The sequence below is a fragment of the Sorex araneus genome, chromosome 10 (assembly GCF_027595985.1).
Source record: "Sorex araneus isolate mSorAra2 chromosome 10, mSorAra2.pri, whole genome shotgun sequence".
NCBI classification, from domain to species: Eukaryota; Metazoa; Chordata; class Mammalia; order Eulipotyphla; family Soricidae; genus Sorex; species Sorex araneus.
This window is the reverse complement of record NC_073311.1, coordinates 6,663,674-6,793,429: the sequence shown is the minus strand read 5'-3', so window position 1 is coordinate 6,793,429 and position 129,756 is coordinate 6,663,674. Positions and strand designations below refer to the sequence as shown.

At 50.7% G+C, this 129,756-nt stretch overlaps 1 protein-coding gene across 1 annotated transcript; it reads right to left on the bottom strand.

Annotated features, from left to right (window-relative positions):
• Positions 1-11,145: 11,145 nt before the first annotated feature.
• On the bottom strand, positions 11,146-90,109 carry RASSF3 (Ras association domain family member 3). Its single transcript, XM_012936107.2, has 5 exons — positions 89,842-90,109; positions 20,655-20,762; positions 17,294-17,516; positions 15,045-15,154; positions 11,146-13,732 (listed from the first exon to the last, which is right to left on the bottom strand). The coding sequence occupies exons 1-5, from the start codon at positions 89,950-89,952 to the stop codon at positions 13,583-13,585; spliced, it is 702 nt and encodes a 233-aa protein (XP_012791561.2). The 5' UTR covers positions 89,953-90,109; the 3' UTR covers positions 11,146-13,582.
• Between the last annotated feature and the right edge of the window lie 39,647 nt (positions 90,110-129,756).

Sequence of the window (129,756 nt, the reverse complement as noted above, 5' to 3'; positions counted from 1 at the left end):
TACTCCAAGAAAACTTAGAGCAATGGCAAAGCAATGATGAGAAGCTGACCGGATGCTTGCTTGAGACCGTTCCCTGCCTGCACTGCCCACCTGGCCCCCGAGCCAGCCCCAGCCTCCGTGGTGCTGAACTTTGGCCCAGAGAACTCTGTTGTTAGGTGGTTCCTGCTGACCCATGTCCCTGAAGGAACACCAGGGGACAGATCCTGACATATCTTTATTACTTCAGAGGAACTTGAATGCAGATAAGCTTCCCTGATGGGCGGGTGTCATGTGCTCTGAGGGATTTCACAGTGGGGGTGATAAGCGCTTGTCTTGAAGGCGGAAGTCCGGAGTCCAGGCGAGCAGGCCAGGTGAGCTGTCACACAGCTGTCGCACAAGAGCCCATGGCTTTGTTCCAAGAACTGCTGCTGTTTGCCAGCCTACCTCAGGGGTTGCCCAGAGCCAAGAAGAGGGAGGCCCTGAGTTTGCTCCCTGGTGCTGTGTGGCCCCAGACACCATCCTGAGCTCCACCCTGCAGGGCGTGAGCACCCAACCATCAGGCCCGAATCCTGGGTGAGTACTCTGGCGTGGCGCCCAGATCCCGGAGCACTGCTGCAAAGGCCCCTCCGAAAAACTGAGGGCCAGATAGAGAACCCAAGTACTAGGAAGGTAAGCCTCAGGAGGAGGCCCTGAGCATCACCGGGGATGGCCCCCAAATCAAAACTAAACGTTTATGTTCGAGTTAGTATTCAGTGATGCTAGTTACAGCTTTGGGATAGCTTTTCCTCAGGCTCACAAAGCACCTCCGAGTCAGGATTTCAAAGACGGCTCCAAAACCGTTTCCTGGAGAAAACCCGTTTTCTGGTTTTGGAGCCACTCTTCTGGCACAAGCGAGTTCTGCCCTCGCCTGTAGTTCTCAGCGCTGCCTGCCTGCTGGTGAGCTAAGTGGTGACTGGCCGCAAGAGGAAGCTCGGACTCTCAATCCCCTGGGCTTGCAGTTACCCTAGAAATTGGGGCGGGGAGGGGCTAGGGGGGTTAGTGGACCACCCCCAGCAGTGCTCAGAGGACCATGTGGTGCTGGAGAGTGAACCCTAATGCAAGGTAAGCATCTGTAACTCCTGTGCTGATCTCTGGCAGCCCCCCTCCCGCCCCCACAACCTTGGATCTTGCTTTTACTTTTTTTTTTTTTTTTTTTTGCTTTTTTGGGTCACACCCAGCAATGCACAGGGGTCACTTCTGGCTCTGCACTCAGAAATTACCCCTGGCGGTGCTCAGGGGACCATATGGGATGCTGGGAATTGAACCTGGGTCCGCAGCGTGCAAGGCAAATGCCCTACCCGCTGTGTTATCACTCCAGCCCCCTTGCTTTTACTTTTAACTCTTTCCTTCCCTGAGCATGAGTTTGGAAAGACTGAGGGGGCAGGGCTGGCCTCCAGGCCTGAGGCAGAGAGCTGGGTGCCCAGCACTGCCCCATCTGGCCCGAGAGGCGTGTGCAAGTGCCCTCCCTGGGAGGATGCAGTGCTGGGCATCACTCGGCCCACGTGTACCCCTGCCCCCACCCCAACCACCCTCACTGACATGATGTGGGGGAGAGTTGGAATTGAGCCTGGGGGCTCCCAGCCACTCCAGCAGTACTTGGCAAACCAGGCTGCTGGCTGCAAGCGAGGGCCCTGCAAGGCCACCTCCCGAGTTTGCCCCGGGGCGTGGGGAGCCAAGCTTCCAGCCCAGCTTAGACGCTCCCTGTCACTGTGCTGCCTCTGGCCCAGGTTAATCAAACCTTCCCTGCGTGGAGAAGTTTCCCTTTTGGAAACTGCACCCAGGCAATGCTCACAGTGAATCTTAGTGTTGACACAGTGAGTAAGCAGCAGAAACACTGTAATCCCGTGCACCTTAGGGCCTGAGGTAGCACAGTGGGTAAGCCAAGCGCTGGTGTGGGCGGGGTATAAATATTTGCTGAATTAAAACACTCGGTACTTTTAAGTTTCTTCTGTGCAAAGAACAAGTAAAAATGAAAGGCTGAAGAATGGTTATGAGAATACAGACACTGCAGAATCTGACAGTTAAACCGGTACATTTAGTCCTTAAATAGGCTTACGGTCAGTCCCGAGAAGTTGGCTGGAAAAGAAAAGGGGCAAAGCAGAGACTGTAACCAAAATTTTAACAATAAATATTTTTGTATTGTGTACTTGCGGGGAGCAGGGTTGGGTCACTTGGAAGAGCTCAGGGCATAAAGCTGGTTCTGTGCTCAGAAGTGCATCTGTAGTGCCCCCTGGTGGTGCTCGGGGGCCATATGCAGTGCCTGAATAGCAGCCAGTCAGCATTCAAACCGAGCGCTTAGCCCACAAATCAAGGAGTAGAAACAGTAATTTTTAAGGAAGCATTTAATCCAAGCACCTAAAATATGAACATACCAAGTTTATAAACTCCAGTAATGTCACTTTCCATTCCTGGATTAATAATTTGTGCCAAAATTAAGGGGGTGGGGGACGCCAGGGAGAAAGCTGTAAGTTTAAATAAGTTAGCATAGAACTGGTCACATGGATTTAAGCTCTACGCTACAGGTACTAACCTGGAAATTCTAGAAGGAACTTAGAAATTGACAATAGTACCATTTGTCATTTGGCAAGTTTTTCAAAAGTGAGCAACATCAAGGACTCCCCCCCCTGTTTTTTTTTGTAGCAAAATAATTTCATATATTGAGATATATATTTAGGGCCAGAAAGCTCAGCTGGCTGGAACACACAGTTCGTGGGAAGCCTGGATTTGATCTCTGGCACTGCATGGCCCCTGAGCACTGAGCCTGGAGTAAGCATCACAGAATATATCTCCAAAACAAAAAGCATATTTATTCCATAGCCTAATTTGTCTGAAACTGTGTTTAATAAGCTAGCAAATGATGTAGGGTTTTTTAGGGGGTGGGGAAGGCACATCTGTAAGTGCTCAGTAGCTACTCCTAGCTCACTGCTCGGGGGACCATGTGGTGCTTGGGTTCAGACCTGGACTTCCTTCATGTGAAGCCTGTACCCCAGCCTTTAGGCCCTGTCTCCTGTCTTACATTCTTCTTTTTAGACTGGTCATGACACTTAAGGTTTTTCCAAGAACTTAATCTGCTGCATGGAATCCTGATTGTGTTTACCAGAAAAAATTCTAGAAAATATGGGAATAATCCTTTAATATTTATAAAAGAAAATTTCAACTCAAATACACAGGGTATTGATTGAGTGTTTTTTTGGGGGGGTCACACTCGGCGATGCACAGGGGTTACCCCTGGCGATGCTTGAGGGACCATATGGGATGCTGGAAATAGAACCTAGGTTGGTCACGTGCAAGGCAAACACCCTACTGCTGTGCTGTCGCTCCAGCCTCTATTGATTGAGTTTTAAGCAAAAATTTCTAATGTACAAAAGAATTGAGAGATAAATACCTACACGGCAAATTATTCTTACATTGAAGTTTCCAGTGACCCATGGCGTGGGCGGTGTGGAGAACACAAGTGTCACATGTGTCCAAATTTAGACTGGGACGTGTCACTAGACATCTAATCTGTAGCAATGGAAAACACTGAAATTTTTAAAAAAGAATTATTTCTGTTTGGGGGCCATATTTGGCGGGGCTCATTAGGGCTTACTCTTGGCTCAGTGCTCAGATTACAACTGGTATTGCTTGGACTACATGCCATGTCAGGGACGAAGCCAGGGTCGGCTGCATGAAAGGCAAACGAGTCTTCACCACTGTACTTTCCCCGCAGCTCACAAGTAATTTTCTTTGTGGGCCACACCCAGCGTTATTCCTGACCCTGCACTCAGGAATTACTCCTGGTGGGCTTCATATGGGACATAGGGGATTGAACCTGGGTCGGCTGTGTGAAAGGCAGGCATCCTACCCGCTGTACTATCTCTCCAGCCTCCAGAATTTTTTAAAGAAACAGGAGTAGGGGCTGGGCCAGACCGATAGTATAATGAAAAGGGTTACATGGAAATAATCTACTTGGAAATGGAATCCACGTAAGCAACCTGGGTCCAATCCCCGTCCCCCATGTGGTTCCTTGAGCGTTGCAAATGCTCCTGAGTGCAGAGTAATTCCTCTGAGCAGCGCCAAGAAACAAAACCAAATTAAAAGAAAAGAGATGGGGCGAGCTGGGTCGGTTCAGCAGTAGAGCACTGGCCTCGTGTGCACGAGACCTGGGCTCAGCCCATCAACACACAGTTTGGGACTGGAAAAGGGTTAGTGTGTTTGCGTCACGCTGGAGGCCTAGATTCAGTCTCTGGCACTGCATGGTTCTCTGAGAACTACTAGGGGCATCCCTGCGTTACCAACTTGGGTGTGGCAAAATAAATACGCAAGGGCCAGAGAGACAGATCAAGGAACTTGCCAACCTCAACTCAACACTTGACACTACATGGAGCCCCCGACCCCCTCCAGGAGTAATAAGCCCTGAGCACAGAGCCAGGAGTCAGCCTTGAGTACTGCTGGGTGTGGCCCCCTCAAAATACCCCAATATAAACAGAACAATGGGCACATAAGTACAGAGCTCAGAGCGCCTGTAAATAAAGATCCTTATTTTGTTGTTCTGCTCTGGGGCCACACCTGGCAATGCTCAGGGCTTACTCCTTCCCTGATCTGCACTCAGGAGTCCCTGCTGGCAGTGCTCGGGGACCACAGGCAATGTTGGGGATCTAACCCTGCTAGCTGCATGCCAGACAAACGCCCTGCCTGCTGTACTATGGCTCCAGCCCCAGCAAAGAAGCTTCTTTCTTGAGGGATGGCACCAGCAGGTGACCATAACCGGCGGGTCTTGCGTTTACTCCCAGGTCTCCATTGCCCTCAGCACTGTCCTGCTCTCTCTGCCCTCGTGGCCCTGATGCGGGTGCTGGGGCAGGCCTAATCTCCTGCGAGCACCATGGGTTGGGACCTACAAGTCCTGAGTTCGGTCAAGATCCAGAGGGGACTCTGGCTTTCGGGGTGGGGTAGGGGCCTTGCAGGTGTGAAGCGCTGAATTCAAGTCAGCAACCCCAGGGCCAGAGGGAGCCGGAGGCGAGTCGGTGCTGGTGTGGGGACCCGACTCCAGGCACACCATGGTCCCTGAGTACTGCCAGCGACAGCTCTGGGAGCCCCCGAGCACCGCCAAGGTGCCCGTGGGAATCACGGAGCACCCACGGTCACAGAGCATCACCGTATCCTCGGACCGGCCTTGAACCAGTGGCCCAGTTGGCTAAGAATTGTCGGGAGGGTTCCCTGGCCCCCGAGAACCTTCTTCCCACATCAGCGAATCCAGTAGGAGAACTGAGGCCGCGAAATTACTTCCGTGAAATAACTTCCATCAGCTCACGACATTTCCCGACCCCCAGGTCCTTAACAGGGGACTTCCCCCAGGCTCTGCTGCACCCCTGTCAGCTGGGGAAGGGTGTGCTAGCTGGGGGGAGGGATGGGAGACATAGCGGAGTTAAGGCACTGGCCTTGCACACAGCTGGCCTGGGTCGGATCACAGGCACATTTGGACCCCTGAGCACCTTCAGAAGTGACCCCTGAACATACAGCGAGGAGTAGCCCCTGAGCACCACTGGTTGTGACCCAAACCAACACCCCCCACCATAGACACCCAATAAAATAGCATGAAAAGCAAGCTGGGGTTTCAGAGAAGCTCAGGGCACAGCGGGGGTCCCTGAGTCCCACTTTTGTGAGCCCTGCGCTGTCCCAAAGCACTGCTGCCCCCAAATCCTGACAACCAAGCTGGGGTGGGGAGGCCAGAGGGGGTAGCCCAGTGTGGTGTGGGCCAGGCGCCCCATCCCAGGCCCCTCTCACACTCCTGCCACCCTCTGGCCGTGGGTGTCAGTCTCCCACCCTCCCCGGCAGGACCTGGGGGTTACTGTGTTTGGGGCTTGGGTGTTGTTTTCCCCCCACGCCTGCCCCACACCTGGCAGTACTCAAGGGCTACTCCCAGCTCCGAGTCTCAGAAATCTCCGGGACCTTAAATTTCTGGGGATCAAAGAAGGCCAAGGCATGTACTCACCAGGCCCAGGACTCAGATCTGAGTGACGGCCACAGCCTTGAACTTCCCTGAAGGCTGACAGGTGAGACCTCCGTTCCCGTGGCTGACCCGCATCCTCTGACAAGCAGCTCTGTGTGTGTGTGTGTGTGTGTGTGTGTGTGCGCGCGCGCATGTGTGTGTTGTGCAGGGGGAGTAGGAGGGAGAGGGAAGGGTGTGGGACATGCGCTTGGGTCCCACTTGGAAGTTTCCAGGACTACTCGAAGCTTTGCTCAGGGCCCATGGGATCCAACTGGGATTGACCACTTGCAAAGCAAACACCTTAATTTCTGGACTATCTGTTTAGCCCCTGGACAAGCAGCTTTTATTGATCAAGCACTCTGTGATGATTGATTTTATCTTAAAAACAAACACAAAACAGCACTGGCGCTAGAGCTATAGTACAGAGTGTTTGCCTTGTACACAGCCAGCCTGGTTTCAATCCTCAGCATCCTATTTGGCCCCCTGAGCACCACCAGGAGTAATTTGAGTGCAGAGCCACGAGTAGCCCCAGCGTAAAACACGGGGTGTAGCCTGAGCGCCTCTGGAAGTGGCCCCAGCCCACAGCCACTACACACAATCCGGCCACGGGTGTCCTCCAGGAACCCCTCCCACCCTTAGCTCGGCGTGAGTCTGAGGCTTGTCTGCTGGCTAGCTCGTCCCTCTGACCCTTGAATCCTGCCTCACGTACACTCATAGCACACTTTGTGACACTTGAAAATCAGAAAGCAGGGCCAGAGCGATAGCACCTCGGGTAGGGTGTTTGCCTTGCACGCCGCCGACCCGGGTTCTGTTCCTGGCATTCCATATGTAAGCCCTGAGCATCACCAGGTGTGACCCCCAAACAAGACAAAACCCCAAAACAAACAAAAATGCAGGATCTGTGCAGCTGGCCGGCCAACAGCAAGCCAGCAGTGACCCCAAACACACGTGGGCAGCCTGCCGGGAATGGCAGCTCAGAGACCCCGCTGAGTGACACATTGACACGGTTTCCCCATGGTGGCAGTCAGGGCTGGGGGAATGTAGGGTTTCTAGAACACTGCATGCATGATATGCATGAAGCTTTATCTTCAACAGAATTGTAAATCATTCTGCCTCAAATTTTAAAAAATTTAAAATAAGGGCTGGAGAAGTAGGGCAGAGGTCAAGGTACTTGCCTTGCACATAGCTGACAGTGGTCTGATCTCTGGGAAAGCGTATGGTCCCCAGAGCAACTCTGGGTGAGACCCCCGAGCACAGAGCCAAGATTAACTATTGAGCACTTGCTGGGTGTGTCCCAACAACCAAATAAAGAATAAAATTAAAATGTTTTAAATTAAAAAACTGCAAATTGATCATTGGAAATTTAATTTGAAGTTAAAAATTAAAAATAAAATAAAATAATAATAATATTAAAAGTGGATTAATTTCAAAGCTTTGACTTCTTGGCTGATGTCTGCAGGATGTGCATACAAAACTCCAGATGCTTGTTAAATTTTTTTACAGTGTAAGTTGGGGTTCCAAGCTCCTCCCCAGTACAGTGGTGAAGTGAAGGTAACTCACTTCAGTGCCCCTCAATGCCTGGTCACTGTGCTGGCCCTGTCCCCTCTGCTGTCTGCTTGCTTCCGTGGACGGTGGCCTAGTCTGGAATCTGAGATGGAACCCTGTCCCCTGAGTGCCTTATGGGGTACCCCACCAGCTGTACCCCGATAGCTCCCACCCCCAAGCGTCCTCGGTCTCTGGCCTCGGCCATGCGTGTGGTTGGATCCCTGCCGTCCACCCTGAGGTGGGGCCCAGGGTGGGTCAGTGTGAAGTGCTCGCTGGGGCCTTCCTTTATGACTCTGTCCCACCCCCAGCCGTCCCATCCCATATTTTGGCTGGATATGTTTTCTGCAAAACTTCACACGAGCGATTGGTTTATGGAAACCAAGGTTTAGTTTAAATAAAGTGGGGGGAAATAAAACTTTAAAAATTAGTTTACGGTACCCCTCCCCTCCCGCCTGTTGGAACGACAGGACTGCTGCGGACACAGCTCGTTAAGGTGGCAGAGAATGACGCCACGTAAGCTGTGGGAGACAGCCCCTGCTGGCTGGACACAGGTTCTGAACTTGCTGCAGAAGTTTCCTTCTGTTCTCAAAATGCTGTCAATAGGGGCTGGAGCGATAGCACAGCGGGTAGGGCGTTTGCCTTGCACGCGGCCGACCCGGGTTCGATTCCCAGCATCCCATATGGTCCCCCGAGCACCGCCAGGAGTGATTCCTGAGTGCATAAGCCAGGAATAACCCCTGTGCATCACTGGGTGTGACCCCCCACCCCCCCCAAAAAAAAGCAAAAAAAAAAAAATTCTGTCAATAGCCAGAAATATAAAGAATTTCCAGGCTTCAGGAACAAACTCTAACATCGAATTAGAATCATTTATCCGACTTCTAAGTACAGTATATCATTCCCTTTCTTTTCCTGGCTTTTTGGGTCATACCCAGTGGTCACTCCTGGTGGTGCTTGGGGGACCATACGGGATGCAGATCAAACCCAGGCTGGCCACAAGCAAGGAACACGCCCTACCAGCTGTGCTATTGCTCCAGCCCCCAGCATGCTAAGAACTGATCTTGCAGCATAAGAATGTTTGTTTAAAGCCAGGGAGGTGGCTCAGAGGGCTGGAGCACGCTTTGCATACAGAAGCCCGAGTTTGATGGCATCATGGTGCCCCCTGGCAGCTGTCCAGCACCTCTGGGTGAAGCCCCGAGGAACCCCAACACTGCTACAAATCCACAGGCCCAAGCACTTAGTTGTCAGGCCCATATTCCCCAGCAACTGGCATGAATCCTGACGTATGACGGAAGTTTCGTGCAAGGCAAATGCCCTACCCACTGTGCCATCACTCTGGTCCCTAAGAAGTTTCTTTTTGGTGGGAAGATGTAATGGTGGTGGGACTGGTGTTGGAATATTCAACGTAGCAAATTATTGTGAACATGCTTATAAAAATAAAATTTAAAATATTATTTTGTTGGGGGCTGGCCACATCCAGCAGGGCTAAGGGCTTACTCCTGGCTCTGTTCTCAAAGATCAATCCAATCCTGCTTTGGAGCACTGTATGTAGTGTCAGGGATCAAAGCCGGGTTGGCTGCATAGAAGGCAAATGCCCACTTGCAGCACTATGACCATGACCCTAAGACACTTTTTTTTTTTTTAAAGTAACAGATTTTATTTAGAGGTTTCTGAGGGAAGGAGGAAGGATAAGTGGGAGAGAGAATAGTAAGAATAACGCGCTCAAGAGAAAACTCGGGCTTCTCCAAGGGTGGAGAGAGCTCTACACACATCCTAGCACTGGACACGAAAACATGAAAGTACACATCTCAAGGGGGGAGATGCGGGCACCACATGTGCTCGGCCACATGGGCACAAGCAGCACATGGGCTCAGGCAGCATATGCGCCGACACTTATTTTTAAAGGGCTGGTGATGTGGCTCAGTGATCAAGCACATACCTTGCACATACCCTGGGCTGGCTTCCTGGTAGCAAATGCAGGGTGTGTGACATTTGGGTCCCACCAGGGGAGGAAGTAAATCTTTTCTGGTGAGGTCAGGGATGGGGTGGGGCTAGGGGCCGCACCCAAGTGGTGCTCAGGTCTGACTCTGGGCTCTGATGTCAGGGATCACTACTGGTGGTACTCAGGGGACCAATGTGATGCCAGGGATAGGGGCAGAAGCAGAGGCAGCTGCCTGTGCGACAAGCCCCTTACTATATCTCCAGCATTGGAGCTCAATCTTTTGAAGAGATAAAAATTCCACAGCATTCCTTCTGCACCCTGACTAGATTCCAACCACCATTTCAACAAAAAAGATCATCTTTTTGTTTGTTTTTTGCTTTTTGGGTCACACCCAGCAATGCACAGGGGTCACTCCTGGCTCATGCACTCAGGAATTACCCCTGGCGGTGCTCAGGGGACCATATGGGATGCTGGGAATCAAACCCGGGTCGGCAGCATGCAAGGCAAATGCCCTACCCGCTGTGCTATCATCCAGCCCCCAAAAAAGATCATGTTGAGTCATCCTCTGGGACAGTTTATTTGGCCAGCACCTCTAGGGGGCAGCGCTGTAGCAGAAACTTGCCTACAGCCCGCTTGAGAGTAAGAATGAGCTGGTATTCTCTATGCAAAGAGAAACATTTGTACACATGTTCTAATGCCAGCAATGGAGTGACAGGTGACAGTGAGGGTGTGATATGTAGGTTTCATATTAACAGATGTGTATAGCATTTTTTAAGGGGCTGAAGAGATGGTGCAGGACTTAATGTGCCCGACCCCTGACAGAAGCTCTTACATGCAGCACGTGTCCTGGCCTTCTGAGACATCTTCCTGGCCCCCTGTTTAAAAGAGCATTTTGTCATTTTGTTGTGTATGGGGGCTCAGTGCACACTCTCAGGCTATTGAGTTACCTCTCCAGCCTCTTAAAATATACCTAAGGTGAGAAAATCGTGGTGCACCAGGGAGTAAACCCACTGCTAGACACACACACACACACACACACACACACACACACACACACACACACACACACACACGTTAACCAAAGTGTGAGTATGTTGAAAGTGGTGCTGGAGACTACCAGGCAGAAATGGGGGAGCATCTAAGAAACTGATAATGTTCTATATTAGTATTAGACAAAGGGAGTCCACATTACAAGTAGCTTTCAACTATTCAGGCTTTAACCTTCACATTTTTAAATGTCACTGTGCATTAGAGAATGCAAACAACTGTTTCAGGAGTACGTTGTGTAGCAGACCCTCAAACAGAGACATGAGGCCCACCATTAGGCAAAGGAGAAATGACATGTAGAAGACTTGTGCCCCCTCCCCCACCCAGTAAGAGCCATCAGATTCTGCAGCCAGAGAGCTAAGCAGGGGCTCGCTCGGGCACCTGCCCTGCAGGTAACCAACTTCAGTATAATCCCTTGCACCACAGGGTCCCTAGGCCCTGCTACTGAGGTGCCAGGCTGGTGGTCAGAATCCAAGGAATGGCCCCCAGGTCTCCTAAATACAGCCAGGGAGGCCCCACCCCCACCCCCAAAAGCTGTCACTTTCTGGTATGTGACCCATGATCTGCAGAAGAAACTGCAATCTTCTCTTATCTGGGTTATCATCACAGAAAAACAGAGACAACAACAAACATTTCAATTTTTAATAATGGAAACAATTTGTCATTCCAGAAGTAATTGTAGGAAAGATAAATCTTCCCTGTAAAAATAAACTTAAAACTCATCAAAAATTATAAATATTATAACCTTTTTTACTTCTGTGATTTAAAATGCTCCCCTGCATTACAATGGCCCCTTCATTTAACATCACTCCTGTACCATCACATATTGAAAACAGCATTACAATATAGCTTAGTTTAATTTAACGTAAGAATTTGTGCAATGATTTTTTTACAAAAAAAATCTTTGGCCTTCGTGGCCTTTTTACATATTAAAAAAATGCTATTGCAGTGACCAGTGTTTGGGAGAGGACATCAGTCTTCAAAGAACTGACCTTGCTTCAACAGTCAAGTTTTCCAAATTGTGGTCTGTAGTGCAGAAAACAATGAGCGAGGTTCTAGACAATGCAGGCAAGGACGCCCTTTAGAGACAACCTACTTCAAGTCATAGAAAAAAAAATTCACAGATACCCATCAGCAACTATTTTAGGTTCTAACAGTGTCTTAATCTGGGAAACAAATGCTTCACAAACTCTAAGCTTACCAGGATGGATAATTAAGAGACCAGATGGCTGATAATAGTATACTCAAACCTAGGCAATAGTCTGAATAGTAAATATTTAAAAAAACAAACGTACAAATAAACCAAAAAAAAAAAAAAAAAACCCACGAAGGCATTCCCTGAACAATATGTGTTGGTTGACCATTACTAAAACCCCACCAATGCACTAAAAAGCTACATGCAAAGTTAAAGAAGATGTGCCAGACGGATCTCAGAGCGAGAGCTATTTCCTCTGTTTTTCTGGCTTTCCTCAAGCAGCTCAGAAAAGACACGATTGTCCCCGTAGGGGTGGCCGGCGGAGCAGCCCTTCCCGAGGCCTCCCGTCAGGCCGGGCTGGTCTCCGCACTGGGGTCACCCACAAAGGCGCAATGTAAGGCACAACTCACTTCAGAGGCAAAGAACTGAAGCACCTTGGAATTTCAAAAGGAATCCATTAGGTGTCACCAACGTGTTAACAATTCCTTGGGAATTTATTAAAAAAAAAAAATTAAACTAAACTACAAACAGATGTCGAGGCCCTGTGACTCGGGGCTGGGAGCGTCTATTGCACGAGTGTCTCTTTGGTTGTCGGGAAGAAGTTCCTTTGTTCGGGCCGGTCTGTGAGAAGCCCTCTGGGTGGTCTGCCCCACGCCCCATGGCTGCCGCCTCATCCTCATCTGGTCCTTTGGAGCAGAGGGTCTGAGCGAGTGGGGCCCACCGCCCCACAGCCCTGCTGGAAGGAGCCCTCAAAATTTGTAAGAAAAAAAAGTACTAGAGGCAGGGAAGGGGATTGTCACCGACCGTGCTCCTGGCTGGGCAGATGGCACAAAGGGAAGCCCGGCCTAACAGGAAGGACTGCAGAGCAGCAGCTCCTGAGCACTGTCGGGCGAGCCTCCAAAACCAGCTCCACGGAACTCTGTACTGTCCAGCCTCTGAGGCAACAATCAGGGGTGAACTGTCCTCCTGACCCAGAACACCAGGGTGGGGAAGCGAAGAGACATCTCTCCGAGGAGTTGGCAGGCACCCCCCCACCCAAAGCCAGGGGCGGGTAGACAGGGCACCCAGAGGGGTGAGAGGTCAGGCTGTGGGAAAGACAAGAACCCTACCCCAAAACTAGGTTCTCAGGCCAGCTACTGAGTGACGGGGCCCTTCCTGGCCATTCTCCCGCTTCCTTCAGCTGCGTCCCCACCTTTCCTCACCGGGAGACCAAACCTTCCTGCGACATGCCCAGCCTCTCCAACAGAACACCTTTAACCTTATTTTCCATGCAAAACTCTGGACCTCGCTCCACCGGCCACCAACTCATCCTGCAAACCACCTCCCCTCTGCCCTCCCCGCCTCTCTCCGGCGACTTGCTCTTTCCGTTCTACGTCAAACTCCAGAGATCCCTTCACGCAACCCCCACCGGGCCCCCCGCGTCCTGCCCCTTTCAGTCTATGAGCACGTTTCCTGACACAAACTTTTTTTCCTCAAGGACAGGTAGTTTCAACATAGGACTAGTATTCAGACAGAGTCCTTGTTAAGCTTTCAAAGAGCACTTGCACATCCTTAAGCTTAACATCATCACATCTTTAGAATAACTGAGGGAGGGAAAAAATATTAAAAAAAAAACAAAACACAACAAACCCAACAAGAAAGCAAGCCCCCAGGCCACGCCTCCAGGCGCCCTCGGAGGCGCCAATGAGCCTGCAGATTCACAGCTTGCCGGCAGGGGCGCCCCCGAGCAGGGGCCGGAGGCGGTGGGGAGGGGCGGGGTTGTCACTAAATCTAAAAGCGGGACGACCCGAGCATCATGGGGCAGGAAAGCAGCCCTCCGAGGGGGCGAGCCTGTGCCGGCCTGTCCGCAGGTCCCGCGCGGCGCGGGGTCCTAGTCGGGCTTCCACACCGCGCGGAGAGCGTCCTCCAGCCGGAGCCTGTAGGCCGCGTAGCGCCGCTTCAGGCTCTGCAGCTGATCGTCCTCTTCCTTGTCCAGGATGCGCAGGAAATTCTGCAGCTCGGGCAGGCTGAAGGCTTCCCACTGCGGGAGAGACAGGCGCTCATCAGAACTGCCGCGGGCTGCCAGGAGGGGGCGTTCTCCAGCCCCCTAAGTCTTGTAAGAGCAGAGTGGGGCAGCATCCCTCCCTCCCCAGGGAGCACACCCAGGAGTCACCCCACTGTCCTCCCAGCACTACTTAGTGGGACAACACCCCCCCCACCCCCCGCCCAAACAAAACAAAAAATAACAATAAAATTCAGGACTGAAACACAGGACAAAATTTTCCAGGGGCAACTCTGACCTACTAAGAGGAAGAGGGAAGGACCCTGGCTAGTGGCTTCTTTTTTGGCGATGTGAGCGCTGGGGATTGCCCCCAGGACGGCGCCGACCAATGAGCTCCAGCTTCTGGCTTCCCGACTCCTAAACTAGAAACCAGCCTCACCGAGTCAAGGAGCACCTACGGGGATCATCTTAGCAGCGCCCACTCCCAACAAGACAGAACTGCAAGGCCAGAGGCTTTACTGAAGCCCCGTGCTCGGGCTGACACTTCATCTAGAAGGGTCTTTTCCTCCACCCAAACGGCTCTAAACACAATCCTCCGTGAGAGAAAATGACAAATGCGATAGATGGAGACATAATTCTCAACTCACTTAGGCAAAAAAAAAAGGGGGGGAGTGAGGGGGGAGCATATAGGGGAGGGCAAAGATACCAGGAAGGTAAATATCTTTTGGGGTAAAGGAGATTGAATTTCCTTTTATTTCCCTTTAGAGCGAATTAGCCTGGAGACTTCTGCTAGCAGCAAACATATGGGGAGTATCGACTTTCAAAGTTCAGCTGGATCCAAGTCATCTGGAGGCAGAGGGGTGAAAATTACTCTCTGGGTGGAGTGGGCTTTTTGTTTTAAAGAGGGAGGGCACATTTCCAGCCACCTCTGAAGACAACAACCCACAGAATGAATGTTAGGAAATATCAGAGGCTAACTTTGGGCCCATTTCTACCTCTTCAAAAACATACAGAAGCAGGAGAGAGAGTACAGTAGGTAGGCAAGGCACATGCCTTGCATACAGCTGTCCAGGGTTCAAACCCCGGCACCACATATGGTTTCTGGAGCCCTTCCAGGAGTGCTCCCTGAGCACAAAGCGTGTATGTAAGCACTGGACACTGTCAGGGGTGGACCACACACCGGGAAGCAAAACAGAAGCTGCCCCCAGAAACCCCCTTTCCTAAGGCTGAGTCTGTCTCCTTCCCCAGCACCGCACCCTCTACCCTCTCTGAGGTGTTCGTTTACGAGAGCAGAGCGCGGGGCTGGCCGTGGGCCGTGCAGAGCGAGAAGCAAGGATGAAGCCTCACTTACCTCTCCGATTTCGTGCTCCCGAAGAACGAAACTAAGCGTGTCGGTTCTGGGTCCTGCTACCAGGCGCAGGTAGAGAGGATGTTCCCGATCTGAGAGCTTGCAGGCGTACACTGGGTCGGGACACAGACAGCATGTCACTCACGGGGGCCTGGAGTCATTCCCCAGGCCGCACGCCCCAGCGGCCCCCTGCCTGCTAGGACAGCCCGCAGCCAGCCTCCTCTGACCAGCACAGAGCTTCAAGCATGACTTGGGGCTGGGAATGCGGCTTGGTACGAGGCATGAGCATTCGTACATGTCTTGTGTGACACCCAGGGCTCCTTCCCACCACCCACAACTCAAAGCACCTCTGACAGTGCTCAGGGGGCCATATGGAATTCTGGGAATCAAATCTGGGTCAACCGCGTGCCAAGCAAGCACCCTACCCACAATTCCAGAGCGCCAGACCCCAAGTAAGCTTTAATTTTTTTTTTTTTTTTTTGCTTTTTGGGTCACACCCAGCGATGCACAGTGGTTACTCCTGGCTCTGCACTCAGGAATCACCCCTGGCCATGCTCAGGGGACCATATGGGATGCTGGGATTCGAACCCGGGTCGGCCGCGTGCAAGGCAAACGCCCTACCCGCTGTGCTATCGCTCCAGCCCCCCAAGTAAGCTTTAACTAACTCAGCTCCTTTTAGAAGGCAAGGGATTCATTTTTAGAGGAAGGAGAGTTTCTGTGGCCCAGGGCCTGGGGGCCACTCTCGGCAATCCCTGGCCCATGGCTCCGACATGAGGGCTGCCTGGAGGTGGGGGTCTGGGGGATGGGGGCAGGAGACAGTGCCGGAGCCTGAGCAGGGTCCCCAGGGCTGGGAGATGGCTCAAGGGTTGGCATCATGCCTGCGGGTCTGTTCCTCCAACCCAGGCCCTGCAGGGCCCCCACATCTGAGCACTGACACATCAGAGCTACACGGCTGGACCCAGTATCCTTTGGGAAGATCCCTGGGTGCCTGAACCCGCCTAGAGACCCGACTCCCAAGAATCGAATCTCTAAGGAACAGAGATCACACAGGGGATAAGGGGCTCGCTGTGCGGCAGGGGTCCTGGGTTGGTCCCGAGCCTGCCAGGAGGGACCCTACACGCTGCTGGGTGCGGCCCAAACCAAACACTAAATAAACAGGGTCTGAACACTCTCGAAAGCAAGGGAAAGAAACAACCGGCTACAAAGCAGAAGGCGGCTGTGGGCGATCTCAGCACTGCCTGGGCGACTCCCCAGGCCCTGCGACCACACTCGGACAGACTCTCCGTCTCAGGGGCCGTGAGAGGAAGCTCGACTGTCAGACTCTGCTGCCGAGACCAGGTGGGCAGGCGCAGGGGCTGGCAGACAAAAACGCCACCTCAGCCGCCCTTCTCCGCCTGGCGGGAGCTGCTCGAGGACCAGAGCCTCAGACTGCCTGTCCATGTCCCGTAGGGCCCACACCGCCAGCGGCTCCCACGGTCCTGTCCATCGCCCGGCCCGGCCTGCCCCAGCACATGGACACCCCATTTCCTAATCCCCAGCTAGTGAATCACGACATCATGGGTGTCCATCCGGGGACCCGTTTCTGTGTGACTGATGACAGCCTGCTTGAGTTCCGAGCTGCCACTTGGTTATTTTCTATCCACTGCATTTGGGTTGTTAGGCTGAACGTTTTGCACCCCTTCACGACACGCCTGAGGAGGACGGGACGCAAACTGGGGAGCCAGAGAGCCCCGGCCCTTGCTGTTGAGTCTGAAGCATGCGGAGACACTCGTCCACCTTTCTCCCCACAAAGCCTCTGGGCTCGCCGGGCACTGAATATGGAGCATGCCGTGGGAGAGCGCATGCTCCGCAGTGCACTAAAGAGAACCGGGACGGGGCCAGGATGGAGAGAGAGCACACGGGTGAGGGTGCTTGCCCTGCAGTTGGATCGCTGGCATCACATTTCCCCAAGCACCTGTGGGACTGGCCCAAGCAACACCTCCCAAACAAAGAGCATTAAAAGCCAGGCCTACCCCCTCCCAACGCCCACACCAACCAAAACAACAACATCATCCCTCTGTGACGCCATGAAATCCCCCTTAGTGCCTGAGCTCCTCTAACCACCCCGCCACCCCCGCCCCTGAAAAAAAACACAAGTGCAGGAACCTGGAGGAAGCAGCCAGAGCACAGCCAGATGGCGCCTCCCAGGGCTGCCGCAAGAGGCGTCTCTGGGCAGAACGCGCCGAGAGCGCACGGCTGGCGGCGACGCTCACCTTGGTCTTCCCTATGGCACCGCTTATAAAGCGCGAACTTGCTGGGGCTCTCGGTCACCAGGAACTTCTTGAGCAGGGCCTCGATCACCTCCCGGACCGTGTTGGCGCTGCTGATGTGCAGCGTGTTCAAACAGTCGCTGCTCCCGGGGCCGGGCGCGGTCTGCGGGGCTCTGCAGAGCTCCATGTGGACCTTGATGAAGCCAGTGTAAGTCCCGTTTGAATTCTGCGGCGGGGAGAAAGGCGCATGTCAGCGGGGCACCAGTGTCCCCCTCGGGGCTTCTCGCTCTTGTCCTTTCCCAGAGCTGTGCTAGCCCCTCCTGGAGAGGCCCCACCCCAGCCACGGCTTCCAGGGCCGTCTGGGGGCAGACAGGGGTGGGGGGTGGGGGTGGGGGCGGCAACCTGCATTTCTGCAATGACACGGCAAAGCCAGGCTGTGGGGAGGGTAGGCAGCCCACAGATCCAGGCCAGCCGCCCCCGGGGCTGCCTGTCCCCAAGCAGCAAAGGTGAGGCGAAGGACACAGACTCTCGGTGTCCACTGGCTATCTCAACAGTGGGTGCTCACTGGGGCCTAGGCATAGCGCGGCAGGTGAGGTACTTGCTTTGCACGTGTCTGACCCAGGTTCCATCTCTGGAACCCCACAGGGTCCCCTAAGCCCTGCCAAGAGTGATCCCTGAGCAAAGCCCCTGAGAGTCCAGCCCCCCCCTTTCCCCCAGCAGGTACTAGTTGTTCAAATGGTTTCCAGAGGTTTTTTGTTGGGGGCGGGCGGGGGGGGGAGGTGTTTGTTGATTGTAGTTGGTGTTGAGAGACCATGTGATGTTGGGATCCAAGCAAGCTTGAATCTTTCTTACATGCAGGGCATGGTCACCAGCCCTTCGAGCCCTGGCCCCTTGGCGGTACTTCTAAAATAAATTTAATCTATAATGAAAATAATATCACATCTTCTAAGTATTTTTGTTATTGTTGTTGTTGCTGTTTTGGCTTTTTGGATCACACATGGGGTGGTGCTCAGGAGTTACTCCTGGCTCTGCACTCAGGAATTACTCCTGGCGGTGCTCCCGGAGACCATGAGGGATGCCAGGGATCAAATCCAGGTCAGCTGCCTGGAAGGCAAATGCCCTCCCTGCTGTACTATCGCTCCGGCCCCTCTCTGTTGGCCATAAGTCTCATCTCTCTGGGGGCTGGAGAGAGAATACAGGCGTTTGCTTTGCATGTGGCTGACCCTGGTTCAATCCCCAACACCTCATATGATCCCTTGAGCACCGGCAGGAGTGGCCCCAGGGTCACTCTCTCCCTCCCTTCTATCCATCTCCCTCTCCCACACAGCTTTTTTGAAGCACTGTTCTTCTTTATACCAAAGAACAGCAGCCCGGGCTCAGAGAGAGCTCAGTGGGCCGAGCACACGCTTTGGGGGCCAGCCTGCTCCCTGGCACTGCATGGTCCCCAAACACAGCCCGGAGCAGCCCCCACGCACACAGCTCCTAAGCACAGCGGGGTGTGTGTCCCCCCAAAGCTGTGCCTATGTAATCTGTGCACCATGAACTTAATGCTCACCACTGTGGGGCGGGGGAATAGGATGACAGACACAGGGACTGAACCCAGGGCCATACACGAGAGGCACGTACTACCAAGCTATAGATCTTTGCCCCCACTCCTTTTTTGTTCTTTTGGGGTCACACCTAACGATGCTTAGGGCTTACTCCTGGCTCTGCACCCATGAATCACCCCTGGTGGTGCTTGAGGGACCATATGGGATGCCAGGGATGGAACCCCGGTCAGCTGCGTGCAAGGCAAACACCCTACCTGCTGCACTATCACTCCGGCCTGTCCATTTATCATGTTTAGTCTTTAAAACAACAAGGAAACTTGCATCTACCTTAATGTTCACGCATGGAATATTTCTGCTTTGATTTAAAAAAAAGTGCTTGCAAGAGGAGAGAGAATACTGCAAAAACAGTGACGAAGGATCTTCAGATCATCCCCCACCCCCTCCGCGTCATGTGAAGCCATTTAACAAGGTCTGCAGGTGCAGGAGGGGCTGGTCACACTAGGTGGTGCTCATGGGTCGAGGGAGACCCTGGGTGCTGAGGCTGGGACCTGGGCCTCGTGCACACAAAGCACGGGCACAGCAGCTCTTGAATGGTCTCTGCAGCCCACCAAGGCTTACATTTAAAAGGTCCTCCTTTTGTCACTGAAGTTGTATTCTGAAGTAGCTCTATCTCCAGAAATCATTTAATAGTAACACTTTTATTTGAAAAGATTTTGCACGGGGCTTGAGGCGGGGTACGGGGGTTAGTGTGCTGGCCGTGCACAGGGAGGGTGTGTCAGACTCCCGAGGACCTGAGCTGTCAGTACAGTCCACAGACCAGGAGGCGGGTCCGAGGGCCCAGCAGACTAGCACCAGGGCTGGCAGGTTCCAGAACAAAGCCTGCATTGGGAGGAGGAGTTGGACAGGGAATGCTCACACCGCAGCGTGGTCCCTGGCGCCTTTCCCTAGCACCAAACTGCTTTCCCAGCCCCGCCACAGCCCTGCCACAGAAACTCCCACAGCTCCCGCCCCTTCCGCCCACAGGAGGCGTCAGGGCCACTCACTCAGGGCAGCGACACCAAGATCCAACTTAGCTGTGCAACGGGAGAGGCCTGGACTCTCAGCTGAATTTCCCTGGAGGGTGGTGAACTGGGTTGGTAGGCATAAAATCTTTCGGAGGTGTGTGTGTGTGGGGGGGGGGTGCGTGTGTGTGGTGTGTTTGTGTTTGTGTGTGTGTGTGTGTGTGCATGCGCGAGCGCGCGCACCCCCTACAGCAGGGAGATGTTCAGGATTTACTTCTGCTGGTGCTGGGGACTGAACTGGAGTCAGTCACATGGCAAGCACCTTCATCCCTATATCCCTCATGCCCCATGCAAAATCTGTTTATTTTCCCTGTTTTATTTAAACACCGTGGTCTATAAAGTTGTTCATGATGATTCATTATAAGCATTCAATAAAACACTTTTAAAACTAAATTTATCTAAGTACTGAACAATTTCTGTAGATAAAACTACTTAAAAAAAAATCAGCTTTAGGGGCTGGAGCAATAAATAGCACAGCAGGTTGGGCATTTTCCTTGCATGTGGCCAACCTGGGTTCAATTCCCAGCAGGGTAATTCCTGAGTGCAGAGCCAGGAGTAATCCCTGTGCATCCACGAGTGTGACCAAAAAAAAAAAAAAAAAAAATCTCTAATGATGAAGAAACATTCCGTTTTCCTGTCAGGCGTTCCTTGAGGTTTAAAATTTTACAAATGCCATTCAGACCTTTAAAACATACAGATTGTACTACCAGTAACTTATGTTTGTCTCAAGACTAAAATATTCTGCATACTTACCAAGGTCATCTTTAACTTGTCTGTGACTGCTAAATTGTATTTATGAATTTTCTCTTTGATTTCCTCTTTGCTGAGGTAATTGTGGGTTTCCTTCTCTTTCTCCACATCCTAGAAGAAAAACAAACCATGCCACACATGAGCAATCGCAGAAAAAGATGTAGATAAGCCTGGATTCTTTTCACATTCCACACAAGAACAACTATGCAACAATTTACGTTAAAATTCACTCTCACCACCTCACCCACCCCAGATTCATTCTCATTCTCATTCTCTGTCTCTCTCTGTCTCTGTCTCTCTGTCTGTCGCTCTGTCTGTCTCTGTCTCTGTCTCTCTCTCTCTCTCACTCCTCTTCTGAGGTTTGGAGCAATAGTACAGTGGGAAGAGTGTTTGCCTTGTACGTGGCAGACCTGGGTTCAATCTCTGGCACTCCATAGGGTCCCCCGAGCCTGCTAGGAGTGGTTGCTGCGTGCAGAGCTAGAAGTAAGCCCTGAGCACAGCAGCTTGTGGCCCAAGCCCCCCCCCCCCGCCTCCCTCCCCCCCCCCCAAAAAAAAAATCAATCAACTATACAGTCTTAGGAATTTTATAAAAACCTACTTTGGGCACAGGGAGATGGCATGAAAGACAAACTCAGTTTTGCATGGGGAAATCTCAGGATCAATCCCTGGTAGCAAATAGTCCTCCGAAGCACAGCCAGGGAGTATCCCTAAGCATCAAGCCAGGAGTAGCCCAGACTGCAGGGATGGCCCCAATCATGCATTACTATTTTGCAAAACTGTCAGCTTTCCTTGACCACTTCCTGACAGTACCTGTTAGATTATCCATTCCTTTGTTTTGTTTTGGGGGTCACGTCAGACCATGCCAGGGATAAAGAACCCATCACTCCAGCCCTCTGAGCTCTCTCTCTGGCCTACTTTCAACAATATTTAAACACACAGACACACACACACCTCTCCCCTTTTAGCAGATACTATGCCCTCTGTATAATTTCTGCAGCTTGACGGTACATGCCAGTAGGCAGTGTAACTAGAGAGTACTAGCTGGCAGGAAGCCGCGGCCTGGTACTGGTACTTGGCCACCAGAGCGTAACCCACTGACAAGTAAAGGCTCAAGTCAAAGCCCAAGATGCAAACGTAGCCCGGCCCACCTCTCCCCTGCAGCTGCCCCACTGGGGAAGGGAGGATGACTCCGACTAACGCTCTCCTCCCCACAAGGATTCCACTAAGTCCACACGCCTGAAGCCCAGCATGCAGGGCCCCGGGCCCCCAGCCCCTCGGGCGCTACCCTGCCAACCTAGCGCGGCAGCTTCCAGCCCTGCCCACTTACTTCCCCATGGGCCCACGGCCTAGGAGAACCTTGCCCAGACTCCGGCTGCCCACACAAGGCGCCCGATCGCAAAGTGACATGACCCTTCCCGGTGCAAACCCCCCTAAGACCCAAGGGGGGGTGCAAACGACCACAGAGCCCAGGGGCCACGTGCCAGCGGGGGCCAGGGGCCGGGTGTGTGCGCTGCACGCAGGAAGCCAGGTCTGATCCCCGGTTCCCGCACGATCCTGCAGGCACTGCTGGGGCAACTCCTGAGCGCAGCTGGGCGGCCCCAGAGCAAAAGAAGCAAATGAGAACCAGCAAGGACCTGACGCTGGTGAGAGCCCCGGGGCCAGGGTTGGCGCCCCAACCCTGAAGACCCACGAGAAGGTGGGAGGTGGGGCGGGGGAGCAGAGCCGGGTCCCCCGCTGGTTCTTGGGGACCGGACTGAGCACCCCAGCGCACATCACAGCTTCCCTGACCGTGTGTTGGAAGACAGATGTTCCCAGGTGAGACAAGCTGATGTGACTGATGTGATGTCCTGCCTTCTGAGAGAGGACGCTGGCAGGAGCAAGCACAGGACAGAGAAGGACCAAGGGTCTCGGCAACCCTGCCCCAGCGGACACCTCGCTATCGGACACCAACCAATGGAGCTCAAGTGACAGAGCACGCGCCTAGCATGCACGAGATCTGTACAGTGTGTGTGTGTGTGTGTGTGTGTGTGTGTGTGTGTGTGTGTGTGTGTGTGTGTGTGTGTGTGTGTGTACACGGGGCTGCTTCTAGCTCTGTGCTGGGGGCAGCCACATGCAAAGTGAGTGCTTCCCCCACCCCAATACTCTCGTGCCAGCACTGTTCCTGTTCTGTGTAGGGGCCACCCCTGACAATCCCTGGGGACCCCCATGGTGCCCGTGACCACACCCAGGGCTCCAGACCCTAGGGTCCAATTTTCCCGCCCTTCAGGCTATCTCCCTTGGCCACAGGCTGTCCCAGCACTGCCGGTGCAGCCCTGGTGCCCTCTAAGCCCCGCTAGCCACACACACAGGATCCGGGCACCTGACATCCGGCCTGGCCTAAGAGGTAACACCTCACAGGCAGTGCTCCTGCTGCGTCCAGCTGAGCCACCACTCCTTGTGACACTGCAATCATTTAGTATCTAACAATCACGGACAGGTGCACTCACAGTTACAGAGGGTTAGTTAACATCTTTGAGTAACATACAGATTGATTTTTTACCTTTGTGTTGGGAAGTGTTCAGAACCTTTTTTTTTTTTTTTTGCGGGGGGGGGGTAGGGAGAGGGCTTTTTGGGTCACACTCAGGGCTAAGTTTCTCCTGGCTTTGCACTCAGGAATTCTCCCTGGCAGTGCTCAGGGAACCAGATGGGATGCTGGGGAAAGAACCCGGGTCAGCCGTGTACAAGGCAAATGCTCTCCCACTGCCCTGCCGCTCCAGCCCCCAGATTTTTCTTACATGCTCTTGGATTTTTGAGTTAACGATGGGGCAGCAGTACACCAAGGCCATCGCCAAGGCTGACGCACTCTGTAAATATTTGCCGGCCGGGGTGAGGGCATGGCAGGCACCGTCAGCCCCTTGGCGCCTCTCTCAGCCCTGCTGAAGATGAGGGAGGAATGACCGGGGAAAGACTCCAAGTATTAGCACAGCAGCGGGAGAGCGGCCTGCCAGCGGGGGCGGGGGCAGGAGGCCCAGACCCGGGCACCGACGCTTCAGTTTCTCACGTCAGGACGGGACAAAGGCTGTGCGGAAAGTTCCATGCTAGTCCCTTCCTGAGAGACCCACTCCGAGGGACCGAGCACATGTGTGTGGGGACCCTGGGTTCGACCCTCAGCACACGGTCTCCTTCCTGAGCATGGCCAGGAGTGCCCCACCGCACCCTCTCCAGGAAAGAAAAGAACCCTCCTGCTCTTCCTCTCAGTGCAGTGCCTTTGGGGAGGCTGCTGGGGCCACAGGAGGGAGGAGGGAAGAGGGAGCACAGGGAGAAAGCAGGTACGCCTGGTTCAAAGGGTGGGCAGGGAGGAGAGGCTAAGACCACTGTGCGTGTGTGTGTGTGTGTGTTGGGGGGGAGGGCTGGTCTTCTTGCTGCTGTGTTTGAGCCACTACCAGCTGTGTTTGAGGCTTACTCCTGGCTCTGTGCTCGGGGGTCACTCCTGATGATGCTCTAACACTGCGCTGGGGCTGGAGCCCGGGTCAGCTGTGAGCAGAGCAGGAGCCCAGGAGCTGTGCCGTCTCTCCAGCCCCGCCCTGTGTCCACAGAAACAACACGCCATGGGACTGCGAGACACCTGCGGAATCAGCGAGGGCTGTAACACTCAGCCGGCCCTTCCTGCAGGCAGAGGGGGACCCCACGCCGAGTCTGTCTGCCGAGGCCCCCCATTTCAACAAGGCCACCCCACATTTGTAACCCTCCCCCACATCCAGTTTCTCAGGAGAGCGTTCAACAACATCGTGTTTATTTCTTGGTTTGGGGGCCCCAGTTGGCGATGCTCAGGGTTAACTCTTGGCTCTGTGCTCCAGAGTCATTCCTAGTTGCTCTAGGGGACCACATGGGGTGCAGGGATCAGCGTGGCACAAGCAAGGAGCCTTCCCCACTATGCCATCAGTCTGGTCCCTGAAGATTAAATTCCAAGTAAAACACACACCCAAGCAGGCACCAGCAGTTGTGCGCACCTATGTTCAAGAGAGCGCGGGTGAAAGGCAGACTTCCCTGCAGCTCCCTATTGCAGCTGAGTTCAGGGCTGTGCTCTAAGGCTTCGGGTATACTTCATAGAGTCACAGCTCTGCACATTCCAGCTGTGTGATCAAGGACCAGTGACTTAACCTCTCTGAGTCTCACTTTTCATCTTTCTAAAACATGCCAAATAATACTGATTTGTTTTGGTTTCTGGGCCACACTGGTGTGCTCAGGCCTTCTGGCTGTGAGAGCCAAAGACTGAACCTGGGTCGGCGTGTGCCAGGCAAACCCCTACCCATTGTGTCTCTCCAGCCCCACAATACACTGTTGTGAAAATGTATAACACAACCCATCATTCAATAGCTATTTGCACGGGGGTAGGGGAGAGTGGGTGCAGAGACTGACACTAGGGCCCCACCTATGCACAGCAAGTGCTCTAACTGAGCTACTCCCCAGTCTTCATCCTCTATTGGCCATGTGTCCTGGTGCCCAGGGCTCTGTGCCAACATGTGGGACCTGCATTTCCATCCTTCCTCCAACGACAGCCTGGCTGCCCTGTGCCCCCTGCCCCACCTGCTTGTAAGGTTTCTCCCCTCTAGCTCTTTCCCTTTCTTTACTAACACAGACCTCCTGAATAAGCGAGGGCTGGATACAGTACAGCAGGCACGACGCTTGCTTGGCAGCTGGCCGACCTGGGGGGTTGATACCCAGCACCCAATATGGTCCTCTGAACCCTGCCAGGAGTGATCCCAGAGCACAGCCGAGTGTGGCCCCCAAACAAAAACAAATAAAGCAAATGGAAGGGAAAAAAAGGAGAAAAGAAAAAAAAAAAAGCAATGTGAAGTAAAAAGGCAACTGTTCCAAAGCAAACAAGAGTCTATTCCCGACGGAAAGAATCTGACCAGGGGTTTCTGGGGCGCCCGGCCCTGCTGCTCTTGACCTTAAAAGCACTGAGCGCCTCGCTGAGCCATGGTCCCACGGCACCAGTGCCAACTATCAGCGGGTGCCACGTCCAGGGGCTCATGCTTATCCTGATGTCCAGCCCCGGCACGCTGACTCACCCTGGCCACTGCAGGGACGAGATTTTTCTTCCCTGCTAAGTGGGAAGGGATTTTTTTTTTTGGCGGGGGTGGGGAGGGGTGTTTAAACGGCAGGGTGTAGAGCTCAAGCTCAATTTCCATTTACGTGAAGGCTCTGGGTCTGGTCTCGCTCTGCCCAAGTCCGGCTTGCAGCCCCTCGGTCTGCCCGGTTCACGCGTCACGAGGCCAGAGCACCCCTTTCTCTTCAGAGACGCCTCTCTGGGAGCCGGGGCCCCGGGATGGGGTAAGGTGCTGGCCGTGCTTGGCACCGGCCCCAGCTCGACTCCCAGCACTACTATATGGGCCCCCGAGCACCACCAGCGGTCACGCCTGAGCACACAGCCAGGAGGAAGCCCCGAGCACCACCGGATGTGCCCCAGCTACCCTGCCCAAGACGTCCCGCGCCTGGATCCCAGGGGAAAAGCCAGGGAGAAAGAGCTGAGGGGGTCAGGCCGACAGCCACAGCTCTGCAGAGCCATGCCCCGAGCACACGCCACCCTCCCAGCCACGGTCAGGAAAGGGGTTCTCCTCCTCCCCTTCCCGCACCCCATTATCCGTCACAAAGCTCCAAAGCCCCGCTCGGGACGGGGCAGGTGGACCCAGAGAGGATAGACCGGCGGGTGCTGAGCGCATGCATCTGTTAGGGGGGAACGGGTATTTCTTTCCCTGATTAATTATTCACTCAGCCCCGGGACTCCGTATGCATTCGAGCACTAGCACGCCCAGAGCACATCTGTTGGCCCCGATCATTTTAAACAATCTCTTTGTGCCCAAGGCAAGAGGAACAGCAGAAGGGCGTCTAGGTGGGTATTTCAGACGCCTTCTAAAAAAGAGGAGTTCAAAAATAGAACGCGGCCCCTTATAAGGCTGAAGCACTGCGCTGGCCTCGCCCCAGTGCGCTGCGGAGTCACGCCTGCCTTCCGCCGCCCTCAAGCTCTCCAGCCTCCCCCCACTCGGCCACGCTCCCGTCTCCCCAAGCACATCACGGACCCCAGCACCACCCCACCACCCGCCTTCACTCCTCACCCTGCGACCCTCTATTCCAGGTCCACCCCGCCCAGGAGGCGGCCCACCCTTCTCTCTCCTTCCGGAACCCCCAAACTACCCCAGCATCCAGACCTGGCTCGTGTCCTTGGTGGGTTCTTAACCTCCCTGCAATGACTGTGCAAGCTCTTGCTCTCGGAGACGGGAATGCCGGAGAAGGGGGCTCTGCTCCTTGCCACCTGGACTCCCTTGGGTTACAGTGGCTCCCCCCCAGCTGCTCTCCTCCCTCCAGCTATTCTTTCGTGGGACATATGGATCCGTGCAGAGGTTTTCGCCGGGTTTTTCAGAGCTGAGGGAAGCTGCAGGGGCACACACAAGAGGCCTTTTATGATAGCAGCCAGGACGTTTCTAAGCTGCTGCTCGCTGTCTGCACCATCAAAGAGCACAGGCTCTTCAAAGCACACCCCCGGGGCCCCCTCCCGCACCCTGGGCAGCAGTGCAGTGGCGGCAGGTTAATAAGATTAATGGTGGTCACGATCCGCACCAGAGGCGCAGCACACGGGCCTCCCGTGAACCCATGCCCGAAAGCCCGTTACCAGCCTGCCAGGCCCTATATGGTCGTCCCTCACAAAACCGGGTGGCGTGCCAGTCCTCACACAGCCACTCGCTTGTTCGGAGCCAGAAAACAAACTTGGAAGTGGCCTGGCTCTCCCAGAGGGGGCCCAGCCGGGGGTCCCAACCCCAGGCAGACCAGATTCCTCGGAGTCTTAGAAACCCGGTTGGACATGTGTTCTGAGGGAGCCAATTAAGATCTATTCAGTTCTGAAAGGTGAGCCACTTCACGCCGGGTTTGGCTTCCTTGGGTCAAAGAAAGGAACAATTATTAAAGGCCTCCCAGCCAGGCCACCACATCATGACCAGCTAACCCGCCTGGATAATGAGAACAAGAATGTGGCCCAGGCCAGTCAGCACTCGACCCCGCCCCCGCCCCCAACGGAGACCACAGACAAATCTCAGAGCTTGAGGGGAGGTGTGTCTGCAAGGGGTCTCCCTTTTCCTGACTGATTCATTTACTTATTACCTTTTGGGGTCACACAGTATTGCTCAGAGGTTTCTCCCGACTCTGCACTCAGGAATTACTACTGAGGGTGTTCATGGGACCATCTGGGATGCCAGGGATCGAACCCGGGTCGACTGCATGCAAGGCAAACGTACGCTCCACCATACTACTAACACTCCAGCCCCTGCTTATTTATTTCAAACGAGCATGGCACCGTGCAGCTCTGGCGGAGAAGCCACCCATGAAGGCATTTCCATGGAGCAGGGGGCCGGAGGGCCAGCCCAGTAACTCCTGGTGAGAAGCGAGGAAAGGGAGAGAAGAGAAAGTGCCAGAAAGAGCACACCTCCCCCTCTTCTCCAGCTCCTCCCGCCCAGCAGCTGGCATGGGGGAGTTGGCCACTGAGGAACAGCTCTGTGTCTGACTGGGGTCGGGGGCTACATCTGGTGATGCGTGGGGGGGAGGGGGCACGCAGTACTGAGGGTCAGACCCGGGGTCCTGGGGTGGCCAGGCCTTTCCACTCCAATCCTTTCAGCTATCTCCCTGGCCTGAAGAATCAAAGTTTTTGTTTGTTTTGGGGCCACAGTCGATGGTGTGGTGCCCAAGGCTCACTCCCGGCTCTGCAGAGCTCAGGGATCACTCCTGGCGTGCGCGGGGGACTATCTGTGGAGGGACACTGAACCCGGGTGGGCATGAGGAAGGCAAATGCGCGACCCCCTGTACTATCTCTGCACTGCCCCCTGGAGGAATGTTTAAAGAACCAAAACTGACAGGGCAGAACAGAGAGGACAGAGGTGAGGGGCCTGCTTACCAGGAGGCTGTGTGGCCACAACCCCCGACACCACACCTGGTTCCCTGAGCACAGAGCCAGGAAGGGCCCTAGCCCCAAGTCCCCACAAAATGAAAGGCCAAAGGTAAGCAAAGGTGCATTCTGGGGTTGTTTCATTTGGCCTCGCTACCTCGCGGGCATGCTTCCCCAGGTCCCCCACCCCCACCTCTTAATGTTTAACTCAAGTTGTTTGCACAGTGACCATCATTCCTACTACAGGCAAAAACTAGTAGTCTACCAGGGTGTTTAAAGAGAGCACTGGACTATTGTCCCTTTTATTTTGTTTTGTTTGGGGCCACACCCAGTGGTGCTCAGGGATTAGTCCTGGCTCTGTGTTCAGGGACCACTCACTCAGGCTCAGGGGACTCTACTGGGTGCCGGGAATTAAACCCAGGTCGGCTGTTAACAAGGCAAGCATCCCACCCTCTGCGCTCTCTCTGGTCCTAAAGCACCCTTTAGTAGCAAGTGTTCTAATATTCCTTTCTCCTGGGGGAGGGGCGGGTGGGTGCACACACACGCAGAGGTGCCTGGGGGACCACGTGGTGCTGGGGATCAGGCCTCCCACTCACGACACAAGCACCCACAGGCCTACACAGCGCCCATCCTGGCTGTTTCCTAATGCTGTGCCACCACGTGTCTACGTAAATGCCCACGAAACTCAGTTCACTGAAGACTAGGAAAATTCACTGGGAAAACTAACCTGGGCCAGCAGAAAGGTCAGGAGACTGACCCTGCGAGGGGTGAGAGATCACAGGGGTCCTCCCTGAATGATCGCTTAAATTATGTGCCGGCCCAAGGCTCCAGGGGTCATTGGCAGCCACCCAGGGCAATTACACCAGTCCTGGAGCCCAGTCCCCGAATTCAGTTAGTCCAAGGGACAGACGAGGGTCTCACAAAGGCCAGAGCTTGAAGTGAGGTCCCGGGACCACCATCTCCCTGATGAACCCTTTGGAACTGGCAATCAAGGAGGCTGTGGGGAGCGGAAATGAGCAGCCCTCTGGCAGCGAGCCAGGCAGGAAGCGTGAAGGAAAGCCACAGGGCCAGGAGGAGACAGGTGGGGCCCAGCTGGGAGCGTCCGCAGCTCCGGCCACTCCTGACCCACCCCCACGGCAGCAGGAAGTCTGGGCGTCCAGGGCCGGGCAGAGGCGTGCCTTGGCCACGCTGTCAGCTGGAACCACAGGCCTGAACAGAGGCAGTGAAAGTCCTGAGAAAAACTCAAGCCCGTCTGCAGGCTACCAGGAGCAACGGGGAGCGAACCCGAGCGGGAGAGATGGCCAGCAGGGCCTGTGCTCCTCGTGCAGGGGGCCCCAGAATCTCTCTCCAGCACTGTCCCCCACGGCCCCAAACCAAACGCGGGCGTCTGTGCGGTCTCCTCGCCAACCCTGGAGCCCGAGGGCAGTCTGGAGGGGGACCTGGAAGCAGCTGCGGACAGAGAGCCCGGTGAGCCGCGCGCACACCAGGACACAGGAGGCCGGGGCGGGGCCAAGCACGGGGCCAAGAGCCCTCCTGGGTGCAGACACCACACACTCTTTCAGGATGACGTTATCTAGGGAGCCACCTTTCTTTCCCTTCTTTTTTTTTTGGGGGGGTGGGGTGGGGCAGCGTCACACCCAACAATGCTCAGGGGTTACTCCTGGCAGTGCTCAGGGGACCACATGGGATGCCGGGGATTGACCCCGCGTGCCCTACCTGCTGGTGGCTCCACCAATATGAAGCCACATTTAACTCCCTTACCGCCATGATTTACACACTGTTGATTCTTGCTCATCGTTCCCCGCCTTTACTAACGCACTGGCCCCAGTATATTTGTACAGCTCCCTCTAAGGCCACTTGCGGTCCAGAGATGCCCCTGAACAAGGAGAGGGAGAGGCCAGGCAGACACCCGATCCCGACATGAAAGCCAACGGGAGTGGCAGCGTGGAACTGCAAGTTCAACATCTGCCTTGCTGACATCCCATCCACTCCTTCTTCCCAAACTCTCCCCCTCCACCCAGACGGCTCTCTGGATCACAGCCCTACACGGCAGGGCTGAGGGAGCACAACCTCAGATCAAACACAGGTGAGAGGAAGGAGAGTAGACACCCCTCAGAAAGACAGGGAGGGCCACGCACAGGTGCCAGGAACACCTGTGCTGGGGTACCACCCCCCAGGCTGCATCGGGGTCCCTTCTCCGAAAGCGCAGCCCCGGGCATCAGTTTAATGCCAGGAATCCCCTCCGACCTGGAGGTGAAAGCGCTCCGGAGAAACGGAGAGAAGCGAGTCCGGGAGCAGTCCCGGGACTGGCCGCTCCTTACAAAGTCCGGGGATTTCTCACGACACTGTCCCATCAAACTCTCCTGCGTCCTGCCGAGCTGGAGACAGACGGAGCCCTCGGAGAATGTCTGGGAACAAGTTGGTCCCAGGAAGGGGCAGGTCAGAGACAACGGGGAAACCGAAAGGGGAGTCGGAGGGATAGTACGGGGTATGGTGCTTGTCTTGCTCACGGCGGACCCGGGTGTCGCCGGAGACTGACACCGGCATGGTCCTCGCAAAGCCAGCACCATCCCAGCTGTGCCTGCGTCTGGCCACGAGGCGTCTGGACACACCGTTCATCTGAACCCCGCAGGGCGGTGCCTATAAGCCCTGGCTGCGCAGGGAATGAGCACTCTGGCCAGCGCAATGGAGGCTCATTTTGAAACTGGAAAACAGTATGCCCAGTGTTAGGAAAATGGCCAGTGGCTTGCTATCTCGGAGGAACCGAGCAGGAGCTGTAACATGAAACCCATGGAGGAGCATTTAATTAAAAAAAAAAAAAATCTGAGCAGAAACTGGGCCTCCATGACAAACCATGTTCCTAAAGGGAAATATTCCCAAATGGTTAAGTGTTCAGATCTGACTGATGAGGTATGAAATGGGACTTTCTCTGAGCTGAATTTTTTTTAAGTCACCCAAATCTGTTGGACATCTGGTAGGTGGGGGGTTGAGGGTTGGGCCACATCCAGTGATGCTCAGGGGTTATTCCTGGCTCTGGATTTATGATTTATTCCTGGAAGTGTTCGGGGGAACCATATGGAATGCTGGGGATGGAACCTAGGCTGGCAGCATGCAAGGAAACATTCTACCTGCTATACTTTCTCGAGCCCAAAGGCCCCGAAATCTGTATGACTGTTCCTCAGAAGCAAAAGGGTCAGGGGCAAAGTTTAACAGTCCAACACTTGCCTTGCGTGTGTGAGGCCCTGAGTTCAATCCCCTGAGCATCACTGAAAACAAAACTGAACATCTGGGGTGGGGGCGGGATGGGCTGACAGCGCTTGCCTCACACCCATAGACCCTGCGCTTGGTCTTCCTCGAACCACCCCGAGTGCGAGCTAAAACCCCGACCACCGCTGTGGCCCAGAGCTTAGAAAAAAAAAAGGGGGAGGGGCAGTAGAGGGGGAGAGGGGAGTGAGGAAAAGGCCTTTCACATACCAAAATATATGCTTTTTAAACAGCCTTGGAAACAGACACAGAGCAGCCCGGTGGTGTGCCTGCCTGCCAGCCGCAGGGCGCCCACAGAGGGGAGCAGTGGCATTTACAGCGGCAGGTAAAGATGGGCATCTGGATCTGGAAATACAGCCCTGATCCGTGTCTGTATACAAATGACATACACTGGGCGATAGAAGTGGTTTCGATCACAAAGGAAAGGCAGGTTCTGTGACGTCACCCGAGTACCAACTGATAAACAAAAGCTTCCTTCCCGCGGCCTTGGGAATGGAACTATTTTTTTTCCCTGCTCTTTATTTTTATTTCTTGAATAATCTGCAGCAACTTCAGCAGTTTTTGCTGGGCAGCAGAGCTGGCTGCTTGCATGACCCGAAGGCCCTCGCCCCCAGCTCCCTCTTCCTCCCTGCCTGGACTGGAGGAAGTCCTGCGCCCCACCTTTCCTCAGCACTGGGGGGGAGGGGAACTGGAGAACTGGAGAGTCAAGGTGGGGGGACACCGCTCAGCTAGGAGGCCTGGAAACCCCACAAACTGAATAGGCTTGTGTGGGAGGAAGAAGAGTAGCAGATTTTGATTTGGGGAGAGGGTGCTGTGTTAGCATCAGAGGCTGAGAGAAACTTGCACATCACAGTGCCGTGGCCAGCGCCTGGGCTGACCTCAGGAGGGACCTGGGCAGGAAGCGGCAGCAGAGCACTGGCGCTCGGCACGGCAGGAAGTGAGTGCTGCATCCTCAGCCCCTCTGGGAACAAGGGCGTCCCCAGGGGCACGATCCGCTTACACCTAAGGAAACAGGAAGACGAGGAGGCTCCGTCCCATTGTGCACGCGGGTCGGCCAGACCGACGGCACTGTTTCACCTTCCCTTCACCCTTTCACTTTGGTCAGTTTCCCCAGGTATGGGTCGGCTCCACAGGGTTCCCAAACACGCGCAACAGCACACACCTCCTCAAGCAAGACGCTTAGAAATGTCCTCAGGCCACACGGAGCGGGCAAGTCACAGAGCAGCGACGCCAGGGGCAAGGGCAGGGGAGAAGGAGCCGAGAGGGAAGAGGAGAGACGCGCGTCCCGAGGGCCCAGCGCCTGGCTACAGGTGTGAGCAGAGCATGAGCTTTCCCAGGGCGTATGAGACAGGCATTTATCCCCAGCCAACTTGCCTTCCGTGGGGACCATGAGGAAAGGCCAAGTGTGAAAGGTCAACATGCAAACGGCGGACTCCACTGCTGAGAGCCACCGCACCATCACCTCTCTGAGGCCCCGGGAGGGCAGAGAAGGACCGTTTGCTGCCCCAGGCTGGTGCGGCAACAGTGGCCACTGCGGAGTAGGAGGGACCGAAACAGCGGAGCCCGGCCCTGGGCATCCAACGTGGGTGGGATCCGGCAGGACCCTCCTGAGAACCTCACTGTGCAGGGGCAGAAGGCAGAGGGGCATGCGGGCAGGAGACGCCCCACCCGAACCACGCCCTTCCCTTTCACTGTGGACGGCTGAGTGCAGGGGAAGGAGCGTGCTGCCAACCAGGACGCGCCTGACCGCACTGGGTCACTGTCCGAGCGTCCTCTCTTCCCGTCAGGGCCCCAGGCCAGCTCCAAGGTGGGACCGGAGCGGCAGCTCTGCAGGTGATGGTCTTGCTCCCACCCCAGCACTGGCTGCAGGGTCCAGCGCAGCCCCGAGCACTGCAGGAGGGACCCAAGACCCCTGAAGGAACAGAATCTGAGAGCCTGAAATACAAAGCGGGTGTGGAAGCTCGACTGGCCGGCAGTCCTGTTTCTGGGGCAGACAGTCCATCACGGCCCTGGGGGGTCTCCCCAGCACAGTGGAGGTCTCTGAGGGACTGGCTGCCTGATTTGGGGGCAACACCTGGCCGTGCTCAGGGATTAATCCTGGCAGTGCTCAGGGGGACCCTAAGGGACACCAGGGATTAAGCCCAGGCGGGCCGTGTACAACGCGAGCGCCAAGTGCCTTGCCCGCTGCTCGGCGGCTCGGGCCATCTCTGGCCCACCTTCTGCGTAACAGCAGAAGCAACGACGGGAAACCTGCCTCCGTTTCCCCTCCTCACCTTCTACCTCAGCTGATTCTGGCCCCACACAGGGAAGCAGAGAGAAACCTGGTCCCTGTTAAACAACGAAACTTTTCTTTTCAGGGAACTGAGGGGGCCCCATGGGGTGCCAGGGATCGTGCAAAGCCTGTGCTGTCTGCGGAACTCTCTCTCCGGCCCTGGGAACCTTTTCTGACACAGAAACCCTTCATCTCAACTAGGAGTTACCGGCTCGGCGGGCCCAGGGAACTGGGCTCATGCCTTCGCGTGGGGGAGGCTTGGGTCTGGTCTACAGCACGGCCTGGGTCCGGAGCACGGCTGGGCGAGCCCCCACATGTGGGGAAGGAGCCGGCTTTGCACGCAGCCAACCTGGATCTTATCCCTGGCACCAGATACGATCCCCACAAGCACGGCCAGGAGTGATCCCCGAGCCAGGGGAAGCCCAGAGCACTGCCAGCGGTGGCCCAAAACCCAAGCTCAGAGTGACAGCAGCCAGCTCCGTCTAGGACTGACACTGGGCGGGCTGGCCAGTGAGCGAGAGGGTGAGCAGGTGCTGGCCACGCTCTGGCCTGCACCAGCACTGCTGCACAAGGCACTCTCTCTCTCGCTCTCTCTCTCTCTCTCTCCCCCCTCTCCCTCTCTCCCTCCTCTCTTTTCTCCCTCCCCCGCCCATCACTGATTCGCCCTGCTATATGCAGTTACAAAGTTGTTCATGATTGGGCTTCAGTCATAAGATGTGCCAACACCCATCCCTCCACCAGTGTACATTCCCCACCACAATGTCCCCGTTTTCCCTCCCACCCCCACCCCCAACCCACCAACAGGTATTTTCTGCTTCTTTCTACGGATTCTGGCATTTGACAGTGTGCGCTGGGCATGTACACACGTGACAAACAGCTGTGTTGGGGAGCAGAAACCAGAGCACCCGCTCCCCGCTCCCTGCAACCTGCGATGGGAAGGAGGGAGTGCAGGAACGGAGGCTGCGGCGGGCTCAGGCCAGCACACAGAACCTGAGCCTGACCCCCCGCCCTGCATGCCTCCCTGCCTACCCAGGGAGAACCCGGGATGGTCCTGGAGAGCCCAGAGCACTGCGGCTTGAGCAGCAAGTGTCCCTGTGAAACGGTATCTGGGAGATCCTCTCCACGAAAACAAGCGAGGGGCAGAGGACCACAGGCGGGAACAGCTCAGCAGGAAAGGCGCTGGCCTTGCACACGGCTGACCTGGGCTCCATCTCTAGCATCCCAAACGGTCCCCTAAGCCCTGTCTGGAGTGACCCCTGAGCCAGAGCCAGGAGTAGGCCCTGAGCACAGCTGGGTGGGGCCCCCCTCACCCCCAAATGGGGTCTAAATCACTCTGAAGAATATACACATATGTATCAACCCTGGCTCTGCACTCAGGGATCACTCCTGGTGGGGCTCAGGGGACCATCTGAGGTACCAGGGATGGGGCACAGACCAGCCATCGGCAGACAAGCACCTTAACGCCTGCATTATCTCTACATTAGCTCTCATCCCTGACATTTCTGCTTTAATTTATATTAATAGTTTTTCTGATCTTAATTTCAAATGTGAAATTTAGGGCAGGGAAGCAAAGATCCAAATTGAATGTCCTTGGGGAGAAGCTCTGAGCAGGGGGAGGCAGAGGTGTAACAGGCCGAGCTGTTTTTTCAAAATGATGCCCCGTTCCCCTTCCCCCCTTCGGTAACGCCTGCCACTGGGTGCCAGCCAGGCACTGGGGCGAATGGAGGCAGAGACCCACCCGTGCAGGACGTGAGTTGTATTTATTTTTGCAGAACTATTTAAAAACCTCAGGCATGTTGACACTATATCCCGATGGCATCTCTCTTAAAAAATAAGGTCACCCAGGGCCGAGCGATAGTGTGGCAGGCAGGGTGCTGGCCTTGCATGACCTGGCTTCGACCCCTGCCACCACATATGGATCCCCCAGCCCTGCCAGGAGATCCCAGGGCGCACAGACAGGAGTAATAAGCCCTAAGCACCACCGGTATGGCCTCGAAACGTAATGGCTCAAAGGGCCAGAGCATGTGCTGCGCATGCAGGAACTGGGAGTTTAGTCCCGGGCACTGCCTGGGCCGGGTACAGCCCCCGACAGCCGACCAGCCGTAAGATCCCTCTCGTTTCAGGGGACCGTTACTGGCGGTGCTTGGGCTGTCTCCGCCTTGCGGACTGGAAAGGGCAGGGCTGGCGGCTGCTGATTCAGCCCCGCCTCCCAGCTGCCGGGGCAGCCCAGAGACCTGAACAGGAGCAAGGAGAGCACAAGACAAATCACCGCCTCGGCCCGGGGCATGTGGGGACCAAACTGCCTGCTTGTGGGGTACAACTTTCTGGCATCAGACACATTTTTCTCTACTTTATGGGAGTGTGTCTCGTTCTCTCTCTGCCCCTCTCACATTTCTTATGTTTTGACTGGAGGTGGGGGTGGGCGTAAACAATGGGAGGGCCAGGGCGGTGGCACAATGGCACAAACGCTGCCAAAGCACGTCCCTAACGTCTGTGGACCTGCGGCCCCCTCACAACTCCGCTGGGCCCTGAGCCCCACCAAGTGTCACCCCATTAAAACAAAAGCAAAAGCCTCCTGGGCCAGAGGGACAGGCTGCCTGGCACACACGCCCTGCCTCAGGCCTGCGCTGGGTCCCCAACACTGCAGATGGTCCCCATGCACCGCCACAAACAGCCCTGTAAGCATCACGCTGGGAAGAGCCGAGACCACAGTCCGGCTCAGCCCCAGACCAAAATGAAACACGTCGTGTCCATAACCCCTAAACTGGCCCCTGCGAGTTCTAAATCAAGAGCAGGCTCTTCCAAAGAGGAAAGAGAGTGACCTGTGGGGAGGGGCTCGGCCAAGCTCTGGCGGCCAGAGGGGTGCGGCTGAGCAACCCGGCACTGGGCCACGAGCCTCCTGTGTCCCAGGGAGCAGCAGCCAAGCAGCGAGGCCTGAGACCGCAGGAGGGAAGCGGGCGGAGAGCAGACTGGGTGGACGCTGAGCCACGCTGCTAAATTCAGCATGTACCTCGAGCAGAGGCACAATATTTATCCATTTAGTTATCATAACTTTGTGAGGCAAAATAGGTTAAGTTTGCAAGAAAACAGAAAGACTAATCCGCACAGACCTCACATGCAGACTGCCTAGGAGAGGGCCTAGAGTCTAACCTGGCACCGGGTAAATCCAGAAGCTTTGAATATATACGCATCACTGATCTTCCAATTCTGAAGTCTGGAAAATTACCAACATATGCTGTACTGAGAACTGAAAGAGCCAGCAGAAGCCACCAGTAAGGATTTGTGCAGGGAGAGTTGTGTGGGGGGAGGGGAAGGCAGCACCCAGAGCTGCACAGGGGACCCCATGTGGTGTCAGAAATCCAAACAGTCATAGGCACGCAAGGCAAGTGCCCCAACCCTGTACTACCTCTCTTTACTGGGCCCACCGGTAAAGACTGAACTATATGTCATGGCGGGGGGGGGGGTGTGGTCTGGTGAGCTTAGTGGCAGAGAGCAAACAGGGCTTCATAAATATGAAGAGAAATACACAAACACATAAATACAAAGCACTGTGCTCGCTTTGGCAGCACATATACTAAAACTGGAACCATAAATACAGGAACGTCCACCACTGAGACACACCCCTGGCCTCCTGCAGTTTTACACTAGTAATGCACCTTCATTTCTTATACGGAAAAGCAGCCTTCAGAACACTTCTGACGTGTAAGCACATAAACTAAGCTCACAGCCTCCAGTGGCCATCCCTGTGTGTTTCCAGAGCCCGGGGAGAGTCACCTCGGGCAGATGTTTAGGCTGTCGCTCAGGAAAGCACCAGGCCTGTTTCTTCCCTCGACCAGCTGTCACCAACCACAACTCAACAGGCAGGCTGGGGTGGGGGTGGGGGAATGGAAGGGACACACCACACCCAGCAACGCTCAGGGGTTATCCTGGCTCTGCACTCAGGAATCCGCCTGGCGGTGCTCGGGGGGCCACCCGGGACACCGGGTCAGTCACACAGGAGGCGAGCGCCCTCCCGGCTGTACTACTGCTTGGGCCCTGAGTAGACGTTTTTAGGTTCCTCCCTCTTCATCCAAGTGCATTTTTAGAAATGTGCTTTGAGAATGTGTTTCCGCCTTTTGCCTACAGATTCACTAGATAATAACGTACAAGAAGGTCTTTGTTCCCTTAGATTAACCCATGGTTCCTGCCTCCAAACCTAGTCCTCCGAAACCTCTCCAGGGAGTGGAGGGGGCCGAGAGACGGAAGTTTGCAGGAAGCATCCGTGAGGGAACGCCGGGTGGGACAGCAGGAGATGCCAACCTCGGTCTAGGCCCCAAACTGGCACTTCTGTAAGCACTGCTGCAGCGCTGGGGCCTGTTCCTAAGAAAGTGGCCCCTCTGGTTTCTATTCAAGGCGTTGAGTTTTATAACAGAAGACATAATACAGTGCAAACATAGAACTAAAATTCATCGACTGCTTAACACTCTTCTAAGTACTCTCCAAGGTATATCCAAAGACCCCACACACACACACACATACCCTGAACCTCTGTACCCTGTGACTGGAACCTCCTGGAAGCCCCCTGCACCCCCAGGCAGCAAGGAAAGGATAAGTTCCACTTCACAAATTCAGTGTATCCTCTCTCCCCCTCCCCCTCCCCCCCTCCCCTCCCCTCTCTCTCCAAAGAGCATCCTGGTGCACCATCCTTTCCATCCTTTTCTCACTATGATTTAAATACAAATACATTCCAGGCATTTGTGTTTCTTGCTGCCTCCCTGCGCAGATCTGGGCTCTGAGGGCTGGCGACTTGCTCTGTGTCCAGCAGCACCTACATCAAAGCCTGGCACATACATGCTGCTCGAAAAGCACTTCTCAATGAAGAAAACAAGCAGGTTTTGGTGGGCACAGAGAACTCTTCTGCAATGCTAGTTGTGCGCCAAGTAGATGCGATCATTTTCTTCTGAACCATTATTACCAGTACAAATGAGTGGTGCCCGCTGAATCTGCTCTGGCTACCACTCAGCGGAGAAGTGGGGTGAGACTCTGCGCCCAATGCCTCCCAAGAGGAGGACGACACCCCCTCAGAAAACTCATTCTGGGAAGGGGGATTGTGGGCGGGACAGGGATCAGGTGCCTCAACTCACATGCGGCTGATCCCTCTTCAACTTCGAGCACCTTATATGGTCCAGAGGCACTGCCGGAGGCCCCCTTGAGCACGTCCCCTCAAAAAACAAAACCAGTTTGAGGTCTACTCTTCCAAGGTCAAGAAATTAGATTAATGAAAAAATTAACCTTCCGGCGCATAAGCTGCCCGAGTCCTGTGCTGCCTGCGCCCATGCGGCTGAGCACGTGTCGCCCGCGTGTCCCCTCTAGAGAGGTATACTTTCACGCTTTTGTGTCCAATGCTGGCATGTGTCTAGGGGCTCTTTCTCCACCCTTGGAGAAGCCTGTGTTCTCTCCTGAGCACATTCTCTCTCCCTCACACTCTCTACCCCTCCACACCTTCAAAAACCCCCCAAATAAAATCTATCTACTTCGCAAAATAATAATAATAATAATAATAACAACAACAACAACAACAACTTTTCTCAGGCTCTAGAGTCAATATAAAGGTTCAGTGCTCACCTAATACCCTGGTTCAAATCCTGACACTCTAAGTGGCCCCCTGAGCACTGTCAAGAGCAGCCATAAGAGCCTGATGTGGTTCTCCCCAAAGCAAAAACAAACAAGAGGGGCTGGAGGAATAGTACAGCGGGTAGGGCGTTTGCCTTGCACACGGTCGACCCGGGTTCGATTCCCAGCTTCCCATGTGGTCTCCCGAGCACCGCCAGGAGTGATTCCTGAGTGCAGAGCCATGAGTCAGCCCTGAGCATCGCCGGGTGTGACTCAAAAACCAAAAAAAAAAAAACCCAAGCTAGTACGGGAGATAAGGTACTTGCCTTGCAACCTACCAACCCCCAGCTGCTGAGACTCCCGGTTTGATTCCACAGTGCCACATTCGGTCCCCTGGGCACTGCCAAAGGTCACAGCAGAGGACAGTGCCCCCGGGCACCACTAGCTGTGACCCAATAATGCACCCCTCACTACCAAAAAAAGAAAAAAGTGAAACTGTGTCCCCAGTAGCACCCCAGAAAGTTCAGGGAGCAGGTTTAGAACAGCTCTCCCAGCCTCTCCTTAAAGACCTATAATAATGCCGTGAACGCCTATGACCTTCTAGCTGCAACTGGAAAGTGGAAACGGAACTAAGAGCAACTGGAAAGAAGGTTCATCTGGGCAAGGCCAGTGGCAGCGCAGGAGCGTGATGCTAAGTGCAGCTCTGCATGGACCCCCGGCCCCGCCACCACAGGGCCCTCACCCAGCACCACGGGCCGGCCGAGATGGGGTGCCTGGCTGGGCACCAAACAAGCTGCCTTCAGTGGAACTGTTTTCGAGCTTTCCTTTTCTGTAAACAATAGCTTTGTTTCCAGTGATATTAGGTTAATAACTCATAATTCTTAGCATTTTGATATCCTAAATTTCTTTCCAAAAATCCCCTTATGGGGGCTGGAGCGATAGCACAGCGGGTAGGGCGTTTGCCTTGCACGCGGCCGACCCGGGTTCAAATCCCAGCATCCCATATGGTCCCCTGAGCATGGCCAGGGGTAATTCCTGAGTGCAGAGCCAGGAGTAACCCCTGTGCATCGCCAGGTGTGACCCAAAAACAAAACAAACAAACAAACAAAAAAAAAAACCTCCCCTTATGTTCTAATTAGGTGCTCAGCACCCATTTCACATTGTAAAGTGACAAGAAAAGAGGCTCCAGTTTATGGGATTTTTTGGGTTGTCCACTTTTTGTTTGTTTGTTTTGGGGCCACATCCGGCTATCCACAGCATGCGCTCAGGAGTCACTCCTAGCAAGACTCAGGGGACAATATGGGATGCCAGGGACCAATTCTAGGTTGCCCTGCCACAAGGCAAGCGTACTATCATTCGGGCCCTATGTCTTGTTTGGGGGAGGGGGCACACCCAGAAGTATTCAGGGATCACTTTTGGTTGTGTCAAATCACTCCGAAGGGACCATATGTGGTTCTGGGGAGTGATCCAGGGTCGACCACATGAAAGGCGAGAGCCTTAAAACCCCCGGCTATCCCTCTATGGTTTACTTTTACTAAGAAAAATGTGCAAACAAACCTCAGACCGAAATAAGGGCCTCCATAAAACCTGATCCCCACCCTTATCCTAAAGTCAACGTTTTGGAGTGTGCTCCAGACAGACTTGAAATTCAGCATCTGGGCTGGCCGCCCGGTGAGGTTTCCTCAGAGAGAGCCCCAAGTCCAGGTTCAGCTTCAGGCACCCAATCTTATCAGGAAACGGCTTGTTCTCTCACGCTGTTCTAAAAATACTCCATCTTTGCCTCACTTCACCTCACTCCACCTCCTCCCCAGTGAAGAATTTATTAAACAGACGAAGAGCGCCTCTGAAAATGAGCTCTCTCTAAACGCATTAGGAGGACCAGAAAGTGTGTTTGGAAATGAGTCTCCCCAGTTCATGGTTCCTGACTCCACAATTTGTCTGGAATAAACTCTCCTTTCCATATACGCCGCTCTGTGTTAGAGACGTGAGGTGTGAGTCCTCGCAAAATCTTGTGAAGGGGCCAAGGAGATAGTGCAAAGGGCCGGGGCACATGCTTTGCATGTCAGAGGCCCGGGTTCGACCTCCGGCACCACAGGGCCCCCCAAACACCACCAGGAGTAAGCACTGAGCTAGGAGTAGCCCCTGTGCACTGCTGGGTGTGGTCCCAACACTAAAAATAAAAAATAAATAAATAGCACTAAGTGGAAATCCTAACCCCAGAGTGATGACATTACCAGGTGGAACTGTGGGGGGTGATTAGTCAGAGGGCAGGAGGCCACACCCCAGGCGACTATTCTAAGACTATTGTAACTACAGGGAGGAAGGAAGAGAGGGGGAAGGTGGGGGCGCTTACCTGGCAGGATCCGTATCATCCCTGATGTAAATCCAGCCCCGAGTGTGGCATATGCCCATCGCCCTGCACTGCTGAACGTGACCTCAGACGAGAGCCAGGAGACACACCTGATCGCAGCCAGGTTCAGTCCCCAACAAACAAAACACCTAGAAAATAGAGACGCCAGAGCTCCCCTTGGCCCTGAAGCTGGTCCAGAAAAATTAGGGGTTGAAGTGATTGGCAGGAAGCAGCAAAGCTATCTGGGAGGGGTGGCTGAAATGCTGCGGTGTTCCCTTCCTTCCTCCTGAGGGCTCACTGGCCCCGAGGCCCAGCAGGCTGCAGCCCCCCTTCCACACTGTCTCCCCAGGAAGCCCCTGTGGTGGCCCTGTGGGCAGGATGGTGCCACCATCCAGACTGTCGGTGGGGGCCCACGCACCTCCCTCGAGGCCAAGCTTCCTCGCTGTGTCTGCTCGACTGGCCCTCGAGCAACAGCGGAACAGAACCTTCTAGGGTGTGCCTCTTCACAGCACAGCCACAGACACCAGGCCCATGGCTCAGGCCCTTGCTCCTGGACGCCTCACGCCTCCAGAACCGTGAGAAAGCAACGTCCGGTTTATGAGTCCCCGAACACGGGCTCGCTCTGTGAACATGTTTTGTTTCACGTTTATCTTTCAGTTTCCTCCACTGACAGGCCCGCTCCTGGGCTCCTTCAGGTTCTAGCTGTGACACTCTTCCTCTGCCTCAGGAAGCCACTCCTCAGAGGCTTTCCTCCTCTCGGGAGGCGCCTCCAAATTCAGGTCAGTGCCGGTGGCCCCAAGGGGATTTCTTTGCTCAGGAGGAATTTCTAGGCTACAGACAAGTGTCCTTTGAGAGACCCTGTTGTTTTTGCTTTGGTTTGTGTTTTAAAGACGACATCTGCAGATATCAAGTGTCAGCCACTTGTTGATTTTAATACTTGAAATTGGGTTCGCAGACATCCCACTGTCACACCCTGTCCCAGTCCTACCAAAACAGCGCCACTCCTACTTCCTACCACAGACGACACAATGCAGCCCACGCAGCACCACGGGCTCGTGAAACCGTCACGTCCCCTGCTGCTCCCTCGGCAGGATCGTTTGGCAGGCATGCACCCTTTCCCTGACCAACACCAAGCCCTGCTGCCCGGGCCACCTGCTCCCTGCGGGGCCAGTGGAAGAAGAAGAGGGGCACTAAGCACCCGGGACCCTCGCGCGTCCTCAGGCTCAATAGTAGCACACCAGGTTGGGTGGGACGTCACAGAAGCCAGTGTCCACCCACAGAAACAGTAACCTGGAAGGCTTAACAACTTCAACAGCAGCTTAGAAAAATCTCAGACGAGGACTTAAATGTCCCAGGGTGAGATATAACAATTTTCACAAATTTTCTTCTACAGAAATAATTTTTTAATCATTCCGCTAGCCATTTAATGGTACCGAGCAATATAAAATCAAAGTAACGTATGGTGGGCTGCCATGGGCAGGCTGGAGAGGTGGTTCGGGAAACAGAGACAGTGGTGGAGGAAAGGTGACGGTGTTACTGGGATGGGTGCTGGGATACTGAATGTCGGTAACATAGTATCATGGACAACTTTGGTTTTGGTTTTTGGTTTTTTAGCTTTTTTTTAGGTCACACCCGGTGATGCACTGAGGTCACTCCTGGCTCTGCACTCAGGAATTACTCCTGGCGGTGCTCAGGGCACCGTACGGGATGCTGGGAATCAAACCCGGGTCAGCCGAGTGCAAGGCAAATGCCCTACCTGCAGTGCTATCATTCCAGCCCCAACTTTGCAAACCAATGTTTAAATAAAACGGGGGAGGAAAAAATGGCAGAGAGAAGGCACCCCAAGTTGCCCGTCCAGCAGAGCATCCAACACACTGCCCAGTCTGGCTCCCTCCGCGTCTCCTTATTCTCACTGGGACACGTAACAGCCGACACTCTTCCCAGGCTCCCGCACGCCCGTCAAGGGCCCTCCCAGCTGGACCCCCACAGTGAGCCTTCCCCTCTTCCCACCCTGGCTCCCCCCATCCTACGCTCTGGCTCGGGCCCTACGGACTCAGTTGTCTCCTGGAGGTGGAACCACACCACTGCCTAACTACTGTTTTGCTGAGCATGATGCTCTCAAGGTGTCCAACTTTTACTTGACTGTTTTGCTGACATTCTAGAATGTTCCCCCCCCAATTAAGTGCCCACTATCAGGAAATCCCAGATTTTCCACCTGCCATTTTGCCTGTCTGGGACGCCCCCAGCTTGGCATGATTTTTGCCCTTATCTCTGAGCTTGCAGACAGAATTATGTAAACAAACTTTCCTTCCCTGCACAGACTCAGCATTGCCCTACCACCGGAGGCAAGGGATTGTTCTTTTTCCTCCATTTCAACCATACTTGGGGAGATGTGCAAAATCAGAGAGGGGAAGCAGGAAATCACAAGGCATTTTGGGCTCTTCTCTGCATAGCAAATTCACTCAAGATTTTTAATTTAAAAATATTTTATTACGGGACAGTGGGCTGGGCAGTTGTCTTGAACAAAGCCAAACAGAGTTCAATCCCCAACACCCCAGATGGTCCCCCAAGAACCACCTGAAGTGATCTGTGAGCACAGAGCCAAGAAAAAGCCCTGAACACCATTGGATATGGCCCAAACAAAAAACAGCAACAACAAAAAAATAACATTTTATCACCAGTTAGAGTGATACTACTGAGGTTAAAACTCTTGCCTAACACAGTTGAGCTGGGGTCCATCCCTGATATCCCATATGGTCCCCCAAGCACCTCCAGGAGTAATTCCTGAATGCAGAGCCAGGAGTAACCCCTGAGCATCACCAGGTATGGGACTCCCCCAAAAAACAAAACAAAACAAATTTTATTAAAGAAACATAGAGGTGGGTAAGGTGTTCGCCTTGTATGCGGCCAGCCAGGTTCGATCCTCATCATCCATGTGGTCCCCTGAGCATGCCAGGAATAATTCCTGAGCAACCCCTGAGCATTACTGGGAGTGACCCCTGAGCATCACCAGATGTGGCCCTAAAACAAAACAAAACAAAAAATAAAGATTTTTTTTTTTTTTAATCCACAGCGTTTTACAGAATCCACACCCTGTGGCTCAGCAGCTGGGGGACTGTTTCAGGACAGGAACTCGGGGCCCCTTAGACCTCTTTTGTTCTGTTTTGGGGCCACAACAGGCCAGTACACAAGTTACTCAAAGTTGTACAACCATCAACATAATTGAATTTTACATTATTTTCTTTTCTTTTTTTTTCCTTTTTGGGTCACACCTGGCGATGCACAGGGGTTACTCCTGGCTCTGCACTCAGGAATTACTCCTGGTGGTCTCGGGGAACCATATGGGATGCTGGGAATCGAACCCAGGTCGGCCGCGTGCAAGGCAAACACCCTACCCGCAGTGCTATTGCTCAGCGAATTTTACATTATTTTCATTAACCCCTAAAGAGATCATACCCAAGGAACCTCAAAAATAATTCTTTCCAGAAACATGTTCAGAAACGTTGCTACTTGGCAAATCCCAAATTAGTTGTCCTCCAGTAAGCTGAGATTCCAGTTAAGAATAAAAGAAATTTATGGCTGTTTTTGTAACTGAATGTAATGTTCCTAAAACAGTAACTTTTTTTTTTTTTGGCTTTTAGTATTTCATTTTGCAAGTTAAAAATCTTAAGATATAACAGTGGCTAAGATGTTGGGATCTCAGGAGAAAATTTCTCTGTAGAATACTCAGGTCTCACTGCTGTCTCTGCCTCGCCACCACTGGGTAAGGACCTGCGGGCCACCTCAGCACAGAGTTCAGCCACCCTCCCATCATAAAGACACAGGGTGGGGCCGGAGTGGTGGTACAGCGGAGAGGGCACAGGCCTTGCGTCGTGATCTACCCAGGCCCAATCCCCAGCACCCCATATGGTCCCTCAAGCACTGCCAAGACACACATGAGCCAGAGAGATGGTCCAAAGGGCTGGAGCGCACGTTCTGCACTGGGAGGCCGGTGCCATCCCCAGTACTGCACAGTTCTGACCAGCACCAATCCGGAAGTAGACCATGTACTGTCAGGCATGGTCCCCAAATCATAAAAAGCCAAGAAAGACACACAGAGCTGGGAGCTAGCGCCAAGGCTGGAGCACGCGCTGTGTGCAGGGAGCCCAGGCTTCATCATGACTCGGCCCTGCCGGGGAACGTCCAAGCATGGAACCAGGAGCAACTCCGTAGGCCCTGCAGGGCCACCACCGCCCCAGAGCGGGAGAAAGACCAACACAGAGGCTACCAAATGCCACTGCATCTGGCTCTGTGTCTGGGGGTTGCTTTTTATTCCTTTTCCTATGTCCCCACTGGTGACTAGAAACCATTTGATGCCAGGGATCAAACTTGGGCCCCCTGCATGGAAAGGATGTGCTCCACCCACTGAGCTTTGTGCTGGGACCCCTGGGTTGTTTTTTTTTAAAAAAAAATTCTGATGCCTTGTCTCAAAAATGAAGTAAAATCAAAACTGTGACATCACACAACTTTTAAAACAGAGAGAGGAAGTGGGTTATTTACTGTTTACTTATAACCGCAGAATGTTAAACACACGACAGACCCGCAAGCGCCTGGAGATGGAGAACCCTTCCGGTCCGTCAGCTGCTGAGAGCAGCGTCCCGGGGCCTCTCACACCTGTGGCACCTGTCCAGGAGACCCATCCGTGACGGGCAGCTGTGACCCAGCAGCAGACCAGCGATTCCCAGCCGCTCTGCACCTGGGGCTGTGCTTGAACCAGACAGGCTTTCAGGAGAGCCCTGCTTGGATCAGTTCTGCACTAGGCACCCCTTTCTCTCACTTCACTCTGGAGAGAACTTACCCTGGGACAGCAGCTGCTGTGCTTATATCATTAATTAATTAATCAGTCCCTTAATTAATACTACTGATTAAAATGTTAAGATGTCTTGATGATGAATCATTGCATGAAAGTAGGTTGGGGTGGCTGCAGCGATAGCACAGCGGGTAATGCGTTTGCCTTGCACAAGACTGACCCGGGTTTGATTCCCAGCATCCCATATGGTCCCCTGAACACCGCCAGGAGTAATTCCTGAGTGCCAAGTCAGAAGTAACCCCTATGCATTGCCGGGTGTGACCCAAAAAGGAAAAAAAAAATGTAGGTGGGGGAAGGGTTGGTGCTTTTGTTTTTTTGGGTGTTTTTTTTTTTTTTTGCGATGGTCAGGGGTTAGTCTTGGCTCTGTGCTCAGGAATCACTCCTAGCAGTGCTCTGGGGACCATATATGGAATACCAAGGACTGAAACCTGGTTTGCTGCATGCAAGGCAAATGCCCTAGGCACTGTATTATCACTTTGGCCCCTTGAAAATAGTTTTTATCAGAACAGCCACAGAAGGTAATGCAATAATCAAAAATGATTAAAATCACTTCTTTGGAAATGAGAGACAATCTTGTCTGGGAATGAGTTTCAGGTGGAATATAAAGTTTTAATTTAAAAAAAGATTGGCAAGATTATTGGGCCCAAGTAGAACTGAGCCTCTGATCTGAGTGGAAATCAAAGCTGGCACGAGAGAGCAGGAGCTGCAAGCTCACAGGCTGCCACAATGCCCTTCCCGGACACAAGCTCGCCCGGGGCCCAGAAGGTGCCCCCCACCACAACTCACTTTCGCCTTGCAACCCCTGAGAGGGAGTCTGGGTTGGGGTCTCCTGGACTGCTCGGTAAGGATGCGACTCTCCAACTAGTAAAAACACCAACTAATAAAAGGACGATTATGTTAGAATTAGATGCTGAAATAACCAAGTTTCCCAAGTATCACACAACCAGGTTACTAAGTACGCGGCTGGGGCCGGAACGTGGTGCCATGGGCCAGAGCACACGCCCGGCACACTGAGAGCCCAGTTTCACCCCCATTACCACAGGGCATCTGAAGCATGGCTGGACACTGGCCTCCCGCAGGCCTACAGCTGTCCCAACCACTGAACCTTCAGGCTCTTGGGCCTCTGAGCACTGTTCTGAGAGCCTCCTGCTAGCCTGTCCCACCCCCTGCCAACAACGTATGTGATTATTACGACAGCCCTAACATAACTGCATCACACACCGCAGGGACTCTCCTGAAGGTAGAGAAGGAAGCAGACAACACTACACGAGGGCATGGTACTTAGCTCAGTGGCACTTCCATGCGTGCAGCCCTGGTATCATGCTCTGCACCGCAATTAAACAGACAAACAGAAGACAGAAAGAATGCTGGACCCTGCACTACGGACTCTCCCTACATCACAAGGGGCGGCTCCCTGGGAGAGCACCTCAAGTGCAACCGAGAGTACCGGAAGCCCTGCCCAAGGGCAACCCCAGAGTCCAAGGGCGCGCGCAACCCCCAGCCCACCGGAGGGAGAAAGAAGGCGCAATCTTCCTGTTTCTTCCACAGAATGGCCCTAGCCCGCACAATCAGGTCAGGGATGGCTCCGAGATGTCTGAGCACACTGCCTCCCCACAAACGGAACAATACAAAACTTTGGGAGCAATGTCCTGGGGCCAGAAAGATGGTTCACTGGGCTAAGCCCACCCTCCCTGCAGGAAGCCTGGGTTCAAACCCCACCACTGCACAGTCCTCAGCATGGCCTGGGCCTGGGCCTGTGCCGAGCCAGAAACAGTCCTTGAACACTGCTGCCTGTAACTGCCCAGCCCCGCAGTCTCAGTCTCTCTCTCTTTCTCACACACACACACACACACACACGCGCGCGTGTCCTTAAAGTCACAGATCTGCTCTATAAAACTAAGTTAAAATGTCATCTGTTCAAAAATTATATTATGCAATAAATCAGAAGATTATAATGTTTCTCTGCCATTAGACCTCAACCTATAATTTACAGCTAAGATACCATCTTTTCTCATCAAGTTAAAAAGAAAATTGCTGAGATATTGAAAAACCAACTAGCCTGCAGTAATAAATTTTAAAGCTATGTTAGCACTCCCACTAAGTCAAAATAATAATGTTTAACAACCTATACATAAGAATCATTAAGTCTACAATTAAGCATTAAATGCTGCCTCAAAAATAAGTGCTTTTTTTGGCAGGGTGCCGAGAACTAAACACATTCAAGGCAAGTGTTCTACCCCCTCTGCTCAGTCCGAAAAATGACTCTATAACCTATGCATCTCATTGCACAGATTATTATCATTTTTACTGTCTCACTAAATACCCTGGGCTTTAATTTAGGTAAGCTGCCAAGGTTCTGGATGTTTACTTTTTTTTTTTTTAAGGCGGGCGGGGGGTGGGGGTGGGAAGGATAGCTCGTGCAGTAAGCTGGAACACATGCTCTGCATGCAGGAAGCCTGGGCCTGACCCCGGGCACAGCAGATGGGGTAATGGAGAGTGCCAGAAGCAGCTGCCAAGCACCGCAAGGTGTGGCCCAATCAGAACCCAGGGCAGAGTCGGGACACGGAGACAGGGACAGGTGGTGGTTAAGAACCTGCTTCACTTTTTTCTCTCTGTCTGGTTGGGGCCCCCACCGGTCGGTGTTCAAGGCTCCCTCCAGATTCTATGCTCAAGGACCCCCCTGGCAAAGGGGAGGGCAGGGCACATATGCAGTGCCAGGAATCGAACCCAGGTCGTGGCTGCATGCAAGGTGAGAGACGCAACCCCTGGGCTATCTCTGTGGCCCCGAGACTGCCTATGACTAGAGATGAGTGTCTGAAATGCAATCACGTGTCTTTGATCAGTGAGCCGTGTCTATGTAGGGTTGCATGACACTTTCAAACATGAACCTCAGATCTACTTGTGCCGTCGGCGGCAGAGCACAGATAGCAACTGCCTCATGGAAATTTTACTTAAGAACTTCGTGTTAGTGGCAGTGGAGGCAAAAGGCGGGGAACTCGTCACACAATCTCATGTGCCAGTCACGGTTTACACAGGAGTGTGACTGAAACCAGTGTGCCAAAACCCCCAAGGCAGTCACTCCCTCGAGTGGGACCTAATTTAAGCAAATGTGGGTGAGAACTAGGCGTTAAGAAATATCTAAGACAACAAATCAATTCAGGGAATGCACTCCTGGAAGGTGCTAGAAACGCCTCCTAGGGTAAAAATGTCACCCAGCACACAGAGGGCAGAGGGTAAGTCATTGTTCCAGGGCTGCGGGTAGGTGTTGACTAACGCTGGAATCTGGCCTTATCAGAAAGCCCCAGAGAGAAATGGCAGGAGTGACGCGTGACAGACGGACTGTCCCCCCCCTCCCCGACCCCCCGGGCAGGGCTGCCTCCCCTTCAGCAGGGAGGGCATCAAATTTGCTTATCGAGCTGGGGTAGGGGTGGGTGCTGAGAGACAGCTCAAAGGGTTGAGCACCTGCTCTGAAGAAAGAGGGGTCCATGGTGGCCCAGTACCCCAGGAGTGACCCCTGAGCACAGCACGGGGAGCTCCCCCCTCCGGCCCGAGGTGGCCACCAAAGCAAAGCAAAGGCTCGGAAGGGAGGTTTGAAGAGCCACGGGCAGGGGCCACAGGATGTGGCTCAGCAGTTAACAGTCGCCCAGCCTGTGCGAGGGCCTGGGTTCAGGTCCCAGAAACACCAAAAACCAAGAACGAATTAATGTACAATTCGGGGGGTGGGACAGATAGTTCAGAGCCAAGGCACTCGCCGTGAACACAGCTGCTTTGGCCCGCTGGTTTGGTTGCCCCCACACTGAGTAAGGTCCCCCAAGCACTGCCAGGGCTGAGCAGAGTTGGAACAGCCCCGATGCACCCCAAGCCTACCCTCCCTTCACCCGCCCCCACCAACCAGTAAGAGACAAAATTGGGATGAAATGAAATTAAAAACATATGGGTCAGAAAAATAGTTAAAATATCTGCCTGTCGTGCAGCTGACCCCAGTAGCACGTATGGCCCTTCAGCCAGCACCAGGAGCTCCCCGCAAAGAAATTAAAAAAGGATTTGAAGGTCTATACTTGGAACCCACCCTCCCTCCCCCGCAACAGAAAAAGCGAAGGCGGAAGAGGAGTAACTGGGCTCACTCTCCCGTGCAGGGCAGAATGCCTCAGCTGGGAGATGCACATTTGAAGAGGAGCACTGGCGAAGGGCACAGTGTAGACGGGAGTGCACGAAAAGACCCTGGGAAGGGCAGTGAGGACACTGCCGGTGGCTGGTGTGGGAAAGGAAAGGTGGCGAGATGACCACCAGGTATCTGCCGGGAGACGATTCCATGCTTGCAACTGCCCAGCCCTGCAGAGACTCCTCCCCACCCTCCATCCCGCCTGCAGCCCGAGTGTTGCCCGCCAAGGGAAAAGTACTGGGGGGGTGGGGGGGAGAGCGGCGCTAGACCTGAGCTCCCTGCAAAACCCTCTCTGTGGAACCAATACAAAGTCAGTTTGATTTATTTCACCAAAAAGCTTCAACTGACCCCAAGCTGGGAAGCCAGTGAGTGCTTTGCTGAGCTGCCCTGCAGATAGGGCAGGGGGCTGCGGACTGGAAACAAGACCCTCCTGCTACCCTAGAGCCCAAGACCACCGTTTCTGTCTTCTGGCTCTCCTGCTCCTGACCAGGCTGCCAGGGTACCTAGAACCATTTTCCTCACAGATTCTTACCCGCGGAGTGGGGAGGTTTTTTAAATAGATAAAACGGCAGCGACAGAGGTAACTCAGCAGGCTGGAGTACATGCTCTGTATGGGGAGGCCTAAATTCAATCCCAGGAGCACAGAGCTGGGAGTGCGTCCTGAGTACCACCGTGTGCAGTCCGAAACGAAAACCAAAGTTAAATAAGTGGAGCCTACACAGAAATCCACCACTTAACCAGTGACAAAGCTGCCATCCTAAGCAACTTTGTATAACCTAACCCTGTCTTGGCTAGCTGGCATTAGTGCTGGTTCTCACACGCAGTCACATCTCCTATCCTGTCCTTTGAAGTCTGTCTTAAATTCAAATTCCAGCTTCTGTACTTCTGCTTTCTTCACAAGGGTGAGGGGACTCAGGAAGGCTGGTCCTGCACCTTCCCGGGATGTGCTAGAGAATGAATGAGCTGGAAGACAAATCACTTAGCACAGAGTCTAATCCAGAGGAAGCCCTCAATAAACACCGCAGTTACTGGACCACCAAAAGGTAGGACCGCAGATGTAATACAGCAGGGGGGCATTTGCCTTGCATGTGGTCTTGGACATTGGCACCCCATATGGTTCCTCAAAACCCACCAGGAGTGATCCCTGAGCAGAGCCAGGAGTAAGCCTGAGCACTGCCAGGTCAGGTTGGAAAAAAAAAAAAAAGTACACACAGGGCCTTGAGTCCACCATTTCAACACACAAAGAAAGGAAAAGGGGAGAAAAACGGTCCCTGGTGAGTCAGAATTCCCTATCAGAATAAGGAGAAGGAAAGAAATTTTTCAGTATTACACCATGAAAACTTTGGGGAAAATGATGAGTCCCTTACTCTAAAAAAGTGGAAGCATAACTGAACTACCAATTTTTTACTGGGGGCGGGGTGGGGAGAGGGGGCTTCCAAACAGTGCTCAGGGGCCAAGGGACCACTCAGCATGTACTGCCAGCAGCCGTAACACTACTCACACCCTGAAGTGCTCGGGTGACCAGGAACACACACGCAGGGGTGCAGTGGGAGGGGGCTGCACCATGACACCAGGGTCTGTTACTATTCAGGGGCCACACCCACGGACACTCTGGGAACTCTGCAGGGGCCAAGAATCAAACCAGGGCTCCTGCACAAGAAGCGTGTGCTCCGATCCTTGGGGCATCTCCCCAGGCCCTTGACTCCACTATTTAATATAACGCCGGCTCAAGAGAAAACTGTGTGGAGAGGGTCCAAACAATGTCAGAGGATGCCACTGAAACAAGCACTGCCTACTACTAAGTTGCTGAGCAAAGCCATATTGTGATGGCCATGTACGGGTGATTTACCTTCATCCCCTCTAAGTTGCACAAACCAACCACATTCTCCTTCCACGCTCCCTAATTGGAGACATAATTAAAATTCAAATATCTCAAAAAGACTACTGGCAAGGGCATGGCCAAGTGAAACCCTCTCATACACTGCCCTCACACGGGTCTCAGCACCTTGGAAACCACAGGACCTGCTAATGCCAAACATGCCTGCCTCACCGCAGGAGCAATTCCGGACCTAGGGAAATTCACATGCCAGATGATCAGCAGCTAAGAACAATCCATACCCAAAGAATGGATAAATTGTGGCACAATCATACAATGGAATAATGCAATACAGCAATAAAGAATTACTGCCACGGTCATTAAGAAAGAATCATCATTAGCACGAATGAATCGTTGGACCGGTGAGGCAGCAGAGGGGTGAGGGGCGTGTCCTGCACACAGCAGCCCCAGCACCATGTAAGGTCCCTGAGTCTAGGAATAAGCCCCAAGTAGTCCCAGGTGTGGCCCAACACCTGTCCCCCACCAGGAATGAGTTACAATAACATCAATGAATCATAATTAACACTGTGGGGCAAAAAAGAGCAGATTCTGCATGATTTTATTTTATGAAGTTCAACATGAGACGGAATTAAGTGACAGCGAGAAAAGTCAGATAGTGGTTCTGGCAGACGGGTGAGATGAGTGACTGGGAATGGACAAAGGAAGCTCCTGGAGTGACAGACTTATACTGTACTTTGGTCTAAGTGGTGATCAGCCAGGGGAAGCGCAACAGGGACCCTCATTAAGATGTACAATTTACGACTGCATTTGACTCTGCACTACTGACAGATCTCACTAACAACCCAAAACCCAAAAACCTGTCTAAAGATACACATGCCCCACTCAGACCTCAGGAATCAGATCTTCTCCTTCCTTGCTATAGGAGTGAGGAGGGCAGGGATGTCAAGAAGGGTGCTAACCATCAGCAGGCCAACCTGGGGGCCTGGAGTGGTGGGGACATAGCACGGGTCTCCCCACAGCACCAGAACACCCCCAGAAAGTCGCTTGGCAAAAGGGAATACACATCCAAAGTATAAAAAGGTTCAAGATTTTGTTTAGAGGTTTTGTTTTGGGGGAGAGCCCACATTAGGGTACTCGGGGGCTATTCCTGGCTCTGGGCTCAGGAGTGACTGACCCCTGCTGGTGTTCAAGGGACAATATATGGTGCCAGGGATCGAACCAGTGTCAACTGCCCAAGAGGTAAGTGCTTTACCTGCTGTATTACCCTTCCAGTCCCCCAAGTAGTTTTGTTTGGGAGAGCAGTGGTTTAGCCACACCTAGCTGGGCACAGGGGACCATGTGCCAGAGATCTAACCCAGGTCAGCTGCTTGCAAGGCAAGCACTTTCCCCACTGTACCATCTCTATGGCCCTGGAAATAGGTTTTTAAGGAAGGATAGATTCAGGGTCAACACTTTGCATGCCAGAGTCCCAGTTTCAATCCCAGCACCACACACATGGATGGTGCTCCAAGCACTGCTAGGACAGCCCCTGAGCACAGCTGTATTTTAAATGAGTGAGTGCGGGGCTGGAGTGATAGCACAGCGGGTAGGGCGTTTGCCTTGCACGCGACCGACCCGGGTTCGAATCCCAGCATCCCATATGGTCCCCTGAGCACCGCCAGGGGTGATTCCTGAGTGCAGAGCCAGGAGTAACCCCTGTGCATCGCCGGGTGTGACCAAAAAAGCAAAAATAAATAAATAAATAAATAAATGAGTGAGTGCCTCGCTAACACAGTCTCTCCTGTAAACAAGGATGGCAGCAGTAAGGAGCGCACGGGGCTGCTGTGATAACTCAGAATCACAGAATCAGGCATCTAACAGCAGTCCCTGGCACCGTCGTCGTCACTAACTCACTGTTTTCAGGAGCTGTTTGTCCGCGTCCATCACCCCACGTAGGCTCACACCACAAACCTTCTCAACCCAGACAACAGTCCACCTCTGCTGGGTAAGCTCGGGCTGTCTCAAAGCCTGTGCACCAAGACCCTTTCCCTGGTGAACCCTAGGAGCCCCGGAACCGTCCAGGGCCGCTTCGCCCAGCAGCGCCCACAAACCTTGTGAGCGCCGAACCCTGCAGGGCCTCAGACTTGCTGTAGCACCCCACTACCCGTGAGCTCAGTCCCGAACCCTTCTTAATTACAATTTAGAAGAACACGCTTTTCTACTTGAACAGCTATGAAGAAGACCAGCCCCTCCGAGAAGGTCACACACAATGCTGCTGAGGAACGGTTCACCGGAAGCTTCTACAAGGCCCTGGACGCCCACAGCAGGCTGCCACGCCCTGTCCTCTGACAGCTGGGCTATTCCTCACTGACATCAACCAATGTTGGGGCTGGACTGAGCTACCCAGGGCGAGCCCATGTATACTGTACTGTACTACGGACAGGAACATAGGGACCCATGAAAATGGGTGAGATTTCTCGTGTGTCCTGACTGGTTTGGATGAAGCTGAACATTTTCCCGTTCAAGCTGCCTTCAGAAAAATAATTTCAGTCTACTGAAAAGAGCAGTTTTCCTTCTCTCACAGAAGCCTGGCTGGTCTTTGACATGCAGATGGTGTTAGCCAGGCCTGACCTTTGATATTGTAAACTGTAGGCTCTGGCCCAGCCTAGTCTTTGGGATGTAGATTTCAGGTGCAGGGCCCATTTTCGTCTTTGGGATGTAAATCCAAGTGCTTTTAGCCCAAGGAAGGTTTCAGTTTTGGTTTTGCATCTTCTTTCCGGAGGCCAAGATTACTGGCCAGCAGATACAAGGAAATAATGTTGCCTCAATGTTCTTCCTGTAACATCTTTTGATGCCTTTGGTGACGTCACTATATTGCGCCCTTTAGAGCTACCATGATCAATAAAGAGGTCGAGGAGGCCCTCTGCCTTTGCTAAGAGCCAGAGAGAGCCTCCAATCAAGACATTTCTTCCGCGTTCCTTATCTCAGCACCTCCGACCGAGGACACGAACGTTCACGCAACAAACCAAGGCCCTGCAGGCCAACAGGACTCTGTGTGTGCGTGTGTATTTGGGCCATACCTGGTAGTGCTCAGGGACCCTGGGGATTTGAACCAGGGTCGCAGCTGCTGCAGCCATCTGCAAAACAAGTGTCTCCCCTCCTGCACCACCTCTCCAGTCCCTGGCTAATGAGACATTTTTTGCTACTCCCAAATCACCAAGGACAATGAAATTGGAGGCTCTTGCCAGATTTGCTGAGGAGAGATCTTTGGGGCCTTGGAGACCACCAGGACTAAATCCGGTGATCCAGTGGTAGGTAGGGTGAAGCCTGGGGCCTTGTGCATTCCAGGCCTGCACTCCGGCCCCCTGAGCTATCTCCCCAGCCCTGGAAATAACCTTTAGAATTAGAAAACCACCCTACAGGGGAGGGGAAATAGAGTGACTGTCCTGTGTCATATGTGTCCACTCCCCGCCCCATACACACACACTTCCCCTTTGAAGTTCCAGACTCTGTCCCATTCCTTAACCCCAGGACACAAACACCCTCATTTTGCTCCATTCACTTTTAGAACTGCCATACGTGCAGATATTCTCTATCCAGACTGATTAAATGTGGGTATTCCTCCCACTAGTCTAACTGATGATAATGTGACTGCTTGCTTTACTCATCAAGAAAGAAGCTGGGGGAAGGGCAAGGAGACACCCCCCCCCACACACACACACACACATTTGTGTCTCACCCGCTTTCCACCCTCAGACCCTCCTCACGCTCCCCACCTTTACTTCAGGAAGTTCTAACAGCACAGGCACAGGAAAGGCGGAACATTCCTGGGCCTCTACCTTATAAAAACACAAGCGAAGGGTGCCTGGCTTCTCATGCAATGTTAGCTGATGGCTGTTTAGGGCATTTCCTTGAATTCTAAACAGCACTCCATCTGGCTCACTAAATGGCTGAACAAAATATTTATTTTCAACAGTGTTGACATGCAAAAATTGCAAGAACAGGAAACTAAAGTTGAGAAAAACAAAATGCCACAATATGATGAACAAACTGTATTTTAAGGATACCCCGAGGAACTGACCTTTGCACGAAATGTATTTTCACCAGAAATGTATGTATAGCACAATAAATCTTAATAAAAAAAAAAAAAAACTAATCAACCACAAGGAACACATGAAACTGGGATCAAGTGTGGGGAGGTGGTGGAGAGACAGCCAGGGGTTAACAAGCTCTGCACGGGCTAAGCCAAGTCCCATCTCTAGCAACCCACATGGTTTCCCACTAGGAGAGGGCCTGAGCAGAGAGCTGAGGAGAAGGCTCTTAGGACATCCGGGTGGCCCAAACACAAAACAGCAAGAAGCTGAGATAAAGGGAAAGATCAATTGTCCTTCTTAGGATTAACCTGCCAGTAACCTCTGGAAGCACTTACCCAAAAACCCAGAATAAAACTTTCAAGATAAAAAACTTTTCCTATGACAAAAGCAAAACACGATAATTGTTAGAAGCGATTATCCTAGCATGCAGAGAAGTAGGTCATTTATTCCAGACTTTCCCCTATTCCTAATTTTTTTTTTTTTTGGTTTTTGGGTCACACCCGGCGATGCACAGGGATTAGTCCTGGCTCTTCACTCAAGAATTACCCCTGGCGGTGCTCAGGGGACCATATGGGATGCTGGGATTCGAACCCGGGTCGGCCACGTGCAAGGCAAACGCCCTACCCGCTGTGCTATCGTTCCAGCCCCCCTATTCCTAAATTTAATAATAAATTAAGCATTGTTTTTAAAGCTCATCATGAATATATGTGTAAAACTGAATACTTTACTGACAGACACTGGGAGTGGGGGGGTCTGGGCCACATGCAGCGGTGGTGCTCAGGTGGTGCTCCAGGGGGCAGAGCTGGGTGCCAACCAGTCAGCTGCTCCAGTGTCTTACTAATTTTTTTGACAAAGAAATAGTAATTAACTTGACTATAATAATATCACCATATACATGTCTATCACTCTGTATACCTTAAATTTGCATGTTTTATTTAAATACTGGTGAAGGGATGGATTTTGGAAAACTGTATGACTGAAACCCAATCATGAATAACTTTGTAACTGTATCTCACAGTGACTCAATTGAAAAATAAATAAAATAGCTAATAAAACTCGTTACTAGGGAGAGAGGGAGGGAGGAGAGCGAAAGGGAGGAAGTGAAGGGGGTGGGAGGGAATCCTGGCTGGCTGGTGCTCTAAAGCTGGGTTATTCCCAGCACCCTGTTTTGTTTGGAAGAAAAACTTTTAGAGGGAGACTGCTAAATTAGTCCAAGCTAGCAGGAGTGGAGATTATGACGGTCCTCCAAGCCTCAGGCAATGGAGTCAGGGGTCCACCTGCAGTAAACCCAGGCCTGGAAATGCCCAGTTTACCCAGGATTCTCCATCACGGGATGGCAACAAGCACTTCCATGCCCCATTCCCGCTGAAGGGCTTGCTCACCTCCCAGGGCCAGGATTCATGAGAAGTGTCTCTCTTAACCAATTTTTGCCAGAAGGAAATATGTTTGGAGAAACAACTAACAGCAACATCTCAAGATCTTGTGAAAGGAAAAAAGTCACAGAGGGGCAGGAGAGATAGCACAGTGAGTAGGTGCTTGCAAGATCTGAAGAACCTACATACCGACCAAATCACTTATAAGGAACTGATTCCCCAGTACCCCATACAATCCCTGAAGCCCACCGAAGGATCCCTGAGGGATCCCTGAGTGCAGAGTCAAGAGGAAGCCCTGAGCACAGCTGGGTTGGCCCAAAAATGAACAAAATATTCACAGAGAAGTAAAAAAGAAAGAGAGAGAGAAAGAGAGAGAAAGCAAGAAAGAAAGCAAGAAAGCAAGAAAGCAAGAAAGCAAGAAAGCAAGAAAGAAAGAAAGAAAGAAAGAAAGAAAGAAAGAAAGAAAGAAAGAAAGAAAGAAAGAAAGAAAGAAAGAAAGAAAGAAAGAAAGAAAGAAAGAAAGAAAGACAAAGTATGGGCTAGAAACACAGTACAGAGGGTCAGACAACTGCCTTGCAAGCAGTGAAGGGTTTAATCCCCAGCACCCCCTGGGGTCCCCCAAGCACCACCAGGAGTGATCCCTGATGCAGAACTAGGAGTAAGTCCTAAACACTGCTGGGTATGTGCCGCACACCCCCCTTCAAAAAATAAGATGTGGGAGAAATGTGAAGAAACTGGTATTATCAGACTCAAGCCAGTCCAACGGGTCTTTTGGAAACCACAAACTCAGCCCAGGTAGCTGGAGCAGGAAACTCAGATAAGAAAACAGAATATTCTTGCACCCAAAAGGAGTGCAGTGGGTTATTTCAACAAGATTTCCTCTCCACCTGTAGCTTTCTTCATAATTCAGTCACCTGTGCCTTCTTCTGTGCCTTCTAATTTGATCGACTTCAGACATAGGGTTTAAGAAGAGATGTGATACACAGAAAATTTTATAGAATATCTGAATGCCACAAAAAATTAACTTTACAGAAACCTCCCCTGCCCCCCATAAGCCACACTCACTGTAATTTCTAGTGAGCATTAAAAGCAAATATAGTTAGGATTTTTAGAAGGGGGGGGTGTCGAACCCAGCAATGCATAGGGGTTACTCCTGGCAGAGCTTGGGGGACCATAGGGATGCTGGGAATCGAACCAGGTCAGCGGCGTGCAAGGCAAAAATGCCTTACCCTGTGCTATCGCTCCAGCCCCAGGATTTCTTTATTGCCTTTTGCTATTCTCCTAAGAGAAGATAAACAAGCACATATGGTTTAATTAGATAAAACTTTACATAGCACAGGTAGCAATTTGTCAAGGGATTTTACATTGTACGAAAGTTACAAATCATTAACACTTAAAAACACTACTCCAGAGGGCTGGAGCAATAGCACAGCGAGTAGGGGAGTAGGGCGTTTGCCTTGCACGCGGCCGACCCAGATTCGATTCCCAGCATCCCATATGGTCCCCCGAGCACCACCAGGGTAATTCCTGAGTGCAGAGCTAGGAGTAAGCCCTGAGCACCGCTGGGTATGACCCCCCCCAAAAAAAACCAATTCCATACTCCAACATTTATGGGTTGGGTGGGTGCGTGTATGTTTGTGTCAAACCCAAGAGTGGCCCAGGTGCTTCACGGCCTGCTGCAAGGTATTTCTCTGCCCTCCAAGCTTCCATAGTTCCTTTACAACAGAATAGATTAGCAAATTAAAAAAAAAAAGTCTTTGTTTAGTTTTGGGGCCACAGCCGGCGGTGCTCAGAAACTCCCAGTGGAGTTAGCAGAGCTAGTGTGATGCCAGAGATGAAGCACAGGTCAGCCTCGCGCAGGCAAGCCCCAGCCTGCTCCACTTTCCTCTCCAGCCCAAGAAGTAATCTCTTGATCCTCATACTTCCTCTGTACAGGCAGATCTGGGGAACGGAGTGATAACCCAGTGGTAAGGCGGCTGCCTTGCACACAGCTGACCCAGGTTGGATCCCCAGCATCCTATGTGTGTCTCCCTGCCCCCCCCCCCGCCCGCCACCCCCCAGCCCTGCAGGCATTAATTCCTGAGTGCAGAGTCGGAGAAATTTGAATGTATCCTGAAACAAACCAAAAACTAAAGACCGATTTGGAGAGCCTACATCATAAGCACAAAGATTCACTCCGGGGGCTGGGCAGCCTCTCACAGGGTGGAGCACGTGCCCTGCATGCACAGGCTCTGAGTTCCATGAGGCGTGGGCACTCCAGGGGCGCCGTGCACCTCACAGAGGTGGGCCCAAGCACTGAACCATCCTGTCCATCTAGCCGAGCACGTCCAGGAATGACCACTGACCCCCACTGAACAACTGCCTGAGAGGCGTCTCCCCTGCCCTGCCACCACCATTTCTTCTCTGTGACTCTAATCGCACTCCTCAGATTGCTACCTAGAATCCCCCACACCAGAAAGGAGAAAATGGGAGGAAATAATTAAGTGTGTAACAGGAAAATGGAAACATGCTATAGTGCGCTCAGCAGTTCAAAGAATGAAATACAGCAGTGGGACCGATCTCAAAAACAAGGTTCAACAACAAAAGTGAACTTCAGGAAAAAAACCTCAGGCAATATGATGTCATTCCCATAAGATTTTAGAACACACAGAATAATACCATTAGGGGCCAGGGAGATTGTATAGGCAGTAAGGCTCAAGGCTGCCTGGTATGTGTGCGGGCAACCCTGGTTCAATATCCCAGAGCACCACCAGGAGTGATCCTGAGCACAGGGCCAGGAGTAAGCCCTGAGCACCACCAAGTATGGCTCCTCCGGAAGACAAAAACAAATTAAAATAGCACTGCTGAGGCGTAATGGTATCACAATGAGCAATGCCTTTGCCTGGCACTCACTGACCCAGGTTAACAGACAGGAAAGATCCCAGTACCTATCCCTGGGGATAATCCCTGCGAGAAAGACACGTGACACTGCCAGAACTAATTCTATTAGTTTCAGCAAGAACTAAAGCTGGGAGTGTTTGGAGGCCATCTCGACCTTTCAAAGGCCACTCCAGTGCTTTTTATGCAAAGAAAGCAAATCCCACGCAGTGGTAGAGCGTCTCCTTCCAACAAGAGTGTCCATATTCCTACCACTTCCCAGTTGGGGCTGCCTTCCGCCCAGCCTCCAGGACCCACCGGCAACAGCTGCATCATGAATAAACCAAGGCTGTATTTGGGGGTCCTAAATATACATTTCCCTCCTCCTTTGTGTTTGTGGCCGAGATGATGAATCACCAGTCAAGAGCTCACGGGAATGGGGGGAAGCCTGCCAGCGTCCCACTCAATCTCTGGGGTGGTGCCAGGGATCAAACTCTCGCCCCGTGCCTGTAAGGAGGGGGGCGGGTCCTACGACTGTTCACTTGCCTGGCCCCCTAAATGCTTAACGTTAATCCTTTCTGGGTTGCTGTCATGCTCTTTTTTGTTTGGTTGGTGAGGGGCTGGCGCCTGGCAGTGCTCAGAGCCTCCTCCTGACTGCACCCAGGAGTCACTCATGAATGGTGCTCAGGGGATCATATGTGCTGTCCTGAATCAAATAGGAGTGGGCCGTGTCCCAGAAAAGCGCCTTAACCCCTTTGTCATCTCTCGGGTTCCTCTACTCTCATTTTTGCCAATTATTCTGCTCACAAATTATACCACATTAAGTTGGGTGTCCCCAGTAACCCTAGAGGTTTCCTTCCAGGGAGGGGGCGAGACGCCTCCCTTGAACGACCCAGGGGCAGACAGACGCTGACCACAGTTCCCCCTGCACAACGAAAGGCGAACATCGGAGCCGTCTCGGGTGCCAAGAAGGGACCTGGCCTTAATTTTTGGCACGTGCCCAGGTCCTTTACATTTTCTTTCTCATCCAACACAGAGGAAAACAAGACACGTAGCAATGCACAGGCAGCCTCCAGAAAGCCTCCGGGGCCACTCCCGGAAACGAATTTCCAAAGCCTCCCAATTACAGGCTGTTCTCGGAATTACCACCAAAACGTGGCAGGGCCCTGCTTCTTCCGAGCTGTGAGCAGCTCACGGGCTATTACAGCCCAGCTGAACATGAATTCTTTTTTGCATGACAATGAACATAATTGGTATGAAACAGAAAATTCTACACGCTCCAAAGTCCTAAGCTGCCTGAATGTCCACTTAAATGTGCAATTATGTTTATTTACATATTAAGTACATAGCATATATTTATATCATGAACTATATATCCATATTGGCACATGATTATATAGACACATATTTAGGGATTTCCTGTACACCGTGAGCACAGGGGAACACTGCCTGTTGTCGTGACCTGGTCTTCCTCTCTCGCTCCTTACTCCCCACCAGGCACCCAGGCTTACCTACCTTCCCCTCAGGGCGTCCACCTGTTGGCCTCCAGGGCCCCAGCCCTGGCACTGTACTGAACCCTCCCAATGTTTGCTCTGTGTCAGTCGCCTGCCTGTGGCTTCCCCTCCTCCCTACCATGTTCGGAAAGTGGCTTCTTTGACTGGTTGCTTCCTTTTCCTATTCTGGATCCCGGGCACGTGCTGGTCCTGGGACCACGTGGTGCCAGGACTCTAAGCCCAGTCCCCGCATGCCGGCGCTGTCTCCTGGGGCACCATCCAGTTCTAACCCTGCTTCCTCCGCTTGCCAGCGAGGGTCTGTCCCTCTGTGCCTCTTCTGTTACCAAGCTGTGCCGCCTCGGGGGGGGGGGGGGGGGGCAGAGCGGTGATGCAATGACTCCGTGAAGGCAAGGGCTCCCTCGTGCTCCATACGCAAGCAGCACGTCCTCCAGAAGCCTCGCCCCAAGATGGGGCATCTCTCCAGCCCCTTCCCGACCCTGCTGCTTAGTTCACTCTGACCCGGGACGGGCTTGCACACACACCATGCTCCATTTCTCTGGAGGCACCAACTGTGCGTCCCTTCCTTTGGTCAACCACGTACCTCTGGAATCCTCAGCGCTGCCTCAGTGACTGCTCTCTCTCCAGTGCTCCGTCCCCTGCTCCCTCTCCCCCGTCAGCCGTGATCCTTGCAAACACACAACCTGACTTCTCCCTAGAAGCTTCGCCTTAGTCCGAAAATAAAACCCAAATGTCCTCAAGCTGGCGAGCATCCATCAGCCAACCAGTCTCCTTTCCCAAGTCTCAAACCGACGGGCTGACTCCATGGTTCCACTGGGAACCCCGGCTGTTCCTCAGCCACACCGGCATGGCCCTCTTCCACCTGCAACTCCGTGGGCGTCTACACTCTCTCTCTCTCTCTCTCTCTCTCTCTCTCACACACACACACACACACACACACACACACACACACTTCTTCACATTCACCCACCATCAACTACAATGTGTCCTCCTGTCCCCCTCAGGTCGCATTTCTCAACCTTTTTCTAAGCCTGTTTCTCCCCAAGTTCTGCACATGCCCCGCCCCATTCACATGATTTTCATCTTTAGGCCCCTGGAATTATTAGCTGGGAGACCGCCTGGGCCCCAGCTGAGAAGGGCTCGATGTGCATGCTTGCGGGCTTATGCCCCCTCCGCCAACCCCGTCCTTCTCAGCCTCCTCCTAAGCAGTTTCCTTCTGGCGTGTGGCGGGGAGCCAGACAGCCCTCACCTGTCTGCGCACTCCTGACACTTGCTCTTTCTTCCTGCAAGTCTCTCATCTGAACCTGCAGGATGGGGCTGAGAGCCGGGGATGGGGAGCAGAGTCGGGGTAACTCTGAGCACCAAACTAAACCAGACAGAAGCCCACACCCCGCCAAGCGCCCTCAGCTCCCGGCCACCTCACCCGACTCTTCTGTCCTCTCCTGCTGGAATCAATTTTTAGACCATTCTAAATGATGAATGACCCTTCAAATACATGTAAGTCTGTCCTCGCCGGGCTGGACTGTAAGTGAGTCCACTTACACTCACTTCCCACTTCCTCAGCAAGCAAGTCCCCACCCCCACCCCCCCCGCCCCCTCCCGGGGCAGCCGGCTATCCCTGGCCGCTTCAGAATCCCCAGACCTGAGCGCCAGGCTTTCCAGAGCTCTGGCTTTTCTGCAGCCCTTGTCCTCCCTGACCCCAGGCGGCCCGGGGTCCCAGGCACCCACTCCCGGGCTCTCCGGAGAACTCGCTCTTCCTTCCTGTCCCCTGGGGCTCGCGTGCCTACCTGGACGCCCCAGGCCTCTGTCTACTTCAAGGGTCTTCCTCCCCAGCAGCTCGGCTTTCACACACTCGGGCAACACGGCCGTAAACGCCGCCCCACACTCCTCTGAGAAACCGACTCCCAGACTCATTCCTGCAATGCCATCTACCTGTCTGAACTTCTCCTCCCTCCTAAATCGGATCTTTCCCCTCGGCCCTTTCTTGGTGACACCGCCTGGCCTGCAGTCACCCAAGATCAGAAGCTGACTTCTCTCTCCCCACACCGACACCAGCCCAACCACATTCAGTGCTTCCAGACCCCACCCGTCTCTGTAATTAGCTCCAGCCTGACATCCTCTCCACTGAAAACACAACAGCACATGATGATGCGGTGCATCCCCCCACCCCCAGCTAAAACCCTTCACGTTTAAGGAACTGCTTGAGATTCGAATCTCTGGCACCACATAAAGTCCCTCAAACACTGCCAAGGGTCACTCCTGAGCAGAGAATAGCCCCAAAACGAAAAATACCACAATAACAGAAAAGGGAATCAATTTTTAGCCCATTCTAAATGATAAATGATCCTTCAAATACATAAATACATATAAGTCTAGTTTGGTTTTGTTTTAGGCCACACCAGGCAGTGCTCAGGGCTAACTCCTGGGTACGCAGTGCCTCACCTACTTTACTATCCCTCCAGCCCTGAAAATTCAATTTTAAAGAAAGATCTTTTCCCTGAGGGTCTTCCTGAAATATTCCCTAAGCAGATAGAAAGTTAGAAACAGATGGACGTTCTAAATAAAATTTATCAGTTTAAAAACAATCCTTCTCAGAGCTGGGGAAATGGCTCAAAGTCTGAAGCAAGAAAGCAAGAAAAAAAGGAAGCCAGAAAGCAAGAAAGAAAGAGAAAGAAAAGAAAGAGAAAGAAAAGGAAGAAAGGAAGAAAGAAAGAAAAAGAAAGCAAGAAAGCAAGAAAGCAAGCAAGAAAGAAAGAAAGAAAGAAAGAAAGAAAGAAAGAAAGAAAGAAAGAAAGAAAGAAAGAAAGAAAGAAAGAAAGAAAGAAAGAAAGAAAGAAAGATTGGTTGATTCTTCTCAGGAAGGTCAACATCTCATATTCATCAATTATTCATCAATTATTCAACAAGACCTTTCCAAAGATTTCCAGTCCCCAAGAATTTTCATTCCAGGGGCCAGATGGGGTAGTATAGCGGGTAGGGCATTTGCTTTCTGCATGACTGACCCAGGTTCTAGCACCAGCACCCCATATGGCCCCACTGAACCCCAGCAGGAGTAATTCCTGAGTGAAGAACCAGAAATAAGCCCTGAGCACCCCTGGGTGTGCCCCCCATCCCCACCAAAAAAATTAAGTCATAAAGGCAGGATTTATAAGCATAACTCCATTAACTGAAGAATAAAGTATTAGATGGGGCTGGAGTGACAGCACAGCGGGTAGGGCGTTTGCCTTGCACGTGGCCGACCCAGGTTTGATTCCCAGCATTCCATAAGGTCCCCCGAGCACCGCCAGGAGTGATTCCTGAGTGCAGAGCCAGGAGTAACCCCTGAGCATCGCCGGGTATGACCCAAAAAGCCAAAAAAAGAAAAAAGAAAAGAATAAAGTATTAGAGTGAGAGAGATCATGCAGGGCATTATGGCACATACTTCACATTGTGGCCCCACCTGGCCCTGACATGGCAGGGGGCAGGGTAGAGGTCCCCGTGGCAGACAGGAAGCCGGGTAATCCCCAAGACAGCACCCTCAGCTCGACACCACACTGGCCAAGAATCACTGAAGGTCGGTCTCTCTCTCTCTCTCTCTCTCTCTCTCTCTCTCCCCTCTCCCTCTCCCCCTTTCCTTTCCCCCCTCCCCTCCCCCCTCTCTCCCTCTCTCCCTCCCTCTCTCCCTCTCTCTCTGCCAGGAGTTAATTCCTCAGCGCAGAGCAGGAGTAACCCCTGAGCATCACCGGGTGTGACTCAAAAAGCAAAAATTAAAATTAAAAAAAAAACTGTTCAGTTGTCTAGGAGTATTGAGCTGGCATGGTATGTGAGCAGTGGGTGGAATCAAGTGTCCCAAGGGCGCGAGGGCACTCCTCACCCGCCCGGGCTGCACCAGCTTCCAGCCCCACTTTCGCAGGGGAGCAGAAGGGCCCGCAAGCCCACAACTATCTCTCCCTGTCTGTGGGGAATTCCATGTTGTTTGTGGGCTTTTTCTGAAATAGTTGTTGATAATATATTTATAATTCCAACAATATGGAAGGAATAATATTCAGAAATTCAGAAATAATTCAATGTTCCCTCTGGCTTGTATGAAACCCATCCTCACTAGGACTATATATCGCTGTCACTGTCATCACTGTCATCCCGTCGTTCATCAATTTACTCGAGCGGATGCCAGTAATGCTGGGATGCTCCATTCATCCCAGCCCTGAGATTTTAGCAGCCTCTCCTTACTTGTCTTTCCCAAGGATTGGAGGCTCTTTCAGGGTCAGGGGAGTGAGACCTGTTATTGTTACTCTTTTTGGCATATCGAATACGCCACAGGGAGCTTGCCAGGCTTTGCTGTGCAGGCAGGACTATATATATTTGGATAAATTAAATATACCAGAGTTGATCCCCTGATTTCTGTTCCCAATCTTTTTTTTTTCCTGCTTCTGTTTTTTGGGCATACCCAGCAGTATTCGGTGCTTACTCCTGGCTCTGCTCTCAGGGGTCACTCCTGGCAGGCGTGGAGGTTCCGAGGATCGAACCTATGTGGGCAACATGCAAGGCAGGGCAAATAGTACCTGTTGTAGCACCCTCAAACTTCCTTCTTTATTTATTTATTTATTTATTTATTTATTTATTTATTTATTTTGCTTGTTGGGTCACACTTGGCAATGCACAGGAGTTACTCCTGGCACTGCACTCAGCAATAACTTCTGGCGGTGCTCAGGGGACCATAAGGGATGCTGGGAACAGAATCCGGGTCGGCCGCGTGCAAGGCAAATGCCCTACCGGCCGTGCTATCACTCCAGCCCCCTCAAACTTCCTTCTTTAGGCAAAGAATTCTACTCACTTCTACTCACTTCTCAAACACCAATGACTAATCAAGCCACTTCAATTAAACCTATGTAGCCTTTTCAACTAGTTCATTTGGAAATCCCAACAGATTTCACGGAATTCCTTGGAAAGTCTTACCATTATTGACTTCCTCTAGTTAACATGAATTCATTCTAGAATAAGTTAACCACCCGGCACAGAATTGGCCACAGTGTTTTAGGAAGAATGGGGGGACGGAGAGACATACAGCAGGTAAGGTTCCATCCTAGATCCCGCCGTCCCCAAGCTTACCAGAGGGGGACCCAGGAGCACAGAGCTAGGAACAAGACCTCAGCACAGCAGGGTGTGGCCCCAAAACAAAGTGAGGCTGAAAGTGCTTAGGAAATGTCTCCACAATTAAGTGCTGGGAGGGCCCAGGAAACAGGCCCACAGCCCAGCCCAGATGACTTTCCTGCTCACCTAAACATCTCTGATACAGGATCTAGGACTGCTCTCCTGAGCGGTCAAACAAAAGTATCTGTCCCACTGTCTTCACCCAACTTAACTGTCTTGATAATAATTGATACAAATCTAAGAAAAATGAAAATCAAGAGAGCAATAAACAAATACTGACCAGTTCCATCTATCAGGTACCAGACTAGCAGTGAAGATACAGCAATTAGCCAGGCTGAGTGCTTATCGGCCCCTGTTAAACTCAGGATATCTGCAAGACTTAAAATCCATTTATGAGCCCTGAGGTACATTCCCGAGGAGCTAGAATGTTCTCTTTCACACACCAGAGTTTTCCACAAAACTCACTACAGGGGCAAAGTGATCAGGTAAGGTACTTGCCTTGCACACAACAGACCTGAGTTCAATCCCTGGCACCCCATGTGTTCCCCTAAGCACGACCAGAAGTGATGCCTGAGTGCAGAGCCAGGAGTAACCCCTGAGCATCTCCAGGTGTGGTCCCAAAACACACACATACACACATACACACACACACACACACACACACACACACACACACACACACACACACTCTCTCTCTCTCATTCTCTCACCCCCCCCACACACACACACTCACGCTCTCTCTCTCTCTCTCTCTCTCACACACACACACACACACACACTCTCTCTCTCGCTCATTCTCTCTCACACACACCCCACACACACACCACAAGGCCACAAAATCATTTGAACTTGATAGAGATCAATTGTTCAGTTCCCCAAACACTTCCCAGAGGTGGATGAAAATGAAAGGGGTGGGGTGGGGGGTGGGTGCTGCATAGCAGGCAAGTGCTTGCCTTGCATCAGCTCACCCAAGTTCAATCCCTGGCATCACACATGGTTCCCAAAGCCCTGCCAGGAGCGATTCCTGAGTGCAAAACCAGGGGTAAGCCCTGAGCATTGCCAGGTGTGGGCCAAAGACAAACAAAGACAAGCACAAAAAGCAAACACACATTTAACTTACTGGGCTGCCATCTGATTCCAAAGACTAAGGACTCTGAAACCGGTGGAAGAAATGCAAGGGACGGGGGAGCGCGGAGCTTCCACACCATCTCAGGGCACCACTCCCCCACCATGGGATGATCTAACCGCGATCCAACCTGGAAGCTCCCAAGCCTCTTGAGGTCGCCCTTCCCCTCCTCCCCCTGTAGAGGAGCTGGGGATTGAGCTCAGGACCTCATGCAAGCAACCGGCGTCTACTGCCGAGCGACATGCCCCCCATTTCAGGTCGTTACAAAGGTTGTTACACAGGTATAAGGGACCATTGAAGACTGCACACCACCCTTCATTCCGCCCTCTGAGCCTCCAAGCCGGGGATTGGTACACCAGGCAACCAGACCCCATTCTCAGGGGTGAGAGAGAAGATCCAGAGTCCCTCATTAACCTGAAAGATTAGATTAAGTTCATTTCCTCACTCTCATCTCAGGAAATACCAAGAGTATTAGGAGTTTTGTGTCATCAGGAGGGTGAGGTTGCAATATTCTCCTATCTAACCCTCTAAGACATCTATGTTAAAGAAAAATAAAAGATAAACTGGTCAGGAGGGAACTCAACCCACTTTGCACGTGAGAGGCCTGGGTTCGATCCCTAGCACCAACCCCATAGCTCTCCAAGCACCATGGGGAGTGGTTCCCAGGATGAATCTGGGAAAGCCCACCACCCTCACCCTCCGATCAAAACAAGAACACCAAGGGCTGGAGCGATAGCACAGCGGGTAGGGCATTTGCCTTGCACGTGGCAGACCCAGGTTCGATCCCCAGCATCCCATATGGTCCCCAGAGCACCGCCAGGAATAATTCCTGAGCGCAGCCAAGAGAAACCACTGTGTATCACCAGGTGTGACCCAAAAAGGAAAAAAAAGAACACCAAGCAACAAAACAGTTTCTGAATGGAGTCACATATGCTAGCCTTAAGTCACTGAAGGATTTCAGTTGGGCCCCTTCTAGAAATGTAATCTTGTTTTGTGGCCACCCAGCTCGGCGGTGCCTAGGAGCCCACACAGCATGGGGGCTCAGACCCGGCTCCCTCTCTGGCCTGCAGAAGTGTAATCTCACACTTGCCAGCCAGGAATCTCCTGTGAGTACACCAGTAATCTAGTTTGCCTGACAGAGTCCCCAAAGGAAAGTGACTTTTTGGAAATTTCGTTTCCCTGCTCCCACTCTCTTCTCTCTATAAAAGACATGTCCTTGTACTGCTCCCTGTAATGACATCCTTGCTTTTTAAAAATTCCTTGCCACTTCCCTCTGTCCAAGTTACCTGCTGCGACGGAGGAGGCTGTGCCCGAGCCTGGCTGTGGCACTTGCAGTGTTTTAGCTTTGATGGTCACCAGAGGTCACACCCAGGCGGCTGCGGTGCCCACTAAGTCTACACTCCACTTGCTGCGCTGTGCCCACACATGCTCACTGGCAGTGCACACAAGGGCCTGGATGTGGTGCTCGCCGGGGTCACTGTGCAGCAGGACCCGCTGGACTGCACGCGCTTCTGTGCTGACGCACGCCTGGGTGCTGTTCTGTTCTGCTAGCAATCACCGAGGCAGACGGCGAGAGTGGGGAGGGCATGCACACACGCAGGGCTGCGGCCAGTCCTGGCCGGTGGACTGGACTTGTGACCCTACACTTGCACAGGGTCTCTGTGCTATTTCTCTGCACCAGACAGGCTCCTTTTTCCTGAATATGCTGCCCGGTTTATTCAAGCCAGTGAGGCTGGTTAAATGTACTCAGTTAAATCCGATTTCATCTTAAAACCAGAAGCAAGACAGTGACTAAGTCTCTAAGTAGTGAGCTCAAGGTCATTTTCTAGAGGAACAAGGAAAGCCCCCAGGAAGAAATGGAATTTGTCATCAGGACAGTCAGAGGTAATAAGCTGCCAGTCAGGATCCTGCAGTTCGAGGCAGATAAGAGAGGGGACAGAGGAAGCTGACAGGCAGGATGGGGGGGGGAGGGTCCATCTCATACACTGATTTAGCTTATGCACAACTCTGGGATAAAGAAATAAATCCCACACTTTCCTATGCCTGCTGATTCTCTTACCAGTGGGTATTTAGCTTTAAAAGAAAAAAGTGAGGTGCGGAAGAGATAGTACAGCAGGTAGGGCACTCGCCCTGCACATGCCCATCTCGGGTTTGATCCTCAGCATCCCATAGGGTCTCCCGAGTACTGCCAGGAGTAATCCCTGAGTGGGGAGCAGAGCCTTGCAGGGTCTGCCCCTCCCCCAAAAAAAAGAAGAAAGAAAAAAAGAAAGAAAAACCGATAAACAGCCTCGGGCTTGGTCTGGGGGCAAAAGCTCCTTATCAGAGAGGAAGGGCGCAGAGGAGACAGCTGAGGAGACACAGAATAAAGGACGGAATACAGGAAAGCCCACAGGGATGAGTGCCGCTCCCTCCCAGCCCATCTCAGCACCCTTTCCCATGCATCTGGTAATAAAGATGAAGAAAGGGACCTAATTTCCTGCCACCGGCCAGCTTCAGGTTTATTAGTGCAATTCAAAATCTCACAGTCATAGCAAACACCCATCAGTGAGCAGTTTACAGTCATACACTGTACAACATTTGAAAAACAGAAACTGTTAATAACAATTGCTAAAATTTATTACTGATTAGGTGGCAAGCCCAATATTTTTAGAGCAAGAAATGAGGGCTTCAAAAGGTGCACTGACTCAGGGAAGGTACTGAACATAAACACACAGGCCCCAGCAGAGTTCCAAAATGACTTGGCCCACCAACCCCTTCTCAGAAGAAATTTTTTTTAACATGACTCAGCACTCCCCTGGAAATTGACCCTCTTGAAGCAAACACACAGAAATCAAGTACCCCACTGCACCCGCCCCGAGGCTTGTTCGCTCTAGTAAAGCGCCTACAGGCAACCCAGTGCTCTTCCAGCTCAGAACAAAACCCAACTCTGTTCCACGAAGAATTGAGAGCATCTTTCAGGTCTTGCCTGAAAGCTGAAGACTGCTATGAACTTGTGTACAGAACTACCTCCACTGGGGAAGACCCATGCATGACTCACCCACCCTAGGCCACCTAATGGCTGGAACAATAATGCTTTGGATCCAGTACACAGAATAAATTTCCTTTAGCACAGACCAAACAGAGAGCCTAGCACAGAACCCACACACCTCACTTAGGGAAGGCCAAAAAGCCAAAGGCCAGCAAGGCACAGCCGTTACCCTAAAGGAAAAAACAGGCAACACGCACACGGAGACCTTAAATGAATAAAATATTATGCATCTTTAAACCACATACATAATATTTTCATTTTCCCATAACTGGAAAACGACTGACCAAAATCAAATATCCCTGAGAGACAGAATCAGAAGTGTGCCAAGGCGTCCCACTGACCTGGGTCTGAATCGCCAGCACCGCCAGGGGCCACTTACAAGCACAGATCCAGGAATAGCCCTTTAGCCCTGCTGGGCGTGGCCCCAACACAAACTAAAAGTAGCCCCAGGCGCACGCACAAGCCCCATCCGTAAAGCCTGATTTGCATAAGGCCTAAACTGGTCAAACTTCTAGTAGTTCAATCTCTCGCTCTCTTTTTGCTTTTGTTTGGGGCCACACCTCGATTACTCCTGGCAGGTGCAATCCACTCGTGATGCCGGGACAAAGTACTACATCTGCTGCACTGTCTCACTGGCCAAGAGTAGTTCAATATCTCATCTCAAAGTTCCACGGAAATCAGAGCTCAATAAGCTAACTGATTTCAATTCCCTTGGAATGCTTCACCGACTGTAAATGTTACGAAGTGTGGACCAAAGAGAGTGCCAGAGGGAAGGCACAAGAGGGAAGGTCCTGCACTGAGGCCTACACTGTTCCCTGGCACTCACACGCGGTCCTCTGAGCCCTTGCAGGAGACATCCCTGAGTGCAGAGCCAGGAGTTAATCACCTCTGGGTGTGGCCCCCAACCAAAATTAATTAAGGAAACATTCAATATTCTAAAAGGAAAATATCAGGACAAACTAGAAATGAATCAGATTAAACAAGATTAAGCAAAAACTTTCCTGAAGCATGAAGCCTTAAAGCAGTGGGTGATGCTTGATTACAACTAATTGCAGTTTTGAAACAAAGACAGGAAGCTCCTAAGTAAACACCACAAGGATGGCCTGGGGCTCTGTGACAGAGTCCAAGCACCACCCCCACCCCCCCCCATCCCATAAAATTATCCTTGGTCGCTTGTTCTAACATACTTTTTTTCAAGATCGGGTCTGTTCAGAAGATAACCTGGTTCCTCTGCACTCCAAGATAAGCGGCCTTTCCCGCCAGGCGCAGTTCTCACAGAGCCAACAAGACAGCTCAGCTCGGAGAGAGGCAAGGGCGAAGCACATGTCTAGCAAGTGCGAGGCTCTTACGTGGGCCCCTCAAATCCGTACCCCCACAAGCCCTCCTGGAGGGGCTCTGGTGGCCCGAGTACCACCACCAAAGCCCTGTCAACCCCAGCACCCAAGTGCCAGGCTCCACTACCGGACCACAAGGCCCCTTGTTAAAACACTATTTTTAAAATGAAAATTAAAAGTAAACTAACCGAAGATGACTCATTCAGTCCCCACCCTTGGTATTCCACAGGACAGGAATGCTTCCTTAACAATGTTCTTCCTGTGTGGTAATTAGAGAACTATCAAATATTTTGCTCTGAGTTTCAATGAGGTCAGTCTGAGACACACTCTTGGGTATTTCAAAATGCCAGAATATGTAATGTCCCCGTGGTACAGTTAGGTCAGAAAATAAAAATAACCTAAAATTCAGCTGACTGGGTGGGGGGTGGGAAGGAGGAACCACCTATCCAGCTAAATGTGCACAAAATTTCAAAACTCGTTCTCTTGTGCGTGCGTATGCGTGCCACACACACACACACACACACACACACACACACGGCCAAAGGTCAGACACAGATGGTGCTCACACCTAGAGGAAGATCCACCTCCAAGTACAGACAAATAGATAAATATTAACTTTATCTGCTCATTGTTTTTTGGAGGAAGTTGCTATTGTGGGTACTACAACCCACAGTGTGTATGAGTGTGTGTGGGGGGGGTGGGCATCAGGCATAGAGCCTCACACATGGAAGGCATGTGCTCTACCACTCGAATCCCAACTCTAGCCCTGAAATTCATTTTAAATTAAAGAATTGTAAATTAAACTACAGAGGGGCCTTAAAGAAGTTTTCTCCGCTATTGTAATGACTACATCCAATGGAGCTAAGGATGCAATAAATCAAATTTAAAATATAGCAATCAGCACTTTAAAATTAGAGCCATACAAATGGTCACATCTTCATGCTTAGGAGAATTCCATTTCTATATCATTTAAAAAATTAGGGTCTGGAGCCACTGTACAGCAGGTAGGGTATTTGCCTTGCACGCAGCCAACCCGGGTTTGGTTCCCAGCATTCCATATGGTCCCCTGAGCACTGCCAGAAATAATTCGTGAGTGCAAAGCCAAAAGTATCCCCTGTGCATCGCCAGGTGTGATCCAAAAAGAAAAAAAAATCCATAATGGAAATGTTTTGTGCATAGTCATTACCATGTTCTATAAAGTCCTCCCAATATTTTTAAAAAAGGGAACCCCGAAAGTATACTGCACCTTTTCAGAATTGCTCCACTGTATTCTCCTCTGACTCTGAACAGTGTCTTTTAATAAACTTTTTGCTCGCACCATAATAAGCAACTTAGCAGGATTCATATTTGTCAGTATACTACTCCTCAAACATTTCAAAACAACATTGCCATATGATTTGGCCAAAGTCCTTCAGGGTATGCATCCTAAATAATGGAAAACCGAGCCTTTGAGAGACATCTGCACACCACGTTCACTGTGGCATAATTCCCAGTCGCTAAAGGGGGGGAAAGAGGAGTAGGACGGACACAGGGACACACACACACACACACACACACACACACACACACACACACGCCTACTACTACTATTGCTGCTGCTGCTATTACGACTACTATTCAGACCCAAAGGAAGAAAACTTGGTACCTATAGTAAGGATGGCCTGAGGACATGGTCCCTAGTGAAATAAGCCAGCCACAGCAAGACAAACATTGTCTGACAACAGATAAATGAGGTACCTAAAACAGTCAAACTCGGGAAACAGAAAGCAGAATGCTGGTTGCCAGGAGTTACACAGAGGAGATATGGTCATGGGTTTAGTGTAGAATTTCAGTTTTTCGAGATGAGAAAGTTCCAGAGACTGATTGCACTACACTAAACTCAACACTATTTAACTACCCACTTAAAAAGTTTTAAGATAGCAAATTCTACATTATGTATTATTTTACCACAGAGATCCAGTACAGTGGACAGGGTGTTTACCTGGCACATGGTGCACCCAAATTCAATCCCTGGTACCCGAGGTGGTCCCTCAAACCTGCCAGGAGTGATCCCCGAGCACAGAACCAGGAGTAAACCCTGAGCATCACCAGGTGTGGTCCGAAAACCAAGCCAAAAATGTTAAGAACGTACTGCTCCAGCTACCCATAAAATCCAAAACTAAAAATCCTTCCAATAGAATTAACAAACATTTCAACTAAGACCTTGTTCTTTACAGTAAGTGAGAGAAGGTAACCCACAGAGCTACTGAATCATAAGAGTAAGTAGTGATCTGTTTTGCTCACTGAATCACTAGAACCAATCTAGCGCCTTAAGCTACATTTAAACACACTCTCTTTTTGCCAAACCTGCATTAATAATCATGAAAACACTTTGCTGATTACACTCTAAATCTTTTAAATCCAAGATCTTCTAAATCTATTCTTCTGGCCTCCAATTCTCAAATCCATCCTTTTTCTTCCTCTAATTATCCTACTTTGTTTAACATCTGGAAAAAGAACTGAGTGCCGCAATATATAATTAGTAAATTACTCTTAGCTGACCGAATCATGTCACAGCAGTTAGCAATTACAGTCCACAAAATGCATATTACTCCTGCCCCTTTAATACTCAATTAAATGATGAGCCCTATTCTTGGTAAACTAAAGGCAGATCTGCAGTAAAATGTCAATTAGGACAGTTTCTTTCTATCAGTTCATATGTGGAAAAAAAAGGGGAAGTTTCCCCACGTGGAAGTTTCACAACCTCCAAATCCGGGTATGCGTGACCCTTGAGAGGCTGAGAATAAACTTCCCAATGGTATGTGGCAAGTTCCCCTTCACAAAGAGAACTCTTCCCATAAGTCAGGCAGGCATTCCACCCTCCTCTCACGCAGGCATCTAGGAAACAGCAAAACCCCGGCCAAAGAGCCAAGAGGGGCCAGAGCCATAGTCCAGCAGGTAGGGTGTTTGCCATGAACGCGACTGACCAGGAATCCCATATGGTCCCCTGCACACCACCAGGGGTAATTTCTGAGTGCAGAATCAAGAGTAACCCCTGAGCACAGCCAAATGTGACGCAAAAAGCCAAAAACAAAAACAAACCAAAAAAAACAAGCTTTCCTTTGACAAACAGCATTATCCAATAGAAATGTCATTTTCATTTTTCCATCAATCATATTAAAAAATAATTAGGCAGGAGCCAGAGAGATAGTACAGGGGGTAGGGTGCTTGCCTTGCACATGGCCAACCCAGGTTCAATCCCCAGCATGTCAAATGTTCAGTCCCCAGCACTGCCAGGATTGATTCCTGAGTTCAGTGCCATGAGTAATCCCTGAGCATCACCAGGTGTGGCCCGAAAACAAAAACAAAACAACAACAAAAGCCAGTCAAAGGTTAACTCAAAATAACCAAGATATTATGTTATACTTACATTTTCTTTCCTTTGTCTTGAAGTCCAGTGCACATTTGGGACTTCAAACACATCTTGAGGAGCCAGGGAGATAGTACAAGGCTTTAAGCGCTTGCCTTGAGCATGTATCCTGTCTATGGACCCCCTCCCCTGCCCCAAGCACCATTAGGAACGATCCCTGAGGACAGAGTCAGGAGTAAGCCCTGAGCATCAGAGGTAATTTGGAACACTTCTCAAAACTCAGGCTAGACATTCAGCAAGGGCTCAGTTACAACATGTGGTTGGTAACTATCAGAGGAATAGTTCTGGAACGGTCACTTCTATTTTAGAAATCAACATTTTGACATGGGTTTCACATTGTAGTCGTCTTTTATGCAGTCTGATAGCCTTCCTAGTACATCTCTGGCCTCTTCATTAAAGGAAAAAAAGTACAAGGAGATAACTCACAGGACGGGTGCACATGCCGGCAACGCTGGGAGTCCCGGGTTCTATCCCCAGCACCCCCCAAATGAAGTAAATAAAAACTGGTAAGGCACTGATGGCCAAACCGAATCAACTAAAGAAACCCCAAATGGCCGGGCAGACAGTGCAGGAATTAAGGTCCTTGCTTTGCATGCAGTGAAGGCACAGCATGGTCCCCCAGGCACCCACCACGTGAACCCTGAGCACAGAGCCTGGAGCAGCCCTGGAGCAGTGCCAGGTATGGCCCAACACCCACTCTTCCCCTCCAAAGAAGAAAAACCTGGGAAGCTGATCTCACGAAAAAGACTTGGTAAATTCTGGAGAGGCATTAACTGTTTAATACACTTGATATTCTTAAGGATGATTGTTTCTGTTGGAACACAGATTTATAAGGACCTTATTTCTCTCTTTTTTTAAATTTTTTTAAATTTTATTGAATCATTGTGAGAGAGTTACAAGCTTTCATGTTTTGGTTACAATCACACAATGATCAGACACCCATCCCTCCACCAGTGCACATTCCCCACCACCAATATCCCGGGTATACCCCCCACCCTCCCCCATGGCAGACAATATTCCCCATACTCTCTCTCTACTTTTGGGCATTATAGCTTGCAGCACAGACACTGAGAGGTCATCATGTTTGGTACATTATCTACTTTCAGCACACATCTCCCATCCCAACTGGTTCCTCCAGCCATCATTTTCTTAGTGATCCCTTCTCGATTCCATCTGCCTTCTCCCCTCCGCTCATGAAGCAGTCTTCCAGCTATGGGGCAATCACCCTAGCCCTTGTATCTACCGTCCTTGGGTGTCATCCTCATGTGATGCTATCCTATACTCCACAAATGAGTGCAGAAGGACCTCATTTCTCAGTCAGTAATTCCATTAAATGAGATATAAGGAGGCATGGAGAAGACAGCTCTAGGACTTGAGAGCATGCCACAATGCAGGAGGCCCAGGAGGTTCCCTGGGCAACAGTCCCAAGGTGGTGTCTGAACACTGCTGTATATCACCAAGAAAATAAAATAAACAGAAGTGGACTGGAGCGATAGCACAGTGGATAGGGCGTCTGCCTTGCATGCAGCCGACCCGGGTTCAATTCCTCCGTCCCTCTCGGAGAGCCCAGCAAGCTACCGAGAATATCCCGCCTGCATGGCAGAGCCTGGCAAGCTCCCCATGGCATATTTGATATGCCAAAAATAGTAACAACAAGTCTCACAATGGAGACATTTATGCAATAGGTGTTTGGGGGGGGGGGAGAGAAGACTATTAAGCACCTAAAAGTTTCCTTGCAAGCTCCTCAAGAAAATTAAATGGACTATTTGATACAAGTATTTTTGAGGTATTTTTTTCCCCCAGTATATTTTGGGTTTGGGGGGGGCGGTACATCAAGTGGTGCTCAGGGCTCATTCCTGGCTCTTAAGGATCACTTAAGGATCACTCTGGGCAGTGCTTGGGGGCCATATGTGGTGCTGGGAGTCAAACTCAGGTGGCCACGTGCAAGACAAGCGCATTCTTTAGCGACTGCAGGATGTCTCCCAGCCCCTTGATACACTCTTGAAATATATTAAATGAGGGGCTGGAGCAACAGCACAGCAGTAGGGCATTAGCCTTGCATGAGGCTAACCTTGGTTCGATTCCCAGGATCCCATATGGTCCCCTGAGCACCAATAGGAGTAATTCCTGAGTGCAGAGTCAGGCGTAGTAACCCCTGTGTATTTGCCGGGTGTGACCCAAAAAAGCAAAAATTAGTTAATTAATTAAATGAGACTAGGAAAGTTGTTCTGTTTACTGTCCCAGAACCAAAAAAAAATCTGACATATGTTTACAAAAGAGTTGACAATAAATTCTTGAATGAATATAAGTAAATGAATAATGAACTTCCTTAAAATAAGGGGAAATTATATAATTCATCAAGTGAATTAGACCCGACTAGTAATAGTAGATAGTAAGAGTAGATACAACCAAGATGGTCCCTTTCTAAATTGTTTTTTCATTTTTGGTGCCAGGGATCAAACTTATGGCCTTCATACTTATGGCCTTCATATCTGCAAGAAATGCTCCTTACCACTGAATCACATAATTGAAAATTTTTATTTTTAATTTTGGGCCACACCCAGCCATGTTCAGGGCTCAGTTTCCTGGGGGAACCATGCAGGCCTGAGAGACAAACCTGGGCCTCACATAAGCAGAGTGCGCCACCCAAGCTAAGACCCTGCTCCATCCCCAACCAGTCCCTGGACATTTACTATTTGGGGGGATTTTATTTTGCTGTTTTAATCTTTCAGGTCCCACCAGGTGGTGTAGAGACCTATTCCTAGCAGTAATCAGGGGATCACTCGTGGTACCAGGGATCAAACCCAGGTGAGCTGCACGCAAGGCAAGCACCCTATGTGCTATACTATCTTTCCAGCCTCCTGGTCACTTTTAAATGACTATGTGGAGCTTTATGGCTTATCTGGGTGAGGAAGAAAATTGCATGTGGACTTATAAGAGTATCTGGCTAGAGTAAAAGGATGGAACAACAGGTCAGAAGGTAGGGCACTTGCCTTGCACATGGATGACCGGGTCTGAGTCCCTGGCACTCTATGGAATGGAGTCTGCCTGAGTCTGCCAGGAGTGATCTCTGACCGTGCAGTCAGGTGTGATCCAAAAACAAAACAAAACAAAACTTTAATTTAAAAATTAAAATAGGGGCTGGAGCAATAGCACAGCGGGTAGGTTCGATTCCCAGCATCCCATATGGTCCCCTGAGCACCGCCAGGAGTAATTTCTGAGTGAAGAGTCAGCAGTAACCCCTGTGCATCGCCAGGTGTGACCAAAAAGCAAAAAAAAAATTAAAAAATTAAAAATTAAAATTAAAATAGAGGGGTTGGAGCGATAGCACAGTGGGTAGGGTGTTTGTTGCATGCAGCCGACCCAGGTTCAATTCCCAGCATCCCATATGGTCCCCCGAGCACCATCAGGAGTAATTCCTGAGCACATGAGCCAGTAGTAACCCCTGTGCATCGCCGGGTGTGACCCAAAAAAAAAAAATTAAAATAGAACAGGGCCAGAGATATAGCAGAGCAGGTAAGGCATTGGTCTTGCATGCAACTGATCTGGGTTTAAACCCTGGCACCACAATCAGACTGAGACCCCAAGAGTGACACCAGAGCACAGAGTAATTAATAAACCGAAGCAGGTGTGGCACAAAAAATAATTTTTTTAAAGAAAAAAATATAGAAATCACTTCTGTTATACAGCGAAAAATACTGAGAACTCTGAAACAAGGGGATGCCATCTTAGAAGTGGCAGTTCAGGAAGACTTTTCTGAGGTGACAGTTGTCAAATGAAGGAAAACCAGAAAAACAATTTCAGGTCAAGCTTCTGTGACTAGGGAATACCTAGGATCCCGAAAGGAACTGAGAAGAGGCATGCTTCGGTTTAAAGTTATTACATCCAGGCCAGAGAGCTGGCCAGAGGGCAAAGGCTGGAGCACATGCCAGCCAGGTGTGGTTCAAAAACAAACAAACAAAAAAAGGGTATTTTTTTTTTAAGTTGTTGCATCAGAGTGCTGGGCCTTGTAACATAGGTAATATTTGCTTAACCAAAGTGATAGCCTCCCACAAGGCGATGCATATTTAACAACTGTTGTCAGGCCACCACAGGACAGATGATCGACCTCCCTGGCCCCAGGCAGTGAACACCAGCTCCTCAAAGAACACAAACAGGCTAAGTCACCAGCCAGGTCCCTGATGAACAGCTGCTCTAGCTGTGCAGATCAGACAGAAAGTCCTCTTTTGTGTGTTCAACTGGGTTTCCACAAAGTTGTTTTTTTTTTTTGCTGGCGGTTGATTTCTGTTTGATTTGGTTTTTGGTTTGGGGGACGCCCCCTGCAGTGCTTACTCCTGGCTCTGCCTTAGGGGTTGCTCAGGAGACCATATGGGGTACCAGGGATGGCTGACCACATGCCAGGCAGGCGTCCTACCTGCTATACTATTTTTCCAGGCCCAATTTCCACAAAGTTTTGCGCAATGCAATTTCACTCTAACCTTGCTGAAGACAAAGAAATCCCCCGCCCATGCTAAAATGACATTCAAGGACCAGCTTATGTCATTCACATTAAGTCACAATTTCCAAGAACTGATGGGCTTACAGTATCCTGTCTTGTCACCATTCCCTCTAGAGGTCTGGTAGCCTCAGAAGGCGCCTTGTGAAAAGCACTGAAACCAGGAGTCTTTATCAAAGACAGCTTCTGCTGCGGGATTCTGGGGTGAGCACCCATCAATGTGCAGGGAGCACTGAGAGCTGATGATCAGCCCATTCTCAAAAGCATTGGGCCAGTCTCATTTTTGTTCCCTCCCAGAAAATGAATGTTTACAGTGACATGCACTGTCTGCCAAAGAAAGTCTAAAAAGAACAATCACATTATCGGATATTTTTAGCTTTTCTTTTCATAAATGTTTGTTGTGTCGCTGCTTTCCAAATATTCCAAATCTTCCGAGACAGCCAGGAGAAGAGCCGGGTGTGAGGAGTGTACCGGTCAGTGAGGAGGTGGGTAAGCCTGGCGGCTAAGGGCTGGGGAATGTGCCTCAGTGGCAGAGCACACTCCTTACGTGTTTGAAGTCCTGGGTCCGTGCCCTGGCAGGGAAAAAATTTTTTTAAAAAACCAAAGTTGATGGCTGATTTTATTTTGAAATTCAGTTAAAAACACTAAGCTTATGAGCTCTGCTCATACAAACACAACATTCCAACAGATTAATATGGTGTAAGACAATTTATCAGAGATATGAAGTGCAAATTACCGTGACCCAGGCAGAATGGCTGATAGGAATGTTTATATTCAATACTGTCGGGATTAAAAGTTAGTATAACCACAGTAACTTTGATACTTTGATGTTGTAAACATTTATTCTCTTACCCTGCTCGACCATCAAAATTTCTTTAAAAACACAGAACGAAACAGTGCAGATCATTACTGATGACTTTGAGCATTAAGGCACACCAAACAGCCCACAAAAATATTTAAATTATAAGGAAAAAAGAGATAGGGTAAACTTGACACTGCTATGGAATCTTACAAGTTTGCTTTATTAAACAACTCTTCTGTATCACTTTTTCTAATAGTATGTGTGGCCCAGAAGACAATTTCAATGTTTTTTCATATTTCTCGCCTGTTCTACTTTTTGGTGGGGGGCAGGGAGGTTGGTTTGAGGGCCACAACCGGTTGTGCTCAGGGGTCACTTCTAGCGAGCTTGGGGGACCACATGCAGCGCTGGTGAACACGGGCTGGCTGTGTGCAAGGCGCGCCTGCCCGCTGTACTGTTACTCCAGCCCTTGGCTACTATACTTCTAGAGCAAAAACTGCGGCCAGAGAGAGAACTCAACAGTCTTTGCATGCAGGAGCCTCAGGTTCAATCCCCTGCACCAAGTGGGGTCCAAAATCCAAAACCAACTTTGCCCACCCCCAAAGCCAGAATTTATTCCCTTATTCCTTCCTATTTGCTACCAAAGGCTCAGGAAGAAAAAAATAGTCACCAAAGCTATGGACCAAGACCTGCACTAACAGGCTCTCAGGTTGCTCCTACTCCTGGAAGTCTGAGTGGATTGCACTTGTAGGAGGATTGATTTGGTTTGGAAGCCAGAAAAGGTTAGGTATAAATTCTAGAACCAGGGGCTGGAGCGACAGCACAGCGGGTAGGGCATTTGCCTTGCACGCGGCCGACCTGGGTTCGATTCCCAGCATCCCATATGGTCCCCTGAGCAAGGCCAGGGGTAACTCCCGAGTGCAGAGCCAGGAGTGACCCCTGAGCATCGCTGGGTGTGACCCAAAAAGCTAAATAAATAAATAAATAAATAAATAAATAAATAAATAAATAAATAAATTCTAGAACCATTCACAGGCCTTGCTGTGCCTGACACTGCACAGTGAATCCCTATGAGCACATTACGAATGTGGTACTGAAGATATACGCAGCACCTGGGGCCAAATTTTAAAGACATGCTTAGCTTAGGGTCCAGAGAAAGCAAGATTTGCCAGCATACGACGATGAGTTCAAATCCAGAGCCGCCACATACACGAGCATCTTGGGCAACATGGCCTGCCCACAAGGCCTGGCGTCCTCAGTTTCGGTCCTCTGCCAAACCCTAGCCAGGTGCATGCCCTCGACGCTGCAACTGAAGTGTGCCAGCACCGCCACTCCAGAGGGTGAAGGAGTCCAAAACCTCACTCAGCAGCTTGGCAGAGTGCAAAGCACCACAAACTGACGCCAGACTCCCTGCAAGCACGACAGCTAACACTGTGCGAAGGAATTTAAACATAAAACAGTCTGACTTACTGAACGTTCATATTGGCAATGAGAAAATCTCATAGTTTAAAAGTCTTTTTAGGCGCCTGACTCAGGGATAGAGCACTTTCAGGAGACAGTACGAAGGGGGGCGTGCCTGCTTCCCGAGCAGGGCGTGTGCCTTCAAGCCCGAGCACGGTCTCCTGACCACTGCCAGCAGGGCCCCCTACACTGAGCCGGAGGCAGTCAGCTAGCGCCCCAAAATAACACCAAATATTTACGTGAATTGGGGGAACAGAGCACTAGTAGAGCGGGTAAGGTATCTGCCTTGCACCCAGCCAACCTGGATTCGATCCCCAGCATCCAATATGATTTCCTGAGCCCCGCTAGACGTGACCCCTGAGCAAAGAACTAGGAATAAGCCCTGGGGTGGCACAAAAGACAAAAACAAGGGCTGGAGCAATAGTAAGCAGGGAGGGCGTTTGCTCGGCAGGCAGCTGACCTGGGTTTGATCCCTGCATCCCATCTATGCTCTGCCAGAAGTAACTCCTGAGAAAAAGAGATAGGAATAACCCCTAAGCATCACTAGGTGTGACCCAAAACGCAAAGCAAAAAAATCACACACACAACAGCAACAACAAAGCACTGAGTGAACCCCAGCTACAGGTTGAGAAGCAGCAAGGAATGGGATTTGAGCAGGAAAATGGGTTTCAGCCTTTCCCTTAAGGATGGGTTCTCTGGCCAATCATTTGACAAGGCCTTACCTGTCATTAATTAACATTCAAAAGATTCTTTAGAGAATCCTAGATGGGGTAAACTAAGGGGCAGTGATGTGACTCAATAGTAAAGTGCATGTCATGTAGGCAGGAAACCTAGATTCAATCCCTGGTACTGCAATAAAAGGCGTGGGGGGGGGGGGGCTGGAGAGATAGCACAGCGGGTAGGGCATTTGCCTTGCACGCGGCCAACCCGGGTTCAAATCCCAGCATCCCATATGGTCCCCTGAGCATGGCCAGGGGTAATTCCTGAGTGCAGAGCCAGGAGTAACCCCTGTGCATCGCCAAGTGTGACTCAAAAAGCAAAAAAAAAAAAAAAAAAAAAAAAAAAAAGGCGTGGGGGTCGGGGGTGTGGCACGGTACATTAAAAATCCCTTAGGAGTCAAATATTATCAAACCAGGGAAACATTCATTCATTCAACTAATAGTTAATATGGTAGGAACTGACAGAGAACCTGGGGACATAGCAATAAACTTGTTGACATTCAACTGCCATAAAAAGTTATGAACGGGGGCTGGAGCAATAGCACAGCGGGTAGGGCATTTGCCTTGCACGCGGCCAACCCGGGTTCGATTCCCAGCATCCCATATGGTCCCCTGAGCACCGCCAGGGGTAATTCCTGAGTGCAGAGCCAGGAGTAACCCCTGTGTATCGCCGGGTGTGACCCAAAAAGCAAAAAAAAAGTTATGAATGTATTCAGACCAGGAGAGCACGGGGTGTTAAGCGGCTGACGTTACACTGGACAACCCCAGTTTGCTCCAGGCACCACAGAGACCCACCAGCACCACCAGACTGACCCCTGAGCACAGAGTCTATGGTAGCCCCTGAGCATTACTGGATGTGCCCCCTCAAAAAGAAACAAAAGACTATGTGGGGCTGGGGCAATAGTACAGCAGGTAGGCATTTGCCTTGCATGCAGCCAACCCAAGTTCAATCTCCGGCATCCCATAGGGTCCTCCAAGCACCACCAGAAATGATTCCTCAGTGCAGAGCCAGAAGTAACCCCTGAGCATCACTGGGTGTGACCCAAAAAGAAAAAGAAAAAGGAAAAGGAAAAAAAAAGACGATGTGCTCATTCCTGTTTTAAGTATTTTTTTTCTTCCAGTTTTCAGGCCACACTCAGCGATTCTCAAGAGTTATTCCTGGCTCTGTACTCAGGGATCACCCCTGGTGGTGCCTGGGGGACCATATAGGATGCCAAGGATGGGTCAACTGCATGCAAGGTGAGCACCCTACCAGCTGTATAATCCAGACCCTGGGCATTTTCTTTCTTGTTTTGTTTTTGTTTTTCTGGGCCAAACCCAGATGTGCTCAGAGCTTACTTTTTTACTCCAGGTTCTACTCTCGGGAAACACTCTGGGTGATGCTCGAGGGACCATAGGGGTGCCCAGGATTGAACCCAGGTCAGCTGTGAGCAAAGAAAGCACCCTCTTTGTACAATTGCTCTGGCCATTGAAGTGCTTATCTTACTCTTATAATAACCAGTATAATAAACTGAGATGACTTATCGAACCTTGGGTTTTAATTTATTGTTCATTTCACTTCCTTAACTCACCAACCATACCAGGAATTCAACAGACACACTCATTGCTTCTTTCCATAAACCAAATGTCCGGTAAGGTCAGGACAGAGCTCAGAGGACGGAGCAATGACTGCAGGAAGCCGGGGTCTGAGCCTCACACTGCAGGGTGGAGGGACTCCCACAGCATAAGCGCACTCAGGAGGACGTAGCCCCAAGCACCACTGGGTGTGAGCCCTTCAGAAAATAAAGACAAGTCAGTCACATCATCCAGCACCCTGCATGCCTGAGAGACATAACAACAAAGCTTCAAATCACATAGTAGTATCTTTCAGAGCCAGGTTTTGGGCCATGGGCTGGGTTCAGAGAGCAGATAGAGAGCAGATAACCTCAGAAGACGGAGGCCCCAGGTTACACGCTCAGATCAAAGAGAAAAGCAAATAAACTAGGTCTTAGTGTTTTGACTTTTACAGTATTTCGAAACACTTAATAATGAAGTTAAGAGTAAACCTAGGGGCTGGAGCAATAGCACAGCGGGTAGGGCGTTTGCCTTGCACGCGGCCGACCCGGGTTCGATTCCCAGCATCCCATATGGTCCCCTGAGTACTGCCAGGAGTAATTCCTGAGTGCAGAGCCAGGAATAACCCCTTTGCAGAGCCAGGTGTGACCCAAAAAGCAAAAAAAAAAAAAAAAAAGTAAACCTAGATGCTCGATAACATGAGAGGGGCCAGGGTGATGGTTGAGCATGTAGGTGTTTGCAATACAGGGTTCAATCACCAGCATTTCATTATGGTCCCCCAAATACTGCCAGCATTAGTCATTCCTGAGTTCAGAGCCAGGAGTAACCCCTAAGCATTGCCAGGTGTGGCCCAAAATCCTCCAAAATATAAATAACATAAGGGGCCAAAGCGACAGTACAGTAGATAGGCACCTGCCTTGACCCGGGTTCGATCCCCAACACCACATACGGTCCCCTGAGCACTGCCAGTTGTGGCGCCAAATAATAATAAGTGAATATAATATATGCACCAGATAAATATTACATAAACTGAGTGCTACACAATAACTCTGGATGTACGTAACTCCAGAAAAACATTGATGCATGCCTGAGAGACAGGCATTTTACTTTTTTGAAGATTAGTGCACTCCCATACAATTCCAGCCCAAACTTGGACCCTTGTAAAGGAGAATCTCACACCTACAGAACCCAAGAACCAGTTAGAAATGAAAAGATTCTATCACCTCTGGAACAGACTTCAAACAGCACCAGCAACTCTGACTGACAAGCTGGTCAAAACATTAAGAATGGGAACAGCTGGGCGCAGGGAGAGAGTACAGCAGGTTAAGGGCACTTGTCTTGCAGGAGAACAACCCAGATTTTATCCCTGGCACCCCATATGGTCCCCCAAGCACCACCAGGAGTTACCGCTGATCGTGGTCGGGTTTGGCCCAAAAAGCAGAAACAACAAAAAGAATGGATCTGCTGCATTAAGTGGAGGGGGAGACAGAGAGAGAAAGCAAAGTGCAAGAGCAGAAGGAAAGGCAATGCACAGAGTGTGTGGGGGAGGCTGGGCAGTTGGAGGGGAGTGTAAGGGGAGTTGGAGGGGAGTGAGTGTAAGGGGGGTAGTTGGAGGGGAGTGTAAGGGGGAGTTGGTGGGGAGTATAAGGGGGGAGTTGGAGGGGAGTGTAAGGGGGAGTTGGAGAGGAGTGTAAGGGGGGAGTTGGAGAGGAGTGTAAGGGGGGAGTTGGAGAGGAGTGTAAGGGGGGAGTTGGAGGGGAGTATAAGGGGGGAAGTTGGAGGGGAGTGTAAGGGGGAGTTGGAGAGGAGTGTAAGGGGGGAGTCAGAGGGGAGTATAATTTCTAAACTTCAAAAATGTGATATGGTGGGGCTGGAGCGATAGCACAACGGGTAGGGCATTTGCCTTGCAAGCAGCCGACCCAGGTTCGATTCCCAGCATCCCATATGGTTCCCCGAGCATCGCCAGGAGTGATTCCTGAGTGCAGAGCCAGGAGTAACCCCTGTGCATTGCCAGATGTGACCCACCCCCCAAAAAAAAGTGATATGGTGATTTACAATAAACATGCCTTGGTCTCCTTCTAGATTCCCAGTTTGGAATTTTCTGATTGATCAATCAAGTAACAATTTTGATTGATTAAGGAGGTGGCTTCTGAAGCCCCTCAGGATCGGAGCTGGTTACCTAAAAACCAATCTTGTGATCAGAGTTGGCTCCATTAGCATTAGCCACTGAGTTCATCATCCCTATGTAAAAAGCTATAAAAATCAGAAGTGAGGAGGGATATAGTCCAGTGCATGGCTTCGTGGATGAGGTCCTATGAAAATCAAAAACTCAACAACAACAACCCCACAACGACCCCCCCCCCCCCGCCCCCTACTAAAGAGACTTGGCTCGTGAGCTGCCAGCTCTGGTTCAATATTTTGTTTTGTTTTTCCGCCACCCTCGTCAGCACTTGGGTTACTCCTGCCTCTGGAGCTCAGAGATTACTCCTGGCAGCGCTCAGGGGACCATAAGGGATGCTGGGGACTGAACCTGGGTTGACCGCGTGCGAGACAAGCACCTTACCCGCTGTCCTGTCACTCCAGCTCCCAAGCCTGGTTCAACCGACCTGGTGCACACGACCCATACACAATCCGAGGTCACCCCTCCGTCAGGAACAGGCCCTGAATATCATCCCCCAAAGAAGGTCACTTCCTAACAATTTTTTTTTTTTAATTCCAGCTCCCCAACACTTTCTACCCCCACTCACTCGGTGAGGCCTTTATGTGTGAGTATTTGGAGGTATGGATTTGGGGCAACCAGTGACGGGATTATTGGGGTCCTTACAGGAGGAAAGGAGCAAGCCCACGGGCAATCCGCTTATCTGTGAGCCAAGGCGCCTGCGAAAACCTCCACCTATCCCAGAACCGTGTAAAGAAATTCTGTCACACCCATGGGCCGGGGCGTGCTGCAGTGGCGGCGGCCCAACATGTCTGGTCAATGTGGGCTGCAGTGAGCACTGCAAATGGGCTGGGGCACTTCCCCGGGGATGACCGGTTACTGGGGTTCGCATCCCCTCCCCCTTCTCTGGGATGGGAGTTACGGAGGTCTGAAAAGGGCCAGCCCTCCCAAAGCCTGGAGAGAAATTTGACCTTAGAAAATGGTCAAATAAACTTAAAAGGTCTGGCAAGGAAATCCTGACCCGTGACGCCGTCCTCACCCCTCCCCGTAACTCATCATCCGGTCTGAACGATTTTCCTTGCTTCCAGTCCCAGGATTCAGCCTCCGAGCAAGGTTCCGGCGCGCGTCTTGTTCTTTGGAAGCGCTACAAACTTGTTCCATGACAGGCTCCTCTAATCTGCGGGCGGGCGCGCGGGGCAGGGCCTGCTGGGTGGCGCCCGCGCCAGGATCCCCAAGAGCCAGTCCGAGTCCCACGCTGCGGGCAAGCCTCCCCCGCAAAAGAAAAGCCCGCTCCCAGTCCGCAAGACCGGCCCCCAGTTCCCTAACTGTCTTTTGCCCCCCGGTTCAGCTTCCCACGGCGTGCTTCCTCCAAAAAAGGAAGAAAAGGCAGCCGGCGTCGGGCTCGGCCGGCGCCCGCGCCCAGTCCCCTAGCCCAGAACTGGCTCTGCAAAACGCCGGCGGCGCGGAACAACTTGCCTTTGCAGCCCGGGCGCCCGCAGCCAGCCGCGGCGCCTCCCGCACCCCCAGCCCGGGTCGGGTCTGGGGCGCGAAAGCGGGGAGCTGGGTCATCCGGGGCCGCCCGTGCCCAACGTGCCGGCGCCCCAGGGACTCGGGGCCCGCAGCTCTCCGGGCACACCGCAGGGAGCCCCGACGGCGGGCCGGCTGCGGGAGCCCCGGGCGCCCCCCGCGTCTGACGACCGCCCGAGGCCGACCGCACAGGCCATCTGGCGCGACGGCCGCAGCCCCCGCTTCCCCGCCCTTCCTGAGCCTCCCCTCGCCCCGGCGCGCCCCCACGCCCGTCGGCCCCGGCTCCCAAAGAGTCCGACGGGGCTGGCCGGTGTCCCCCCCGGCGCCCGCCCGGCACTCCCGGCCGGCCCGCGGAGACACGTGGAGGGGGCTCGGGCAGCGTCCCCGCGTTCTCACCGGCTGGCCGGCTCGGGGCTTGCCCTGGGGCGCCCTCCGGAAGAAGGAGGTCCTGGCCGTGAAGAAGAAGTCCTCGGCGTCCTCCTCCAGGCTGCTGTACCCGCTGCTCATGCTGCTGGTCCCGTCGCGCGCGGGCCGCCTCCCTGGGGCGCCGGCCGCCGCCAGGCAGGGGGTGCCGCGTGCGCCCGCCCCGCGAGCTCCCCGGCGCGCGGCCCCGAACCGCCGGCGGGCCGTCCTGCTGCAGCTGCGGCCGCCGCTCAAGCCGGCCGTCCCGGCCCCTCCCGCCGCCTGGCGACCCGGCTCGCGGCTCGCCTCTCCGGGCTCGGCCAGCGCGCTGGGGCGTCCGGCGGCCCCGCCCCGCCGCCCGCAGTCACGCCCACCGGGTCTCGGGCACGCCCCGCCGCCCGCGGACATGCCCCGCCCCGCCACCCGAAGACACGCCCCACCGCCCGCAGACACGCCCACCGGGACTCGGGCACGCCCCGCCGCCTGCGGACACACCCCGCCCCTCCACCCAAAGACACGCCCACCGGGACCCCGACATGCCCTGAAACCACGCCCACAAGGACTCGGGCACGCCCTGAAGCCACGCCCGCCGGGACTCGCGCACGCCCTGAAGCCACGCCCTCCGGGACTCGGGCACGCCCCTCGGCCCCTGGCGTCTGGACACTCCCTCTACGGCTGCAGGTGGGGGGCCCCACGGCCAGTCCCTTCCCCAGACCCGCCCCTCTCGCCCTGGCCGCGGTAATGGGACCCCAGAAAGCCGTTTCGATGAGTGTGTCTGGGAGAAGTCGGGTTCAGCTCTCCAGCCTCCCAGAAACGGCCCAGCGCTCGGTGACCTGTCTGCCCGCCCCCACCCACCCCGCACGCGGTTTTTTGGGGGCGGGGGGCTGGAAGACTGGAGCCGACCGAGAAAGTCCGCTCCCTCGCGGCCCTGGACGCCCCCCGGCCCGCGGGCGGCCGGCGCCGGCCGGGCCCCGCCCAGCATCTCGGAGTCAGGCCCCCCGGGAGGAGTGGAGCTGGCGGAGGAGAGGGGGGCTGGCCGTTGGGCCGAGTGGATTCAAATGAAAACTTCCTCTCTGGTGCTCCATTGGCGCCTGGGTCTGTCCTGCGCACTCCTCTCCACCCGGCTCGCCCCCGGGGGAGGCCGGCCCAGGTCTGCGGGGCTCTTGGAGGGTCACTGTTGCGAGGGAGCTGGACGACTTTTGTAACTTGAGTTCCCCGAGCCCCGCCACGAGTGAGCGCTGAGCGCAGACGGCTGAGGCCCAAAATCAGAACAAAAGAAGCCACAATTTTTAAAAAAAATAAAAGCATTTAAAATTTTAAAAATACGGTGGCCGAATCCCTAGTACAGCAGGTGGGGCGCTTGCCTCGCACGCGACCAGCCAGAGTTCGATCCCCGGCGACCCGTCGGGCCCCCAGGCCACCGCCGGGAGAAAGTCCTGAGAGCAGAGCCTGAGCATCGCCGGGTGTGCCTCCCCCCAAAACATTTCCCTTCCACGACCTGCCCTAAATTTACAAGGCACGGCTTAAGTGATGCAGGGAGGGGGGATTGTTCAAAAAAGAAAAATTAAAAGTTCGTATTTTCTGAAAACCTTCCAGTCAGCCAATCCCTTTTAAAATGTAAAACGTTCTGCAAGCCACCTGTGGGTGCTAATTATTTACACCAGAATGTTACTGAATTGATTCAAATCACAGTAATTTCCTGACTGAAATTCTGACTAAAAGGCTGTGGGGAAGCTGCTCAGCGGCCTCACTAGGACCTAAGCAGGTTCAGGAGAGGAGGCTTCCTTAGGGGGAGAGGAGGTGCTGGAAGACCCTTCACCCTAACAACTATCCTTCCTTAGGGCTGAGAGATACTACAGTGGACAGGGCATGCCTGGAAGCTGTTGACTCAGGCTGACCTCGGCACCCCAGAGAGTCCCCCCTCCAGCCCTGCCAGGAGTGATCCCTGAGTACCTCCAGGTGTGCCCCAAAACCCAAAACAAAAAGCTAAACTTTCTTGCATTCTCTCCTAGCATTTTCAAAACATCTGTACTAGGTAGTACTAGGTAGTCCTATGGTACTGTGTGCTTAGTTTACATGTATAGCAGCTGAGATCTGAGAGAAACGTAGCGATAGGTAGTGAGATGGAGACTTTGGGGGAGATGGGGCGCGGTCCTGAGGATGGAACCAGGGCTGACACTTTGCAAGGCGTCTGTTCTATGGTAGTGTCTGCTTTCTGCCCATCCAAAGGTCCGCAGAAACCCTTTCAGACCCTCTGCTTAGCTGCTACTTAGCCATGCTCATGCGTGCATCAGTGGGGAGGAGAGCTAGACCGGAGATGATAGGGAAGGAGAGGGCTGGATCGTGAGTCATCCTTCTCGTACCCTGACAGAGAGAAGGCAGACAAGTCTGCATTCCCTCCCTGCGAGTTTACTCATACAAACCATTCAGCATACAAAGCTGTGCATTACCCGTAGTGATTCACAGCAACTTCTGAATGAAGCCTTGGAATTATAGCCCGTTTTGAGGATCCTGCAACTTTAAAGCTTCTTCCCAAGCCACACAGCTACTGAATAATGAGAAACCAGGATTTCTGGTTCCATAAAGTTTCACCATGAACTTCTTTTATGAAAGGTTTTTCTTCACTGGTTCGATTCTATCATTATTTCACTAATGATCGCTTAAAAAAGAAAACTCCAATTTAACTTTTTAGGGGTCAAAGCAATAGCTGGTAAGGCACTTGCATTCCCAAGGTTGACTGGGTTCAATCCCTGCCATCTTAGATGGTCCCCTGGCCCCACCAGGAGTAGTCCCTAAGCACAGAGTCAGGAGGAAGCCCTGTGCTCCACTGGATGTGACCAAAAACAAGAACTGTGTGCAGGGGACCTGGGATATAGCTTAGAGCCCTGGGTTTGGTTCCCAGCACCACAAGTTCCCCCCAGAACACCAGTGTGACCCCCTGAACACAGAGCCAGGAGTAAGCCAGGAACACTGCCAGGTGTCACCCTCCCCAAAAAAACCAATTTTTTTTGGCCTAAGACTTGGGATGTAGCTCAGTGACTAATAACAGATCTTGCATGTGTGAAGCCTTGAGTTTGATGCTGGAAAAAAAGGGAGGTCTGAAATAGTGCAGAAAGTAAGGCGTCACTCCTGAGAGTAATCAAGTGTAGCTGGCTCAAAATTCGCCCCCCCCCCCCACAAAGAAGAATGTGTAGTTAAAATTGTTGAATGATTTGGTTTTGGGGGTTGCTTAGGGGGGGAGTTTTTTGTTTATGTTTTGGGCTTACACCTGGTGATGCTCAGGTGTTACTCCTAGTTTTATGCTCAGGAATTACTCCTGGCAGTGCTCAGGGGACCATATGGGATGCCAGGGATCAAACGGGGGATAGTTGCTTGCAAGGCAAATGCCCTCCCCACTATACTATCACTCCAGCCCCGTGGATAATTTGTTTTACTGTGCACACAAAGAGAACAAATGATCCAGAACAAGTGTCAGTATTTTGAGTATTCAGAAAAGTATTAAGGAAAATATTTCTGAATACACCGAAAAGTTTTAAGTGACTTATGGGGCAACAGGTGGTTAACTGAAAGCGTTGGCTAGGAACCTCGTGCTCTGTCCTCAACACCAGACGGTTCCCCAAGCACGGCCAGGAGTGATTGTCAAGCGCTGCCAGGTGTGGCTCAGACGCCAAAGTGGGAAAAAAATGACATAGGCAAATAGAAATGTTTAACGATCACATTTCTGGGAACATAGGCTTTGCTCTACTGAGCCCAGCACTTCGAGGCCTGAGCAGCACCACATGACCAGGCCCAGCCATTTAAGAAAGCACCCTGTTGGGTCGGGGAGTCCGTACAGTGAGTAGGGCGCTCGCCTTGAATGCGTCCAGTCCCTGGCACTCCATATGGCACAGCCAGGAGTTAATACCTGCATCATGCAGAAATAGAAGCAACCCTGAGCATCTCCAGGTATGGGAAGGAAGGAAGGAAGGAAGGAAGGAAGGAAGGAAGGAAGGAAGGAAGGAAGGAAGGAAGGAAGGAAGGAAGGAAGGAAGGGAGGGAGGGAGGGAGGGAGGGAGGGAGGGAGGGAGGGAGGGAGGGAGGGAGGGAGGGAGGGAGGGAGGGAGGAAGGCATGACCCTATTGCTACTGGAACAATAGTATGCAGTAGGTAGGGTGCTTTCCTTTCTTGCAGCTGACCAGCTGACCGAGGTTTGATCTCTGGCACTCATTTGGTTGTTCAAGCCCTGCCAGGAGTGATCCCTGAGGGCAGAGCCAGGAGTAACCCCTGATCAATCACTGTCAGGTATGGCTCCTCCCTTAAAAAAAAAAAAAGTACTCCGTGAGTTCCACATAGCTGGACAAGCACGACTAAAACTGACCCCAGCGTTCCAAGCAAGTTATAGGTGGGGACGCCCCCCTCAAATTTATGTTCTGATAGAATAGAATATATGTAAAACTGGAGAAAGACAGGTAAAATGAGCAACAGAATTATATAAAATATTAGGACATAGCACTCTAAATTATGGAAGAAAGATGTTTTACACAGAATGATTTTGATGTTCTCACTGAAAACATCAAAACATTTAGTAAAGATTATGTGGTAAATGCAGAAATCAGCCACGCAAACATTTCTGGGGAAGGCATCTTTAGAAGGTAAAAGAGCAAGTGCAAAGGCCCTGAGGCTGTAAAATGCTTGACCAGGAACAAAAAGCCAATGTGTGTCTGAAGTAGGTGAGTGGCAGGAGGAGTGGGACTTGCAGTCAGAAAAGTAACATGGAGAAAGGTTGAGGAGGTAGCTGAGCAGGCCAAATGTGTTTCATATGCAGGAAGCCTGGGTTCAAAACTCACCACAAGGTTCAGGGAGCACAACCAGGAGCAACTCCCAACCGCCAGGTCAGAGCTGCAGAGTGCTAGGAGGAGCATCCCACCCACACTTCTGGGCATGGCCCCAAAACAAAAGGATGAAAGAAAAGTAACAGTAAAGAGAGGCTCCTTTTCTGTATGTAATGTCCTGAAAATAGTGATAGGCGCTTAGATTTGGAATTTTACTTTGAGATGAGAAACCACTGAAGGCTTTAAACAGAGGAACGATGTGATTTGACATTTGTTCTGGTTTTTGTGTTTTGGACCACACCTAGTGGTTTCTGGAGGCTCTGAGCCCAGGGGTAGTTCCTGGCAATGCTCAGGGGACCACACACTGGCAGGGATTGAACACTGGCTTCCTGTACGCTTTGCATGTGCTCTTCCTGTCGCACTATCTCTCCAGCCCCTTGATGTCTTTGTTTGTTTTGGTTCCACACCTGGCTGTGCTCAGGGTTTACTTTTTTGCTCTCTGCTGAGGGCTCACTCCTGGGGCTTGGGGCACCATGTGGGTGCAGGGGATCAAACCCAGATTGAACTGGAGGGCTGGAAACGGCCAGGTCTCGGGGCAGCCTCCAGGCTGAGCCAGAGCAGAAAGTCTGACCCCCCAGGCCAGCAATGGCTGGGACCCCCCCACCAGGTCCACCTGGAGCAAAAGCACCAGTGAGAAGCCACTCTCAGGAGTGACCCTGGTGGGGACAAAACCAGTGTCTCTGAATGGAAGGAAAGAGCTTTACCTCCTCAGATTACTAAAAATAAAAGAAAGAAATGGGGCAGGAGAACTGTAAGGGAATTTGAAAGCCTTAACACAATCCCTGGACCCAGAGGGCCACGTGCATACCCAAGAAAAGACAAAAGAAACTCTGGTACATCTACACAATGGAATACTATGTAGCTGTCAGAAAACATGAAGTCATGAAATTTGCATATAAATGGATCAACATGGAAAGTATCATGTTGAGTGAAATGAGTCAGAAAGAAAGAGACAGACATAGAAAGATTGCACTCATATGTGGAATATAATGTAACTGAGAAGTACAAGTTGGCAACGATGCAACTTCTGGCAGATATCTCTCTGGACTTAGTTACTAAAATACTAAAATACAGACACCCAAAACTGAGAGGCCGCTAAGTGTGGTCACTCGACCTCATACCTCTTCATCCTCAGCAATGGAAAACAAATTATCTAATGCTTCCTTTTCAGCAGGTCTGACTTTAGGGGAGAGACTCTCCAAACAATAATAGTGAGTTTTGTTGAAATATTGTATGCAATCAAAGTGAAAGTAAAGTGAAATTTATTAGTTACACAGGCGGGGGGGGGGATGGGCTTAGAGTGGGGGGCTAGGGGCGTGGGGGGGTTAGGGGTGTGAGGGGGTGGGGTGGAGCTATACTGGGATTCTTGGTGGTGGAATATGAGCACTGGTGAAGGGATGGGTATTCGAGCATTGTATAACTGAGATTTAAACCTGAAAACTTTGTAACTTTCCACATGGTGACTCAATAAAAAATTAAAAAAAAAACAAAACCAGATTGGCTGTGTAAAAGGCAATGCCTGATCCCTGTGCTAGCTTGCCTGCCCATCAGATGGAATATTCTTTTGTTATTTGTTTGGCTTTTGTTTTTAGTCCACACCTGGCAGTGCTCAGGGCTTGCTCCTGGCTCTGAACTCAGGAATCACTCCTGTAGTGTTCGGGGGACTAAATGGGATGCCAGGGATCTAACCCGGGTTGGCCACATTCAAGACACACCATACCATTGCTCTAGTCCCAGTCATAGGTAATACTCTTTTTTTTTTTTTTTTTGCTTTTTGGGTCACACCTGGCGATGCACAGGGGTTACTCCTGGCTTTGCACTCAAGAATTACTCCTGGCGGTGCTCAGGGGACCATATGGGATGCTGGGAATCGAACCCAGGTCGGTTTCGTGCAAGGCAAACGCCTACCCACTGTGCTATCACTCCAGCCCCGGTAATACTCTTAAGACCTGCCTGGAACTCAGATGATTTAATCAGGGAGTTATATAATGTCATGTTAACAGCCAACTATTACTTGAGACCTATTTGATATGAAAAGAGCAAAGCCTTGGAGGCCAGGCAGACCTGAGTTTGAATGAAAACACTGTCACTTCTTATTGTGCGACCTTTTACCAGCTTAACGTCTGTGCCTGTGCCTCGTTTTCATCTTGAGTGAAATGGGAACAACAATGGCCCCATTCTACTCTCTAGTTTGCTGTAAGGATTAAGCAAGAGATTCTACAGTAAAGTCCTTAGTATAGAATAGGGCTAAGCAAATATTAGTCTTTCTTGCCCCAAGTCTTAGACCTACAGACCTTCATGTCCAGCACCCACTCCCTTGTTAAACAAGAACTTTAGTTCTGAGCCCTCCCCTCTAAACTAGTGGGCCCCCAGCTCAGAAGGAAGATTATCAACTGCAAGGGCGGTCCCAGGCCTTTTGTCAGGGACAGTCCGGGAGGCACTGACCTCAAGACCTGGGATCTCTCTGAGTGCGCTTGGACTATAGGAAAAGTTTTCTTGTCCTCTCAAAAAAGATCCACTTTCCCCCAGGGTTTTATTGTGCCTATATATAAATATTACCTGGGAATTCTATGCCCCTTTTTTTGTTGTTTTGTTTGGGGGCCACACTCAATAATGCCCAAACACAAAATACTCCTGGCTCTACACCCAGGGATCACTCCTGAAGGGGTTAAGGGTGGGGGGCAGTGTATGCCGTAGTGAGGACGGATGCCAGGGCGGCATGTAAGGCAAACGCCTTACCCCTTGTACTAGCTCTCCAGCCCTCAGGATCATTTTATGGACACAACTGCCACTGGGTTGTTTTCTTTTTTTTTTGTTTGTTTTGCATGTGGTTGGTTGGTTTTCTGGCCACGACTTTCAGTGCTGGGAACTCCATGTGCTGGGGCCTGGAGAAGGCACTCTTGGTCGTGTTCAGGTACCAGGCAGTGCCAGAGGCTGAGCCCAGGTCTCACACACACACACCATGTGCTCAGTCCTTTAAGCTGTCTCTCCACATCAAAACTGATGCTTAAAGGGGGCAAAGTAGAATGTTACATGGAGCTGGCAGGGGACCTTGGATGAGCCAACTTCAGAATCTCCCAGACTCGGACTCCCTATTAGATGGTGTAACATGTTTTCTTCATTGTTTAGACCAATTAAGTTGGCCTTTATTTTCCTGACTTATTCCCATCATTTCACTGCTAGAAAAATTTCTCTCAAGAGTTTCTTCCAAGGTGGGATTGGTGTTTCAATACTAAATGTAATCAAATATTGTGAACTACTTTATAAAATAAAAAAAAATTAAAGTTTCTTTCAAATTCATTCTCCACTATGTGGAGAATCAGCTTAACTTCTGTGCCTGTGATTTATTTTCATCAACTGGAGAATGTTGGAGAATCAACTGAGCCGCACATACCATCAGTAATACCATTTCCAAAATTCTAGCTAAATAGTTCCCTTTAAAATAAGTTAGGGTTATGAGGCTGGAGCGATAGTAGAGTGGGTAGGGCATTTGCCTTGCATATGGTGGACCCAGGTTCTATTCCCAGCTTCCCATATGGTCCCCTGAGCACCGCCAGGGGTAATTCCTGAGTGCAGAGCCAGGAGTAACCCCTGTGCATTGCCAGATGTGACCCAAAAAGCAAAAATAAAATAAAATGTTAGGCCCAGAGTGGTAGTACAGCGGGTAAGGGACTTGCCTTGTATGCAGCCAACTGGGCTTGGTCCCTAACATCCCATATGGATCTCAGAACCCTCCAGGAGTGACCCCTGAGCACAGAACCAGGTGTAAGCTAAACACTGCCAGATGTGACCTCTCAAAAAAAAATAATAATAATAATTTAGATAAGACTGGAGTGATAGTTCAACAGGCTGAGTGCTTACTTTGCATGCAGAAAGCCCTTTGAGGGGATGGTCCCTTCAACTGCCATCAGGAGCCGGGTGTTGGGGCGTGCGCCTGAGGTCCCAACTACTTGGAAGGCTGAGACCGGAGCATCGCCTGGGTCCAGGAGTTCTGGGCTGTCGTGCACTATGCCCATCAGGTGTCCACACTGAGTTTGGCATCGATATGGTGACCCTCCGGGAGCTGAGGACCACCAGGTTGCTTAAGGAGGGTGAACCGGCCCAGGTTGGAAACGAAGCAGGTCAAAATTCCCGAGCTGATCACCTGGAGCAATCCCTAAACCCAGAGCTGAGAGTAGCCTGCAAACTCACTGGGTATGACTCAAACCCCGCCCCTGGACCAGAGATCAGGGGATAGCTCAGTGGCCAAGCACCTGCCCTGCAATCATGAAGCTGCTCATCTGAGCCCTGGCATCCAGCAAGATCCTGGAGGCACTGCTATCGGGATCCTGGTGTCTCAAAGTGCTTGACCTCCAGTGGGCCACAACTAAACATACGCTGGCACTGCAACTCAAATACATGCAAGCACTAAGGCTTCTGATCCCTAAGTAACACCTGTGAGAACCAGCACCAAATGTGTGATTCCAGGCAAGTGATCCGGCAAAGACTATGAACAACACTTTCACACGGTGTGAGGACTGGGGGGATCTTGTACAGCAGCTCTGGCACTTGTCTTATATGCCATCAACCCAGCTTCACTCCCTCCAAGCCCTGCCGAGAGTATTCCTTGAGCACAGAGCCAGGAGTAAGCCCTGGGCACTGTTGGGTGAGGCCCAAAAATAAATAAACAACAACAACAACAGCAACAACAACAAAACACTTCCACATATGCAATCCTCAGCAACTGTCTTACCCCTGTGCTATGTCTCTGGCCCCCCAAAATAAATAAAATTAATAATAGTAAAAGGTTTTTTAAAAAAGGAAATGTGTTTTATACATACATATGCATAAACATACATATATATATATATATATAAATATACATATAGCCAATATGAGCAGAGAGGTAGCTCTACCAGCTAAAGCACATGCTTTTCCTGTGGAAGGCTCAGGTTCAATTCCTAGCACCTCATTGTCCCCCAAAGACTAAGCCCTTCAACACTTTCCAGGTCACATGTGACCTAAAACAAACATGTGACCTAAAAGGTCTAAAATAATGATCAATGAACAGTATTGAGTTCCTTTGCTAAGGAAGAGCAGGTCTACCAAAAGGCCTCACCAAGCTTCTTTGACACTCACGCTCTGGAATATGGAGGAATGTACAGGGGCAGGGCTCTGGTCTGTTATGGCCATTGCCTGGGCCATGGGCCTGGGACAACAACAGGCATCCTGGTCCTTTCATTCTACTAGCGACAATAGGAGAAATTGGCAGTATGGCAACTGGAACTGTGCTTGATGGTTAAGTATGCGAACTCAGAATGCCGATATTTATATGTGCGTGATCGTGACCCACAGCAAATTGTCTAATCTAGTTATACCTCATTCCCATGCGTGGAACCTTGAAGTTACCTTCAAGATCTCTTTCAAGGGTTCAATAAAATGAGGCATGGCCAGGCAGCAGAGACAGTACAACAGGTAAGGCACGTGCATGGTAAGGTTCAATCCCGAGTACCATATATGGTACCCCAAGCCCAGCTATGCTCTATCCCTGAGCATAGAGCCAAGAGTAAGCCCTGAGCAACACTGGGTGTGGCTTCAAAGGCCTAAAAAAATAAAATTCACATGGGTACCAGAGAGATAGTGCAGAAAGTAAGGTGCATGCCTTGCACTCATCTGACCCTAATTTGAATTCCAGTACCACATGTGATACCCTGAGCATTAACACAATCTCTGAGCACAGAACCAGGAGTAAGCCCTGAGCACAGCCGGCTATTGCCTCAAAACCAAAATAATGATGATGACGATGATGATGATAGTACATAATGTGTGGTGCTTCACACATGACAAAAGCTTATTTAATGTTAACTAACACAAGTATACATAGTAATATTGCTTCCACATGTGGACATAGCCTCAGTACCCAAGGGAATAAGGTACTTTCTATGAACCTGGAGTTTACCAGGATGCATCAGACAAGTGGGAAAGGAGGAGAAAGCAGTGGGACTTTCTCATGCCTAAATTTGCCAATCAAACATATCTAGGGTCTAGAGCAATGAGTTCCAATAATTTGTGGATAGGCCCAGAGAAATAGTGCAGAAGGCAAGTTGCATCCCTTACATATAGTTTGGTTCCCAGTAACACCTATAGTCCCCTGAGAAACCCAGGAGTGACTCATGAGCACAGAGCCAGGAGACACACCCAAGCAGCTAGCTCCCACCTCTGCCAAAAGAGAAAGAAAGAAAGAAAAATATCATGTGCAGTGTGTGAAGATTCCAAAATGAAGCCCTTAATTTGGTGTCTATGTCTGATACTATCTTACACTCCCGCATTTCATCACTACTTTGATAATAACTGATCAAGGAAAAATATATCGGATAAAAAAGTCCACCATTATGACCCTTAATTGTGTTACCTACCTTCTCTCAGACTCTCAAGGCCCTTAGCGTGAGCACCAGTTCTCATGAAATGATAATTATTTGTCTCCTTTTAGGATAAGAATCTAGGGGGAAGAAAGTAGACAGCCAAAGGGCAGGGAAGTATGTTTTGCATGTGTGAGTCTTGGGTCCATCCCTGGAAACTCCAACCCTAAGCCCCAAGCTGAGCCAGGAGTATCACCTAGAGCACAGATGTATATGGCACCAAAATAAAATAAAATAATAGATCAACATAGGATTTGGGAGCTGGAACATACACTTGGCACGCAGGAGCCCCAAGTTTGACCCCAGGACTACCTGGTCTCCCAAGCACGAGCTGGAGCTCCTTCAAGTGCCCTCGGTGTCACCCCAAACAAGAACAAAAACACAACAGATAGGAAGACTCTACCCCAAATGTTGTTTTGTTTTGTTTGGAGTTGCACTCGGCTGTGCTCAGGGTTTCCTTCTGGCTCTGTGCTCGGGGCTCACTCCTGGTGGTGCTTGGGGGCTGTATGTGGTGCCAAGGATAAAAACAAGGTCAGCCACATGCAAGTCAAGTGCCTTGAGCCTGGTACAATCCCTCCCATACTAAAATTCTTCTCATCCTGGGACTGAGGATGCTCACAGGGGCGAAGGATGTGTTTTGCACTCAGGAGGTACAGGTTGGATGCCCACCTCAGCTCCCACTGGCACACCAGGTATGATACTACAAACCGCTATGTGCAAAAAATTCTTTTAATTGAAACCACGTTAAAAAGAAGGATGTGAATTCATGGTGAGTAAAAACAGTAGAAAATTCTAACTTCTCTCCAACTGGGAGGGGGAAGCCCCCAAAATTAACATTTGATTCACTTTGGCAAAGATACAAAGAATTTCCAAAGGGTATTTGAAACTAAAATTGAATTAGATGACTTGTTCCTCCAATGGTTGGAAATTTTACTGAGTAAACACAGTTGTTTGCCATTTTTAAAAGTACTAATTTATTCAAGTCCAGTGAAAGAAACCCAGAAGAAAAATAAAACTCAAGGGCTGCTGGCATATCTCAATGGCAAAGCACCTGTCTTGCAAATTCGAGGCCCTGCTTTGACCTCTGGCACCACCTCACATGCTCTGAGTCCACAGGAGCCAAACAGCATGGCCCCTTGGGGTTCCCCTTCACCATAACAGAATGCTCGGCCTCCCAGTCACCGTAACAGCAATAACAACAAGGGGAAGGGAAATAAAATTTAAAAGAAAATTCGCAAGAAGGGCCTGGAGCCATAGCACAGTGGGTAGGGCATTTGCCTTGTATGTGGTCGACCCAGGTTCAATCCTCGGCATCCCATATAGTCCCATGAGCACCGCCAGGAGTAATGCCTGAGTGCAGAGCCAGGCATAACCCCTGAGCATCACCGGGTATGACCCCCCAAACAAAACAAAACCAAAAGAAAAAAAAAAGACAAGAAAGAGAAAATGGAAGTGCATTCAGTTTTGCTCTTGTTTTGGGACACACCCAGCAGTGCTCAGGGACTCCTCTGGCTCTGTGCTCAGAGGTGGCTCCTGTGATGCCTGGGGGACCACCACATGCAGTGCCAGATGCAACCCCGGCCTCCTGCATGCAAAGCATGCACTGAGAGCGTTGAGCTTTCTCTCCAGCTTTGTGGTGAATTTTTTAACTTCAAAGGCCTTATTTTCAAAGAGGACACATAAGTAAGGGAAAAAATATATTGAAGGGGCTAGAGCGATAGTACAACAGGTAGGTCACAGGTCGGCTGACTCAGATCTGATCCCTAGCACCTGTATACCATTTCCCAATCCCATCCAGGTGTGATCCCTGAGCGACAAAACTGGGAGCGACAGAGTCCTGACACCACTAACTATGACCCACAAGCAAACAAACAAAATATTTCAGAAGATTATAAACCTCAGTGAACAGCTACACCTGACATGCACCTGCAATGAGCATCAGGCTGGCGTGAGCTTGAGCCCCATCAACACAATAACTTCAGCAACATAAAAAGGAAAGGGAGGAGAAATTAGTTTAAATTAAAAAATGAAAGGGGGGCTGGAACGATAGTCCAGCAGGAAGGTCATTTGCCTTGCACTCGGCTGACCCGGGTTCAATTCCCAGCATCCCATATGATCCCTTGAGCACCGCCAGGGGTAATTCCTGAGTGCAGAGCCAGGAGTAACCCCTGTTCATCACCAAGTGTGACCCAAAAAAAAGCAAAAAAACCCCAAAAAAACAAAAACCAAAAATTGAAAGGACCAAAGTAAATATTTTGGGCTGTGGCTTTGGGGGTTGCTCAGGGGTATTCAGGGGTTACCCTGGTGATGCTCTCGGGAATTGCTCTTGGCAGTGCCTGGAGGACCATATAGGATGCCACGAATTGAACCCTTGTTGGCTGCGTGCAAGGCAAACACCCTACCCATTGTACCTAGTACAACGCTCTGGCCCACCAAAGTAAATTTAAGCTTAAAAAATGAGAGGGCCCAGAGCAATAGAAGGGCAGGTAGGGCGCTTACTTTGCACGCGGCTGACCTGTGTTGGATCCCCAACATCCCATGTATATGGTCCCCTAAGCCCTGCCAAAAATGATTTTCTGACTGCTGAGCCAGGAGTAAGCCCTGAGTGAGCACTGCTGTGTGAGATCTAAAAAACATGAAGAAATAATAATAATAATAATAATAATAGCAACAACTGTCACTGTCATCCCGTTGCTCATCGATTTGTTCGAGCGGGCACCAGTAACGTCTCTCATTGAGAGACTTATTGTTACTGTTTTTGGCATATCCAATACACATGGGTAGCTTGCCAGGCTCTGGCGCGCAGGCTCGATACTCTCAGTAGCTTGCTGGGCTCTCCGAGAGGGGCGGAGGAATCTAACTCGGGTCGGCCGCGTGAAAGGTGGAAAGCCCAACCACTGTGCTATCGCTCCAGCCCATAGCAACAACAACAATAATAATAATAAATGAAAATAAAATATAATACCACTTTTAAAAGTTATCGCAGAGAAGAACAAGGAAGGAAAGAAGTCAGGGAGGAGGGAAATAAGAAGAGGCAGATGGGAGGTAAGGGGTAGGGTGCAGGGTCTTGGCCACATGGACGGTACAGATGCTTACATACATGTGGAGCATGAGTGCTTCTCAACCACACAGCCAGCAGCAGTGTAAGCAGGAGACCTAAACTACAACACCCCAAATTTTGAAAAGAAAAAGGTGCCTGTGAGGGAAGCCAGCCTAGGTGGGGAAAAAACCTGGGGACATTGGTGGACAGAAGTGGACACTGAGACTGGAGCTGGAATGTCATAGGTCTGAAATTCTTTGACAACCTTGTACACGTTTGTAAATCATGATGGTGCCAACAACAACAATACAAACCATCTCAAAGAAAAACAAGGTTTCTGCTGTTGAGAAGTCATTCGCAGTGAAGTGGGTTCTAGGGAAGTTGGTCTTAGAGTTTATTTGTGTCTGGAATTCTTTTGAGGGGTGAGGATGGCCTTCCCAGGAGTGGTCAGGGGCCTGGGGTTCCTCACTGCCCGCCTGACCACATGTGGACATGGTGATGTGTGCAGCTAAGTTGTGCAGGGCTGGAGGGCTCCCGGGACAGCGCCTGTGCGTGCCCTCTCAGCCCCAGCACTTATGAAAGAGTTTTCGTGGGGGGGAGGTGTTTGGGGGAGGAATCGGGGCACCCACCAGTGCTCAGGGCTTACTTCTGGCTCTGCACTCAGGGATCACTGAAGGCTTAGGGAGGGCTAGGGGCCCACATAGCGTGTTGAGAATTGAACCCAGGTCAGCCATGTGCCAGGCAAGCGCCCTCCCCCCCCCCCGCCCCGTGAAAGCTCTTTGAGGATGGGGAGCTGTGTGCTCTGGGATGGACACTGGGCCTCCTGCACGCGGAGCAGGCGCTAAGCCCTTTGAGCAATCATCTTGCTGGCCCTAACTCGGGGGACTGAGCACCTGCTTTGCATGCAGGAGGCTGGGGTTTGCCACCCAGCACTGCATGTGGCCCCCAGTGCTGCCAGGGGTGACCACACAAGCACCAAAGTGGACGAAGCCCCTAACATTTTTTAATGTTCTTATACTTAATAAAGAATTTTTAAAATTTGTTTTGGGTTTGTTTGGGGGCCACACCTGGCAGTGCCTAGGGGTAATTCCTGGCTCTGCACTTAGGAATTACTCCTGGTGGGGAATGGGGGACAATATGGGATGCTCAGGATTAAACCCACGTCAGCAGAGTACAAGGCAAGCACCTACCCATTATGCTACGGCTCCAGCCCCGAAATTTAATAAAGTTTTTAGTTTTTCTCTTTTTTTCTTCTTTCTTATTATTTTCTTCACAAAGTTTTTAAATGAAAGTGTGGTTTTTAAAAAATTTAATTGACCAGGTCATTGAACTTTCCAATGTTAATTTTGGTTAATCCTTCCCATAATTGCATCTCTATTCTCCCTGTCCTGGTCGATGAGGACCTTTAGTCCTCAGCTTATTTGGGCTACAGAGAGGGAGAACCTGTTCCTGTTTTCTCATGGGACATTAGCCATGATCAGGGGCTGGAGCGATAGCACAGCGGTAGGACACTTGCCTCATGCAGCTGACACGGTTTCTATCCCCTGTGCTCTATATGCCTGGAGTGATCCCTGAGCACTGATCAGTGTGGCCCCACAACAAAAACATTGGCCATGATCAGAGTCCGTTCACTTGGGCTTACACCAGGTCTCTCCAAGTCTCTGGAGAGCTGTGACACGCAGAGGTCAATACTGTCCTCAGAGTGAAGGGCCACCCCCAGATGACTGCACCCTCCAGTCAACGGGTGCCTTTGGGGAGACAGCTCTATTTCCTAACCTGGGACGGAGAAAGGATGGTTTGCTGTCACGTGCGCATGAGTGCTAGGGCAGCGTTCTCCAAGCCTTTATCCCTGAGGGCCAGCATCCATCCTGCAGGTCAGTCCTTGGCTGGCCGTGGAACAGTGGCTTCCAACCTTCTGGACTCCCGGCCACCGACCACTGTCAGGTGATTTCACACGGCTGGGAGGAGGAGGAGGTGGAGGAACTCAGTGTTCCCTGGCAAAATACGGAATGTTTGTCACACACAAGACAGAAATGGGATAGCATCTGTGTCCGCAGCCCAAGATACCTGACTTCAAAAATCTCTGTTTGAAGAGTCAGTGTTAATTAAACAGAAGCTCTGTTTTGCTCAGGAAAAAGCCTTTCATGGAGATATTGACTCTTCTCAAGAAACACAAACAGAAATGGTGGCTTCAGAATTTCTAGGGAGGAGGCCAGGGGCCAAGGTCACACTGAACTGCTGGATATTCAGAGCAAAGAAGAGAAAACGGTTGCTTGAGTTAGATTTTGACAAGGGAGTTAAAGCTGCTGCTTTTCTTCATGCTTCGCTGCTTCTTTTCTTTCACTGCACTAGCTCAAGTTATTTAGCAACTTATTATTATTATTATTGTTGTTGTTGTTGTTGTTCGAGGGCCACATCTGATGATGCTCAGGGCTTACTCCTGGATCTGTTCCCAGGGATTACCCCTGATGTGCTCAGGGAACTATCTAGGATGTCAGGGATCAAACAACCTGGGTCTGCTACCTGCAAGGCATGTACCCTACCTGCTGTACTATTGCCCTGGCTCCTGAATTCTAATTTTTATAAGACCTTCTCATGTGCCTAGCACCATGGGAAGCAAGTGAGGCTTAAAAGGGGCTTGAGGGGGCTGGAGCGATAGCACAGCAGGTAGGGCATTTGTCTTGCATGTGGCTGACCTGGGTTTGATACCCAGCATCCCATATTGTCCCCTGAGCACCACCAGGGGTAATTCCTGAGTGCAGAGCCAGCAGTAATCCCTGTGCATCGCTGGGTGTGACCCAAAAAGCAAAAAAATAAATAAAAGGGGTTTGAGGTTGCTTTCTGCCCTCTAGAAGCTGTCATTTTTTTTTTTCCTTTTTGGGTCACACCTGGCAATGCACAGGGGTTACTCCTGGCTCTGCACTCAGGAATTACCCCTGGCGGTGCTCAGGGGACAATATGGGATGCTGGGTATCAAACCCAGGTCAGCCACATGCAAGACAAATGCCCTACCTGCTGTGCTATCGCTCCAGCCCTAGAAGCTGTCATTTCATTGGTGAGAAAACAGCTAGTGGAACAATTGCATAATGATGGCAAACTATGATTAGGCAATCAACATATCTATGAAGAACATATCCAAATAGGACAGAAAGATGAGAAAAATGTGGTAATGGTCTCAGAGAAGACTCCAAGGGCCGGAGCACATGCTTTGTATGTGGGAGCTCCAAATTCGATCTCTGGCGCCATATGATCCCCAAGTACCAAACCCAGAGTACCAAACCCTGAGCTCTGCTGACCATGGGGTGTATGCCCCTAAAACAAAACAAGACAGAAAACAAAAAGTCCATCAAAGAGAAAGATCATCAGCAAAATTGCAAACAGAGTTCTTGTTCTGAACTGAACACTGTAAGTTAGGAATAAACACTAGTGAGGGCCAGGGTCTTGAAACCATACTGAGGAGGTAAGACTTTATCTGCCAGGAATCTGGCGATCTGGGAACCATCTTTCAAGGTATGCCATAAAGGAAATAAAGTTTGGGGCGGGGGGGGGGGGGGGGGTTGGCAGGGCCTGTGTTGTAACAGCGGCGGACAGGACCAGACAAACAAGCCTGGCCGTCTCTTGTGAAACTTCCTGTGGTTTGGTGAGGGCCGAGCGTGCAGGGGGAGAGTGCGGGCTCAGCCTGGAAAACGCAACTCCAGACCCTGGACTTTGCCATCACTGATGTGACCGGCACGAACACTGGAGCAAAGTGTCATGTCCTGTTACACTAAAAAAATTAAGGGAGAGGAATAAGGGAGGGAGGAAGAATCGCATCCTCGCCTCCTTTTTCTTCCGCGCACCCATGTCGACACCTGAGAAGCTCCAGGTTTGATCTCTGGAGCTGCACACAGAGGGGGAGGGTGCGGGGGGAGGGGACCCTCCCCTGAAGTACTGAAACACTGCCAGGACTAGCTCCTATTGAAAGTTTCGAAAAGGAAATGGATGCTGTGGTGTTTGTTTTTGATTTGGGACCATACCCAGCTGTGCTCAAGGTTTGCTCCTGGCTCCGGGATCACTCCAGGCAGGGCTCAGGGGACCACACACAGGGCTGGGGTTCAAACCTTTGCATTGCCCACTCTTCTGTCTCTCTGGCCCAATTTATGCAGATCTTAGAGCTTCTCCCAGTTGCCTTAGGCTCAAATGTGGCTTAGAAGCAGCCACATTCCCTCGAGCCTCTCCCAACACCATTGCTTCGCCGCCCTCAGGCCAGAGCAGAGGGCAGGAAAGGCAGGGCAGTGCGGAGCGGAGGGCGCTTCCTTTGCAAAGTCTACGTGGGTTCAATATCCGGCACCACATGTGTAGGGATCCCCGAGCACAGAGCCAGGAGTAAGCCCTGAGCACAGCTGTAGCCTCAAACCAAAACCAAACCAAACTAAAAAAGGAGGAAAGAAAGAGCAGCCCTATTTATTTTTTTTCTTTTTTTTTTTTTTTAGGATTTTTTTTTTTTAATTTATTTTTAATTAGAGAATCACCGTGAGGGTACAGTTACAGATTTATACACTTTTGTGCTTATACTTCCCTCATACAAAGTTTGGAACCCATCCCTTCACCAGTGCCCATTCTCCACCACCCGTAAACCCAGTGTCCCTCCCACCCTCCCCAATCCCATCTCCCCCCCACCCCACCCTGCCACTGTGGCAAGGCATTCCCTTCTGTTTTCTCTCTCTAATTAGCTGTTGTGGTTTGCAATAAAGGTGTTGAGTAGCCGCTGTGCTCAGTCTCTAGCCCTCATTCAGCCCGCAACTCCCTTCCCCCACATGGCCTTCGACTACAATGTAGTTGGTGATCGCTTCTCTGAGTTGACCTTTCCCCGGAACGTGAGGCCAGCCTCGAAGCCATGGAGTCAACCTCCTGGTACTTATTTCTACAGTTCTTGGGTGTTAGTCTCCCACTCTGTTATTCTATATACCATAGATGAGTGCAATCTTTCTATGTCGAGCAGCCCTATTTAGCTTCACCACAGAAAATTCTCATTTGTAACTTTAGAGCTTCTTATAAGAGGGGAAAGAAATGAGCTTTATAGGGCTGGAGCGATAGAACAGCGGGTAGGGTATGTTTGTGGGTTTCCATATTTTTTGGGAAACGATCTAACCTTATCTTTTCCATTTGAGGGGTGGGTAGTTTGCGCTACACTTGGTGGTGCTCAGAGCTTACTCTCGCTTTGTGTTCAAGGATCACTCTTGGCAGTACCGGGCATCATATGCCCATGTCAGGGGTCAAGTCAGGGGTAGAAGTGTGCAAGGTGAATGCCTTAACATCTGTGCTATCTTCCATCTTTTCCCATTTTTTGAAAATTGGGTTTGTGGGCTGGAGCGATAACACAGCGGGTAGGGCGTTTGCCTTGCATGTGGCCGACCCGGGTTCGATTCCCAGCATCCCATATGGTCCCCTGAGCACCGCCAGGGGTAATTCCTGAGTGCAGAGCCAGGAGTGACCCCTGTGCATCGCTGGGTGTGACCCAAAAAACAAAACAAAACAAAACAAAACAAAACAAGTAGGTTTTTTAGTTAGTTTAGTGTGTCCTTCCCCCAAGGTAGAGGGTCTATTCAGGTGGCATAAGATTTGTTTAAAACACAGGAGAGAATTATCAGATATCTGCTGAAAGAACCTGTTGACAGTAAGTTGTGGTTTTTGTAGTGAAAAACAAAAGTACAAAATCAAAACAAAATAGAACACAACAGAAAGACTGAAAAGTAAGTGACAGGAACTGCTCCTAGCAACTATGGTCGTTGCAGATTACACAACCATGTCAAAACTTGTTGAACTGTGCTCTAAAAAGGGTGAACCCCACTACGTATAAATTATGTCAAAATATTTGGGGGTACCACACCCAGCAGTTCTGAGGGTTGTTACCACCTTGGAGTGTTTGGGGGGCCGTGCTGGGCTGGAGACCCACGCCAGGGCTCCTTCCTGCGAGGAAGCGCTCAAGCCCTTCCCGCCATGACTCACTTTTTCGCTGTTGCTGTTTGGGGGCCATGCCTGGCCCTGCTCAGGAATCACTGCTAGCTCTGCGCAGGGTTCCCTGCCGGGTTCAGGGGCCTGTGCGCCACAGGGGCTACGTGCACGGTCACCAACTTACTCCTCCTGTACTGTCTCTCCGGCTCTGCCTAATTTTTTTTTTTTTTTAAAGAGGGGAGGGTAATTAACAAATTGGGTAAAGGTATTTGCAAATTTTGTCACAAGCAGCAAAGGTCCATAATCCATTAAGTGCTCAGAGGGAAGAAGAACAACAAACCCAATTTTTGTTTTATTTTATTTTGTTTGCTTTTTGGGTCATAGCCTGGCTCATGCACTCAGGAGTTACTCCTGGCAGTGCTCAGGGGACCATCTGGGATGTTGGAAATCGAACTCGGGTCTGCGGCGTGCAAGGCAAACGCCCTACCCGCTGTGCTATCGCTCCAGCCCACAAACCCAATTTTTAAAAAATGGGAAAAGATGGAAGATAGCACAGAGGTTAAGACATTCACCTTGCACACTTCTACCCCTGACTTGACCCCCGACATGGGCATATGATGCCCGGTACTGCCAAGAGTGATCCTTGAACACAAAGCGAAAGTCTGAGCACCAAGTGTAGTGCAAACCGCCCACCCCTCAAATGGAAAAGATAAGGTTAGATCATTTCCCCAAAAATATGGAAACCCACAAATGTACCAAAAATGATGCTCACATTCACTCACAAGTACAAATGGAAACTACTGCTAGTTGCCACCTATTTTCTATCAAATTGGCAAAAATACAGTAGTTAGACAACTTGCTACCAAGATTGCAGAGAAATAGGTACTCTTAGTTGCATGAATACAAAGTGATTTAATTTTATGATAACCTAGTCAAATCTGGCAAAATTAAAAATGCATTTTCCCTAGTAAGAAAAATTTCCCTAGTAAGAAAATATGTATATATATATCATATATAATATCTACAAAAATGAAAATGCAATTCAAATAGCCATCAGTTGGGCAACTGGCTGAATGGAATACTGTTGAGCCATAAACCAAAATTTTCCCCTGGAATAAAACAAAACAAAACCTAAACAAACTAAGAAAAGAGAATCGGCCAAAGAGACTAGAGCAATGTACAACTGGAAGGCACTTGCCTTGCATGTGGCCAACCCGGTTTCAATCCCTGATATCCCACATGGTCCCCTGAACTCAGGAATGATCCCTGAGCCCAGAGCTAGGAGTAAGCCCTGAGCACAGCCTGATGTGACTCAAAAACCAAAACAAACAAAATAAAAGCCAAAGACTATAACAATAAAAATGAGTTACTTCTCGGGGCATGGAGGAATGCAGCTGAGGGCACAGGAAGTAGAAGCCTAACATCTGTGAATAGATTCGGATCTAAGGCTTTGACTTTGGGATCGAGAGAGAATGCAGGGGCCAGGTGCTTCCTTGCACACAGTTGGCCCCCCCACCCCAGTAACAGCAGGGGTCAGTCCTGAGCACAGAGTCACAGATAGTCCCTGGGCACCCCTGCTGTGGCCTCAAACTCCCCACTTCAAAGAATCATAAAGTTTTAACATGGAAACTGCAGATGTTTTCATAAATAAATGTTTCATATATTTAATGAAAAGCAACCCTCACAAGTGGAAAACATTAAACTAAATAGTATCAGACACGAAAATAATTGTCCTAAAAATTTATTTTTTGTGTTTGGGGGGACCATGCCCAGCAGTGCTCCAGGGCTACTCGTAGCTGTGCTGAGGGTCCCTCAGGGGACCCCACTGCCAGGGATTAGACCTGGGCCTCCTGAGGAGAAGCAGGTGCTCCAACCCATTGCTCTATCTCTCCAGCACTTATCTTAGCGTCTGTAAAATATTCTGAATGTATGTCCCTTAGTGTGATGTATTCCAAGTATAAAATAGTTACCTATTAATCTAAACTGCAATAGGGGTTATTGATTGTTATTTTAAAGTGAGAATATTATAGGAGACATAATTGATTCATAGTGATGATAATTTTTTTTTAGTACTTTTTGTTTGTTGGATTTGGGGGTTGCATCCAGAAGTGCTCAGGAGTCACTCCTGGCAGTGCTTGCGGGATCATTTATGGTTTCAGGGATTGAACCAGTGTCAGCCACATACAAGGCAAGTGCCATACCCCCAATACTATCTCTAATCCCATTAGTTGGTGTATTTTTAGAAATGAATTTTGAAGTACATGAGGATGAAATGACATGATGTTGAAAATTGCTTGGGCAAAGGTGAAAGGAGGGGCTGGCCAGTGTTAGTACCGTGGATAGGGGGCTCGCCTTGCACAGAGCCAAGCAGATTCCATCTCCAGTGTTCCCGATGGTCCCCTGATTCACTCAGGAGCGATTCCTGGGTGCAGAGCCAGAAGGAACCCTGGAGCCCCACCAGGTGTGACATCCCCTCACCCAAACAAGAATAAACTAACAAGAAAAGAAAAAGGAAGCCAGGTTGGCAGGGTCCCTGGAGAGCCCAGCGGCCAGCCTGCATTGCAGACTGAGGTTTGGTGCCTGGTGCCACCGTGGTTCTGCCTGTGATCCAAGGTGGCGCTTCTGTTTAGAATCCCTAGTGTCAAAGCAGGAAGTGGCAACAAGTGTAGTAGCACCACAACTGAGGCGTGTGTCCCTTGGTGAGCACCACTACAGAAGGGTGTGAGCGCGGCAAGCGGTGTGACCTCTGCCCCATCTCACAAAGAGCAACACCGAGCAATGGGAAGGGGAAAGGGCAGCGGAAATGTAGGAAGTTAGCAACGGGGTCACAGGGATTCATTACACAATTTGTTTTCATGCTTAAGTTTTTTCATAAAAAATTGTACAAAAGCATAATGGAGCTAAGGAGAGAGCTCAAAGGGTTAGAATGGAAACGTTGCGTGATCGAGGCCCCAGGTTTGATCCCTGGCTTGATGCATGCCTGCCTTCACCCCCTAAACTGCCTAACACCTGGTTTGGGAGAACAAAGTAGCACTGTAGCACTGTCGACTTGTTATTCATAGGTTTGCTCAAGCAGCACCAGTAATGCCTCCATTGTGAGACTTGTTGTTACTATTTTTAGCATATCGAATACACCATGGGGAGCTTGCCAGGCTCTCCCTTGAGGGCGAGATACTCTCAGTAGCTTGCCAGGCTCTCCGAGAGGGACAGAGGAATCGAACCCAGGTTGGTCGCATGCAAGGCAAACGCCCTACCCACTGTACTATGGTTCCAGTTCGGGAGAACAAAGTAAACAAGTAATATAAAAATAAAATAAATTTTATAATAAATAAACAAATATATAAAAATAAAATAAAATGAAGAAAAAGTGAGATCTCTGTATGTAAAAACTCTACTGGAGGAGCAAGAGATGTCTCTAAGGACATGTGGAAAACCCTGGTTTGACGCCCACGCATGGGTAGGAGTGGTCCCTGAGTCAGGAGTATCCCCCGAGCACCACCAGGTATGGACTGAAGTACACAAACATAAGCACTCAAAAAAGATGGACCTACAGTTGGACAAATATAGCGCGCACAAAGAAGCAACAAGAGCACAACGCATAGTAAGATTCATGGCAAGTTCTGAACTATCATAGAATATGTATACTATCTGACCAGAGTATCTAAGTCAAACTGTGAAATACTGTGAATTCTAGTTTCCTATCTTGACGTTAAGTTCTTCCCTAGTGTGAGTAAAAGAGCTGGCTGGCTTGTAGGAAACTTAAACCCCGATGTAGGTGTTGGGGCCAGCTGTGATCACTGAGCTGACTCAGTTTCCCACCCGTGAAGCAGCAGTAATTATAGAGCCTTCGGGTGAAACTGAGATAACAACGTGAGAAAGTGCCAGGAGCATTTTTTAAAAGCATGGACACATGGAGCTATCATTATTTAGCTCCTGTTATTTAATTTTCCCTGCAGAAATGCAGCTATTAGCTGAGAGGGGATTCAGTCACACCTCGGAGCTCTATCTTCAGGTTTTAAAGAGCTTTGAAGATGAAAGAATGTGAAGAGGTTTCTTCCCAAAAAGTCAGATGGAGTTCCCAGCATTTTTATCAACAGCATAAAGGGTTCTGGGTGCAGTTCAGTAGAGGTTCTTTTATTGCTTTTCAATTTTAAATTTTTTGGTACTGGGGCCATACCCCGTGGTGCTCAGGGGATACTCCCAGCTTCAGGTGGTGGCTCTGCACTCAGAAATCACTTTTTTTTTTTTTTTTTTTTTTGCTTTTTTGGGTGACACCTGGCAGTGCACAGGGGTTACTCCTGGCTCTGCACTCAGGAGTTACCCCTGGTGGTGCTCAGGGGACCGTATGGGATGCTGGGAATCGAACCCGGGTCGGCCGAGTGCAAGGCAAACGCCCTACCTGATGTGCTATCACTCCAGCCCCAGAAATCACTTCTGATGGGCTCGGGGACCGTATGAGATACCAGGGATCAAATCTGGGTAGGTTATGTGCAAGGCAAGCTGCTGTATTATCTCTCCAGTCCAGAGTTTCTTTTATTTTGAACCATCATCCCAAGCCCCAATTCCTTTTCTTCTTTCCATACTGTCAAATCAGGAGTGTCCCTTCCCCTTTCTTTGCAGAACAGGTTTGTGAGCTTTGGTCTACAAGGTTTAGTCAAAGTTTAGTCACAGCAGAGCACAGTTACACGAATCTGTGGTTGTCTTAGCTCCTTTCTTTCTTTTCCTCTTTTTTTCCCTTCGTTGGCGGGGGTGTCCATACCCAGTGATGCTCAGGGGTTACTCCTGGCTCAGAAATTACTCCTAGCAGTGCTCAGGGGCATAAGGGATGCTAGGGATTGAACCTGGGTCAACCAAGTGCAAGGCAAGAGCCCTACCCACTGTACTATCTCTCCAGCCCCTCCTTTCTTTTATACAGCAAAGAACTGAGCTGATTAATTATTGTCCTTCAAATGAACAATTGGATAGCAAGCCTCCAGATGGGACAAAAATATGAAGATTTAAAATAATATCACTGGGGCTAGAGCGACAGCACAGAGGATAGAGCATTTGCCTTGCACGTGGTCGACCCGGGTTCGATTCCCAGCATCCCATATAGTTCCCTGAGCACCATCAGGAATAATTCCTGAGTGCATGAGCCAGGAGTAACCCCTATGCATCACCGGGTGTGACCCATAAAGCAAAATAAATAATTAAATAAATAAAAAATAAAATAAAACAACATCACTACACATCTTGAAATTCTCTTCATGTTTATCAAAGCAATAATGGCCTGTGGTAAGCCCCTCACAGGAGGACTATACTATATTTACTCTTTAATTATTAATATTATCTTTAAATAATTGATCGCTCTGACAGGTTTTTAATGTGGAAGAAAAATATTGACCCTGGGGCTCCAGGGCTCAGGTGCTAAAAGACCCCGAGCTCGGGCCTGGCACCCCTCGCCCAGCACCGGCGGTCCTGGGGCTCCAGCCGTGAAACCTGAGCATTGCCAGGAGTGATCACAGACACCCCATCACTGCTGGGTGTAGCCCCAGTAAAAAGTAAGTAAACAAAGAAACGATTCCAGGGCTAGAGCAATCGTACAGCGGTAGAGAGTCTGCCTTGTACCCAGCAGACCCGGGTTCGATCCCCAGCACCACATACGGTCCCCCAAGCCTGCCAGAAGTAAGCCGTGAGCACGACCAGGTGTGGCCCCAAAACGCAAATAAACCAAAACAAAACAAAAAAACTTCCATGTTGCTCTTACTTGAACACATTGGCATTATTTGAACACTTGCTTTATTATTTTTAAAAGATAGTCTAATGATTTCTGCCTTTCCTTCAGCTTTTCTTTTCATTTGGTTTTGTATTGTTTTGTTTTGGGATCACACATATGGCAGTACTTGGGGGCTCCTTTTTGCTTGATGGTCATTCCTGGCAGTGCTCAGGGGATGGACCTGGGGCCCCCTGCATACAGAGCATGTGCTCCAGCCCCTCTGAGCTCGTTCCTGGGCCCCGCCAATTAGTGTGTGTGTGTGTGTGTGTGTGTGTGTGTGTGTGTGTGTGTGTGTGTGTGTGTGCCACATCTGGCGAAGCTCTGGGGCAAGCTCAGTGTGAGCACTCAGAGGACCATAGTGCTGGCCATGGACTCCTCAGGCCTCCAGTGAGCAAAGCTTGTGGTCCAGCCCATTGCACACTCTCTCCCATCCCCAGGAGAGTATTGTATTTTATGAATTGGGGGTAGGTGGGTCACACCTGGTGGTACTCAGGACTTATGCCTGGTTCTGTGCTCAGGGACCACCCCTGGTGCTTGGGGGACCATATGTGGTGTTGTGGATCAAAATGGGCTTGGCTGCATGTGAGGCAAGTGTCTTAACCCCTCTACTATTTTTATGCTCCCCTGGAAGATATTTAATTTTTTTTCCTATGTCAGATTTTACCCTACAATACTAAATTGGGAGGGGGCATGTTGAGCCACATTCAGTGGTGTTCAGAAGCAACACTCTCAACTCTGTGTGAAGGGGAACATGCAAAACTGAAGATTGAGGGCCAGAGCAATAAGACAGAGGGTAGGGTGTTTGCCTGGCGCGCAGCTGACCACGGTTAGATTCTGGCATCCCATATGGTCCCCTGAGCCTACCAGGAATGATCCCTGAGCACAGACCCAGGAGTAAGCCATTAAGGATTGAACCATGCAAAGCAGTGCCTTGATCCCTATACTATCTCTCTAGCCCAATAAAAAATATTTTTAACAGTGACTCTATGCAACTCTTAGCAACACTTTGGGACACTGAAAGAGACTATAAAATGCATAGTTTACTGGACGATTCAACCATCCACTTTTCTAATTCTAATCTTGCACTTACAACACCAGCAGAAACCCAAATGTGAAGAACTGCTTCCCTGTGCTACGCCCCTGCCCCACCACACGCACTCTTTCTCGGTGTTCTCAATAACCTGGGGAGAGAAACTCAGAATCACTTCTTCTTCCCTAATGTGCCAATTTAGCAGATAGAATTTGATAAGCCCAGAAACTGAAAGATGCAATTAGGGGGTGACACTCATTTATTTAATGCCACAAAACAAAACTACGAGTTTTTTTTGTCTGGGGGTCACATCCAGTGGGCTTAGAGATTACTCCACTCACTGTTTGCTGCTCTGAGGTCCCTCACAGCAGTGCTCAGGGGGTCATTCCATGGCGGCTTGAACCTGGGACCCCGGCATGGCATGCATGCACTTCAGCCCTCTGACCTATGTCCTTAGTTTCAAATATTTTGACTTTGGAAAATACTGGGCTGAAATACCATAGTCTATGCCGACATATTTTTAACTACAAAAAAACTAGAACAGAAACACTGTCAACCTTTTTTTCAACAGTTACCTGATAGAAGTGGTTGGAATGATAAAAGCCAGCCAATACCTCCAATCTTACTATAGAAACCACGGCTGTGGGCAGTTAGCCACCTGCCATTCCACCCGGGGTGCTGTCCCTGCACAAGACACATCTGTGAAAGGAAGGGACTGGCGACGTCTCTGCTTCAGACATGAGGATGGGGACCTGCTATGGGAACCCAGGCCTCTAGATGCTGTCTCTGGTATTCCACTCAGGAACACTCTGGCCAAACAGAATAAAAGCCTTGTAGACAAAAGAGCCCACAAATGATTGTTCTCAAATGATTGGTAGGTTTTTCTCTGAGAAAAATGAAAAACAGAAGAAATACACACACACACACACACACACACACACACACACACACCACTCTACACACAGAAACACAAAACAGAAGGGGTAATATGGAAAACAGACTTTCATGAGATATATGTGTTTTAGGCCAACCCGGTGCTGCTCAGGGGCTCTTCCTGGCTTTATGCTCAAGGGTGGTGCTCAAGGGACCAACTGGGATCCAGTGGTCTGAATACAAGGCAAGTGTCTTTTGGGGGGTGGGGGGACTTTTGGTTTCATACCCAGCAATGCTCAGGGGTTACTCATGGCTCTGCACTCAGGAATCACCCCTAGCAGTGCTCAGGGAAACATATGGGATGCTGGGGATCAAACCTGGGTCAGCCGCGTGCAAGGCAAATGCCCTAGTCACTGTACTATCGATTGGGCCCATGTGTCTTAACTCCTTTGACTATCTCTCCAGCCCCTGGAAAAGAGACTTTTAAAAGCATAAAAACTTAGTGATAGAACATTTAAATTGGGGTGAACTATTTTACTTTTCTTTTTTTTTCTTTTTGGGTGAAACCAAAAAATGCACAGGGGTTACTCCTGGCTCATGCACTCAGGAATTGACCCTGGTGGTGCTCAGGGGACCATATGGGACGCTGGGAATCAAACCCAGTCGACCGTGTGCAAGGCAAATGCCCTACCCGCTGTGCTATGTTGCTCCAGCCCCTATTTTACTTTTCTTGAGCCTTAGTTTACTCATCACAAAATGAGAATGATAACATAACTATGCAAATATAGCAGTGATTATGTCTGGCGAATGAGTTGATGAGGAATTTTGCTTTCTACTGCTTTACTTAGTACTGCCAGGGATCAAACCCAAAACCCCATAAGATGCAAGGTAAATGCTTTACTCTTGAACTATACAGCCTTTCTCCTAATATTATTATTTTTACTTTTTATTTTTTGGCCACATCCAGCAGTGCTCAGGGCTTCTTCCTGGCTCTGCACTCAGGGATCATTCATGGGAGAGCTTGGGGGATCGTATGTGGTGCTGGAGACTGAATCTAAGTCAGCTGCATGTGAGGCGAGCACACTGCCTGCTGTACTACCACTTCCTGCCCTCCTAACGTTATTCTAGGAGACAAGGCCTGATTCACAGGGTTCTAAAAGAAGGGTTAGAGTGATAGTACAGAGGGTAGGACTTACTTTACACCCATACACGTGACCTCATAATGGTCCCCTGAGTCCACCAGGTGAGATTCCTGAACAGAGCCCTGAGCCAGGAGCAAACCCCTGAGCGTAGCTGGGTGTGGCCCCAAAGCAGAAGCAGAAACAAAACCAAAAAAACAAAAAACAAAAAATAGAGGAAGGAAGGAAGGAAAGAAGGAAGGAAGGAAGGAAGGAAGGAAGAAAGAAAGAAAGAAAGAAAGAAAGAAAGAAAGAAAGAAAGAAAGAAAGAAAGAAAGAAAGAAAGAAAGAGTGCTGTATCCCCAAAGCCCTCTCCCTTATCTTATGTGTTATCAATGAAGAAAATATTTTTTTGTTAATTGATTCACTGTGAATTAAAGTTATTCATTCTTCGGCTTCAGGTGTGCATTGTTCCAACACCAGTCTCTTTCCCAGTGTCTACTTACCTCCACCGGTGTCCCCAGTTTCCCTCCCACCCCCCAGCCTGTCTCTACACTTTGTTCTTGTTCTTCTTTTCCTATTAGGCACAGAAAAATTATTACTACGAGCAGTTACTGTAGGGTATCTTCATTTCACTCTACCTCCTCGTTCAGAGTGACCACTCCGTCAGTGTCATCGTGGTCCCTTCCCTGACCTTTCTTCACCACTTTCCCGCCCCCAGTGACAAGCTTCCTACTAAGGACCAGTTCTCCTGCTCTTCATTTTTATGAAAGAAATCTTTGGAGAGCGGGAGGGTGCTAGCAGGGTAGTACAGCGGGTGAGGTGCTTGCCTTCCATGCAGCAGGCACGGGGCTCAATCTTCAGCACCGCATATGGTTCTCTGAGCACCCCTCAGAGCGATCCCTGAACGCAGAGCCAGGAGGATGCCCTGAGCACAGCTGGATGTGGCCCCTCCAAACAAAACTGAAAAACACCTTTACAGTCTTGAATTGTTCAAAGGTCACCTAAGAAATCCCCATGGGTGTCCCTGGGCAGCTCCATCCATGGAGGCAGGCTGCCTTCTTCCTGCAGGAGACGCCTAGCTTGAAGCAACCTTCTTTGCTTCTACAGACGTGCCAGAGTCTAGCATTGCAGAGGCAAGAGTGTGACTCACAAGGTCACCAGTTTCTCTTCCCCCGGCAGCTTTGCTAAGGACTTGAAGCTACACATTCTAAAATCAGCCCTGGGCGGGGGCCTGGACAAAGCAAGCCTGGTAGGCGCTTGCTTTGCACTCAGCCAACCAGGTTCGATCCCCAGCAACCCATATGGTCCCCCAAGCCTTCCAGGAGTAATTCCCTAGCACAGAGCCAGAGCACTGTGGCAGAGAAAAAAAATCAGTTCTGGGTTTCTTTCTTTGCTTTTCTCTTTAGTTTTTGGTGGTGGGACTCCACGTGAGAGGGGTGTCTGAGGGGATGGAGTGGGGCTTACTCTCTGCAACGCCCAGGCTTCATTCTGGGGAACATGCAGTGCCAGGCTCCCATATACAAACCATGTACCCCATCCTTCGCACGTGTCCCTGGCACTAGGAATGAGTTTTCCCTACTGCTTCTCACAGCTGCCTGCCAGGAGTGTCCTTGTTGCACTGGGAATCAAACCTAGGCCCTTAAACATGCAAGTCATAAGCTCCAACTGGGCCTGGACATTTGGTGGGCTGAAAAAAAGGAATAAGTAAGTAAGGGCACACTTATTTTCTCTTTCTTTTAGCTTCTTTTACCCCTGGATGGGGTGTGTGTGGGGGGGTAAGCTTGGCACCCAATGGTGCCCAGCGGTACCCAAGGATCACTCTTGGCAGGAACCGTATGTGATGCTGGGGACCAACCCGGGCCGAATACTTGCAAGGCAAACATCCTTCCCACTGTACTACATGGCTCGGGCCCTCTCAGTCGAGGCCGGAGACCGTTTTGTTTTGTTTTGTTTTGTCGGAGGGGAGGGGCAATAGTTATGTAAGGTGGGGAGGAGCCCTCAAAGGGCAGATGCGGAGATTAGGAAAGATAGGAATTCTCCAGGACAAGCTTGACCTGGGAGTTTCTCCTGACTGTAGCCCCATGAACAAGGGTCCCTCTCCCGCTGGGACCGATGTGGCCGTGAGAGTGAGGAGAGGCCTGGGGCTGGTCAGAGGCTCTCCCTGCACCTCAGGGCAGAAATGGCCTTGCTCCAGCTGTTACATAAAGTGGGGACTTAGTCTGCCTGGAGCTGCCTGGCAGAAACGAAGCTGGCACCAGGGCCGGCTCTGCTTCCCTCGGAGTTTTGGCTGCAACCCCCTGAGTTATAATCAGAGGAAGGAAACGCCTGAGAGATCTGAAGGTTTTAATTGTTGTGAGCGCAGATGGCTTGGATTACCGCTCAGCCACGTCGCTCAAGGTCAGTGTCTGCGGGCCTGCAGGGCAGAGCTGGGCAGCTCCGCTTCCATGAGGCTAGAACTGGCTGACATAGATGAAAATGTATTATTAGAAATTGAGGGCACAGATCAACCCTCGTTCTTACATACAAAACCAAAACCAAAAAAAAAAACAAAACCCCAAAAAAAACCAGCATACAAACACCCCACCAGAAAACAACTCTCCAGTAAGCTTCCAAAGAAAACAGGAAGTGGACACGTGATGGGGTACAAGAGAGTCAAGCCAGGCCCCCTGCAGGACTCCAGGAACCTCGTTTCTTTTGGTCTAGGACTGGGAGCAGCAGCAGAGACAAGACCAGGGCAGGAGGGTGGTGACACAGCTGGCTGCAAGGAGCCTCCACACTCACGAATCTGAGCTCCCCTTCCTGACACAGAATACGTGGGGCTTTCACCCCGTTAACTTTAAGGGGGTGGGAAACAACACCTTTTTGTGGCTGTTACTGTTTTGGAACCCTGCCTGGACGGTGCTCAGGGGTTATTCGTTCTTGGGCTCAGGATCGACCTCTGGCAGTGCTCAAGAGAACCATAGTTAGGGTGGGGGATAGAATGGGGGTCCTGGCCACCGCAGCTGCACCAGAAGCAAGTGCCTTAACCCTCGTGCTATCTCTCTGAGCCACAGAGAACAAAAATTTGCTTGTTTGTTTGTTTGAAAGTCCGAGGAGACGCCTGGAAGGGCCGGAGTGCATGCTTCTGAGTGGGGGAGTCCTGGGTTAGGTCCCTAGCGCCACCTGCCACCTGCCCCCACCCCAAGCCCCCAGACCGAGCTGGGTGTGGGCTCCTCTTCCCTGTCTACCCACAAAATAATTCTTCTCAGCAAGAGCTCAAATAAGCAGACCCGTTGACGGTGCCAGAGGGTGAAGGCTTTGTTCCTAGCCTGGGATGTAAGACTCAGTACTCTGCACCCTGTGTAGGATTTCTGGGTCCCCACGGCCCTGGGGAGAGAGTGGGTTGGAGGGTTCAGGGGATTTCTCTAGCAATAAAATCAGGTTATTTTGCAAGCGAGAGAGACGCAGAGAGCTCTATTTGGATTTTTTTTTTTTTTGAGAGGGATTGTGGTGTTTGTTTTTTGCAATACTGGGTAGAGCCCAGGGCCTCACACATGTAAGGCAAGTGCTCTCCAGCTGCCCGGCCTGGCCCAAGGCTCTTTCTAAACATGTTCTAGAAGGCCCACGGTTTCCTGCACTGTGTATCCGCCCTGAGCAAGCGCTCCTGGATGTCACTGACGACAGTGGGGCCTCAGTGATGTGGAAGCTTGTCCTCAGCCACGGGGCGGGCGGAACCACATTCCTCGAGGACCTGCTTGACCCGGTTCGGCTCTAAAGTGTGGCTTTCAAGAACTGATGGACTTTGCTAAGCCAGGGCCGACTGACTGCCCATCCCTGAGACTCTGTCTCCATTGCCCATGTGAGACGTGAGAACAGAAATGGATATTCCAGGCAACCAAAGTCATAGGAAAATCACCCGGAGGGCCGTGGAGATAGCTCCGTGGCCTGGCGCATGTGCCTGGCATGCAGGAGGTCTGGGTGCAGTCCTTGGCACCAGGAACACCTGGTCCCCTAAGCACCATTGGGGGCGACCCTCAAGCAATGAGCCTTCAGCAGAGCTTGAGTTCCGCTGGAGATGGCACCCCAAAGAGTAAAATCACTAGGCGTGAAAGTGAAGCTGAGGTTCAATCCTGCCTTTAAAATTTCACTGTACTGGGGCTGGAGCAATAGTGCATCGGGTTGGGTGTTTGCCTTGCACGCGACTGACCCGGGTTCAATTCCCAGCATCCTATATGGTCCCCTGAGCACCGCCAGGAGTAATTCCTGAGTGCATGAGCCAGGAGTAACCCCTGAGCATCACCGGGTGCAACCAAAAAGCAATAAATAAATAAATAAATAAATAATTTTTTAAAAATAATTAAAAAAATAAAATTTCACTGTATCACTGCCATCTCATTGTTTATCAATTTGCTTGAGCGGGTGCCAGTAACGTCTCCATTCGTTCCTGTCATGTGCTAGTATAGCCTGATGGTGTATTGGGGTTTCTTTCAGGGTCAGGGGACTCTGAAAGAGGACCATCGCTGTTACTGTTTTTGGCATATCGAGTATGCCATGGGTAGCTTGCCAGGCTCTGCCGTGCGTTCGGGATACTCTCGGTATCCTGCCGGGCTCTCTGAGAGGGACGGAGGCTTTTGGGGCGTACAGGTGTTCCCAGTCTACCGAATGTAAGCTTTTGGTGGATTGGCATGTTGTAATGATCTGCACACTGACAAGCACACACCTGCCTGCGTCTCTGGGCAGCACCTGGGACCTCTGCGGCCTCAGGTTGATCTCCTTGAGGTTGAGCAGCTGGCAGAGCAGCACACTATCGCAGAGGGTCCGTGCCAGGTCGAACACCTGAGCCGAGTCCCAGGCCACCCGGTGGTTGGCTGACAGCACCCCGCAGTGGATGAGCCGCTGTGTGCACTGCCACCATGGCTCTGTGTCCGACAGCGCTTCAGCTGGAGCAGGCAGCGACGCTTGCCGCTACCGCCGTGGTTTCTCCGTGCCCCGCCGACGCCATTCTGTCTGAATCTTGCAAAATATCGCCAGCTTTTAAAATTTAAAAAAAAAAAATTTTTTTTTGTTAAGTTTGTTTTTGGGTCATAGCTAATGGTGCCTAGGGGTTACTCTTGGCGCTCGGCACTTAGGAATCTCTCCTGGCCAGCTCAGGGGACCATATGGGGTGCGGGGATCAAACCCAGGTTGGCCGTATGCAAGGCAACTGCCCTGCCTGGTCTACTTTCACTTCAACTCTTGTCTTTTTGTGTTTTGTTTTGTTTTGTTTTGCTTGTTTATTTGGGGGCCACACCCAGTAATGCTCAGGACTTACTCCTGGCTCTGTGACAGGGATCACTCCTGGTGGTGCTCGGGGGACCGTAAGGGAAGCTTGTGATTGAACTCTGGTCATCTGCATGCAAAGTAGCTGGTGGGCAAGGTGAGCGCCTTACCTGCTGTGCTCTCTCAGTCCCCTCACTTGTTTTTAGTCCCTAAATGTTGTGGGGCCACAACCAGCAATGCTGGGGGTTGCCTGATCCCAGGACTGAACCTTCTTGCAAGGCACGTGCTCTGCTCCTTGAGCCCCCATGCTCCATCTCTTAGGGGAAAGGAAGCCCCCAAACCTGGCTGGGTCGGCTTCCTCCCTCAGAGGAGCAGGCTGGGTAATTCTTAAATAGTTTCACAGGTGGAGTTGGGAGAAAGGTTTGTTTCAGAATGAAATCATTTTAACCCTGTATTTTCATTTCTTTCCTCTCATTCTAAGATGTACCCCCCCCCTCCCCGCCAACTCTATAGTGAGAATCTCTGCAGCTGTCATTGATAGGGATGCCATGGGCCTGAATGTCTTGGAGACATAACAAAGATTCTGTTGCCTTAAGAGTTCTGCAAACGAGGAGCAATGGCACAGCAGGTAGGGTATTTGCCTTGCACACGGCCGACCTGGGTTTGATTTCTAGCATCCCATATGGTCCCCTGAGCACCACCAGGAGTAATTCCTGAGTGTATGAGCCAGGAATAACCCCTGTGCATCGCCGGTGTGACCCAAAAAGCCAACAACAACAACAAAAAAAGAGTTTTGCAAATGATAGAAAAGATTGTTTATGAGTGAGAAAATAAAGCCACTCAATGTGAAAGGGACACTGATTTAATTTGCAATTGCTTAAGGATGAATAAATAGCCTAGTAGCTGGTGGGGACAGGGGCATCGAGCCACACCTGGGGGTGCTCAGGGGCTACTCCTGGCTCTGTGTTTAGCAGTGACCCCTGATGGGTCGAGGGGACCATCTGTGGTGCTAGGGATAGAACCCAGGTCAGCCGCTCACAGGGCAAATACCTCTCCCACTGTACTGCCTCTTTGCCGCTCTTTTTCTTATTTCTGCAATATAATTACTTTTGTTCTCTTTTATTATTTTTTTTTTCATTCCTTTAGGAGATTCTTATTTTTCTCCCTCCCCTGCCAGCTGCTGTCATTGTGACTAGGGGTCATACTTGCGTTGCTGTGGTAGCACACCTGCTTGTGGGGCAGGTGCACATTCTGGCTGCAATGCTTACAGGGTACTACTGTGGCCCACACAGGCTCCACGGAGCTGGCACCTCCTCCTGGCCAGGCTCGTGTTCTCTGGTTGTGCTGCTTGCTAGGGGCGGCAGAGTTGCTCATTCCTCCACGCCCGGCTGTGGGCTGGAGACCACACATCTGCTGTGGTGCCCTGAGCTGGCAGAGATACAGGAATGTACTCAGTACACGTGGGTGGCACTGGGGACTGAACCCAGAACCCCATGTTTGCAAAGCTGAGGCTGTTAGCCACTGAGCCATCATTCGGAGCCCGTATCTCTTTTGAAAAGCTTGCAGATCAAACAATTTCCAAGCTTTGATGATGAGATCTTCCTCATGTGGTAATTATCGTGTGTGTGAAGCAAGATATTTATCACCGAACAAAACTTAATGTAGCAAGATGTGAGGGTGCAAGGAGGAAAGGAGTATGTGTTCAAGAAAGCACATGAGCGTGGGCCCGGAACAATAGTACAGTAGGTAGGATGTTTGCCTTGCACACGGCTGACCTGGGCTCAAGCCCCAGCAACCCAGATAGTCCCCTGAACTCCACCAGGAGTGATTCCTGAGTGCAGAGTCGAGTAAACCTTAGCACCTCTGGGTGTGGCATAAACTCCCTGTCCCCTTGCTCCACCACAAAAATGAAACTTCTTTATGCTTTTGCATCATTAGTGTGACAACTTTAAAGCCATATAACATTGGTTAGAGAGATAGTTCAAAGCGCTAGTGCACATGCCTTGTATGTTGATCCCTTGCACCGGGGGGCTCCGTGAGCTCTGCCATATGGAGCTCTGGTGGTCTCAGCATGAGTGGGCAAGTATACTGGGCCATCGGGCTTCTCTGCTGGGAGGAGTGTCACTGGTATGGTGCCCAGCCCCCCTAAGCCCTGCTTGGAGCCTTTCCTCACCCAAAGAAACCAACCTGATGCTTTTCATTTTTATGTTTTTTTGGCTAGGGTTACTCCTGGCTCTGCACTCAGGAACCACTCCGGACTGTGCTCAAGGGACCATCTGGGATGCAGGGATCAACTCCGGATTGGCCAGCTGCAAGGCAAATGCCCTACCTGCTGTACTATTTCTCCAGCCTCTATAATTATCTTCATGCAAACTTTCTCAATTGACTGTCAATTACAGGGATGTTGGTGAAAGTGAACAAGCTTCCAGTTAGAAGATAAATAAGTTCAGAGGCGCTAATGTCAGCATTAGGATTACAGTAAATAATTCTGTATTATATACTTGAAAGTTGCTAAGAGGCTACATCTTAAATGCTCTTACCACAAGATGATGATAATTACATGACTTGATGGAGGTGTTAGCTAATACTAGAGTGTAATCAAATGGCAATCTATAAATGTATTTAATCAACATTGATACATCTTTAATTTACACAATGCTCTATATCAATTACACACACACACACACACACACACACACACACATATATATATATATATATTTTTTTTTTTTAAAGCACCTGACAACTTCAGCCCTGTTAGGAATGAGGACACAGACTTCCAATATGATTATCTGGCTAATAGATTCGATCAGTTCTCATCAAAAAGGGACTCTTTGGGGCAGGGAAGAGCAATTGGCATGCAGGACATCCATAGTCCAATCTGTTCCTGTGAGCACAGGACTGAGGGTCACCCTGGAGCACCTTCAAATGTGGACCAACTCCCGTCCAAAGTGCTATTTTGCAGACTGGAAGCGCCATCTTGCAGTTATTGCAAAGTTGATGAACTGCAACTGGGTCAAGAAAGGCAGTTGCGGGGCTGGAGCGATAGCACAGCGGGAAGGGCATTTGCCTTGCACACAGCTGACCCGGGTTCGAGTCCCAGCATCCCATATGGTCCCCTGAGCACCGCCAGGGGTAATTCCTGAGAGCAGAGCCAGGAGTAACCCCTGTGCATCGCCGGGTGTGACCCAAAAAGTAAAAAAAAAAAAAAAAAAAGAAAGGCAGTTGCTTTCAGCTTGGCCTTGCTCGAGAGACACGTAGGTGTATAAGGAGCTCGGGTGCATCTGAAGGGCTTCTCGGGTGTCTGCTGGCCGAGGCCCACACTGGGCACAGACATTGCTTCTCTCAGCTCCAGTCTACTCATCTCATAAAATGGTAATAATCACCCAGAGATGTTGGGACTAAATAAACGCAGTCCATGTGAATGAATACATGATGTTATTAATCATAGATAGCACATACTCAGTCCATAATTAATTTGTACATAAAGTACATGGCCAATCATGCCAGCATTTAGAGTAGTTATGAAGATGCTTTTAGTACTTATAGCAGCTATGTTTTTATAATAAAAAATAAAATAATAAAAAAGCTAAAGGCAGCAGCTATGATTTATGCATCTTTGTATCTACCTCCTAAGTCCAAACTTGGTGCCTTGTGTCTGGGAATTACATGAATATTTGATGAGGGAATTCACTTCTGATACTACAGTGGCATTCCTACGGTGGCTTTCTCCTTAACACACAGCACTGATTGTTCAAGTGCTCCAACTCAAATGCCACAATGAGCTTCATGAGCATAAAATATCTCTAATTTATCTTCTTTAAAAAACTATTTTTATTGAGGTTACCAAGCGTTGCAATACTGTTGATCACACTTTTAACACGTGCATAAATTCCAGCACCACATCTACACCAGAGCCCAAGGTTGCCTCGCAGCCCCTGCCCCCTGGGTAAGCTTCAATTCCAGTGACTCTGATTTGGGGGGGGGGGCAGGTGATAGTACAGCAGGTAGGGTGTTTGCCTTGCATGTGGCTAACCAGGCTCAGTCCCTGGCATTCCGTGTGTCTCTGGTATAATTCCTGAGCATTACCAGATGTGGCCCAAAAGTGAAATAAACAAACAAACAAGAACAAAGCAAACAACAAAAATAACCTAGTAATTTTAATTTTCGTTTGTTTGCTGTTTGGGGTCACACCAAGCAGTGCAACAGCAGACATGTGTGACTCTGGCCATTGCAGCAACAAGAATGAAGAGAAGGATATGAGGAAAAAATATAATTTAAAGAATGGAACCTGAGCCCCTGACTGTGGGGGAGACAGGTGGCCAGGTGTGTCCATCTCTGCAGGGAGGCCTTGGGGAAAAAGGCTGTCTCAGGTGTGTGAGAACCTACTAGGAGTCATCTGGGGTCCCCTGGAGATCTTTCTCAGCCCAGCATTTCATAAGTGAATTTCTAAATGGAGGCAAAGTGTGAAGAACCTAGTAAAACCTGAATAAAGTTTAACACTATCTCTGGGCTTGCCTTTCCTTATCTGTTAAGTTGGGACAAAAAGACAGATTTCTTTCTTTTTGGGGGATAAGGGGAGGGTTGGGCCACATCCAATAGTGCTCAGGGCTTACTCCTGGCTCTGCACTCGTAGATCACTATGCTTGGGGGATGAGAAGAGTGCCAAGATCAAACCCAGTTGCCCGTGTGTAAGGCAAGACTCTTCCTCCCTGTGCTACCTCTCTAGTCTCTTTCAGTGATGGTGGAGGGGTGAGGCGGTGAAACCACGGCAACAGGCGCTTACTCAGAGCCTCCGTAGGTCCGGTATATACTACCCACTGAGTTAGCTCCCTGGCCCCCAATAAGACCTAGTGTCCAGGGCTGTTGTGAGCATGAAGTGAAGTAATACACGAATAGGCACCTAACGAAGTCACATTGTTATCACTTGGGGGGATGGGTGGTTTGGACACACTCGGCAGTACTCGGGGCTTACTCTGACTTTGTACTCAGAGATCACTTCTGGTGGTGTTCAGGGGATCATATGTGGTGTTAGCAATAAACCTAGGTTGGTCACACGCAAGACAAATGCCTTACCTCAGGTGCTATCTTTGTGCTCTCTCTTTTTATTTTTGCTTTTTTGGTCACACCCGGAGATGCACAGGGGTTACTCCTGGCTCATGCACTCAGGAATTACTCCTGGCAGTGCTTGGGGAACCATATGGGATGCTGGGAATTGAACCCGGGTCGGTCTTGTGCAAGGCAAACGCCCTACCCACCCACTGTGCTATCGCTCCAGCCCCCAATCTTTGTGCTTTCTTAACGCAGTTTAACTGCTGCTTAGATTTTTAGCATTTTAAAAGTAGGAGTTTATCAACCATGAGATACCACCTCACACCACAGAGACTAGCACACATCCAAAAAACAAAAGCAACCGCTGTTGGAGAGGATGTGGGGAGAAAGGGACCCTTCTACACTGCTGGTGGGAATGCCAGCTAGTTCAGCTATTTTGGAAAACAGTATGGACGATTCTCAAAAAACTAGAGGTTGAGCTCCCATTTGACCCAGCAATACCACTGCTGGGAATATATCCCAGAAAAGCCAAAAAGTATAGTCGAAGTGACATATGCACTTATATGTTCACCGCAGCACTGTTTACAATAGCCAGAA

What these genes read in the sequence shown, in the direction of transcription:
- RASSF3 (XM_012936107.2), bottom strand. Translation starts at nt 89,952, where the DNA reads ATGAGCAGCGGGTACAGCAGCCTGGAGGAGGACGCCGAGGACTTCTTC. An exon ending in AGCCCCGAGCCGGCCAGCCG is followed by an intron (nt 20,763 to 89,841) that starts GTGAGAACGCGG and finishes TTTTTCTTCTAG; the next exon opens with GATGTGGAGAAAGAGAAGGA. An exon ending in ACAAGTTAAAGATGACCTTG is followed by an intron (nt 17,517 to 20,654) that starts GTAAGTATGCAG and finishes TCCCCGCCGCAG; the next exon opens with AATTCAAACGGGACTTACAC.